Source organism: Monodelphis domestica, chromosome 8 (genome assembly GCF_027887165.1).
Source record: "Monodelphis domestica isolate mMonDom1 chromosome 8, mMonDom1.pri, whole genome shotgun sequence".
In the NCBI taxonomy this organism is placed as follows: Eukaryota; Metazoa; Chordata; class Mammalia; order Didelphimorphia; family Didelphidae; genus Monodelphis; species Monodelphis domestica.
Genome location: NC_077234.1, coordinates 219,810,223 through 219,954,401, shown reverse-complemented (window position 1 = coordinate 219,954,401; position 144,179 = coordinate 219,810,223).

Genomic DNA, 144,179 nt, shown 5'->3' with positions numbered 1-144,179 from the left:
CTATAATTCTGTCTTTTAAAAAGGACTCTAAACTTTAGGCAAAATGGATGCCAGGAAAAACAATGAAATTAACATTCATTTTAGCAGTTTTCAAACTGAAAACCTTTCATCAAAGCCATATTAGTAATAATAATAGTGATAATACTTTTAAGAGGGAGATTTTAGAGTCATTAATGGATCTTTCTCTAGTCCACGGCAAAATGTGTGACATGAGTGTAACAGGCAAAAAGAGGCAGCAGTAACAGGGAGAGGCAAAAATATGAAGCCTTGTAGTTCACAAACTGAGCTTAAAGATCTTATGTAATCAAAATTTCCTGGATTTTTTTTTCCATCTCCTTTGAGGACTTCTAGCTCAGTTAAGCAACTGATATTTTCTACTGTTAAGTAAGTCAGAAGTGCTGGCATTCATGTCTTAAGAGTAGAGAGTAGGTCAGTCATTCAGTTGTAATTTCCAGATGCCCATCCCCTCAGAAATGTAAATCAATCAGGTCACTGCTCTGCCATCCTCAATGGATCACTGCCTTCTAGATGCCTAGAATTCCTGAACTACCTTTCACAAAGTAAGAGAATAATTTTTTGAGGAAGGTTCATAATGAACCACGTCCCATCTCTCAAAAGGAAGGTGGTGATCTCGAAATATGGAATGAAGTATATAGTGCTTGGACAAGATTGGCCACCAGTTGTATTCCCTAGATTTGACTCCACCATCATTATTCCTTCCTCCCCCTCCCATTCCAAGAAAAGTTCAGCATCAAAAAACCTCTCATCTTGAAGATTGCGTCAGCTCTGGTACCATTATCTCATCCATACTCTCAATTGTCTCTGCAGGGCAGAGCTCAGTATAGACAAGGCTCAGAAGACCATCTAAGTCTTCATTTGCCAGCAGGGTTGCATTCCTTGGGTTCTTCTCCTCCACCACTTACATGCCCCACATGCTTCTCTCTTAATCTAACCCCACCTTTTAGATGTCCTTTCATGGGTTGTTTTTCACAATTAGATTGTAAGCTTGAGGTTACATACTGGCTTTTGTTTTCTTATTTATATCACCCCCACCATTTAGTAAAGTGCTTGGAAGATATTATCTACTTAATAAATGTTTATTTTCTCTTATGGTTTAATGTAATGGGGGTATTTTTCAAATAGTCCAGCCCCAGTTAATGTCACATACCTTTCATATGCTCCCTTCTCTTCTTTGATACTGCTATTGCCCTGATGCAGACACTAATTGCCTCATACCTGGACTAACATAGTATCTTCCTAGTTGGTCTTTCTGCCCCAAGTCTCTCCCTATTCTAGCTCATCCTCCATTCAACATTCAACTTTTTTAAACCCTTACCTTCTGTCTGTATTATTTCTTTTTTTGTTGTTTTTTTTGTTTTTTTTTTCTTTTTTCTTTCTTTTTTAATTTTATAGTATTTTATTTGATCATTTCCATGCATTTTTCATTAAAGACAAAGATCATTTTCTTTTCCTCCCTCCCACCCCCCGTGGCCGACACGTGATTCCACTGGTATCATATGTGTTCTTGACTTGAACCCATTTCCATGTTGTTAGTATTTGCATCAGAGTGTTCGCTCAGAGTCTTTCCTCTGTCATGTCCCCTCAGCCATTGTAGTCAGGCAGTTGCTTTTCCTCGGTGTTTCTACTCCCTCAGTTTGTCCTCTGCTTTTGGATAGTGTTTTTTTTCTCCTTGATCCCTGCAAGTTGTTCAGGGACATTACACCGCCACTAATGGAGAAGTCCATTATATTCGATTATACCACAGTATGTTTGTCTCTGTGTACAATGTTCTCCTGGTTCTGCTCCTCTCGCTCTGCATCACTTCCTGGAGGTTGTTCCAGTTCACATGGAATTCCTCCACTTTATTGTTCCTTTGAGCACAATAGTATTCCATCACCAACATATACCACAATTTGTTCAGCCATTCCCCAATTGATGGGCATCCCCTTATTTTCCAATTTTTGGCCACCACAAAGGGCGCAGCTATGAATATTTTTGTACAAGTCTTTTTGTCCATTATCTCTTTGGGGTACAAACCCAGCAGTGCTATGGCTGGATCAAAGGGTAAACATTCTTTTATCGCCCTTTGTGCATAGTTCCAAATTGCCCTCCAGAATGGCTGGATCAGTTCACAACTCCACCAGCAATGAATTAATGTCCCTACTTTGCCATATCCCCTCCAGCATTCATTACTTTCCATAACTGTCACGTTAGCCAATCTGCTAGGTGTGAGGTGATACCTCAGAGTTGTTTTGATTTGCATCTCTCTGATTATAAGAGATGTGGAGCACTTCTTCATGTGCTTATTAATAGTTTTGATTTCTTTATCTGAAAACTGTCTATCCATGTCCCTTGCCCATTTATCAATTGGGGAATGGCTTGATTTTTTGTACAATTGATTTAGCTCTTTATAAATTTGAGTAATTAAACCTTTGTCAGAGGTTTTTATGAAGATTTTTTCCCAATTTGTTGTTTTCCTTCTGATTTTAGTTACATTGGTTTTGTTTGTACAAAAGCTTTTTAATTTGATGTAGTCGAAATTATTTATTTTACATTTTGTGATTCTCTCTATGTCTTGCTTGGTTTTAAAGTCTTTCCCTTCCCAAAGGTCTGACATGTATACTATTCTGTGTTTACCCAATTTACTTATGGTTTCCTTCTTTATGTTTAAGTCTTTCACCCATTTTGAATTTATCTTGGTGTAGGGTGTGAGGTGTTGATCAATTCCTAATCTCTCCCACACTGTCTTCCAATTTTCCCAGCAGTTCTTATCAAATAGTGAATTTTTGTCCCAAGACCTGGGATCTTTGGGTTTATCGTATACTATCTGGCTGAGGTCGCTTTCCCCCAGTCTATTCCACTGATCCTCCTTTCTGTCTCTTAGCCAGTACCAAATTGTTTTGATGACTGCTGCTTTGTAATATAGTTTGAGGTCTGGGACTGCTAGGCCCCCCTCATTAGTGTTTTTTTTTTCATTATTTCCCTGGATATCCTTGATCTTTTGTTATTCCAAATGAACTTTGTTATGGTTTTTTTCCAAATCAGTAAAGAAATTTTTTGGGAGTTCCATGGGTATGGCACTAAATAGATAAATAAGTTTGGGCAGGATAGTCATTTTTATTATGTTGGCTCGTCCTACCCATGAGCAGTTAATGTTTTTCCAATTGCTCAAGTCTAGTTTTAGTTGTGTGGTGAGTGTTTTGTAGTTGTGTTCATATAGTTCCTGTGTTTGTCTTGGGAGGTAGATTCCTAGGTATTTTATTTTGTCTAAGGTGATTTTGAATGGGATTTCTCTTTCTAGTTTTTGCTGCTGAGCTGTGTTGGAGATATATAGAAAAGCTGATGACTTATGTGGGTTTATTTTGTATCCTGCAACTTTGCTAAAGTTGTTGATTATTTCAATTAGCTTTTTGGTTGAATCTCTAGGATTCTTTAAGTAGACCATCATGTCATCTGCAAAAAGTGATAACTTGGTCTCCTCCTTGCCTATTTTGATGCCTTCAATTTCTTTTTCTTCTCTAATTGCTACTGCTAGTGTTTCTAGTACGATGTCAAATAATAGAGGTGATAATGGGCATCCTTGTTTCACTCCTGATCTTATTGGGAATGCATCTAGTTTATCCCCATTGCAGATGATATTAGCTGATGGTTTTAGATATATACTGTTTATTATTTTTAGGAATGACCCTTCTATTCCTATGCTTTCTAGTGTTTTTAATAGGAATGGGTGTTGTATTTTATCAAAGGCTTTTTCTGCATCTATTGAGATAATCATGTGGTTCTTGTTGGTTTGCTTGTTAATGTGGTGAATTATGTGGATGGTTTTCCTAATATTGAACCAGCCCTGCATCCCTGGTATAAATCCTACTTGATCATGGTGGATGACCCTTCTGATCACTTGCTGAAGTCTTTTTGCTAGTATCCTATTCAAGATTTTTGCATCTATATTCATTAGGGAGATTGGTCTATAGTTTTCTTTCTCTGTTTTTGACCTGCCTGGTTTTGGAATCAGTACCATGTTTGTGTCATAAAAGGAGTTTGGTAGAACTCCCTCTTTGCTTATTATGTCAAATAGTTTGTATAGTATTGGAATTAACTGTTCTCTGAATGTTTGATAGAATTCACTGGTGAATCCATCAGGCCCTGGGGATTTTTTCTTAGGAAGTTCTTTGATGGCTTGGTGGATTTCATTTTCTGATATGGGATTATTTAAGAATTCTATTTCCTCTTCTGTTAGTCTAGGCAGTTTGTATTTTTGTATATATTCATCCATATCACTTAAATTGGTATATATATTGCCATATAATTGGGCAAAGTAATTTCTAATGATTGCCTTAATTTCCTCTTCCTCAGAGGTGATGTCCCCCTTTTCATCTTTGATGCTGTTAATTTGCTTTTCTTCCTTCCTTTTTTTAATTAGATTGACCAGTACTTTGTCTATTTTGTTTGTTTTTTCAAAGTACCAGCTTCTTGTCTTATTTATTAAATCAATAGTTCTATCACTTTCAATTTTATTAATTTCTCCCTTTATTTTTAGGATTTCTAGTTTGGTTTTCTGCTGGGGGTTTTTAATTTGGTCACTTTCGAGTTTTTTTATTTGCATTTCCAATTGATTGATCTCTGCTCTCCCTAGTTTGTTAATATATGCACTCAGGGATATGAATTTACCTCTGATTACTGCTTTGGCTGCATCCCAAAAGGTTTGGAAGGATGTCTTGCCATTGTCATTTTCCTCGATGAAATTATTAATTGTTTCTATGATTTCTTCTCTAACTAAACGATTTTGGAGTATCATATTGTTTAGTTTCCAATTAGTTTTTGATTTGGTTTTCCATGTACCATTACTGATCGTTATTTTTATTGCCTTGTGGTCTGAAAAGGCTGCATTTATTATTTCTGCTTTTCTGCATTTGTGTGCCATGTTTCTGTGACCTAATGTATGGTCAATCTTTGTGAATGTGCCATGTGGTGCTGAGAAGAAGGTGTATTCCTTTTTATCCCTATTTATTTTTCTCCATATGTCTATTAATTCTAATTATTCTAAGATTTCATTCACTTCTTTTACCTCTTTCATATTTATTTTTTGATTTGATTTATCTAAATTTGATAATGGTTGGTTCAAGTCTCCCACTAATATGGTTTTACTGTCTATTTCTTCCTTCAATTCTCCTAGTTTCTCCATTAGAAATTTGGGTGCTATACTATTTGGTGCATATATGTTGATTAGTGATATTTCCTCATTATCTAAAGTCCCTTTTAACAAAATATAATAACCTTCCCTATCCCTTTTGATCAAGTCTATTTTTGCTTTGGCTTTATCAGATATCATGATTGCCACTCCTGCCTTCTTTCTGTCACTTGAGGCCCAGAAGGTCTTACTCCATCCTTTAATTCTGACCTTGTGGGTGTCTACCCGCCTCATGTGTGTTTCTTGGAGACAACATATGGTAGGGTTTTGGATTCTAATCCATTCTGCTATTCGTCTACGTTTTATGGGTGAGTTCATCCCATTCACGTTCAATGTTATGACTGTCACTTGTGGACTCCCTGGCATTTTGATATCCTTCCCTAATTTTGACCTTTCTTCTTCAGCTCTACCTTTTAGTCCAGTGATTTACTTTAAATCAGTCCCCCTTGTATTTCCCTTTCTACCCCCCTCCCTTCTTATTCCCTCCCTTATTTTCCCCTGTAGTCTTTTTAAACCCCCCCCCACCCTCTCCCTCCCTTGTACTGCTTCCCTCCCCACCAGTCTGTTTTTTATCCTTCTACTCCCCTATAGGGCGCAAATCTATTCTCTTCCCCAATGGATTGGATTGTTCTTCCCTCTTTGGGTCAGTTTCAAAGTACGTAAGAGTTGAATATTTCCTGTCTCTAACCTCTTTACCCTTCCAGTGTATCGATGTTCTCCCCCCTCCTGCCATGAGCTTCTTTGTGACATATAGATTTACCCCCATTTGTTTCTTTTCCCATTTCTTTTAGTCATAACCTCTTTTCTTTTTTAGCTTTAGTCATGTATATATATATATATACATACACATGTATATGTATTTATGCATGCATATCTCTATATACCTATTTATGTCTTGTCCTTTCATCCTATACAGTTTGTCACTGTTCCCTCTGAGTGTAGTTCTTCTAGCTGCTTAGGTGATAGCAACAGTTTTTAAGAGTTGCCAATGACCTCTTTTCTTATAGGGATACATATCATTTTAACTTATTGAGTCTCTTAAAAAAAAACCTTTGTTGTTGTTGTTGTTTTTCCCTTCTTTTTTAATTACCTTTTGATGATTCTCTTGAATTCTGTGGTTGGACTTCGAATTTTCTGTTCAGGTCTGGTCTTTTATTTATGAATGCTTGGAATTCCTCTGTTGTGTTAAATGACCATACTTTCCCCTGTAAGAATATAGTCAGTTTTGATGGGTATTTTATTCTTGGCTGTAGGCCTAGTTCCCTTGCTTTCCGGAATATCATATTCCATGCCTTTCGGTCCTTCAGTGTGGATGCAGCCAGATCCAGTGTTAACCTCACCGTGTTTCCATGGTATCTGAATGGTTTCTTTTTGGCAGCTTGTAATACCTGTTCTTTTATCTGATTGTTTTTGAATTTGGCTATAACATTTCTTGGTGTTGTCAGTTGGGGATTAAGAACAGGGGGTGATCTGTGGATTCTTTCAATCTCCACTTTCCCCTCTTGATCTAGGATTTCGGGACAGTTTTCCTGGATAATTTCCTCTAGTATTATGTCCAGGCTTTTTCTTTTGTTGTGGTCTTCTGGTAGTCCAATTATTCTTAAATTGTCTCTTCTTGAACGATTTTCTAAATCGTCTGTTTTGTGAATGAGATGCTTCACATTTTCCTCAATTTTTTCATTCTTTTTGTTTTGTTTTATAGTGTCCTGCTGCCTTCTGAGGTCACTTGATTCTAGTCGTTTTACTCGGGTTCTTAAAGATTGGATTTCATCTTTGGCTTTTTGGTCGTCTTTTTCCTTCTGGTCTGAGTTTCTTTGAAGATTGTCTTTCATCCTCTTTATCTCGTCTTTCATCTCCTTTGCCTCATCTTTCATCTCCTTTGCCTCATTTTCCAGCTGGATGATTTTGGCTTTCAGGACACTATTTTCTTGTTTTAGTTCAAGTGCCTCTGTTTCCAGATGACTTATCTTAATTTTTAAGTTCTTTTCCCAATTGTCTTCAGCCTCTCTTAGTTGTGTTTTGAGTTCTTCCACAGCCTGTATCCAATTCGCTGGGATTTCTGGTTTATCGTTTGCTGATCTCTCCCCCTCTGTTCCATTTGGTGAGTAGTAGCTGTCTATTGTAGTTTCTTTCTTCTGTTTCTGTTGTTTGTTCAAATTCACCCCTTCTTTCCTCCCTGTATTTGTCTGTGCTCTTGTTCCTCTCATTTTTTTGTTTTTTAGGGACTTCTATCAGTCTCCCCTCTTGGAGCTTTAACAGAGGATCTCTTGGTGTAATCTCTGAGGGAGGGTTGTTGGGGGTTTGAGCTTTCCTGTCCTCTGGAGGCTTTTGATTGGCTTAAAGTTCAGCAGTCAGTGAGGATGGATGGGGAGCCTGGGCTTCCCTGTGTTCTGGAGACTTTTGATGGGATTGAGTTCAGCTTATTTGGGATGGGTTTATTCTGAGTTTTAAACTTCCTGGACGGCTGGAGCAGATATGGAGGATCTCTAAAGCTCTGGCCAGGCTGCCAGGTCTATGCTCCTTCTAGGCTGCCATCTTCACTTCGCCTCTAGGTTTCTGTTTTTTCAGAAGACCCAGCTCTCTAAGGGGGGAGGGGTTGTGGCTTGCCTGGACTCTGAGGGCTCCTGATGAGATTAGGTTCAGGTGGTGTGGGCCGAAAGATCCCAGAGCCAAAAAAGGGAAGGAAAGAAAAAAAAAAGCAGCCACCTCCTCTTCCACAGTCTGTGTTGAGTGCCCAAAAACTGGCCAAGTTACTTTCAAGGAAAGCTCTTTGGAGCAACCCCTTTGCCAGCCCTGAGTTTTCTGTCCTTTCAGTAGCTCTGAGGGCTCCTGATGGGATTAGGTTCAGCTGGTTCTTTCAGAAGACCCTGCTCTCTAAGGGGGGAGGGGTAGTGGCTTGCCTGGACTCTAATGTCTCCTGATGGGATTAGGTTCAGGTAGTGTGGGCCAAATGATCCCGGAGCCAAAAAAAAAGAAGAAAGAGAAAAGCAGCAACCTCCTCTTCCACAGTCTGTGTTGAATGCCCGGAAACTGGCCCGGGTTACTTTCAAGGCAAGCTCCCCGGAGCACCCCCCCTTGCCAGCCCTGAGTTCTCCGTCCTCTCAGCAGCTCTAAGGGCTCCTGATGGGATTAGGTTCAACTGGTTCTTTCAGAAGACCCTGCTCTCTAAGGGGGGAGGGGTAGTGGCTTGCCTGGACTCTGATGGCTCCTGATGGGATTAGGTTCAGGTGGAGTGGGCCAAATGATCCCGGAGCCAAAAAAAAGAAGAAAGAGAAAAGCAGCAATCTCCTCTTCCTCAGTCTGTGTTGAGTGCCCAGAAACTGGCCCGGGTTACTTCCAAGGTAGGCTCTTCGGAGCCACCCCTTTGCCAGCCCTGAGCCCTCTGTCCTTTCAGTAGCTCTGAGGGCTCCCGATGGGATTGGGCTCAGCTGGTGCCCCAAAGCTGGGACCTCCCCCGAGACCCAGAGGGAAGAACCCAGCCAGGGGGCCACAGGCTTCCCCCTTCTCTCTATGCTTCCCTGCCCTCTGTGTTGGGCGCTCCGGAGACTGGCTCGGGTTGCTTTCAAGGTGAGTCCTCAGGGCCCTGAGGTTCCCGCTGCTGCCTTGGGCTCAGCACTCTGGGTTGGGGGGGATGGGTCCTGGGACCTTCTTTCTGTCTACCCCTTAGATCTGAGTGATCTAGGGTTCTGGCTTTTGGGGTGAGGTACCTTTTGATCCAGGTCCAGGAGGAGATTTCCCCAGGTCTATCCTGTTGTTCAGCTTGACTTTCTGTGGCCTAGGAGCACTCTGTTTGCGATCGGTAGGGAAGGGTTTCAGAGGTCTGAACTTTCGCTGCTTCTACACCGCCATCTTGACCGCAAGTCCTCCACTGTGCTAATTGTTGATGAGATAAAAAAGAAAGGGAAAAACAAAACAATATAAAAGAAACCATACTTCCAAGGAGTGCACAGTCTAATGGGGAAGACAACATGCAAACTTAAGAGAAACTGGAGACACAAATGATAAAATGACTTGGATATCCCCTATGGAAGGCACTAATAATAAGAAGAACTAGGGACTTCTGGGTAAACATGGCTACAATCTAGACGCGACTCGCTTCCCCTTCCCGTCACCGAACAAAATAGACTACCACAAAAGAGCATAAAAATCACATTTGGAAGAACAGAGGGACTCTCCAGTATCCCACAGAAACGAAGGAACGTGGGGTTTGAACATTTCCACACTATAAGGAGGAGGAAAATCTTGCACAAAAATTTGAACTGAGCTGTCCCTCCCCCCCCAAAGCAGAGTAAGCTATCAGAGGGCTCACTGGGTCAGCGAGTGAGTGAGGAGCTTCTCTATATGGGGGGGGGGGGGGCACACCAGAGTCCTTGGGATCTAAAGACTGCAAGGAAACAACCTCTCAGGGCGTTTTCATGGGAGAATCCTGTGCTGAGCACAGGGGGCAGTGGAACTGAACTCCAGGGAGGTTGTACTGAGCACCTGGGTGGAGCTGAACACCTGGGCAGGCTGGGCTGATCGCCTGGTGGGCTGGGCTGATCACTTGGGCAGTTGGGCTGAACACAGGGGCCCGTGCTCTAAGAAACCTCGGAGGCTTGGAAGAACTAGTCTGAGGCAACCTAAATTCACAGAAAACCCACCCATATCACCCAGACCCCAGACCAAAAAAAGAAAGTGGAATAAAACCACCAAAGGGATGGCTCACATATCCCAAAATAAAGCCTCCAAGAAGAAAGGGGGGAAAAAGTGACTATTGAACATTTTTATGGAGGGAGTACCCAAGGAAAAGAAGAGAATGAGGATGAAATCAAAACAAAATCAGAACATGCCTCCCAAATTGGAAACTATCCACAAGCTCTGGAAGATCTCAAACTGGAGCTTACCCAAAAGATGGAAAACTTTTGGAAAAAAAAATGGGAGAAAGAGATCAGCAGTCTGATAGACAAGACTTCACAATTGGAGAAGAGCTGGAAGCATTTAATACAAGGGCAGACAAAGCTGAAAAGCAAAACCAGTCCCTAACAACCAGAATTAAGCAACTGGAAGAGAGTGAGCATGCCCAAAAGATGGAAACCTTTTGGAAAGAAAAATGGGAGAAAGAGATCAGCAGTCTGATAGACAAAACTTCACAATTGGAGAAAGAGCTGGAAGCATCTAATAGAAGGGCAGACAAACTGAAAAGCAAAACCAGTCCCTAACGACCAGAATTAAGCAAATGGAAGACAGTGAGATTACAAAAGAATCAATAAAGCAAAACCAAAAAATTAATGAATTAGTAGAAAACATAAAATATCTCAGTGAAAATGTCACAAACGTGGAAAACAGAGGAAGAAGAGACAACCTGCGAATTATTGGTCTCTCCAAAAAAACAGAGACAAAAAAAACCTCGATGCTATTCTACAGGAGATTATAGAAGAAAATTGCCTACATGTTCTGGAGCAATGGGGCAAAATAGAAATAGAAAGGGTTTAGAGAACACCCTCTATACTAAATCCCCAGAAGACAAGCCCCAGGAATGTAATCGCCAAATTCAAGAGCTTCCAAGAAAAGGAGAAAATCCTACAAGAAGCCAAGAAGAGAGATTCAGATATAAGGGGGCTCCCATAAGGATCACACACGACTTAGAGGCTAACACACTAAGAAACAGCAAAGTATGGAACATGATATTTAGAAAGGCAAGAGAGCTGGGTCTCCAACCAAGAATCAACATCCCAGCAAAACTGACTATATACTTCCAAGAGAAATTAAGGGCATTCAACAAAACAGAAAATTTCCAAGCATTTGCTAAGAAAAGACCTGAACATAGTGGAAAATTTGACATCCAATCACAGAAAGCAAGAGAAACATGAAAAGATAAATATGAAAGAAAGGAAAAAGGAGATAAATCTTATCTTTTTCTTTAAGTCAAACTCTCTTCTATAAGGACTACATTTATATCAAATTATATATGTATATATATATTAATATTTGGGGAAAATATATTGTGTAACTCTCAAAAATTGTATCCATAATAAGAGTAGTTAGAAGAATCATGCATAGGGAAAGATTAGGGCATCAAGAAGATTTGGTGAAAGGTGGGGCAAAGAAAGAAAAAGGGAGGGGGGGGATCGTCGATAATACTACCATTTAATTCAAGAAATAGTGGGGGGGAATAAATACAATAATCTTTCCCATACAAAGATACACATTGGAAGGGGAGGGGAAGAACTCTCAAATGAGAAGGAGAAGAAGACAGCATGAAGTAGAATTACTTAAACCTTACTCTCAGTGAAATCAAATCTGAGAGGGAAAAACATCTAGATCCAGTGGGATCCTGTATTCTATCTTATCCAACAGGGTAGGAAGGAAAGGAAAATCAAGAAGGTGGAGGAGGTAGGGAGTATAAAAAGGGAGGGAAGGAGGGGGGAGGGTAAGGGAGCATAAAAAGCAGGGGGCTACAAAGGGAAACATATCAAGGGAGGGGACTAGGGGGACCAACCTGAAGTAAATCACTGGCTCAAAAGGATATAGCTAAGAAAGAAAGGTCAGAATTAGGGGAAGATATCAAAATGCCAGGGAATCCACAAGTGACAATCATAACTTTGAACATGAATGGGATGAACTCACCCATAAAATGTAGACAAATAGCAGATTGGATTAGAACCTCAAACCCTACCATTTGTTGTCTTCAAGAAACACATATAAGGTGGGTTGATACTCACAAGGTTAGAATTAAAGGATGGAGTAAGACCTTTTGGGCCTCAACTGATAGAAAGAAAGCAGGAGTTGCAATCATGATATCTGACAAAGCCAAAGCAAAAATAGACCTGATGAAAAGGAATAGGGAAGGTAAATATATTCTGTTAAAAGGGAGTATAGACAATGAGGAAATATCACTAAACAACATGTATGCACCAGATGGTATAGCAACCAAATTTTTAATGGAGAAACTAGGAGAATTGAAGGATGAAATAGACATTAAAACCATATTAGTGACTTCCGGACAAGATGGTGGCTTAGAGAAAGCTAAAGTTCAGATCTCCTGAAAACCCTTCCCGACCTATCTCAAACTATAAGCTCCTAAGGCACCGAAATTCAAAACGATCAACAGCATAGAACCTGGGAATCCTCCTCCTGGACCTGGACTCGGATCAAAAGGTACTGCCCCCCTCAAAAGCCAGGACCCGAGATCACTCGGACCTAAGGGGTAGGAGCGCAGAGTCCAAGGCTCCGGGAAGCCGCGGCCCCACCCTGCTCAGAGAGCAGGGTCTCTGAAACAACAGCAACAACAGCAACCCTCAGGGCGGGCAAGACAGCCTCATGGGCTGGATCCTGCTATCCAAGTCTCAGTGAAAGTCACTGCCCTCGGAACTCCGGGAAGCCACAGCCCATCCCCCCGCAGAGAACAGGGTCGTCTGAAACAACAATAACCCTCAGGGAGGCCGAAACAGCCTCATGGCCAGCTATTCTGAAGGCAACTTCCGGAAAGCAACCTGACCCAGAGAGCTGGGGGAGAGTGTGGCCCCCTCGTCCGACCCTTCCATTCCAGTTCCAGTGAAAGTCATTGCCCATATTCAATTTAACCCAGGGAAAGCTCATAGAACCGACAATCTGCCCAGGACTAAAGCCTCTGAACACCAGACAGAGATAAGAAAAGCTAATCCTCCACATTCAGAGATGGCAAACTCCACAGAAGCACAGAAGCCCCAAAATACCAAGAAAAATAAGAAGAAAGGGGTGACTTTGGACACATTCTATGGAGCCAAAATACAAAATACAGAGGAGATAGAAGATGATATACAAGAAAATGCTCCAAAACCTTCAGAAGGAAGTGGAAACTCTCCAAAAACCCATGAAGAATTTGAATCAGCAATGTCCAAAAAGATGGAAGCCTTCTGGCAGGAAAAGTGGGAATTAATGCAAAAGAAATTCAGGCATCTACAAAACCGGTGTGATGAAACTAAAAAGGAAAACCAGGCTTTAAAGGCCAGAATCAGGCAGCTGGAAGACAATGATCGGGTAAAAGAGCAAGAATTAATAAAACAAAGTCAAAATACCAAGAAATTAGAAGAGAATATAAAATATCTCACCGACAAGATGACAGATCTGGAAAATAGAGGGAGAAGAGATAATTTAAGAATAATTGGACTCCCAGAAAAGCCAGAAATAAACACCAAACTGGACATGGTGATACAAGATATAATCAAAGAAAATTGCCCAGAGATTCTAGAACAAGGGGGCAATACAGCCACTGACAGAGCTCACAGAACACCTTCTACACTAAACCCCCAAAAGACAACTCCCAGAATTGTAATTGCCAAATTCCAAAGCTATCAAACAAAAGAAAAAATCCTACAGGAAGCCAGAAAAAGACAATTTAGATATAAAGGAATGGCAATCACGGTCACCTTGCAAGTTCTACTCTGAATGATCGTAAGGCATGGAACATGATCTTCAGAAAGGCAAGAGAGCTGGATCTTCAACCAAGAATCAGCTATCCATCAAAACTAACTATATACTTCCAAGGGAAAGTATGGGCATTCAACAAAATAGAAGACTTCCAACTTTTTGCAAAGAAAAGACCAGAGCTCTGTGGAAAGTTTGATACCGAAAATCAAAGAGCAAGGAACACCTGAAAAGGTAAATATTAAGGAAAGGGGAAAAATATTATCTTCTTCTTTTACTCAAACTCTCTTCTATAAGGACTACATTTATATCAATCTATGTATACTAATATGTGGGGAAAATGTAATGTATAAATAGGGGGTAAAGAAAGACCAAATAGAATAATCTTTCTCACACAAAGATTCACATGGGAAGGGGAGGGGAAGAAAACTCCTATAAGAAGGAGAGGAAGAGAGGGGTTTTATTACTTAAACCTTAATCTCAGGGAAATCAACTCTGAGAGGGAAAAACATCCAGATCCATTGGGATCTTTAATTCTATCTTACCCAACAAGGGTAGTGAGAAGGGAAAACCAAGGGGGGAGGGGGAGAGGGAGAACAAAAAGGGAGGGAAAGAGAGGGGTGAGGGGGAGGGAACAAAAAGGGAGGGACTAAAAAGGGAAACATCAAGGGAGGGGACAAGGGGGACTGATTCAAAGTAAATCACTGGACTAAAAGGTAGAGCAGAAGAAGAAAATGTTAGAATTAGGGAAGGCAATCAAAATGCCAGGGAGTCCACAAATGACAATCATAACTTTGAACGTGAATGGGATGAACTCACCCATAAAACGTAGACGAATAGCAGAATGGATTAGAATCCAAAACCCTAACATATGTCGTCTTCAAGAAACTCACATGAGGCGGGTTGACACCCACAAGGTCAGAATTAAAGGATGGAGTAAGACCTTCTGGGCCTCAACTGATAGAAAGAAGGCAGGAGTGGTAATCATGATATCTGATGAAGCCAAAGCAAAAATAGACCTGATCAAAAGGGATAGGGAAGGTAATTATATTTTGTTAAAAGGGACTAGAGACAATGGGGAAATATCATTAATCAACAGGTATGCACCAAATAATATAGCACACAAATTTCTAATGGAGAAACTAGGAGAATTGAAGGAAGAAATAGACAGTAAAACCATATTAGTGGGAGACTTAAACCAACCATTATCAAATTTAGATAAATCAAATCAAAAAATAAATAAGAAAGAGGTAAAAGAAGTGAATGAAATCTTAGAATAATTAGAATTAATAGACATATGGAGAAAAATAAATAGGGATAAAAAGGAATACACCTTCTTCTCAGGACCACATGGCACATGGTTTAATTACACAAATTTACAAAGAGCTACAGCAATTGTACAAAAAACAAGCCATTCTCCAATTGATAAATTGGCAAGGGATATGAACAGGTAGTTCTCAGCCAAAGAAATCAAAACTATTAATAAGCACATGAAAAAGTGTACTATATCTCTGATAATCAGAGAGATGTAAATCAAAACAACCCTAAGATATTACCTCACACCGAGCAGATTGGCTAACATGTTGGCAAAGGAAAGTAATGAATGCTGGAATGGATGTGGCAAAGTAGAGACATTAATTCATTGCTGGTGGAGTTGTGAATTGATCCAACCATTCTAAAGGACAATTTGGAACTATGCCCAAAGGGTGATAAAAGAATGTCTGCCCTTTGATCCAGCATAACACTGCTCGATTTATACCCCAACGAGACAATAAGTAAAAAGTACAAGAATATTCATAGCTGCACTTTTTGTGGTGGCCAAAAATTGGAAAATGAGCGGATGCCCTTCAATTGGGGAATGGCTGAACAAATTGTGGTATATGTTGGTGATGGAATACCATTGTGATAAAAGGAATAATAAAGTAGAAGAATTCCATGGAGACTGGAACGACCTCCAAGAAGTGATGCAGAACGAAAGGAGCAGAACCAGGAAAACATTGTACACAGAGACTAATACACTATGGTACAATTGAAGGTAATGGACTTCTCCATTGATGTCAATGCAATGTCCCTGAACAAACTGCAGGGATCTGAAAAACATTATCCACAAGCAGAGGATAAACTATGGGAGTAAAAACACCGAGGAAAAGCAACTGCTTGACTACAGGGGGAAAGGGGATAAGACTGAGGAGAGACTCTAAATTTACACTCTAATGCAAATACCCACCACATGGAAATGTGTTTGAAACAAGAACACATGTGATACCCAGTGGAATCATGCGTCAGCTATGGGAGAGGTGGTCTGAAGGGGGTGGGGAGTAGGAAAAGAAAATGATCTTTGTTTCCAATTAATAATATTTGGAAATGACCAAATAAAATAATGTTTAAAGTGAAAAATAAAAGAACTAGGAAGGTTTTCTTTCAGAATGCAGGACTTTAGCTTGGACTTGAGGGAATAGAGGAGGCATGCATAAGAAGAGAGAATATTATCAGCATAGGAGACAATCAATGAAAATGTGGGGAGTCCAATGTCACACAGAATATGTTAGGATCAATAATGTGTACAGTTAGAATGGTAGGTGGGGCCCAAATCATAAAAAAAAACTTTAAAATATTTTATGTTTGATCTTGGAGGTGATCAAGAACCACTGAAATTTACTGATTGATGCTGGTTTTGGTGTTGAGAGTTGGAAGATTGGAAGAGGTACAGATGATGTGGTCAGTCCTGTATTTAATATCAATTTGAGAGCTAATGGTTGAAACACTGGAGAAAAGAGTGCCATGAGGGATGGACCTCTTGAAATATTCTAGGCTTATTGTAATTAGTATCTGCACCATAGTGCTGACTGGGTCAGGGATAAAAAAGGGTATATAAAAGGGATGTATTACAAAGACAGGATTTGACAACTGATTGGATACAGAGATTGAGAAAGAATGAAGAGTCAAGGAAGACTCCTACACTGATAATTTCCATGACTGGGAAAATAATATTACTTACAATAAAAAAGAAGTTAGTAAAAGAGGAAGATGGGAGAATGGAATGTGTCCAGTTTTAGGGAAACTGATAATATCTAGGCAATATTCAGTTCAAGGTATTTAAGAGGGAATTGGATATGGGAGGTGAGAGGTTAAATATAGAAAAGGAGATCTGAAACAACTGCTTTGAGATGATGATATAAATCATAAGAACAGAGATAGGAAAAATAAGCAAACAAAAAACACCAAATTCTAAATAATTTTTATGGACACAAAGACCTTTACAGACACAAAAGGGAATGTTGTAAGCAAAGGAAACACATGTAAAGTCAAAAAGAAAATATGGATGGGACACAGATTCTGGAAGAACTCAAAAAGGATTTTTTTAAAAATTAAGAGAGGAAAAGGAAAAGTGAAAGAGAAAAATGAAAGTGATACAAGAAAAATGTGCCAATTGACAAAGGAGGAACCAAAATTGACAGAGGAAAACCAGGTCTTAAAATTAGAATTGACCATCAAGAAACTAATGATTTCATGAGAAATAGAACTAATAAAACAGAATCAAAGGAATGAAAAACAACAACAGTAAAACATGTAATATCTTACTGATAAATCAATTGACCTAGAATTGGATCTAGGAGAGACAATTTGAGAATTATTCCCACTACTGGAAAGCCATGATCAAGAAAAAAATATAACATTACAAGAAATTATCAAAGATAACTGCTGAAAGACAATCAATAAAAAAAATTGAAATTGAAAGAATTCACAGATCACCTCCAGAAAGAAATCCTCAAATGACAACTTCCAGGAATAAAATAGCTAAATTCAAGAACCACTAGGCCAAAAAAAAAAATACTACACGCAGCCAGAAAGAAACCATTGAAATACCATGAAGCAACAATAAGGATTTTACAAGACCTAATGACTTATATATTTCAGTTTACAACCCAGAGTCACCCATCCAGAAAGAAAGACTATATTCTTTCAGGGGAAAAATGATAATTCAATATGATACAAGATTTCCAAGAATTCCTGAAGAATAAGCCAGAACTAAACAAAAAATATTAAGTAAAAAATAAGAGATAAAAGATAAGTCCATAAGACAAACAAGAAAGAGAAAATTTAAGGGACTCATTAAGGTCAAAATGTTTATATGTCTACAAGGAAAGAGGATTTCTGCAATTCCCCAAAATTACTATTAGTAGTAAAAACGATAGTATAGTATAGTGGCAGTCTCTCGGTGACCAAGAATGACAATTGTCTTTGTGCATTATCATCTATTGATGCAACCTCATGTAGCTTTGAAGTCCAAAGGCTGAGGCGCAAAGTTTGTGGCATATGGGGCATGGGACTCCCATTGTTACGGGAGGTGTGGTTGTGGCCTCGTGTCGGTGTTCACACACAGTGGCAAGACATCAACGTCATTCATCTTCAAAGGTGGTGGCGGCATGGTGAATGTGGGTTTGCCAGCTGCTTCTGTCAGAGGCAGCGAGTTCTAGTTGCTTTGGTGTAATGCCAGCCCACTTCAAGTTTGACTTTAGCTGATCCTTGAATCTTTTCTTTGGTTGACCTTGTTTCCTGAGTCCAGCTGACAGTTCACCATAGAATACCTGTCTTGATATTTGCTGTGGGTCCATGCGGATGACATGTCCAGACCATCATAGCTGGGTTTTGAGGACCATTACTTTGATGCTGGTGGAGTTGGCTCTGTTGAGGACTTCCTGGTTGGTGATTCGGTCCTGCCATCGGATCCTTATGATTGACCAGAGAGAGCATTGGTGAATTGCTCCACTTGTTTCATGTGCTTCCGGTACAGTGTCCATGTCTCACGACTGTACAGGAGCGAGCTGAGGACCACTGCATTATACACTTTGAGCTTCATCGCAGTGCTTATACCTCTGTGTTGGAGGACTTTGGAGAGCAGCCGCCCAAGTGCCTGGCTGGCCTTTTGGATTCTGGCATGAATCTTGTGGTCTAGGGACCCATCGTTGGCGATGGTGCTGCCCAGGTACTTGAAAGTGTTGACGTTAGAAAGCTGTGTGCCATTGATTGTAATGCATGGCTGGGCTGGTTAGTTGGCCTCCCTGGTGCTGGTTGGAACAGCACCTCTGTTTTGCTGAGGCTAATAGTCAGGCCAAACAGTTTTGTTGCGGTGGACAACCTGTCCACAATGGTTTGAAGATGATTTTCTTAGTGGGCCATGAGAGCACAGTCATCTGCGAATAGAGCTTCCAGGTGAGTCTCTCTGTTGTCTTTGTTGTTGCAGTCAGGCAGCGAAGGTCGAATAGTGAGCCATCCAGTCGGTATTTGATGTAGACACCCAGGTCTAGATCCATCACAGCATGTCGTAATACTTGGGTGAAAAATAGGTTGAATAGTACCGGAGTGAGGACACAGCCTTGTTTCACACCATTGGAGATGTTGAAGCGATCTGAAGTCTCTCCACCAGATAGGACTTCCCCTGTCATGTCGCCATGGAAGAGCTGGATCAGTTTGACGAATTTTGCTGGGCAACCGAGCTTGCTGAGGATCACCCACAATGCGTCCCTGTTCACTGTGTCAAATGCCTTTGTCAGGTCTATGAAGACAATGTAGATACTCAGGTTGTGCTCAAGGCATTTTTCCTGCATTTGCCTCACCGTGAAGACCATGTCAATGGTGCTGTGATCTGGTCGGAAGCCACATTGTGATTCAGGCAGGTTCTGCTCTGAAACAGATGACAGGACTCTGTTGAGTATAACACAGTTGAGGATTTTTCCAGCAGTGGAGAGTAGTGAGATGCCTCTGTAGTTGTCTCGGCTTCCAATGTCGAGAGAGTGGGACTGTCTCTGTGCATTGGCTTTTCCACTTAACTCTCCTTAATGCACAAGTATCTTTGTGCACACTCATCTATCCTAACCCCATCCACCCTCTTCAAGACCTGCAGCAATGGAGGAGTGGCGAAACAACAGGTGGAGGTGACCACTGGGGTGTATGGGGTGTTCAGGGAGGGGTAGTATCTCTGGTATGGAGGGCTTGTTGTGCCCTCCTAGGGCAGCTCTCCAGCCTCCGACCCCCACCTGACACCCAGCTCTCACTTGTGGCTCCTTGTAGCTGCTAGCATGCAGCAGCAGCCTCACCCCGGGCAATGGCTTCGACAGGCCGGCTAAACCTTGTGAGGGTAGCCATTGGTTTGTCATCCCCTGGTGAACCAGGACTTTTCTCACCCAGCATGTGAAGACTGCTTTGGCGGAACAGGCAGAAGAAACCAATAAGAAGTTTCAATGGCTGAGATGGCGACGCAGCAAAGCACTTTGGAGTGCTTAGGGCATGTTGGAGCACAAAAGACAACACGGCCATCCAAAAATGATAGAAGAAATTTACTCAAAGGATGGAGAAATAAGCTGATTATGATGATTTGATGTATATGATGTTACATGATGATATGATGTACGTGTAAATGTGATGATATGAAAAGGTGTCTATGCATGATATGAAAATATACATATGAATGATATGTAAAAATATCAAAGGCTGAAAGAGAGGACTGCACTGAGAGATAAAAGAAGAGAGAGATAGTATGGGGTAAATTATATAACAAAAAGAGGAAAGAAAAATCAATACATATAGGCTTGGAGGATAAGGGTGGTGATGGGAAATGCTTAAATTTTACTCTCATTATAAGTGGCTCAGAAACAGTAAAACAAGTATATTCAGTGTGGTGTTAGATGTTTTCTTGATCTCTTCCCCTGTTCCTTTAAGAGACAGAGGAGCAGAAACATTTCTTAGTAAGAGTCAGTTAACTGATAGAGTCTTGAAAAGAACTGGAAGGTTCCATTACCTAGGAGACAAAGGAGGGAGATAAGTAAAACTGTCAGTTGGAAGGGGGCTTTTGTCCCTGGGTTCCCTACAGTGCTGGAGTCTATATCTCTGCATCTCTGAGACTGGCAATGGGAGTTTTCTAATTGACAACTGAGGCAAAGTAAATGGATTTAAGGAGGTTGGAGTTTGATTAATGCTTATTGATTAGCTTAGGTAGATAGATAGCAAATAAAAGATTACTCTCACTTTTCTCCTATCTCCTATCTGAACTTTCCTCAAAATGAACTAATTATTTTATGTTTTATCAAACTGCTCTCCCAACCTTTGTTCAAACTCCTACCAAAAATGTTAACCCTTAACAGTCATATAAAATTCTCTCTTACCCTAATCAGTGGGGTATAGAATTCTATTTTTTCCCAACAGAGAAGTAGAAGGGTAATAAGGCAAAGGAAGAAAGGTCGAATTAGAGATAGGGAAAATTGGGGGAGGGATAAAAAAATCAAAATAGTGGTTAGGAGGAACAGAGAGGAAGGGAATAAAGCAGGATTTAAAAGGGATAACATGATGCAGAACGAAACACAGTAATCATAACAGTGAAATAACACATCAAAAGAAAGCAGATAGTTGAGTGGATTAAAAACCAAAGTCCTACTATATGTTGTTTACCAAGAACACATTTGAGGCAGGGTGACTTTCACATATTTAAGTTAAAAGACTGGAGCAGAGTTTATTATGCCTCAACTAAGGTAAGAAAAAGCAGGAGTAGCAATCACAATACTAGAAAAAGCCACAGTAGAAATTGATCTGATTAAAAGAGATAAGGAATGACATTACATTTTCCTAAAGGGTATGATAAACAATAAAGTAATGTCATTACTAAACATTTATGCACCAAATCACCAAATCAATAACATCTAGATTTCTAAAGGAAAATTTAAAGAAATTCAAGGAGGAAAAAGATAGTAACACCATACTATTTCAATTAAGCAAGTTGGAAATGCTGAAAATAGGTTAGAATAATAAAATTGAAATAGAGAAAACTTTTGAATTAATAAACACAACTAGGAGTTGATTTTATAAAAAAGAATAACAAAATAGATAAACTAATGTTAAATCTGATTTTTAAAAAGGAATATGAAATTATTAGTATCAAATATGAAAAGTATAAATTCACCATCAATCAAGAGAAAATTAAAGCAACTATTGGGATGCATTTTGCTAAAATATATGCCAATAAAGCTAATGAACGAAGTGAAATGGATGAATATTTACACAAAAACTTACACTCTTCAGACTAATCGGAGAAATAAAATAATGAAACAACTCTGTCTTAGAAAAAAGCAATTGAATAAGCCATCGATGAGTTCACTACAAAGAAAATCAACAAGATTTGGTTAATTCACAAGTGAATTCTATCAAATATTTAAAGAAAAATTCAGATATTTTAAATTGTTTTGAAAATAGGCAAAGGAATCCTACCAAATTCTTTATATGATGCAGAAATGTGATAGCTAAACCAGAAAGATAAAAAACAAAGAAAACTATAGACCAATTCCCTTAATGAATATTGTGCAAAAAATTTAAATAAAATTCTAGAAAGGAGATTATAACAATATTTCACAAATATAGAGTATGATCAGGTGGGATTTATATAAGGAATTCAAGACTGGTTCAGTATTAACAAAATTATCAGCATAATTGTCATAGCAATAGCCAAACGAACAAAAATCATGTGATTATCTCCAAACATGCAGTAGTTTTAGACAAAATATAATGCATTATATAAAATAATAATACACTCATTCCTAATGAAAACACTAGAGAGCACAAGAATAAGGTGTGATTTCCTTAAAACAATAATAGTATCTATCTAAAAGCATTATTAAGCATTATCTCTAAGGGGGGATAAGCTAGATGTTTTCCCAATAAAATCAGGAGTGAAGCAAGAATTGACTGTCACTGCTATTATTCAATATTTCATTAGAAATGCTAGCTATAGCAGAAAGAGAAGAAAAAGTAATTAAAGGAAATGTATTTGGCAATGAGGAAACTAAACTATCATCCCTTGCAGATTATATGATAGTATAATAGCATCTTAAAGAATGAGCTGAAAATATTAAAATGATTAATTACTTTAGTGAAGTTGTAAAATATAAAATAAATTTACATAAATCATTTGTATTTCTATATATTATCAAGAAAGTACAGCAGGAAGAGAAAAAAAGATAACCAAAGAAAATACAAAATACCTAGTAGTCTACCTGTCAAAACAAACCCAGGCAGTATATGAACCAAATTAAAAAAAAATAAAAATTTCTACATAAAGTCAGGTTTAGCAATTTAAAAAATAAATATTAATTGTCATGGGTAGGTTCAACCCAAATTATCAAATGACAATTGTATTTAAATTAATTTATTCATTCTATACTATATAAATAACCAAAACTTATTTTATGTAACTAGAAAAAATAACAAAATTCATCTGCAAAAGCAAATATCAAGAACATCAAGAGAATAAAAGAAAAAAGGAAAAAAGGAACTTTAATGTACCAGATATCAAACTGTACTAGAAAGAAGTATTCATCAGAACAACTTGGCTCTGTCTATGAAATAAAGTGATGGGCATGTGGAGTTCTTTAGGTACACAATACATAGTAATATAAGGCCATAGTTTCTGATAAACCCGAATATCCAACTATTTGAAAGGAATTGCTAGGGAAACAGGAAATCAGTTAAGTAGAAATTTGGGATAAGCCAACATCTCACAACCTATTCCAAGATTTGTGAACATGGGTACATAATTTAGAAATAATATGTACCATTAGCACACTAGAACAGTATAGAATAGTTTGCCTATTATAACTTTGGATAAAGGAAGAATTTTTTCCTCAAATAAGACATAAAAAATTATAACTGTACTGAATACTTTTGATTATATTATATTTTAAAAGGTTTTATAGAATCAAATCCAATATAGACAAGATTAGAGGGAAAACAGAAAATTGAAGCAATATTTTTTCAACAAATGTCTCTGACAAAGGCCTAATTTCTTGAATAAATACTAAACTGAGTCAAATTTATAAGAATACAAGTCATTCCCCAATTTATAAATAGCAAAAGGATAGGAACAGGCAGTTTTCAGAAGAAGAAATCATAGATATTAACAGTAACATGAAAAATAAAATGTTCTAAATGAATTCAAACATTAGAGAAATTAAAATTAAAACAACCATGAGACTGGCTAATATGACAGAAAAGAAAATTGACTAATGCTAGAAAATATGTGAGGAAATGAAACTTATATATTGTTACTTAAGTTGTGAACTGCTCCAACCATTCTGGAGAATTATATGGATATATGTCCAAAGGGCTATAATACTGGGCATACCCTTTGACCCAGCAATACCACTATGAAGTCTGTATCCCAAAGAGATTAAAAAGAAAGAAATATATCTATATCTATGAAAATATTTTGTCAGTTCTTTTTTGTGGTGGTAAAGAATTAGAAATTGGAGGAATATATCAATATATTCATATATCAAAATATCAATCAATAGGGAAATGGTTGATGAATCTGTAATATAGGATTGTGATAGGATACTATTATGCTGTAAATATGAGAAGCATAATACTTTCAGAAAAAAACCGGAAATACATATAGACTGATGCAAAATGAGGTGAACAGTATTAGAACACTTTAAACAATAGTAATGTACAATGATAAACGAGTGACTTCTTTTCAGCCACACAATGATCTAATATAATCTTGAAGATGTTATAATTAAAAATTCTTTCCACTTGAGAGAAAGAACTGATGGAGTCTGAATGTAGATCAAAGAATAATTTTTATCTTCCTTTTTTAATCTTTTTTCTTTACATCATCATTAATATGGAGATATTTTGCTTGATTTCACACGTATATTCTATACCACACTGCTTATTGTTTCTTGAAGTATTGTAAAATAAGAATAGAGAGTGTGAATATGGAACTCAAAAAATAATTTTAAGTGTTAAAAATTTCCATGTATGTGCAAAAAATTTAATGTATTAGAAAAAAAAAGAAGTGAGATTATGTTCATTTGCTCAGAGTAAATGATGTAATGTTTGTTGCATCCAACCATGCAGGAAAAACCAAGGAAATAAAGAATTCTTGTTAGTTGGGTTGCAATATGAATTTGCATGGACATCATAAAGCACTTACCATTATTATTTATTTCTGGGACAGGACATAAAGATAGAGAATAAGTTTGAGTCTAAAATTTAAAAGGAGGGTAGACCAGAGTGCTTAAAGGAAATGGTAAAGTTGTTTTTTTTTTTTACGGACCCCAAATTAACCATGAAACCTTGAAACTTTATCTTTTCAGTAATTCTATGTTATAGGTTTTTCTAAATGACAACAAGATATTCAATACTAATATTTCTTAACACCTAACTGTGAATAATATGGAAAGGGAAATGGAAAGGCATATGGTGATTATGAGTAGGATTCAATGTATAACTGAGAAGGAACTATGATGAAATAAAGTTTTAAAAAGTCATAAAAAAGGAGTTGAAAAAATATTTTGTCACCTGGAAAGAGCAAAGGATAAAAGGTAAACAGCCAGAATATTTCTTCGATACCCTCAAGATTTGGGAAGAAAATGAAAAATTGTAAAGAATAAAGAGACATGAATGGATTGTAATCTCATCAAAGAAAGAAACTCCAAAATATATAAGATAATAGGTATATTTGGGTATTTGGATAATAAAACTGGAATAATAAGTACTACTTAAAAACATGAGTCATCCTAGACAATACCAAAGAGAAGGTGTGTTATTTATTCAAAAGTCTTTTTTCTAAACATATTCACATATCCACATGTTAAACCATTATCTTGATCTCAGAAGAACAAGAAAGGCTGCAAGATTATAATGAATAGTACCTAAAGGTCCCAGATATGATCTATAGAATTTCAGGACCTGAGATGTAAAGCCCATACCAGTGCCAAATAGGAAATAAGAATCATGAATGAACAATGAGAATTTTCATGCTTCCTTGCCATCTATTTACCTGTTTGTATTGAATGTTTTTGAAAGTAGTATTTTAACTTTTCAAAAGGAATTGAAAAGGAAATTAGTAAGAACTATAAGAAGTTTTAGGAACTTATATAGAAAACATGTCACATTACTATTTGACAATATTTGAATTAGGGATGGAATATGATGCTTCACTGATGATAATAGATGAAGAATGAATGCAGGAAATTGACCATACTATCTTTCAGCTATCACTTTGCACATTGATAACTGTGACTCTGAGGGAGAGATGTAAAAAAGTCATCACAGTCAAAGGCTATAATGATTATTACCCAGTTTAGTTCCTCTATTCAAGGAATGCTCAAAACTAATCAAAGTACACTTACCCCAAGTGAGAAGTAATAAGATCCTGGAGGAGTACAAAGCCCACTCATAAGTTGTTGGCAATATGGTAAATAAATTATTTCCCTGCCCTCTATATCTGTTTTAATAGAAAACAGCAAATTAATGTGTTAAACCACATTGGCAGAAAAAATCATGGGAAAAGATCAATCAGTTCAGTAATCTGACCTATCTCCATAATCTAATGGGAAACCTCTTGGCCCAAGGTGAAGCAAAAATGTGTTTTCTGTTTATCGTCCATTTCCCTGTTGAACAAAGTGTGATGATAAAGAATGCAAACAGGAAAGAGTGCAAATGGATATTATTCTGGCACCACTGATCAATATCTAAAGGAAAATTAATCATACAGTTGTATTGTAGAGAGAGTACATTATATTAGGCTCTTATTTCTTATTTCTTATTTCTTGCTGACTTTATCACTGTAGGCACTGACACAAAGCAAATCTTTAAGTTTCACTGAATAAGGTCAGATTTGAAGAATGTAAGATATCTAGGCCTCATTTTGAATATTTATCTTTACATAGACTACATTATTTATGACTCTAATCAGAAGAGCAGGGGGGGTATTCATAACTTCCTCCTAAAATATGGTACCCCTGAAGGGTCCTGGAGGTCTGGTAGAAGAGGAAAAATTGATTCTCATTCTCATGGCAATAAATCATAGAAATGGGATTTAATAATTTCTATTAATAGCATAGTCTAGAATTTTCATTTTAGAGTATGAAAATGAAGAAAGTTGAGAATAAAATTTTCCAACAGAATTTCCTGGAGTGATACATAATATTTGCTAAAAGGAGATATAGTTTAAGAAACCAAATTTTTGAAATTATTTCTGATTTGAAAGGTACCCTTTTAGTAATATATATATTTCATATATTTTACATATATATGTGTGTGTGAATGTGTGTACATATTAATTCAAAATAATTCATTAAATAATGAAGCTTACTTCTTACTTACTTACCATTCATCATGTCTAAATCAGTGTACATTCCACCATGTAATTCTGATGAATGATCATTTAGAAAGATATGCTTTCTAAATGCTTTGCATATAAATGAAGTGCTATATATTGAAGATTATTTTACAGCAGCTAAATGACACATTCTAATCTATCAAGCTCATTAAAACCTTGTCATACTTTTGCTACATTCTGAATTTTTAAAAATCTGTACTAATTGAAATATCTTACCATTTCTTCTTTAACATTTAACATTAACTGTTTTAAAAATATTTTTATCATCCATCCTACCGAGTTCTGGTTCAGTAAAGGTTTGGATATTGACAAGTTGAAATAAACATCCCTTTATTCATTAACATTTGGTCAGTGAGGGAATATAAGTATCCATTCTTTTAGAAATTATTCAAGTAGTGTACTTTTATTAGACTATACAACTCAATATTTAATCATTATTTGCAAATGTAATGCTGTTTTTAAAGTCTTATCTTCAAAATTCTAGAAGATAAAATTGAGCATAGTATTTATCTCTTTTAAAGATAACCATATTTTTGAATAGGCAAGCCAATGAAGAAAATAACAGGAGAATAAATTAATCTTTTTGAATTAATTATTTATATATAATTCTATATCAGAATATATTGATCTAGGTAAACTTATTTCATAAAAACAATGAGTGGTAATCAAAAATTTAGCATATTTGAAATTTATTTTAGTGTTTATAAGATATATGTGTGCTACATACAAATGAATGTAATCTTTATAAAAATGTTTAAATTATTTTAAACATCTTATCCAATTAAAATTTCAAAGTTAGAAGAAATCTTGTAATTCATCCAAACAAAGCCTTATCTGAAGGGGCAGAGCTAAGTTGGCCCAGGAGTAGCAGGAGCTCTTGGAATCTACTTCCAACCAAACAATACAAAAGGACAGAAATCAAAATCAGATGAGAAAAGGGGCACTCCCACAGGGCACAGCCTTAAAAGTAGGCAGTGTTTCAGAATTTACACTAAAAAAGGGGGAGAAACTACACTTGCAAAGCAAGAATTGATCACCCCTTACACCAGAACCTACTTCACCAGAGTCAGTGTGGGCTTGGGACAATCTCTAAATTCTCCAGGCTGCCTGAGACTTACACCTGAGGGCAGTGCAAGGCATTAGCAGCAAGACTTGGAATCTGAGGCTGAAAGGCCTGGGCAGCAGAGTGTGGAGATTGGACAGAAGTGGGCCAGTCACAGCAGAGGCAGCAGGGACTGGGAAAATAGCCTCAGGGCAAAACATTTTAAAGCTCACTATATAAAGAACTGCCTGCCCTCCACACTCAGGCTTCTGTATGGGAAGGAAAATAACACAAAGACAGAAGCAAAGAGAGCAATGTCCACCAACATTCAGAAACTACAATCCACAAGTACCAAAAGAAATAAGCAGAAAAAAAATTGATCATGAATAATTTCTATGGAGAAAAAGAGAAAAATACTGAAGCAAACAGCAGAGTGACAAACATGCAAATATATCCAAACTTTCTCCTCCCAAATGGAAATTGATCACAAGCTCTTGAGAAACTCAAAAAAGTAATTCAAGAAGCAAGTAAGAAAGACAGAAAAAGTTCCGGGTAAGGACGGTGGCAGTCTAGATGTGGGATGCTTCCTCTCCTCAGACCCACTGATATAAGACCCAAAAAAATTTATTAAGAATGAAGGAACTCTACAGCATTGAAGGCACATGGGATTTGGGCATTTCCACACAATAAGGGGGGGGGAGTTCCCACCCAAAAGTGAGCTGATATACCCTCCCCCACCCCACCTATGGAGTCAGAGCCAGTGCGCCAGAATCAGTGAATGAGTGAGGGGCACCTTTGGAGTGAGCAAAGGGAAGCTCTAGGTCTTGGGTGCTGACTAAGACCACCAAAGATGTATCCCTGAGAGCAGTTATACCCAAAAACCCAGCAGGTGGGTGAGGGTCCACAGACCTTGGGAGCTCAGAACCAGCATGAGCTCGAATCAAAGAATGAGTAAGGGACACTTGTTCAGTGAGCAAGGGGCAGCTCTAGGTCTTGGGTGCTGACTATGACCACCAAGGACCTACCCCTGAGAGCAGTTAAACCTGAAATCCCATCGGGCAAGGGGGAGTGCAGATCATGAGCACCCCCAGGAAGGTAGAGCAGCTGAGCCGATTTGAGAGTTTGCTTCAGGCTAAATCCTTGCTCCTAAACCCCATACACAGAGAACCTGCCCAGCTCACTCAGATATCTGACCAAAAAGGAAAGGTGAGGGCTAATTGCACACAGGAGCCCCAAACTCCTTCCAAAAAAAAGAAAAAAAAGAAAAAAAAAAGAGAGAGAGTGACACTCGAAAATTTTTATGGAGGAAAAACCCACGCTACAGAGTATATACAGGAGGATGTTCAAACAAAAACAAAACCTTATTTAAAAACTGGAAATTGTACACAAGCTCTGGAAGAATATAATTCGGAGCTTATCAAAAAGATAAGATACCTTCTGGCAAGAGAAATGGGAAATGGTTCAAAAAGAGAATTAAAAAAAATATAGCTGAAAATCAAATGGTTAAAGCAGAAAGCCAGGCTTAAGGACCAGAATTGAGCAACTGGAAACCAATGATATTGCAAAACAGCAAGAATTAATGAAGCAAAGACTAAAGACTGAAAAAATAGAAGAAAACAAAATATCTCACTGAGAAGATGATAGATCAGGAAAACAGAGGAAGGAGAGAAATTTGAGAATCATTGGTCTACCTGAAAAGCCAAAAATAAATAGAAATCTTGACATCATAATACAAGAAATCATGCAAGAAAATTGCCCTTATATTCTTGAACAAGGGGGGAAATACACATTGAAAGAGTTCATAGAACACCTACACTAAATCCTCGAAAGACAAATCCCAGAAATGTAATTGCCAAATTCCAGAGCTTTCAAGATATGGAGAAAATTTTATAAGAAGCCAAAAAGAGACAATTCAAATACAAAGAAGCACCAATCAGGATCACAGAAGACTTGGCAGCTTCCACATTAAGGACTGCAAGGTCTGGAATTTGATATTCAGAAAGGCAAGACAATTGGGTCTTCAACCAAGAATCACCTATCCAACAAAACTGACTATACATTTCCATGAAAAGTATGGGCATTCAACAAGATAGAAGGTTTCCAACTATTTGTAAAGAAAAAACCAGAACTAAGTAGAAAGTTTGATATCCAAAAACAAAGAGCAAGAGAAACCTGGAAAGGTAAATAAGAAAAAGAAGGTAAAGGAGAAAAATAATTAATTCAAACTCTCTTTTTTAAGGGTTACAATTAGATCAAATTATATATATCAACATATGGAGGGAACGCTATTTGTGAATCTCAAAAACTGTGTTCATTATAATAGTAATTAGAAAAAAACACTCATAGGAAAAAATTGGGGCATTAAGAGATTAAAAAATGATATGAAAAAAAGAGAAATAGGGGGGAATCAAAGAGGGCACCAAGAGGTACTTGAAGAAACAAAAATTAATTGAATAATCTTTTTCACACAAAGATACACATGGGAAGGGAAGGGGAAGAATACTCTTATTAGAAGGAGAGGAAGAGAGTGCTAATAGAGAATACTTAAACCTCACTCTCAGAGAAATCAACTCTGAGAGGTAGAGCATCTAGATTCATTGGGATCTTGAATTCTATCTTATCCTACAGGGTAAGGAAGAAGGTAAAACTAAGGGAGGTAGGGGGGAGGGAACAAAAAGGGAGAGAAGGAGAGCAGGAGGGAACTTAACAGACCCTAAAAAACAAACAAACATGAAGGAACAAAAATGGAGGGACCAGAAAGGGAAGCATATCAAGATTGGGGATTAGGGGTATTGATAAAAGTAAACCACTGATTTAAAAGGATATAGCAAAAGAAGAAAGGACAAAACAAGGATAGGATATCAAAATGCTAGGGAATTCACAAGTGACAATCATAACTCTGAGTATGAATGGGATGAACTCACCCAAAGAATATAGATGAATAGGAGAGTGGATTAGAATCCAAAACCCTACCATATGTTGTCTTCAGGAAACATACATGAGGCCAGTAGATACTCACAAGGTCATAATTAAATGTTGGAGCAAGACCTATTGGGCCTCAACTGATAGAAAAAAAGGCAGGAGTTGCAATCATGATATCTGACAAAGCCAAAGTAAAAATAGACCTAATTAAAAGGGATAGAGAAGGTAAATACATCCTGATAAAAGGGAGTATAGACAATGAGGAAATATCACTAATCAATATGTATGCACCAAATGGTATAGCACCCACATTTCTAATGGAAAAGGCAGTAGAATTGAAGGAGGAAATATATAGCAAAACTATACTATTGGGAAACCTCAACCTACCACTATCAAATTTGGATGAAACAAATAAAAAAAATGAATAAGAGAGGTAAAAGAGATGAATGAAATCTTTGAAAAAATTAGAGCTAATAGAGATATGGAGAAAAAAATAATTAGGGACAAAAAGGAATACATCTTTTCAGCAGCACATGGTACATTCACAAAGATTGACCATATACTAGATCATAAAAATATGGCATACAAATGCAGAAAAGTAGAAAAAAATGAATGCAAACTTTTCAGATCATTAGGCAATAAAAATAATAATCAGTAAGAATATATGGAGAACAAAATCAAAAATTAAATGGAAATTAAATAATATGATTCTCAAAAATCTGCTAGCTGGAGACAAACCATAGAAACAATTAATAATTTCATTTAAGAAAATGACAATGATGAGACATCCTTTCAAAATCTATGGGATGCAGCCAGAGCAGGCCTCAGGGGAAAATTTATATCCTTGAGTACATATATTAACAAATTAGGGAGGGCAGAGGTCAATAAATTGGACATGAAAATCAAAAAACTTGCAAGCAAACAACTTAAAAACACCCAAGTTGTTCAAGATCAGTGCATTGCCACTAATGGAGAAGTCCATTACATTCAACTGTACCACAGTGTATCAGTCTCTGTGTAAAATATTTTCCTAGTTCTGCTCCTCAGTCTGCATCAATTTTTGAAGGTTTTTTCAGTCCCCATGGAATTCCTCCACTTTATTATTCCTTTGAACCCAATAGTATTTCATCACCAACATATACCACAATTTGTTTAGCCATTCCCCAATTGAAGGGCATCCCAAATTTTCCCCTTTTTTTGCCACCACTAAGAGCGCAGCTATGAATATTTTTGTACATGCCTTTTTCTTTATTATCTCTTTGGGGTACAAACCCAGTAGTGCTATGGCTGGATCAAAGGGTAGACAGTCTTTTAGCACCCTTTGGGCATAGTTCCAAATTGCCCTCTAGAATGGTTGGATCAATTCACAGCTCCACCAGCAATGAATTAATGTCCCAACTTTGACACATCCCCTCCAGCATTCATTACTTTAATTTTCTGTCATTATAGACAATCTGATAGGTGTGAGGTGATACCTCAGAGTTGTTTTGATTTGCATTTTTCTGATTATAAGAGATTTAGAGCATTTTTCATGTGCTTATTAATGGTTTTGACTTCTTTAACTGAAAATTGCCTATTCATGTCCCTTTCCCATTTATAAATTGGAGAATGGCTTGATTTTCTGTACAACTGGTTTAGGTCTTGATAAATTTAAGTAATTAGACCTTTGTCAGAGGTTTTTGTAATGAAGATTTTTTCCCCAATTTGTTGCTTCCCTTCTATTGCATTATTTTTGTTTCTACAAAAACTTTTTAATTTGATGTAATCAAAGTTATTGATTTGGAGGAACCTACAAGAAAAACCGCTATCCACATCCAGAGGAAACACTGTGGGAGTAAAAACACCGAAGGAAAAAAAAACTGCTTGAATACATGGATCAAACGGATATGGTTTGGGTTGTAGACTCTAAATGAACATCCTAGTGTAAACAACAACATGGAAATTGTTTCTGATCAAGGACACATGTGATATCCAATGAAATTGCATGTTGGCTGTGGGAAAAGTGGGTGGAGGGGCAGGGAGGGAAATAATATGATTATTGTAACCAAGGAATAATGTTCTAAATTGACTAAATAAACTTATTTAAATGGAAAAATAATTAACCCCCGCAGAAGTAAACCAAATTAGAGATCCCAAAAATTAAGGGAGTCATTAATAAATTGAAAGTGATAGAACTATTGAACTAATAAATAAGACTAGAAGCTGGTATTTTGAAAAAACAAACAAAATAAACAAAGTAATGGTCAATCTAATTAAAAAGAGGAAAGAATAAAAGCAAATTAACAGTATTATAGATGAAAAAGGGGACCTCACCTCCAATGAGAAGGAAATTAAGACAATCATTGAAATGATTTTTGCCCAATTATATGGCAATAAATATGCCAATCTAGGTGATATGGATGAATATTTACAAAAATAGGAATTGCCTAGACTAACAGAAGAAATAGAATTCTTAAATAATCCCATATCAGAAAAAGAAATTGAACAGGCCACCAAAGAACTCCCTAAGAAAAAAACCCCAGGGCCTAATTGATTCACATGTGAATTCTATAAAAACTTTCAAAGAACAACTAATCCCAATATTATAAAAACTATTTGACATAATAAACAAAGAGGGAGTTCCACCAAATTCCTTTTATGACACAAATATGGTACTCATTCCAAAGCCAGTCAGGTCAAAAATGGAGAAAACAAAAAAAACAAGAGACCAATCTCCTTAAAGATCATAGATGCAAAAATCTTAAATAGGATACTAGCAAAAAGACTCCAGCAAATGATCAGGAAAGTTATTCACTATGATCAGGTGGGATTTATACTAGCAATGCAAGGAAAACCATCAACATAATTCACCAGATCAACAATCAAAGAAACAGAAATCACATGCTTATCTCAATAGATGCAGAAAAAGCCTTTGACAAAATACAACACCCATTCCTATTAAAAACACTAGAAAGTATAGGAAAAGAAGGGTCTTTCCTAAAAATAACAAACAGTAGCTATCTAAAACCATCAGTCAATATCATCTGCAATGGGGATAAACTAGATGCATTCTCAATAAGATCAGGTGTGAAAAAAGGATGCCCATTATGACCTTTAGTATTTAACATTGTACTAAAAACACTAGCAGTAGCAATTAGAGAAGAAAAAGGAATTGACATTATTAAAACTGGAAATGAAGAGGCCAAGCTATCACTGTTTGTGGATGATATGTTGATCTACTACTACTGATCCTAGAGAATCAACTAAAAAGCTAGTTGAAATAATCAATACCTTAAGAAAGCTGCAGGATACAAAATAAACCCACATAAGTCATCAACATTTCTATATATCTCAATCCATCTCAGCAGCAGGAATTAGAAAGGGAAATCCCATTCAAAATCACCCTAGACAATATAAAATACTTAGGAATCTATCTGCAGAGACAAACACAGGAACTATATGAACACAATTACAAAACAATTTCCACACAACTAAAACTAGATTTGAGCAATTGGAAAAACATTGACTACTCATGGGTAGGATGAGCTAACATAATAGTAATGACCATCCCACCCAAACTTATCTATTTATTTAGTGCCATATCCATCGACCTTCCAAAATAACTTTTTTTTTACTGAATTAGAAAAAAGCCATAACAAAGTTCATTTGAAAGAGCAATAGATCAAGCATGCCGAGGGAAATACTAATAAAAAAAAAAGGTGGCCTTGCAGTACCAGAACACAAACCACACTATGAAGCAGTGGTCATCAAAACAATATGGTACTGGCCAAGAGACAGAAAGGAGGATCAGTGGAACAGACTTGGGGTAGGTGACCTCAGCACCAGAGTCTATTAAAAACTCAAAGATTCCAGTATTTGGGACCAAAATCCACTATTTGATAAAAGCTGCTGGGAAAATTGGAAGACAGTGTGGGAGAGATTAGGCTTGGATCAACACATCATACCCTACACTAAGATTAACTCAGAATGGGTGAATGATCTGAACATAATGAAGGAAACTATAAGTAAATTACGTGAACACCAAATAGTATACATGTCAGACCTTTGGGAAGGGAAAAATTTTAAAACCAAGCAAGACTTAGAAAGAGTCACAAAATGTAAAATAAATAATTTTGACTACATCAAATTAAAAAGGTTTTGTACAAAAAAACCCAATGCAACCAAAATCAGAAGGGACATAACAAACTGGGAAATAATCTTCATAACAAAAACCTCTTACAAAGGGCTAATTACTCAAATGTACAAAGAGGTAAATCAACTGTTCAAAAAACCAAGCCATTCTCCAAATGATGAATGTTCAAGGGACATGAATAGGCAATTTTCAGTCAAAGAAATCAAAATCATTAATAAGCACATGACAACATGCTCTAAATCTCTTATAATCAGAGAAATGTAAATCAAAACTACTCTGAGGTATCACCTCACACCTAGCAGACTGGCTAACATGACAGCAATGTAAAGTAAAGAATGCTGGAGGGGATTTGGCAAAATTGGGACATTAATTAATTGCTGGTGAAGTTGTGAATTGATCCACATTCTGGAGGGCAATCTGGAACTATGCCCAAAGGGAAATAAAGGACTGTCTGCCCTTTGATCCAGCCATACCACTTCTGGGTTTGTATCCCAAAAGGTAATAAGGAAAAAGACATATACAAATATATTCATAGCTGCGCTCTTTGTGATAGCATAAAATTGGAAAATGAGGTGATGCCCTTCAATTGCGGAATGGCTAAAGAAATTGTGGTATATGTTGGTGATGGAATAATATTGTGTTCAAAGGAATAATAATGTGGAGGAATTCCTTGGGAAGTAGAACAACTTCCAGGAAGTGATGGAGAGTGAAAGGGCAGAACCAGGAGATCATTGTACACAGAGACTGATACACTGTGGTACAGTTGAATGTAATGGACTTCCCTATTAGTGGAAATGCAGTGATCCTGAACAACACGGAGGGATATATGGGAAAGAATACTATCCACAATCAGAGGAAAATTGTGGGAGTAAAAACACAAAAGAAAAACAACTGCTTGATTGCATGGGGGGGGGGGATTTGGTTGGTGATTTAGACTCTGAATAAACGTTCTAGTGCAAATACCAACAATATGGAAATAAATTCTGTTCCAAGACACATGTAATGCCTAGTGGAATTGTGCCTTGACTACAGGAGGGGAGGGGAGGGAGGAGGGGAAGGTGGAATAGAAAATGATTTTTGTAACAATGGAATAATGTTTGAAATTGACCAAATTAATTTAAAAATAAAGAATAATTGAAAAAAATTGAAAGAAAAATTGGGAAAATAAATGAAAGTAATTCAAAAAGAAAATATCAGCTTAAAAATATTTCCCCCTCAGAAAAAGAAGCACAGAAATCAAATGAACTAATTAGCAAATTGGAGATCAGAATTAAACTGCTGGAAGCCATGAAAAGCAAGATAGACCAAATCAAAGAGAAAAGTCAAAGATCATAGCTGAAAATCATTCTTTAAAGAGTAGAAAAAAAATAAATAAAAAAAATTAAAAAAAGACTAGAATTGGTCAAGTAAGAGACAATGATCTCACAAAAGAGCAAGAATCAATAAAGCAAAATCAAAAGAATGATAAATTAGAAGGGAACATTAAATATCTCATTGAAAGACAATTGACCTAGAAACAGATCTAGGAGAGATATTTATAGAATCATTGGTCTACCAAAAGCCTGGAACAAATTAATAGCCTTTACATCATAGTACAAGAAATTATCCAAAAATACTGCCCTGATGTTCGTAAACAAGACAACAAAATAGAAATTGAAAGAGTTTGCAGATCACCCTGTAAATGAAATTCTCAAAAGACAACCCCCAGTAATATAACTGCCAAATTCAAGAATTTCCAGGTCAAGGAGAAAATATTATAAGCTACCAGAAAGAGAGAATTAAGATATCAAGGAGTCCCAGTCAGGATTACATACGATCTGGCATCCTCCATACTAAATGACCAAAAGGCTTGGACTATGATATTCAGGAAGGCAAGAGAATTGGGTCTACAACCAAGAATCACCTGCTCACCAAAACTGATCATACACGTTCAGAGGGAAGTATGGGCATTTAGTAAAACAGAAGATTTGCAAAAGTTCCTTAAGATAAGACCAGAACTAAATGAAAAATTTGATGTCCAAATACAAAATTCAAGAGAACCATAAAAAAGTAAAAAAGAAATAAGGGGAAACACTTTTTAAGGCTTCAGTAAGGTCAAATTGATTATATTACTATATGTAAAAATGGTATCTATAACTCTTAAAATTATTTTCATTATCATAGTACATAGAGGAAATATTCAAAGACAGAAGCTGTGGTACTAATTTATTTAAGAATATAAATAAAAAAATTATGAGGGACAAAAAAGAGGATGGTACTAAGAGAAACTTGAAGGAAGAAGCTAGGCAGCATAGACAATGAAAAAAATATCAATACTCAACATTATGCAACATATGGTATAGCATCCAGATATCTAAAAGAGAAACTATTGGGGCTTAAAGAGGAAATAGATAGTAAAACTATAGCAGTGGGAGGCCTGAACTTTCCTCTATCAGATCTAGATAAATCAAACCAAAAAAAAGGAATACACCTTCTTTTCAGCAGCACATGGTACATTCACAAAGACTGACCATGTACAAGGGCATAAAAACATGGCAAAATAGTACAAATGAGCAGAAATAATAAATGAGACCTTTTTAGATCATAATGCAATAAAAATAATAATTAGTAAGTGTACATGGAGAGTAAAATAAAAAAAATTAATTTAAAATTAAATAACACGATTTTCCAAAATCAGTTAGTTAAAGAATATATCATAGAAACAATTAATACTTTCATTGAAGAGAATGACAATGAGAACACATCATATCAAAATCTATGGGATGCAGCCAGAGCAGTACTCAGGGGGAAATGTATATCCCTAAATACATATATCAACAAATAAGAGAGGGCAGAGGGCAGTTAATTGGCCATGCAAATTAAAGAACTAGAAAGAGAACAATTTAAAAATTTCCAGATAAAAACTAAATTAGAAATCCTGAAAATTAAAAGAGAAATCAATAAAATTGAAAGTCAAAGAACTATTGAGTTAATAAATAAGACTAGGAACTTGTACTTTGAAAAAGAAAATGAAATAGATAAAATATTGTTTAATCTAATTTAAAAAAGGAAAGAATAAAATCAAATCAATGGCGTCAAAATGAAAAGTGTGATGTTACCACTAATGAAGAGGAAATTCAGGTAATTATTAAACACTATTTTGTGCAATTAAGTGGCAATCAATATGACAATCTAGGTAAAATGTAAATATTTACAAAATACATATTGCCTAGATAAACAAAATAGGAATCCCATCTAAGAAAAATAAATTGAACAAGTCATCAAGGAACTCTCTAAGAAATGATCCCCAGGGACAGATGGATTCAGCAGTGAATAACAACTAGTTCCAATACTATGCAAACTATTTAACAAGATAAGAAAGAGTTCTACTAAATTCCTTTTATGACACAAATATGTTATTGATTCCAAAGCCAAGCAGATCAAAAACAGAGAAAGGAAACTACAGATCAATCTCCTTAATGAACATAGATGCAAAAATCTTAAATAGAATAACAGCAAAAAAGACTCCATCAAGTGATCAGGAGAGTTATTCACCATGATCATGTGGGATTTATACCAGGAATGCAAGGATGGTTCAATATCAGGAAAACCATCCACATAATTGACCATATTAACAAGCAAACCAACAAAAATCACATGATGATGTCAATAGAGGCAGAAAAAGACTTTGACAAAATACAACACTCATTCCTATTGAAAACACTAGAAAGAATAGGAATAGAAGGTCCTTTCCTAAAATTAATAAACAGTATATATCTAAAACCATCAGCAAACATCCTCTGCAATGGGGACAAACTAGAAGCCTTCCCAATAAGATCAGGAGTGAAACAAGGATGCCCATTATCACCACTATTGTTTAACATTGTACTAGAAACACTAGCTGTAGCAATTAGAGAAGAAAAAGAAATTGAAGGCATTAAAATAGGCAATGAGGAGACCAAGTTATCACTCTTTGCAGATGATAAGATGGTCTACTTAAATAACCCCAGAGAATCAACCAAAAAGCTAGTCAAAATAATCAATAATTTTAGCAAAGTTGCCGGATACAAAATAAACCCGCATAAGTCATCAGCATTTCTATATATCTTCAACCCATTTCAGTAGCAAGGGTTATAAAGAGAAATTCCATTTAAAATCACCCTAGACAATATAAAATACTTAGGAATCTATTTGCAATTATAAGCACAGGAACTATATGAACACAACTACAAAATACCACACAATTAAAACTGGATGTAAACAATTGGGAAAGCATTAATTGCTCATGGGTAGGACAAGCTAACATAATTAAAATGACAATCCTACACAAACTAATTTACTTATTCAGTGCCATACATATCAAACTACCAAAAAACTTTTTTACAAAGTTTAATTGGAAGAAGAAAAGATTAAGAATACCAAGGGAAATAATGATAAAAATGTGAAGGAGGCAGATCTAACAGTACCAGATTTTAAACTGTATTATAAAGCAGTGGTCATCAAAATAATAGGCCAGTGGCTAAGATACAGAAGGGAAGATCAATGGAATAGACTTGGAGTAAATATTCTTGGCAAGATAGCATATGATAAATCCTAGCATCTGGGACATGATCCCACTGTTTAACAAAAAACTGCTGGTAAAATTGGAAAAAGTATGGGAGAGATTAGGGGGAAAATATTTATAACAAAGTCCTCTAACAAAGTCTAATTTCTCAAATTCATGAGGAGCTAAATCAATCATCCAAAAAAAAAATCAATCCATTCCCCAATCAAGAAATGGGCAAGGGACATGAATAGGCAATTTTCAGATAAAGAAATCATAACTATCAATAAGCACATGAAAAAGTGTTCTAAATCTTTCATAATTAGTGTAATGCAAATCAAAACAACTCTTAGGTACCACCTGACACCTAACAGATTGTCTAATATATAGCACAGGAAAGTAACAAATATTGAGGGGGTGTCAAAATTGTGACTTTAATGCATCGTTTGTGGAGTAATGAATTGATTCAACCATTCTGGAAGGCAATTTGGAACTCTGCCCAAAGGATTTTAGAAGATTGCCTGCTCTTTGATCCAGCCATACCAATCCTGGGTTTGTACTCCAACGAAATAATAAGGAAAATACATGTACAAATATAATTATCCATGCCCTCTGTGGTGGCAAAAAAATTGTAATACCCAGTGAAATTGGTCATTGGCTATGCAAGGGGTGAGTAAGAATGGGAAGGAAATAACATTAATCATGTAACCATGGAAAATGATTCTAAATTAATTAATTAAATGTATATTTTTAGAAAAAAAACATATCTGAACAGAAATTCTATCAATGGCCCTGGCTATTTTATTTAACCTTAATCCGAAGACTTCTAATGATGATAAACTGATTCAATTTTATACAATTCTAACTGCTAAGGAAATGCTTTGTACTTTTATTCAACCCAGATACATCATTCATCCAATGATTATTCATATGATATATCTTAAAGTTTTTTCACTCTCCTGTCATGATTGTTTAGACATTCTACACCTTATAAATGTCCTTTAAGAAACAGAGCCCCTAAAACTAAAAGATTTCTACATGGCTTTAAAAGATACCCCATCCAGTATGTACAGGCAGTTCTCAGAGGAAGAAATTAAAACTATTCTTAGACATATGAAAAAATTCTCCAAATCACTATTGATTAGAGAATGCCAATTAAGGGAACTCTTAGATACCATCTTACAACTAACATATTGACTAAAATAATGAAAAAGAAAATTATTAATGTTGGAAGGTGTGAGAGGAAAATTGAGATGTTAATACACTTACTGAAATGTGAACTGATAAAATCATTCTGGAGGGCAATATGGGACAAGGCTCAAAGTGCCACAAAACTATGCATATCCTTTAACCTAGCAATACCATTGCTGGTTCTGTATCCCAAAGAGATTCTAGATGAGGGAAAGGACCTACCTTTACCAAAATATTTTAGCAGGTTTTCTTTTTTGTGGTGGCTAAGAATTGGAAACTTGGAGTATGGATGAACAAGTTGTTGTATGTGGTTATAACAGAACGTTACTGTGCGATAAGGAACAATGAACAGGAAAATTTCAGAAAAAAACTGTAAAAGCATATATGACCTCATGCAAAGTGAGAAGAACCAGAAGAACAATGTGTACAGTAACATAAATACTTTATGATGATCACCTAATGCAGTACTAAACATTTATCAACAAAGCCAATTTCCAAGATAATCACAAAAGACTCATGATGAAAATCTTATCCACAGCCAAAGAAGTAACTTGAAATCTGAGCAAAGATCAAAACATGCCATCTTGCACTATATTTCCTTTATTATATTTCTATTATTTGTGTGATATGTGCCTTCTATCAGGATGAGCAGTGAAGAAATATCTAACACAAAAAGTATAGATTTAACCTATATCAGACTACTATTCATCACCTTGGGAAAGGGGGAAGTATAGGGAGGGAGAAAACTTGAAATCTGAAATATCAAAAATCAATTGTACTGTATATCAAGATAAGTTCAACATAGGTATATGACAAAAATAAAGAGTGATATTATAAGTAAATTAGGTGAACATGTAATAGTCTACCTGTCAGATCTATGGAGAAGGGAAGAAGTTAAGCCAAACAAGAAATTGAGAACATTAGAACATATAAAATGAATAATTTCTGTTAAATTAAATTTAAAGATTTTGTACAAACAAAATCAATGCAACCAAGATTAGAAGGGAAGCAACAAACTGGGGGTAAATGTATAACAAATTTCTCTGATAATGGTCTCATTTCTCAAAAACATAAAGAGCTCAGTCAAATTTATAAGAAATCAAGCCATTCCCCATTTGACAAATGGTCAAGGGATATTAATAGGCAGTTCTCAGAGGAAGAAATAAAAGTTATGAATAATCATAGGAAAAATGTTCTAAATCCCTCCTGATTAGATAAATATAAATTAAAACAACTCTAAGATACCACCTTACACCTAGTAGAGAGACCAATATATGACAGTAAAGGAAAATATTAAATGTTGGAAGGGATGTGACAAAATTGGGACACTAATGTATTACTGGTGTAGTTGTGAATTTATCCAAATATTATAAAGGCAATTTGGAATTATGTCCAAAGGGTTTTTTAAAGAATGCCTGCCTTTTGATCCATCAATACCAGGTCTTCATCCAAAAAAGATTTTAAAAATATGAATGAATCTATTTGTGCAAAAATATTTATAGCTGTGCTTTTTGTAGTAGCAAAAAAAATTGAAAACTGAGGGCATGCACCTCAATTGGGAAATTGCTGAACAAATTATGGTAAATGAAGATGATGGAATAATATTGTGCTATAAAAAATAATGAAATGGTTGATTTCTATTAGAACTGGAAAGACCTACATGAACTGATGCAGAGTGAAATAACGAGAACCATAAGAATGTTATACACCATAACTGAAACATTATGAGATTATCAAATGTAACAGACTTTGCAAGTACCAACAATACAATGATCCAGGACAAATCTGGAGGACTTTTGGAAAGAATGGAATCCACATCTAGAGATATTAAGAGAAAGAACTATTGCAATAGAAATGCAGAAGAAATCATGATTTATCATTTATTTATTTGGTTATATGATTTTGGGGTTTTCTTTTAAAAGTTTATTATAAAAATGGACAATAGGAAGATGGGTTTTGAATGATAACATCTGTGAAACCCATTGAAATTGCTTATCAAATGTTGGAAAAGAGACAGAAGAAGGGAGGGAGACAATATAAATCATATAAACTTGGAAAACTTATTTGTATATTTGTTACTGGAATAAAATAAAAAAAATTAAAAATATTTTGAAAAAATGTTTCTATATGTAACTGAAACATAAACTATAAAACATCCCCTATTCTTTCATGAATGTTAACCAAAATTTCATTGATTTCTAAAAGTATTTAGTGAGCATTTACAGGTGCAAGGAATGAAGTGACCCATTATAGTGGATACAGGCATTTGTAAGAATTGGGTTCAAGTTCGATGCATACAATATGATATGTGACAATAGATAAAATTTTTAATTTTAATAATATTTTATTTTCTCCATTTACATACAAAAATAATTTCTTACATTCATTAACAATTTTTTTAAATTAAAATTCTCTCCCTTCTTGCCACTTTTCTTACCTGTGTGTAAATGGAGATTTTGAACCTTTGGACTTCATCCCCCAGAAGTCCCTTAGTATCTCCCAAAATTACATTTTCCTGCATCCCCACCTTTTGCATGATTGTATTTAAGTGGCTGGAACTCCTCCCTCTCCCTCTTTTGGAACTGTGATGGGGCTGAATTCAGGCAGTTCTTTTGTTTTAGTTATTATTAATAAAACTTTATATAATATAATATTTAGTTATTGATTATTAATTTAAAAACCCACATTTTTGGCTTACCATGAAGCAATTATGAATTATCAAAAAATTTTGAGCAGATAGCCTTAGAGTAAATATAGTAAGTTTTCCCCATTGCTGCCCACCATGATGGTCTGGTGGTGGGTTGTTCCTGCACTCCTGCCCCATCTTACCATCTACCACTGCCTGCTGTTTCTCCTGTCTATCTGCTGGACCAGCATTTCTCACCTCTCTCCACCCAACTTGGAGCTTCCTCAAGACCTGCCACAAGAGCCTGCCAATCACAGCCATTTTTTTTCACAGAGGGTGATGTATAAAAATGTGTATGTGTATGTTTCTAGTCCGCCATAGCCATTTTTCAGTGTGGAGGAAAGAATCTCACACTTAATTTTCAAACAGATTTTTTTAAACCTGATACTGGACTCCTAGTTTAGAAGGCTGTTACTAAAGGTTTTTTTTTGTTTGTTTGTTTTTGCTTTTTTTACAGGAAGGCTGTTAGTTCCAAATCAGTAGATTTAAAGTCAATTTTGGGGAATATGCCTGTTTTTCCCTTTATTTCTCTTGCCCCAAAATACAAAGGAGAAGTATTTTTCTCTCACATGCAAATATACTATTGTTTTCCCTCTAAGTTTTGCTTTTTCTGTTCACTCTTTAAACAAACCGCATTCAGCTTCTTTCAGGAAAAATGTTATTGCAAAGCATGCTTGAAACTCTGAAACAAGATTTTGAGTTGGTAGAGCTTTAGTGCAGTTTGGATCTGCTTAATTCTTTTCTTGGGACTTTTTATTTTTATTGGAGACATCTCACTTTATTTCTTTCTCAAGAATATGCCACAAACTAGGCTGCTTCAATTACAAACCAACCTGAAATATTTTGACAGTTCTAAAAGTCCTAACTGCTCTCAAAACGCAGAGTGGAGATTCTTCCCTGTTCTTCTATGAGGAAATTCAGACCTCTGACAAACAAAATCTATATGGATATTAAATATGAGGGGAGGGGAAGGAAACTTTTTTTTTTTTTTAAATTTTAATATTATTTTATTTGGTCGTTTTCATGGAAGGAAACTTTAAAAGAGATCTGGAAGCTTATTGCTAACTATTTTGAGTTTATTCTTCTCCTATAATAGTGAACAAGTCTATTGAGATTGGTGAAAAGGATTTTGACTGCACTGCCTGTATGTACCTTCTGATTGGTTTATATTATTGCATTTACTGATTGCTTTAAGGTTTAAATATTTTTATGTTTATCTGTTTAATTTAATCAATATCTTTCTGTTATAATGAATCATTTTAAACCATGTTTTTCCTATATTGATCTTTAATTTGTACTTTTACCTTTGCTGAAGAACAAAATATCTCTGTATAAGCCCATGAACATCTTGCCTAAAACCCTTGTCACTAGATCCATTGAAGATCACATGTTGCCTTTGTTAATTGTCACATAGATGATGATGGATGGATTTCAACAAAACTGGTTAAATTATGTGCAAACTTTGCAGAATTTAATAAGCTAAGAATTTAAATTGTAATTCTAAGGGGTCTTCAGAAATAATTTTAGTGACTAGTAGATTCTGAATGGATGATTTTTAATATATATTTACATATATATTATAAAGAATGTTGTATGAAAGGTAAAGAAACAAAGAAATGTTCCTACCAAGGTGTTTCTATGAATCAGGAAGCAAAAAAAAAGAGCTCCTGCAAAACTCTTCATTTTAATTTACTTCCAGCAGAATAATCTAGATATCTTGATGATGTTCTAGACCCAAATAAGTTTTATTTTATTTAAAAATATGTTTATTAAGTTTGAAATATTTGCTAAATCTGTAAAAATTGTGACAAATATCCATCAGTTCACAGGGTTTTTTTTATATCATACAGCAACTTATGTGAAATATGAGTGGGTTTGTTTGCTATTGCAATTAATTGGGTATTGTGAATTTTGGGGACTTTGGTGCATTATTTACTGTGTTACTCTTTTATTCTGAAAATCATTTTGTACTCACACATGGCTGACATTGTGTATCACTGATTATAAGCTATATATTTTAATTTTTAAAACATTTTTAAAACTGATTTTTAATTGAATGTGCAATATCGTATCTGAATTTTGTTTTTTCTCACCTTTTTGTATTTGAAGATGTCAACAATATTGAGAATATTTTCTTTATTTTTTTATTTTTCAGTAATATAAGTTTTAAATACATTTGTTCTAATATGAATGCATGCCCAAGAAGCTTTAGACTATAAAAATGGTGCCATTGATTGTTTTAAAAAAATATGAGACTTTGCTTACTGATTCTGTCTGATTCCAGGTCAAGAGAATACAAAAAGAGTCATTGTACACTGCCAAAGAAGCACAAAGCTAAACTGCATAGTGCCAATCAAGCACAAAGTCAAAGAGACCCACCAATCCTGATGGAATTAATGAAAATTCTGAGTCAAGATAAGAGGACTTGAACTTGTTTGGGGTTCAAGGTTGTGGCTGTTTATTATGACTTAAAGGTAGATCATCCTTGTCCCACATTCTACCAAGTATCTCAAATTTGGCTCCTACCTGGCTCCTATAATCTAGTTCCTTTTCTGTCTTCCATGGTATAGCAAACTTTCTGTAGTCCTGGCTACTGATTGGGTAAATGCATAATTGCTAGAGGCATTTCAATTGGACCCTGATTCAAGGACCTGTTAAAGATTTGTTTGTCCTTTACTTATTTTTAGACAAAAGACTTTTACATTTTGTATTATTTCCCCAAGTTATTTTTCTCTTTTATCTGGATTTTTTATGTTTTTTAATTTTCTTTTGCAAATTGATTCATATACCTCATAACTCAGTCATGCATCCCTGAGTGATCCCTATGTTTTTTATTATTCACCTCAGGGGGGGGGGGCAAGTTATTGTTGTGAACTTTGATTTAAATTTGAGCAATTTAGGATAAGAAAATTGCTATCTCCAAGAACCCAGAATGCCCCATGAAGGCACCATGCCTGCAGAGACCACACACTCTATCAGAAGACCCAGAGTGAACTTTGGGATGTGCATTGAACTAGGAGGGGATGAAATGCTTTTGTTTTGAATGTTTACTCTTATGCCAAAGTGGATTGCCCCCAAATTGGCTTTTTGTCAACCTAGTAATCATTGGTTTTGTTCTCTTTTCCTTTTATCCACAAATTATTGTAATTTTTAAGTTGATTATGTTTCCATGATCCTTTTGGGGAAACTGGTTTCCCAATAAGATCATAGGATGATATGTATAAATGGAGATTTTGAGCCTTTGGACTTCATCCTCCAGAAGTCCCTTAGTATTTCCCAAAAATTCCATTTTCCTGTGTCCCCATGTTTTGTGTGATTGTATTTAAGTGACTAGGACTCCTCCTTCTTGCTCTTTTGGACCTGAGATGGGGCTGAATTCAGGCAGTTCTTTTGTTTAAGTTATTATTAATAAAACTTTACAAAATATAATATTTAGTTATTGATTATTAATTTTAAAACTCACACCTTATTCCCTCCCACACCTCTCCCCTCCCCTAAAGGTTAAGCAAAATAATACAGATCATACATATATACATATACATATATCATGTAAAACAATTTCCATATTAGTCATTTTGAGAAAGATGTATCAAATAAAAATGTAGACAGTAAAATATAATATATTTCACTATGCACTTGGATTCCATAAGTTCTTTCTTAGAGGGCAGATGGCATTTTTCATTATGAGAATCTGGGATTTTCTTAGATCAAGAGGTATTTATATTAAGTAGATCTTTCACAGTTGTTCATCAAAAATATTGCTGTTATATGCACAGTGTTGTTCTGGTTCTGCTCATTTTACTTTGCATCTTTTCATGTAAGTCCTTCCAGATATTTCCAAAATCATGTTGTCATTTCTTATACTGCAATAGTATTCCATCACACTTATATACCATAACATGATCAGTCATTATTCAATTGATATGTAAGGCTTCATATAAAAGATGTTAATATAATCAACTGCTTTTGTCATCACGACCAATTATCTCCAACTTTATAATATCTCCACTTTATAATTCATTCATGTCAATTCAACTTGTTCCACTTATGGTCCATGTCATACCATAAATTAGAATCAGGAAGTTTGTCAACTATATGAAGGTCTTTATTTTCTTAGAACATTATTTAAAATGAAGAATAAAATTTGTATGTACATATAATTGATGATAAAAATACTTTTTAAAAAATCATGAGGATTCCAAAAGACTAAAAAAAAATATGTCCACTCGTTATTGTCAGGAGACCCTCTCAACTTCTTTTTTATTCTTTCATTTCTTTTAAAACATTTAATATTGATTTTCCTATGTAATTTGTTGTTTGTATTATATTTTATCCTGTGAATATCCATGGTGTTATTTGTCTTGCTACCTTTTATAGTGATTTTAAAATTTAGTTCTATGGAAAGAGTAGTATTACATTATTCATACTCATACTACAACAGAAGAATCATAATATTGCTTTTAAAAATTTGAAGTTTTCTTTTAGGAAGAAGTTTATGGTCATTAAAAAAATTTACTCTAGGGGATATGAGATGTGTAGATCTCCTCTAAGCCTGCTTCTAAGATAAAATAGGGCCAGAGGGAGAATTTCAGGCCATTTTAAATGTGTCTTAGTGCATAGTTTTCCAATCATAGTTTTAAGTTCTTTGTTCATTCTCTCCTACTATTTGGAGTGGAGAAAAAACTGAAAAGGGTTAATGACTATCAACAAAATCAATAGAGTCTAAGAAGAATCACCTTCATTATATTTGGGAAGTTCCTTGGGCACCCTCCTGAAGGGCACCTCTCAAAGGGTCATTAGCACCTTGAGTATTTTTTGGACGAGCACCATTTCTCATATATTGTTGTTGAGTATTATCATTTTCTTCATTTGGAGCATTGTCATTATTTTCCCAATTCCTATTTCTATAATTCTGGTTTCTAAAGTTCTTATTTTTATATTCATTATAGTTATTTCCATAATCATTATTATAACTTCTAAAATTTCTAAAATTCTGGTTTCTATGACCATTATCATCATTTCTATAGTTATTATTTTTAAAGTTGTTATTAAACTGTGTATTTCTTCCAATCATCTTAAGAAAGGTTCTACATTCCATCATTTTGTGGCCCTTCTTCTCACAGAAGTGGCAGGTTACTGATTTATTTGTGAATTCTCACAAAGGGGCTATAGTCTCTCCCTTATTTTTCAATTGTCTCTTTAACATTTCAATTTCTTTCTTTAAATCTTCCACTGATGTATTGTCTTCCTCAGGTCTTTTTACACGACCTTTATAAACATAGGTTGCTACTCTCCTCAATTCTTTAAGGTCCATAGAGTCCCAATTAGGACAGCTAGTTTTAAAGTAGTCTTTTACCACTGAACAACAATTCTCAATGAATTGTCTACATATTTGTCTAATGTCTCTTTCTCTGGTTAAATCAAGGTCCATATATGTATTTCCTACGTCAATAAGTCTGTCCATAAACTGGGAGGGTGTTTCATCAATATCTTGTCAGGTTCTTTCAAATTTTGACCATTTTTTAGGTCTATCAGAGCAAGCTCTCATGGCTGTCAGTAATGCTTCTCTGGCCTGGTTTAGTTTTGTGTGATCTAGTTCAACATTGGGGTTCCAATGTGGATCTTCAGTTGGCCAATAACTTCCTTTTTTTACCTCATTTTTGTTTAGCCAGAGAGACGATATTATTTTTCTCTCTCTTTGTCAATAATGCTTCTAATAAATTCTCAACATCCAACCAAGTAGGGTCAAAAGTTATGAATATGTTCTCTATTTTTTTATAATTAATATTGGTTCATCCTCAAATGATGGCATATCTTCCTTCAATTTATTTAAATCCTCAGGGCTAAAAGGTGTATGATGTCTTACAATTACCAAGTTTCCATCCTTATTAAAAGTGGGTACTTCCCTTAAAGGAAATAAGCTATCTGAATTATTTGGTACTCCTGTTTCTAGACTTCTTGCTCCATTCTCAGTGGGGTAAGTATGAAAAATAGAAGAGTTGGGCACACTAAGGTAGAAGGTTTGTTGTTGTCTTATAGTGCCAGAAAGATCAGAGGTAGGGTGTGAATTTAGGTTGGAATGTAAACTTAAAGTGGATTGTGTAGGGTGAGAAGGAGGAGCCAAGGAAGAAGTGTGAAAGGATACAGAGGTGTTAGGATTGGAGGAATCAGTAAGGTGTGAAGTGGAGGTATTAGGATCAGTAGCATGGGTAGGGTGTGAACTTAGAGTGGATTGTGTAGGGTTGGAAGCATGGGTGTGGTGTGTACTTAGAGTAGAGGGTGTGGGATTGGAAGCATGAGTAGGTTGTGAATTTAGAGTTGAGATTGTAGGATTTTCTGAGGCTGATGGGGCAGGGGGAGGGGTGGGTTGGCTAGGAGGGTTAGTGCTTTCATAAAAGCTATGAGCTCCCCCAAACTTTCCTCTATAAGTTCAAGCCAAGTATTTTGTTCTGCATTTTGTTGAGTAGTAGAAGGAACACTCGGTTGGTTTGATTGAGAAGTGGTTTTTTTTAAAGAAATACAATATTACAGCTATAACAATCAAAATCCCAAGGGGGAGTAAAAAAGCCAACAGCTGATACTTGGATCTAATCCCTTTCTAATTTGATAGTATTTGAAAGCATTCTTGGGTGAAACTTGGATTCCACAAATCTCTCTTAATTCATTTCTGTCCCCTGCTTCCTTCAAAGGTGAGCTCAAATTTCACTTTTTGCCAAAGGCTTCCCTTATCTCGTCACATGCTCTGAAATTGCTAGAGTTTTTCCTCTGAGATTGCCTTTCACTTTCACTTTATTTTGTATGTTCATAGCTATTTACCTGTGGTAGTCATTGAAATGGGCTTGTTGAGAGAACTTCTCTTTGTATCCATAGTATCTTTAGCTTCCCATTGGATTTGACAATTAATAAATATTTGTTTTTACTAATTGACTGAATAGTTCTCATTCCAACAATGAGAAGAATCTTTGGAAACTAATATGTCAAGGAATCATCTATTTATTAATTTATTTGCAAATTTCATCTACAGAGAATATTGGTAGCAAATTTGACCTGAAAATAATGAAGACACAAATAATATTTACTATATAACAAAATTATTTGCATACATTAACTAATTTGATCTTCATAGCAATTCTGAAAGTTATGTATTTTTGTCCTCATTTGATAGGTGAGGAAACATCTTAAAAGTTCCTGGTTACACAGAAAGTAAAAGTCAGAGAAGAGTTCTGAACTCACCTTTTTGGGATTCCATGTTTAACAGCCTGCCTACCATACCACTATACTCTTACCTATAAAGGACTTCCAAAATATTTCTAGTTAGCATTTGCATTGCTTTCCTTAAATTATTCACCAATTTCACAAAATGATAGCTTTCAGAATATGTAAGAAAAGTATTATCAACACAAATAAAATGAATTTAAATGATATCATGCTTAAACATCATGACATGTTTAGTTGAAATATACAAACATAATTTTGGGGAAAATACAGATAAATCTCTATGCTGGAAATATAGATTTCAGAATATCATTAAGAATTAATCAAATAGACTTCCACATTCAGGAGCTAAGCTGGTGGAGTAAGGAATGCTCTGAGCTCACCAAAACTCATCTACTAACAACCACAAAAGAAAAATGCCTCAAAATCAATTCTGGAGTTGAAGAACTAACAAAAGGCAATAATAAAACCTATTCCTGTCCAGGAAAGACCTATCTTACTGAAATGGCAGTAGCCCTATGTATACAATTTCCAGGTGTAAACCTTAAAATTTCTTAGACTTCTGAATGTTGGAAAATTCCCCATTGGGAAATTTCATACTTGAAAACATTTTCTACTGATAGTAAGAACTCTATTGGAATATGAAACTCCTTGGCATGGGAGGATCCTTCTCCTCCCTACTTAAGACTACTTTAGGACAGAAACCTTTTGCTAAACAATGGAAAGGGCTTTGACCTATGCTTACAAAGTTCTTTGAGTCAGGATTGATTTTAGAATTGATACAATAGAGATACTTGGAATGACAGAACCAGGTCTTGGAAACTACAATCTCAACCCTACTCAGAGTAACAGGATTTAGGAAGGGCTGCAGCAAAGATCAAGATTTAATTATTTAAGAATATGACCTTCAACAGACATGTGCAAAGGGGACAGACCTCTGGGTGGTCCTGGGTTAAGCTAGAGTCATTATTGGCACAGGGGAGACATCGACAGTGATTGGTAGATGTGAGAACTGAGGGGAGGGAACTTAGATTGTTTGTTTAAAGATAGCGGGGTCTGAGGACACGGGGGGGGGGGGGGGTTTGCTCTGAAGGAGGTCTGAGAGGAGAGAGGTCTTGGAGGGAGAGCTCCTGGAGAGGTCTTGAAGGAGGCTGTAGAAGGAGAACCCAGGAGGAGTCAGGAGGAGAATTCTCTGGAAACATTATTGAAGGGATGCTCTCTTGAAGGTGGAGCCTGAGGTTGGCATGAGAAGCCTTACCTAGAGAGATCTTGGGTGAGTGATAAAAACCAACTGACTGATTTATCTTTTAGGACTGAGGTCTAGGCCTTATTGGCTTGAGGCCTCTCATTCTTATTCCTTTCTTACTTTCTCTCTTTTTCTATTTATTAATCAGTGTATTATAAATTAAATTTCTCTATAAAACCCAGTTGGCTTGGGCATATTCATAAATTGGGAATATATTCCCTGGCAACCATCTTATATTTATATAAAACCAAGACACAGTAGAAAACATATTTCAGCGGTCATAATTGTTATATATTTCCCTTGCTCCCAAACATTTTAATTATCACAGTTTATGGCTCCCACTCTCTTATCTACAACTATTTAACACTCAAAACTATTTTAAATCTAACACATGGGAACCCTCAGCAAGAGGAGCAGTCCAGGACCAACACATCAGGGGAACTGATAGCTAGGAAGTGGAATTCACTTTGATCCAGTGCACTTGGCACCAGAGCAAATCCCGGAATAGTACTCCCTCTACTCCAGGAACAGAGCTGAATTTCAACCAGAGGCAAAGTCATGAAAAAAAAATAAAATTCTGGAGAAATGAGCAAAAGACAAAGGAAAAACCTGACTTCACAAAATTACTTTAGTAACAGGAATGATCAAAATAGAATCTCAGAAGTGAACAGTGCCAAAATGGAAACATGTGAAGCTTTGTGAAAGGGTATTAAATATCAAAAGAACTCCTAGGATAGTTTGAAAAGAAGTTAAAAAAATAATAAGATAATTCAACAAATAAATTCTATGAGAACTGGAGAATTTTGAAATGATATTATTGCCAACAATCACCTAAATATGACATTGCTAAAGGTCTTTTAAATGAAAATCATCGTATCAAATACCTTATTTGCAAGCTTTTTAGAATGAAAACATCTTACATTTATAAAATTTTCTAAGGTTTATGAGGCATCTAAGTAAGTGAATAGAGCTTTGGGATTAGAGTTAGGAAGACATACATTCCAATCCAACCTCAGACACTTACTAGTTGGTAAGTGTCTTACTAGTAGGTAAGTTATTTAACCTCTGACTTAATTTACTGGAGAAAGAAATGGCAAACTATGTCAGTATTCTTGCCAATAAAAATCCTTGGACAGTATGGTCCTCAGAGTCATGAGGAGTTCAACATGAATAAACAACAATAAAGACGGTTTACACATATATTATTTCACTTAATCTTTAAAACAAGCTTAAATGGCAGATACCATTTTCATCACTGTCTTACATGTGAGGAAATTCAGGCTGAAAGAAAATTTTAAAAGTTTAAAATATATACAACTAAGGGTCACTTGCCTACAATAAAAATTTAATAAAACCTTAACATGTGCAAGGCACTGTACTGAATTATGTATTTCTAGAGTTTACTCTAGAAATACATAGGAAGTCAAAAACATAAATTCAGTTCCCCAGGGAGCTCACACTCAAATAAGAGAGGTGGAATGTAAAAAAAGTGGTTTAAGCATAAGATATATATGGTATAAATTGTATAAATGAAAGGAATTACATAAGAGTATCTGGGTACCATGGAGATGGTAGGAAGAGAGAAGGAAAAGCCTCCTGCAGATGGTAGAATTAGAGCTGAATCTTAAAGGAAGTCAGGGGAGCTAGAAGCTAGAGAGGAGGAGAAAGATGATTCCGAGCATGAAGCATACCCATTATAGATGAATATATTGGAAATGGAGTGTTATGTGTGAGGAACAACAAAAAGGCCATTATAGCCATGTAGTAGTGAGTATTGTGGGGAGCAAATTATAAGACTGGAAATATATGAAGGGCCTAAGAAACAATTGTTTACTGGTGAAAATTTCATCATAGTCTTATTATACTTTTGTAGTAAACTCTCTCAATCCAATTTTTTCCTCTTATATCTGAATCTCCCTCCTGTCATATAGGTACTTTGAGATTACAAATACATTATACTCCTTTCTGAAGAGGTTATGATTCATAATAGAGCATTCATTCAGGAAGTCCACATATTTCCTCTCCATTGACACTTTGTGAGGCTTGACATCTCTCTTCTATATATATTTTTGCTAACTTTATTTGGTATTATGCATGAGGACAGGTACCTAGGGTGTACTTAAGTGCCCTTCATATGTCTCATACTGCTTCTCTTTAGGCACAGAAAATTGGGTTTATTTCAATGTACTGTATTAAAAATAAATATAGGATTTTTAGCAAGTGTCTAAAAAAAGTGGCCAAAAAGTGACACAAAGTAGTAGCTATATAACTTAGAAGCCCTTCTTATCTTTCTTTCATTGTAAAAAATCAGCACATACAGGACAAAAGTCATGTGTAGCTTTAGACATAGAGATTTAATGAACTATGAAAATAAGGAACCAATAATATATAACCTCAATAATAAGTGACATTTAAAATTTCAAAATGTGTTTTTTCTTAGAATGTTTTAAGCAACATGGGTAGAAAGAAAAAAAAAACAAATAACTTGAATTTCTTGTAAAGTGACATTTTTCATCCCAGGACAACTGTATAATTCATTTCAAATTTTCTAATTTTCATTAAATATTATTTTTCTATATTGTTGTCATGTGGATTTGTACTGTATAAAAAAACCTGCTTCCCCTGGGGGTCATCCAACCTGCATTCCTGCTTTGCATACCTGGACATCAAGTGAACATGCAGGTGACACATCTGGGCTAAAAGAAAGGAAAAAAGAGGAGGTGCAAAGGTGTCCAATCTCTCTATTCCCCTGGACAGCTGTGGTGGAGGACAGTGACTGAGAGAGATAGCCATGTGGAGAGACACATGGTTAGAATTAAGTTAGAAATAGACTTTAATCTCTACCTATCTGATTTCTCCATTTCAAGTGAATATTAATAAGTCTATGGAAACTAAGAACCAGGAGTTTTTCATTTAACTTTAATAGTTGGTGACCTGCAGTTTTAGAAAAAAATAATTCCTTTTTTTATTATTTTAAGAAAGCCTTTTTAACATAGAATAGAGAATAGTTCAGTTTTTCTCCATCTCTGCTGAAAAGCCATTTTTTTTGCATTTCACCACAGCCCCCAGTGAAACTGCTACTTTGCTTCTACTGATAACTTTTCTGGGGCTGCTTGCTACCCATCTCTCCCACCCCTTCACCTGTCCCTTTGCGCACTTCCTGGGGGACTTGCTGAGCCTGCAACCACAACTCTTCAGATAAAGCCCCTCCCCTTAAGCCAAGTTCAGAGCTGAGTAGCAACTGGGAACAGCTGAGTAGCCAACCCCAATCCATAACCATACTGCTGCCTGGTGAAACAGGCTTTTAGCAACAATCAGCCAGACTTCACAGAGCTCTACCTGGTGAGACAAGCATCTACTGGTTTCTACCCCCTAGCTATCTTCCTCATATGGCTACCTGTATCCCCTCAATGGAGAGCTATAGGCTTCCAGCTTGGAGCTGAGGTGGCTCCTGAACCCGTGAAAGTGGCAGGTTACCTGCACAGTAAGGACTTTAGCCTTGACCCCAGGTCAGTTTCTTTTTTTTCTTAATAAGGTATTTCACATTTTCCGCTTTTTCTTTTTCATTCCTTTGATTCTGCTTCATTGTTTCTTGATTTCTAATGAAATAAGTTGTTTCTAGATGGTCAGTTCTGATTTTTAAGACCTGATATTCTTCTCTCAGTTTTTGGTTCTTCTTTTTCATTTGTCCCATTTCTTCTTGTATCACTTTCATTTCTTCTTGCAACTCTTCCATTTCTCCTTACATCACTTTCATTTCATCTTGCATCACCTTTATTTCTCTTCCCTACTTTCCCTCTACATTTCTTAATTGATTTTTGAAGTCTTTTTTGACCTCTTCCAGACTCTGTGTCCAATCCATATTTTTTTCTTTTGGACTTTGTGTGTGTTTCCTATGTTTTCAATTGTCCCCTTCGGTGTCTGCACCTTGCTCTTTGTTTTGATAAAAATTCTTTAGAGTTAGCTGCCTTTTTTGTTGTTTGCTCATTTTTCCTACCTAATTATAGGTAGGTTCTGTTTTCTGGGCAATTGGGGTACCCTCTTAAACTTCAGTCTTTATTTGATGCTATTTTCAGCTTATTTTCTGGGTTGTTACTAGTTTACCAGATGGTCTGAGGGCTGAGAGCTCTGAGAGTCTCCCATCCCCCCCTGAGCCCCCCCCCCCCGAATGATTCAATTGACCCTTGAGATGCTGATAGCTTAAAGACTTTATTCAGGCTTGGGTGTAAGCTTTTGATCTCATTCTTAACTTGATCAGATCAGGGGCTGATCGAATTATAACCCCAGGTTTAGGCTCCAGTTTTTGGTACAAGATGTTCTTGATCCAATAAGGTATACCCTTGATTGCTTTGTCCTGGATATCTACTCATAGTTTGGGGCAGAAAGATCTGGGGGGCAGGGGGGTGAGATTCCTCTTGAGAACTGAGATCTTACCTCAAACTGTGGATTATGTTCTCATCTGAAGCCTAGCCTGGGATTCCTAACTCTGCTCTTGACCCACATGGATCAGCTCCCTTCAGCCCAGATTGCCTTGGGCTGGTTCTCTAGGACTTCCTCACAGGTTTGAAATTTGAAGGGGTGTGAGTTGGCTTGGACAACCATTTTCCTTTGCAGGACCTCAGGGTCTGTCTTATGTAGGGTTTAAGTTCAGAACCTGTGAGAGCAGATGTGGGTTTGGGGTAGGGTGGTGGGGTTGTGGTTTGCTCTTGGATTGCTCTTCATTTGTTGCTATGTCTCTTTCTAGCTCTGTTCCCCTCTCACCTCAGTTCTCCAGAGGGAATCTGCCTACCTTTTGCTTTTTTTCTTTTTCTTGAAGGTTGTTTCACATTGTCTCCTTGTTGATTCTTTCACTACTGTATTCATTTTGTGGCAACATTTTACTCTTGCTTGGAGAGGATTTTCATGGTGAAATGACACTGCTATTCTACTTACTGTGAATCTTAAAAATTCTCAGACCCTATTTAATAAGATTTGGTTAAGACTATTTCCCATTTTAAACAATGAAGGGACTTAGTCAGGAATGTGAGAACTCTACTCCACCCATACTTAAGCATACTTTAGGGGAAGATAAAGTTGTAAACTCTTTACTGAACAATGAAAAAGTACTTAACTCATACTTATAATGAAGCAAAAACCTTAAGCTAAGTCTATTTTTAGGAAGGTGCTAAGTACCTATGAAGGTCAGGCAACTTACAAACTTGTAAGGGACAAGTCTTAACAAAAGAGGTGTGAGGTTTTAGTCTACTCAGGTGTGAATTACTCAAAAGTTTAGTTTACTCAGGTGTGAATTAAGAATGGTCTATCCTTTGGAAAACGTCTACTGTGATTGATAGATGTGAGAACTTAGGGGAGGTGACATAGGAGAAAATTCTCTTTAAAAGGAGGTCAGCAGCTGAGAGCAGAGAACTCTCTCTGAGAAAAACTCTCTCTGAAAGAACTCTCTCTGAAGATGTGAGCTAGCAAAAGCTGAGTTGAAGGCCTCTGAGGAAAATTCAGCCTTGGAAGCTGAAGTGGAGCTCAGGAGCTGAACTGGTGGGTCTCTCTGAACACTAGAATCTTGCTTGGGACAAATCTTGTGGTGAGTGGATTAAAGACTGACTGATCTCTCTCTAGGCTGGCCTAGCCCTTTTATCATTACTTCCTCTTACTCTCTCTCTCTCATTAATTCCTTATTTGTATTAATTAAAATCTCCATAAAAACCCAGCTGACTTGGGTATATTTCATATTTGGGAATTTTTCCCTGGTGACCACTATATTTTTTATTTAAAACCATATTTCCATGATCATAGTTTAAGGCAACCACTCTTTTATCTGTAACAGTTTACACAATCCACTCTTTTTAATTGTTACATTACTCCTCTATCTTGGCTCCACCCCCAAAAGATATTTGATAATAACACATGTACAAGCTATATATCACATTCCCTGATGTCTTGGGGAAAGATATGGAGGGAGAAAACATTGATGTCAAAATGTCAGAAAATGATAATTCAAAATTCTACCAATATATAATATGGAAAAGAAAAATAATATTTTAAAATAAGAAAATATCAGTTACAAAATATAATGATCAGGTTGTTTGACTATACCTCCACACATTCATTCATTCATTTATTCATTAATAATCCTTCACTGGTTTTGCTAATGCTTATAGATTTTGCCAGAATTTCCAGTGTGCCATTTACCAAAACAACACAATTTTCATTATTTACAAACTAAATAGTAATATTATAAAGTCTATAAGAATATGTGGATTACTAGAATCAAAATGAAGGATGGTACTCTATGTTGCTTCAATTGAAGCTATATTATAATTCCAGAAATATATTCCTAGAGAAATAATTGAGGAGAGTAATTCTTCTGATTAGACCTTGATAGGAAAGAATAATTGCAAATGGTGGCAGGCAGTGAAGGAAATTGAACATTGGCTCTTCATTAGTACCATTCCTAGGAAAATGAAGGCATCTTAAAATGTTCTTTTGACTAATATAATTTTTACAAGAAAATGTGATTTTAGGTAATGTATGTTTGTACTAAATACTTTGGGTGTTATAAAAGTGAGGAAAGAGTGCTTCTCATCCTTAGGATAATTACAGATAGTTAAGAAAATAACAGGCACAAATATTATACACCTAAGAAATAAAATCAAACACATTGCATTCGAAGATTTGTTAACATTTCCTTGTATGTCATTGATCTTTAGAGTAGCCTAATGAATTTTTATGTGGTAGCTAGGTGGTACAAGGTATGAAATACAGGCCCCAGATACAGGAAGACTCAGCTTATTGGACACAAATTTGGTCTGAAACACTTACCAGCTCTGTGATTCTGGGCAACAATTTGGCTCAATTTTCTCATAGGTAAAATGATTTAGAGAAGGAAATGGCAAATCACTATAGGATTATTGCCAAGAAAACACTGAACAACGTCACAAAGAAGTAGATACTATTGAAAAATGATGGAATAGCAATAAATAAACTCTATGTACTATTCTCAGAATAAAGCACTTAACTAACCTGCATGAAGTAAAATTTATGGGAATATAGATGAAACTTAATAGATGAGACACAACTATTAACATTTTTAATTCAAACAGAAAGATAATTTAACAGTTAAAATTGGTTTCGGTCAAATTAGCAGTTATAAAAAGTTGTGGTCACCATTTATAAAATTAACTCAAGTCATGAGGCTGTTAGTAGATTTAATAGCTTTATTACCACAATGTATAGTAAAAAGAGAGAAATGTAGGAAGGAGGTAGAGAATATTGCCTTGTGAAATACTCAAATTCCAGATCTGAGAGCCTTTAGACCTCAAATGTGAATCTGAATGCTAATCTCATCAGAATCTGAGAGTGGGGACTTCTGGGAAAGCATGGCAGCAGTCTAGATGCAGGACTCTCACTCTCCTCAGAACCCACCAATATAAACCACCTCAAAAGACCAAAAAAACAAACAAACCCAAATTCATGAGAACGAAGGGACTCTACAGAAGGTAAGTGGGATTTGGGCATTCCACAGAATAAGGGAGTAAAAAAGCTCCCACCAAAATGTGAGCTAATCTATTCTCCCCCACCCCACCTATGGAGCCAGAGTCAGAGCCAGCGCCCACCAGAATCAGTAAGTGAGCAAGGGGCACCTCTAGAGTGAGCAAGGGGCACCTGTAGGTCCTTGGGAGCTGACCAAAACCACCAAAGACCTACCCATAAGAGCAGCTACACCTGGAACCCCAGTGGGATGGGATGCACAGACTGTGGGCACTCTCAGGAAGGTGGCACAGAGAAGGGCAGTGAACAGCAGAGGCTGTGGAGATTTGAGAGCTTGCCTCAGGAAGAAAAATCCTTCCTTCTTAATTCCATACACAGAGAGCCTGCCCATCTCAATCAGATTTCTGATTAAAAAGGGAAGGAAAAAACTCCACAGTGATGGCAAATTCTATCCAGAAGCAACATCCACCCTCCAAGAAAAACAAAAAGAAGGCATTGACCTTGGAAAATTTTTACAGAGGAAAAACACAGGTTACAGAGGAAATAGAGGAGGAAATTCAAATAAAGCCAAAACCTTCAAAAAATGGAAATTGTCCACAAGCTCTTGAAGAATTTAAATTGTCACTTATCGATAAGATGGAAGCCTTCTGGCAAGAAAAGTGGGAAATAGTTCAAAGAGAAAATAACAGTTTAAAGGACAAGACCTCCCAATTGGGGAAATAGCTGGAAGACATGAAAAGTAGGATAGAGCAAAATGAAAAGGAAAACCAGTCTTTAAAGATCAGAATTAGGCAACTGGAAGACAATGATCTTATAAAACACCAAGAATTAATAAAGCAAAGTCAAGAGACTGACAAATTAGAAGAAAATAAAATATCTCACTGAGAACATGACATATCAGGAAAACAGAAGGAGAGACAATTTGAGAATCATTGGTCTACCTGAAAAGCCAGAAATTAACAGAAATCTTGACATCATACTACAAGAAGTCATATAAGAAAACTGCCCTGATGTTTTTGAACAAGGGGTTGCCTTGGTACCAAATTCTCTATTATATTACTTCCAATTCAGTGTCACTGTCCCCTAAGTCATATTTTTTACAAAATTCTTCAAAACTACTGACTCCTATAATATATAGTATTTCATCTACTGATAATGAGTTTCCTATGTTTTCAATTGCTGAATCAGAATCAGAATCAGAAAAACTTGCTTTTTCTGAATTCAGGTGTTCACTATGCCAATTTGTGTCCCATTCATCTAAAACTTAATGAACTTTATCATAAAGCTTAATGTATTCATAAGGTTTCCTGTTCTTCATCAGTGTTTTGTTCGACTACTATTGTACCATTTGATACTGTATCATCTGGATCTGAGTTTGACTCTTGTTCATTGATTTCTGTACTCTCAAGGTCTTTCATTAGCTTTTGTTCAGTGACCTGTTGTAAATCTGTGCCAGGTGTTGTTAAATCAGGTTTTCTGTCTTGGTCTGAGCCTATTTCAGTGATTTCTATATTTCCCAATTCTTTTTTCTATCTGTTGCCCAGTAATATGCTCTAATTCTGAGTTCTGTGGTGACAAATTTGATTCTTGTGGATTTACTTCTTCCTGCAGATCTGCTATTATGTTACTGGAGTGCACAGGTTCTACCATGTCTTTTGGATCAGGTTCTTGTGAATCTACTCCCTCTTGTGAATCTGTTGACATAGAAACCTTTCCTTCTATGGTGGTATCTTCTGGGAATGACTTCAATACAGATCCACTTGCCTCTATATCAGTAAGAGGATTGTGCTTTTGTTCTCCCACTTTTGTCCCAAGATATGGTTCTGGAGTTTCTTGTAAAATAGCCATTATGGTGTTTACATATACAAATTTCCCATTATCATCTTTAATTTTTGACTCAGGGTTTGTAATATACTTGTATTCAGGGAGATCTAAATTGAAAATTGCCTTCAGAAATTCAGCCAGAAAAAATGCCAAGGCCCCGCTACAGACAGATAAGCTTCAGACCTTGTGCTGGGACCTGTCCAAGGTCCCTGATAAACTTCAGCACTGAGACCCCAGGTGAAAAAACCAACTTTCCAACAAGGGCATGCAACAGGGGAACTATTCATGTTGAACAATATTTAAGACTGAATCCTCAGGAGGGAAATTGGAACTCTGATGGCAGAGGTTCCCACTAATGCGCGTATTAGTTCCACAATAAAGGGCCTTTTCCTTGTCTGATTGCATTGCCCGAGGTTTCCCTTGGTGGTGGGTGAATTCCCAGACCTTAACATTTCCAGGCTCGCCTGCTCCCCCCACCTTGGAACCCCCGGGCAGTAGGGCCTAAGGCACTGCCTTGGACCGGACCTTCAGGTGAGTTGAGTGTGGTGTGGCTGTGTGTGCAAATGGTGTATAGGGGAGAAGAGGACCCTCAATGAGCATAAGGCTTAGTGAATGAAAAGTGCCTGCGGTTAATACAGGACATTCTATGCCAAGCTCTGAGGCCCATCCGTTTCTGGGGTGAGGGGTTCGCCCTGCAGCATTGGTCCGATGCTCCCACCTGTTTCTGAGTGCGGACTCTATCATGGCTGCAGTTTGTGTCTCTCGCGAGAGGGCCAGTCGGCTCCCCAGAGGAAGTGTTTGTGGTCAGGGGTGGGGAAGGAATACGGTCCAGGGCACGTCCTGAAATTGGAACATTCTGGGGTTTGAGGCCCTTGAGCATGGAGTTCGAGTCTCCATCTGGCTGTCAGGCCCTGGGCACGGGATTTTGTATCCCTGTCAGGTGCCCTGGCACTTTTGGGAATTCTGGGTACAGAGTTTGAGTCTCTGACAGTTTCGGAAAGGGGTTGTTGTTGAATCCCCTTTTGGGGAAGATATTGCACATCTAGGAGAGACTGGGGGACACCCCACGATCCCTAGGTGATTTTTAGACGCACTGAGTTGTTTTTTTGGGGGTTTTTTTTGCAACAGGGAGGGATCGGGTGGCGGGCCACTGACAGGCTGCCCCCGACAGATACCTGGAAACAACCGAAGATGGCCGAAGACAGTGGGCAGTAGTTGCTGGTCTCAGGTTTCTTCCCTGATTAAAACCTAGCTGCCTTGAGCAGTTCTTAACCCTTTCCTTGCAACTTCTTGGTCTCAGTAATAGAAAATCAGCCTGCTTGTCAAACAGTTGCTTAAGGTTTTAAGGTCCTTACAAGTACATGCCAAGAAATGAGATCTTAAGATAAGCTCCTAGGATCGGGGCAGTTTACGTGTCCATGTCTCTGTTGTTTGTCTTCTGGCTTTTGCTGTTTGTCTGTGTATCTTTCTGTATTTGGACACAGGTATGTGGATATGTGGGAGAGGGTGTCCTTTAGAGTTCTTTGAGTCTTTGTTGTGGCTGGATTAATGGAAAAAAGGGGGGGTTTGTGATGCAGGGTCACAAAGGAGAATAGATTTTGCACCCCTGCTCCCTCTGCCTGCATTCCAACCAGGCAGGCTATGATGAGTAACACTGTGCTTGCTCCTGCAGCAGGCTTCAGGGCAGGAGAGAGAGTGCAATTACCTGTTCAATGATTTTTCCCTCCTTCTCCCTTTGGATGGGCCCCCAAAGAAGCGGACGAGAGAAAATTCTGAGCAGAAAAGGGAGATTCTTACTCCACAGTTAGAAACTTTCACTTAAAATTAATTCTCAACTTGGGTGGATTGCTAATGATCTTGATATTGTACAAATGTAATGTATTGTAGTTACTGTTTGTCAAACATGAAATGTTGCCAGATTTTTATTGAACCACAAAACTCCTGATAAATGTGATTGATAGCAAGTCTGATGCAGAGAGGAATGTTTATTCTGTATGGACAGAAATTGTACTGCCTACTTTATAGATGTAAAAGTCATTCAAAAAAAAGTTATTTTGTTGAAAAGAAATTATCCTAGAATTTGAACTTGGGAATCCTTCAAATCACATTTATTTTAATGTATATGCTATCAGAAATAGCAGAAAGAAATTATATTACACACACAAGAAGGTTTTTTTTTCTTTTTTAAAGTGGTTAATCTGTGCATGGGATTAATGAGATAAGTGCTAAGAATTGATGTTTTACAAAAGAGGAAATGTTTAAATGATGTTGTTTTTAATCAAGGTTATATGAATTGTTTTTAAATGTAAAAAATACAAAATGCATAGGAAGGAATTTGTAATCTAGAAATGAACATGTATGTATTCAGATGCCAAATGCTGGAAATGAGTAATGCTGAGTGAATGCTAAATATGTATGCATTATATTATGAAGAGGATTAAGTTTTCCACCTAAATAGGTTAAGGAAATATGACATACAACCTGTATGTCCTTAACAAGACAAATTCAACCAGCCCTGTAACCGAGAGGGCTTTTCATGAGGATTAAATACAGTCTAGCTTCAGATATATCAGAAAGGTCAGGCTGGAATGCCAGGTAACATGTAGCTAGGGAAAGGTGATTAAGTACATGTGAAAGGAAACAACTTCATACCTTTAACCTAACTATATAAGTTAATAATTGGATTTTGGGGTGTCTGGATTCATTTTATGAAGTGCTCCACTTCAATGAGAGTAATGAACAGAGATACTAGTTGATATTATGATACAACAACTTATAAATTGGGATTTAATCAAGTATGTAGCAATATTTTGAGCTAAAAGAAAACTAAAATGAAGGATCTAAATGCTTTGTACTTCAGTTTGGTTACACACTGAAAGATTTCTAAAGAACTTAATCAAAGTTATTTGGAAGTTGTGGAGTTCAAACTAAAATTCACTGAAAGTAAATTATTATGAAAGAGGTTTGATAAATTCAAAATTTTAAATTGCAGTAAGCTAGTCACTGGTTAGACAGATGGGCCAGGGTTGCTAAGTAATAAAATCTAAGTCAAGGCCAGCAGCCTTGAGATAAAATTGCTCAGAAGCTATTAACCCCTTCCTTGCACCCAGGAAGGAGAAACGAAGTGCTTATAAAATTGTGAACTGACATAGGGGCTTCAAAGAGTTAATGACCGCTGTTTGATAGGACTTAAAGATGAGTATATTTTAATTATAGAAACAGAGGGTTTAAGGTGCTCAAGCAAGCAAATATTGCCAGCCCTGTCTGACAAAAAAAAAAAAGAAGCTTGTTTGCAGCTGTGGAATCTTACTACAAACATTCCAGGTCCAGAATGATAAAATGAGTTAAGTAATATTTAATTGATAAAGTTACCTCATACGAGTTCTGGGATTGTTGGTTGATATTTTGATTACATTTTGATCTGTATAAATATACTTGTGGCAATAGCCAAAGAATAGGTAGGGTGTTAAAAATGGCATATATGTGAAAATGCTTGCTCAGAAATTTATGATTGTTATGTGAGTGGCTGCTAAAATGTGTTAAAGTATTGTTTGGATGTAAACAAAACCTCATTGTAAACCTGACTCAAACATATATTTTGTTATCTCAGTTTACCAATTTGTACTATGAACTGAAATTTATAATGGTTGAGCTCTATGCTACAGATTATTCAATGATGTGATCTTTTTAAATCAGAATTGTTTGAAGGAACAGAAAGAGAGAGAGAAGGTGAAAGGGAACAGATGAATGTTCTGCTCTCATAATTGGCTCTTTAACTTTAACTTAGGGATAATATATAAAGTAATGTATGTGGGAAAATCAGAATTGTTTTGGGTTACTGATTAGCAATTGAAGTGATACCAGGGGGATAGTTGTTTGACTTATGATGGTAAAAGCATGGTAGAGAAAGTGGGGAGGCATGTTGGGTTTGAATTTGGTAGAAGGGGACTAAAGTCCATAAAGCTTTAGTATGTGGGTTTGTAACAGAAGAATGGAAGGTGTGTTCCGCTTTTAAGTGGAGGGTTTTGAAGGAACAGAAAGAGAGAGAGAAGGTGAAAGGAAGCAGATGAATGTTCTGCTCTCATAATTGGCTCTTTAACTTAGGGATAATATATAAAGTAATGTATGTGGGAAAATCACACATGATTCTTTAATTTCTCTGGACAGTTACCCTGAAGTGATTCCTGCATGACCTTGTCTTAGTCTTTCAGATGGCCTCGATCCAGGAGATGATACATCCCTGATTTATAGGGAACTACTTAATTCAACACTTATGTGACTACACCTGATGTGTAAATACATGAAAATAATTGAGTGATCAGCCTTGTACGGATATTAAAGGCTTGTTTGGGGGTATGGAGATTTGTTTCTGGATTGCTGATAAGTAAAATTTCTCTCAGCTGAAATGAGGGAAAACTTGTCTTTTAAGGAAAAAGAAGGCTTCTGGGACCCAGTGGCAAAAGCTCTAAGGAGCGAAAAAGCCTTAGGATGGTTATAGAGAAGGCAGCCCAAGACTCACTTTGGACTGAATTTTCCTGACCATCCTCGAGTGGAACAACAATGGCAAGTGACAACCTTGCTTGGTGTGTCTTTTGTGACTTGGAGATATTTCCCTTTCAGGGCCTTCTTCCTTTGTGACAATTCCCATGATCAGCAAGCACATAATGCAAATTGTGATATTAAAGTTTCCATTTCCTCAAACAACCCTAATAATTGGGAATTCTCAAATTGTTAGGAACATGCCTTGAGAAATAGGTGGAGTTTATTCCTAGATGGCATGTATTTGTAGCTTTAATTTACCACAGTTGAGGTTTAGCTCTTGAGCTTGGAAATATAGCTCACAGCTTTCTTGAATTTCCCCAGCCTTGGGGTAAGGAAATACATCTGTAAGATATTGTTATTCCAGTGTTTATAGATGTTATAGTTAATGTGTACTTTGCAAAGGGATATTCTTTAACAGAAACATCACATACCAGCTCTGCAAACAACTCAGGAATCTGATTTTTCCTAAAGGGATCTGTTCCTGTCAGAAGATGATTTCTGAAGATGAAGTCTGTTGGTTAAGATACCCAAATGCAAATGTGTGATGCCAATTACTATGTACTAATGTTCTGTTCCTATCTGCTGTTCTAGTATTTGCCCCAGTACCCTTCTATCTTTGGGGCTGACTCTTCCCCTTGTGACCAGTCTCTCAATCGGGGGAAGCAGTGGCTGGACAACCTTCAGATCTTGAGATCATGAGTGAAGAATCTTTTCTAGTTTGTTCAATAAATTTTTTAGGTTCCTGGGGTGTAAAAAGTTCAGATAAAAGAATTTCTACATCTTCAAAATCTGGTTCATATAGGCAAAATGTTTTTTTTTTTTTTCAGTTCTTTAATAGCGAGATGTGGCTCTAATAAAAATTTAGGCATACGTTTATGGAGACTCTAAGTCATGGATGGTGAATGACTGATGAACTTTTGCATGTAAAATGCCAGAGTTATCAGTGACCTTAGCTTCATCACGCAAAGGCACAACCCTTTGAGCCTTTGATGCATTTGCAAGATTGTTAGAAGATGCACTAGTTGGTGCCTATATGTTATTGGCAAGGTCATTTTCCCCTACTGCACCTAATGGTGTCCCAGTATTAGTATTAGTAAGTACATCATTCCTATTAGTCTGTCCCATCATGTCTCCGGTCTCCTTGTTGGTTCCCTTCCCCATGCTTTACTTTCTCTGCATATAATACTGGAAGATCTCAGTTATAATAAGGATCTGACCAAGCAATGCCTCTAATCTATTATCAATGACTAGAGCATGCACAGTTTTCTTTGGGAAGATGAAATTGGTAGCAGCTTTGATCATGGATGATTTGCCTGAGGTAATTTACATCTATATGATTCATTGGCAACAGTGTCCACCCCATAGTCATATTGATTAATGTCTCCAGAACATTATCTATCATTCCTGCCATTTTATTATAAATGATACAGTAGCCCAATAAATGGCTATTAATCCTAGCACAGTTGACCATAGTATTAGTTGTAACATGTTTCCCATTAGACCCTTTCTAGGCTCTAACTGCCAGGAGTCAACAGTTAGAAAATGGTAGTTGTCCCCACAAGATTTGCTTCTAACTAGATAGGATCCAAGACGGATAGATCCTATAAGCTGACAGCTCTAGTACAGCCTCTCTCCCTCAGTATCGTAACTGACCAGAGTGGCAGTTGGTAACTGATTTGTTCTCCCCCCCCACCAGGAATCAAGATGTTTTTGATCCTGTGTAGAAAATGCTAGGCAGAGTAAGTGACAAAGACTGCTTGCCTCAGGAGTTTTAATTGACAACAGGCAGTTGATGGCAATTGGTGACAATTAGATACTAAAGCATTTTTTTTACTTTTTAAATATTGTTTTATTTGGCTATTTACAAACAGTATTCATTGGAAAAAATGATCATTATTTTTTCCTCCCCTCGCCCCCCTCCCACCAATTCTGCCATAGCTGGTGCACAATTCCACTGGGTTTTACATGTGTTCTTGGTTCGAAACCATTTTCATGTTGTTGGTATTTGCACTAGAGTGTTCATTTAGAGTCTCTCCTCAGTCATTTCCTCTCAGCCCCTGTAGTCAAGCACTTGCTTTTCATCGGTGTTTTTACTACGACAGTATATCCTCTACTTGTGGATAGTGTTTTTTAAATCCCCACAGATTGATCAGATATTGCATTGTCCCTAGTGGAGGAGTCCATTACCTTTGATTGTACCACAGTGTATCAGTCTCTGTGTATAATGATTTCCTGGTTCTGCTCCTTTCACTCTGCATCACTTCCTGGAGGTTGTTCCAGTCTCTGTGGAATTCCTCCACTTTATTATTTCTTTTAGCACAATAGTATTCCATCACCAACATATACCACAATTTGTTCAGCCATTCTCCAGTTGAAGGGCATGCCCTCATTTTCCAATTTTTGGGCACCACAAAGAGTGCAGCTATGAATATTCTTGTACAAGACTTTTTCCTTATTATCTCTTTGGGGTATAAACCCAGCAGTGCTATGGCTGGATCAAAGGGCAGACAGTCTTTTATGACCCATTAGGCATAGTTCCAAATTGCCCTCCAGAATAGTTGGATCAGTTCACAACTCCACCAAAAATGAATTAATGTCCCTACTTTGCCGCATCTCCTCCAGTATTCATTAATTTCCATAGCTGTCATGTTAGCCAATCTGCTAATGTGAGGTGATACCTCAGAGTTGTTTTGATTTGCATCTCTCTGATTATAAGAGATGTAGAGCACTTTTTCATGTGCTTATTAATAGTTTTGATTTCTTTGGCGGAGAAATGCCTGTTAATGTCTCTTGCCCATTTATCAATTGGAGAATGGCTTGATTTTTTGTACAATTGATTTAGCTCTTTGTAAATTTGAGTAATTAAACCTTTGTCAGAGGTTTTTATGAAGATTGCTTCCCAATTTGTTGCTTCCCTTCTGATTTTAGTTATATTGGTTTTGTTTGTACAAAACCTTTTTAATTTGATCTAGTGGGAATTTTTTATTTTACATTTTGTGACTCTTTCTCTGTCTTACTTGGTTTTAAAGTCTTTCCATTCCCAAAGGTCTGACATGTAGTCTATTCTGTGTTTACCTAATTTACTTATAGTTTCCTTCTTTATATTCAGGTCAGTCACGCATTTTGAATTTATCTTGGTGTAGGGTGTGAGGTGTTGATGTAATCCTAATCTCTCCCACACTGTCTTCCAGTTTTCCCAGCAGTTTTATCGAATAGTGGATTTTTGACCAAGAAGCTGGGATTTTTCGGTTTATCATATATTGTCTTGCTGAGGTCACTTCGTGAAGTATATTCCACTGATCCTCCTCTCTGTCTCTTAGCCACTACCAAATTGTTTTGATGACTGCTGCTTTGTAATATAGTTTGAGATCTGGGACTGCAAGGCCCCCTTCCTTTGTAGTTTTTCATTATTTCCCTGGATATCCTTGATCCTTTGTTATTCCAAATGAATGTTGTTATGGTTTTTTCTAAATCAGCAAAGAAAAATTTTGGAAGTTCTATGGGTATGGCACTAAATAGGTAATAAGTTTGGGTAGGATGGTCATTTTTATTATATTGTCTCATCCTATCCATGAGCAGTTAATGTTTTTCCAATTGCTCCAGTCTAGTTTTAGTTGTGTGGAGAGTGTTTTGGTGTTGTGTTCATATAGATCCTGTGTTTGTCTTGGGAGATAGATTCCTAGGTATTTTATTTTGTCTAAGGTGATTTTGAATGGGATTTCTCTTTCTAGTTCTTGCTGCTGAGCTGTGTTGGAGATATATAGAAAAGCTGATGATTTATGTGGGTTTATTTTGTATCCTGAAACTTTGCTAAAGTTGTTGATTATTTCGATTAGCTTTTTGGTTGAATCTCTAGGATTCTTTAAGTAGACCATCATGAAATCTGCAAAGAGCGATAACTTATTCTCCACCTTGCCTATTTAGATGCCTTCAATTACTTTTTCTTCTCTAATTGCTACTGCTAGCATTTCTAGTACAATGTCAAATAGTAGAGGTGATCATGGGTATCCTTGTTTCACTCCTGATCTTAATGGGAATGGATTTAGTTTATCCCCATTGCAGATGATGTTAGTTGATGGTTTTAGATATATACTGTTTATTATTTTTAGGAATGGCACTTCTTTTCCTATGTTTTCTAGTGTTTTTAATAGGGATGGGTGTTGTATTTTATCAAAGGCTTTTTCTGCATCTATTGAGATAATCATGTGGTTCCTGTTGGTTTGCTTGTTGATGTGGTCAATTATGTGGATAGTTTTCTAATATTGAACCATCCCTGCGTCCCTGGTATAAATCCTACTTGATCATGGTGGATGACCCTTCTGATCACTTGCTGGAGTCTTTTTGCTAGTATCCTATTTAAGATTTTTGCATCTATATTCATTAGGGAGATTGGTCTATAATTTTCTTTCTGTTTTAGACCTGCCTGGTTTTGGAATCAGTACCATGTTTGTGTCATAAAAGGACTTTGGTAGAACTACCTCTTGCTTATTATGTCAAATAGTTTGTATAGAATTGGTATGAACTGTTCTCTGAATGCTTGATAGAATTCACTTGTGAATCCTTCGGGCCCTGGGGATTTTTTCTTAGGTAGTTCATTGATGGCCTGTTGGATTTCATTTTCTGATATGGGATTATTTAAGAATTCTATTTCAACTTCTGTTAGTCTAGGCAGTTTGTATTTTTGTATGTATTCATGCATATCACCTAGATTGGCATATTTATTGCCATATAATTGGACCAAGTAATTTTTAATGATTGCCTTGATTTCCTCTTCATTGGAGGTGATGTCCCCCTTTTTATCTTTGATGCTGTTAATGTGCTTTTCTTCTTTCCTTTTTTTAATTAGATTGACCAGTACTTTGTCTATTTTGTTTGTTTTTTTTCAAAGTGCCAGCTTCTAGTCTTATTTATTAAATCAATTGTTCTAACACTTTGGATTTTATTAATTTCTCCCTTAATTTTTAGGATTTCTAGTTTGGTTTTCTGCTGGGGATTATAATTTGATCACTTTCGAGTTTTTTATTTGCATTTCTAATTCATTGATCTCTGCCCTCCCTAGTTTGTCAATATATGCACTCAGGGATATGAATTTTCCTTTGAATACTGCTTTGGCTGCATCCCAAAAGGTTTGAAAGGATGTCTCGCCTTTGTCATTTTCCTCGATTAAATTATTAATTATTTCTATGATTTCTTCTCTAACTAAATGATTTTGGAGTATCATATTGTTTAATTTACAATTAATATTTGATTTTGTTTTCGACCTACCATTACTGATCATTATTTTTATTGCCTTGTGATCTGAAAAGGCTGTATTTATTATTTCTGCTTTTCTGCATTTGTATGCCATGTTTCTGTGACCTAGTGTATGGTCAATCTTTATGAATGTGGCATTTGGTGCTGAAAAGAAGATGTATTCCTTTTTGTAACTATTTATTTTTCTCCATATGTCTATTAATTCTAATTTTTCTAAGATTTCATTCACTTCTTTTACCTCTTTCTTATTTATTTTTTGATTTGATTTATCTAAATTTGATAATGGTTGGTTCAAGTCTCTCACTAATATGGTTTTACTATATTTTTCTTACTTCAATTCTCCTAGTTTCTCCATTAGGAATTTGGGTGCTATATTATTTGGTGAAAATATGTTGATAAGTGATATTTCTTCCTTATCTAAAGTCCCTTTTAACAGAATATAATTACCTTCCCTGTCCCTTTTAATCAAGTCTATTTTTGCTTTGGCTTTATCAGATATCATGATTGCAACTCTTGCCTTCTTTCTGTCAGTTGAGGCCCAGAAGGTCTTACTCCATCCTTTAATTCTGACCTTGTGGGTGTCTACCCGCCTCATGTGTGTTTCTTGAAGACAACATATGGTAGGGTTTTGGATTGTAATCCATTCTGCTATTCATCTATGTTTTATGGATGAGTTCATCCCATTCACGTTCAAAGTAAAGATTGTCACTTGTGTACTAGCTGGCATTTTGATATCCTTCCCTAATTCTAATCTTTCTTCTTCAGCTCTACCTTTTAAACCAGTGATTTACTTTAAATCAGTTCCCCTTGACCCCTCCCTTCATATGTTTCCTTTTATAGCCCCTCCCTTTTTGTTCCCTCCCCTTCTCCCCTCTTCTTCCCTCCATTTTTTGTGTTCCCTCCACCCTACCCCCCTTGGTTTTCCTTTCTCCCTACCCTTGTTTGGTAAGATAGAATTCAAGATCCCAATGGATCTGGATGTTCTTCCCTCTCAGAGTTGATTTCCCTGAGAGTAAGGTTTAAGTAAAATCTCTCTTCCTTTCCTTCTTATAGGAGTTTTCTTCCCCTTCCCTTACCATCTGAATCTTTGTGTGAGATTATTCTATTTGGTTTTTCTTTTTTTCTGCCTATTTACACATTCCATTTCCCCCACATATTAATATACATAGATTGATATAAATGTTTTCCTTATAGACGAGAGTTTGAATAAAAGAAAAAGATAACATTTTTCTCCTTTTTCCTTTCCTTCATATTTACCTTTTCATGTATTCCATGCTCTTTGTTTTTTGATATCAAACTTTCCACAGATCTCTGGTCTTTTCTTTGCCAAAACTTGGAAGTCTTCTATTTTGTTGAATGCCCATACATTCCCTTGGAAGTATATAGTCAGTTTTGATGGATAGCTGATTCTTGGTTGAAGGCCAAGTGCTCTTGCCTTTCTGAAAATCATGTTCCATGCCTTACGATTATTCAGAGTGGAACTTGCAAGGTCTTGTGTGACCCTGATTCGCATTCCTTTATATCTAAATTGTCTTTTTCTGGCTTCTTGTAGGATTTTTTCATTTCTTTGAGAGCTTTGGAATTTGGCAATTACATTCCTGGGAGTTGTCTTTTGGGGGTTTAGTGTAGAGGGTGTTCTGTGAGCTCTGTCAGTGGCTGTATTGCCCCCTTGTTCTAGAATCTCTGGGCAATTTTCTTTGATTATATCTTGTATTACGATGTCGAGTTTGCTGTTTATTTCTGGATTTTCTGGAAGTCCAATTATTCTTAAATTGTCTCTTCTCCCTCTATTTTCGAAGTCAGTGAGATATTTTATGTTCTCTTCTAATTTCTTGATCTTTTGGCTTTGCTTTATTGATTCTTGCTCTTTTACCTGCTCGTTGTCTTCTAGTTGCCTAATTCTGACCTTTACATACTGGTTTTCCTTTTCAGTTTGGTTAAACTGGTTTTGTAGTTGCGTGAAATTCTTTTGCATTAATTCCCACTTTTCCTGCCAAAAGGCTTCCACCTTTTTGATCATTTTCGATTCAAATTCTTCAAAAGTTTGTGGAGAGTTTGCATTTCTTTTGGAAGGTTTTGGCGCATTTGCTTCTGTTTCCTCTTCTATGTCCTCTGTATTTTGTATTTTTGCTCCATAAAATGTGTCCAAAGTTGCCCTCTTCTTCTTGTTTTTCTTGTAGTTTTGAGGATTTTTTGTGCTGCTTGACATCTCTATCTGAGTGGGGAGGACTAACTTTTCTTATCTCTGTCTGGTGTTCAAAGACTTTAGCCCTAGGCAAATTGTCTGTTCTATGCAGCTGTTATTCTGTCTTCCCATGGAAGCCCAGGTTTTGGGGTGTTACTGCTCTCAGTTCCCTCCCGATGCTTCTCTGTTGCCTTACTTCCATGCTCTGAACCTGGCTTGGCACTGTCCATAAAATATCTCAGTGCCTTTGCTGGCCAGAAGAGCCTGTACTCAGAGGGGGGGAGGGGCCATGGCTTCTCGTAGCTCCGAGGGCTCCCGATAGGATTAACTTCAGCTGGGTTCAACTGAGTATGCCCTGACGCAGGGACCTTCCATGAGACTCAGATGGAAGGATCCAGGCAGGGGGCTACAGGCTACCCCCTTCTCTCTCTGTTTCTGTGCTGTCTGAGTTGGGTGCCCCCATGTCTTGCTTATGTTGTTTTTAGGGTGCGGCCTTCAGAATAGCCGACCCTGAGGCCCTTTTGCTGGCTCTGAGTTTTCAGCTGCTGCCCTGGACTCAGCACCCTGGGTTGGGGGGGATGGGTCCTGGGACCTTCCTTTTGCCTACCCCTTAGACCCAAGTGATCTCTTTTGTGTTTTGAGAACCCGAGTTCTGGCTTTTGGGGAGCTGTACCTTTTGATCCAGGTTTAGGAGGAGGGTTCCCAGGATCTATCCTTTTCTTCATTTTGAATTTCGGTGCCCTAGGAGCATACAGTTTGAGATCTGTAAGGAAGGGTTTCCAGAGATCTGAAGTTTAGCTTTCTCTAAGCCACCGTATTGACCTGAAGTCTCTGGCTTGGCACATTCTTGAGCTCTTCATTCTTGGTGACCTTTAGTGTAGGAAGCATGAACTCTAGTGGTATTCTTGAAAGTCTTTGCCTTGTGGGCACTGAAGTTTCTCAGCAGTTTTTCAGTGTCTTTGGCTCTTCGGATCTTGAATTCCTCATCCAGACTTTGGATTCTGGTGAGATTCACATTTTGATTCACATTCACAGTCTAGAGGCACTAGAATTGGAACTTAGGATATTTTAGTTAGGTGATATTTCCTACCTTCTTCCTATATTTCACACTTTAATATCTCTACCTTGCTGTAAATAAAGCCACTAACAACCTACTGACTCATACTTTAACTTTGACTATTGTTAATGGTGACCAAAAAATTCTTTTTATAACCATTATTATTTTTGTCAAACCAAATTAAAATTATTACATAGGGTTAATCAATTTTAATTATTACAGCATGCTTTAGTATACAATCAGCAATATCAATAATTACTTTAGCCGTCACTGTCCTCACCCTATCATTCTATTTTAAGAAATAGCTTGTAGAGATAAAGAAACCTGTTGATATTTCATCTGAAAGAGAGAAATCTTAAATTAGCATCTGGTGTGGTAATGAGGATTGTGAAGACTGAGAGCTATTTTTATATACCTAAAGAGCTTTCATATTAGGGAAGTGTGGAAAATTAATTTAGAATTGTTCTGCTTTTCCTTATAGGGAAGAATAATAACACTGAGTAGGAATTGCTTCAACAGATTATAGTATCATATAAGGAACTTAATGATAATTAAAGTCATCCTTGGCAGAAAATCTTTTCTTCTATAGATGATCTATAATGTGATTTATCACTCTTCAATGATGTCACTTTGGTAATTCTTTTTTTTTCCTATTAGTATACTTTATGACCTTTTAATTCTCTTCTAATTCATGTGTTAATAAATCATTCTCAGTAATTTGACTCTTCTTCTCTGTCCTTTTCTCCACTTCTCTAAAGAGCATTAAATTCCTCAGTCCTTCAAACAAATTGCAAGATTCCAAATCCTTTTATTTTTCCCTTCTCCCTCTTCCTTTAGATAATATAAATTAGTATTTTTCTGATTAGTAGGAATCTCATTCACAACTGTTCCTTTATTTATATATTTTTTTAATTTTTATTTGGTCATTTCCAAACATTATTCATTGGAAACATAGACCATTTTCTTTTCTTCCCTCCCTCCCCACCCCCCACTTCTCCCATAGCCCATACACAATTCCACTGGGTATCACATGTGTTCTTGATTCCAACCCATTTCCATGTTGTTGGTATTTGCATTAGAGTGTTCATTTAGAGTCTCTCCTCAGTCATATCCCTTCCACCCCTGTAGTCAAGCAGTTGCTTTTCATCAGTGTTTTTACTCCCACAGTTTATCTTCTGCTTGTGGATAGTGTTTTTTAGATCCCTGCAGATTGTTCAGGGACACTGCATTGCCACTAATGGAGAAGCCCATTACCTTCGATTGTACCACAATGTATCAGTCTCTGTGTACAATGTTTTCCTGGTTCTGCTCCTTTCACTCTGCATCACTTCCTGTAGATTGTTCCAGTCTCAATGGAATTCCTCCACTTTATTATTCCTTTTAGCACAATAGTATTCCATCACCGACATATACCACAATTTGTTCATCCATTTCCCAACTGAAGGGCTTCCACTCATTTTCCAATTTTTGGCCACTACAAGGAGTGCAGCTATGAATATTCTTGTACAAGTCTTTTTCCTTATTATCTCTTTGGGGTACAAGCCAAGTAGTGCTATGGCTTGATCAAAGGGCAGACAGTCTTTTATCACCCTTTGGGCATAGTTCCAAGTTGCCCTCCAGAATGGTTGGATTAATTCACAACTCCACCAGCAATGAATTAGTGTTACTACTTTGCCACATCCCCTCCAGCATTCATTATTTTCCATAGCTGTTATGTTAGCCGATCTGCTAGGTGTTAGGAGATACCTCAGAGTTGTTTTGATTTGCATCTCTCTGATTATAAGAGATGTAGAACTCTTTTTCATGTGCTTATTAATAGTTTTGATTTCTTTGGCTGAAAACTGCCTCTTCATGGCCCTTACCCATTTATCAATTGGAGAATGGCTTGATTTTTTGTATAATTGATTTAGCACTTTGTAAATTTGAGTAATTAAACTTTTGTCGGAGGTTTTTTATGAAGATTGTTTCCCAATTTGTTGCTACCCTTCTGATTTTGGTAACATTGGTTTTGTTTGTACAAAAACTTTTTAATTTTATGTAGTCAAAATTATTTATTTTGCATTTTGTGTCTCTTTCTTTGTCTTGCTTGGTTTTAAAATTTTTCCCTTCCCAAAGTTCTGACAGGTATACTATTCTGTGTTCACCTAATTTATTTATAGTTTCCTTCTTTATGTACAAGTCATTCACCCATTCTGAATTTATTTTGGTGTTGGGTGTGAGGTGTTGATCCAAACCTAATCTCTCCCACACTGTCTTCCAATTTTCCCAGCAGTTTTTATCAAATAATGGATTTTTGTCCCAAAAGCTAGGGTCTTTGGGTTTGTCATAAACTGTCTTGCAGAGATCATTTACGCCAAGTCTATTCCACTGATCCTCCTTTCTGTCTCTTAGCCAGTACCAAATTGTTTTGATAACCACTGTTTTATAGTATAGTTTGAGATCTGGGACTGCAAGTCCTCCTTCCTTTGCATTTTTTTTTCATGATTTCCCTGGATATCCTTGATCTTTTGTTCTTCCAAATGAACTTTGTTATTTTTTTTTTCTAATTCAGTAAAAAATATTTTTGGTATTTCAATGGGTATGGCACTATAAGCAAATTAATTTGGGAAGAATGTCATTTTTATTATGTTAGCTCATCCTACCCATGAACAATCAATGTTTTTCCAATTGTTTAGATCTAGTTTTAATTGTATGGAGAGTGTTTTGTAGTTGTGTTTGTCACAGCAGATAGATTCCCAAGTATTTTTTATTGTCTAGGGTGATTTTGAGTGGAATTTTTCTTTCTACTTCTTGCTGCTGAAATGGTTTGAAGATACATAGAAATGCTGATGATTTATGTGGGTTTATTTTGATTCCTGTGAGTTTGCTAAAGTTGTTGATTATTTCGAGTAATTTTTTGGTTGATTCTCTAGGATTCCTTAAGTGAACCATCATATCATCTTCAAAGAGTGATAGCTTGGTCTCTTCATTGCCAATTTTAATACCTTCAATTTCTTTTTCTTCTCTAATTGCTACTGCTAGTGTTTCTAGTACAATGTTAAATAATAGAGGTGATAATGGGCATCCTTGTTTTACTCCTGATCTTATTGGAAAGGCTTCTAGTTTATCCCCATTGCAGATGATGTTTGCTGATGGTTTTAGATATATACTGTTTATTATTTTTAGGAAAGACCCTTCTATTCCTATGCTTTCTAGTGTTTTCAATAGGAATGGGTGTTGTATTTTATCAAAGGCTTTTTCTGCGTCTATTGAGATAATCATGTGGTTCTTGCTAGTTTGTTTGTTGATGTGGTCAATTATGTGGATGGTTTTCCTAATATTGAACCATCCTAGCATTCCTGGTATGAATCCTGCCTGGTCATAGTGGATGACCCTTGTGATGACTTGCTGGAGTCTTTTTGCTAGTATCCTATTTAAGATTTTTGTGTCTATATTCATTAGGGAGATTGGTCTATAGTTTTCTTTCTCTGTTTTTGACCTGCCTGGCTTTGGGATCAGTACCATGTTTGTGTCATAAAATGAATTTGGTAGAACTCCTTCTTGGCCTATTCTGTCAAATAGTTTGTTTAATATTAGGATTAGTTGTTCTTTGAATGTTTGATATAATTCATTTGTGAATCCATCTGGACCTGGAGATTTTTTTTAAGGGAATTCTTTGATGGCTTGTTCAATTTCTTTTTCTGAAATGGGGATGTTAAAGTAATTTATTTCTTCCTCTTTTAGTCTAGGCAATTCAGATTTTTGTAAGTATTCATCCATATCACCTAGATTGCCATATTTGTTTCCATATAAGTGGGCATAGTAGTTTTTAATGATTCCCTGAATTTCTTCTTAATTAGTGGTGAGGTCTCCTTTTTAATCTTGGATGCTATCAATTTGGTTTATTTCTTTCATTTTTTTAATTAGACTGACTAGTACTTTATATATTTTATTTTTTTTCAAAGTACCAACTTCTAGCCTTATTTATTAAATCAATAATTCTTTGACTTTTAATTTTATTAATTTCCCCTTTGAGTTTTAGGATCTTTTATTTAGTCTTCATCTGAGGATTTTTAATTTGTTCACTTTCTTATTTTTAATTTGCATGGCCAATTCATTGACCTCTACCCTTCTTAATTTGTTAATATATGAACTCAAGGATATAAATTTCCACCTGAGTACTGCTTTGGCTGCATTCCATAGGTTTTGAAAGGATGTCTCATCATTGTCATTTTCTTCAATGAAGTTATTAATTGTTTCTATGATTTGTTCTTTAACTAACTGGTTTTGGAGAATCGTATTGTTTAATTTCCAATTAATTTTTTATTTACCTCTCCATCTTCCCTTACTAATTATTATTTTCATTGAATTTTGATATGAGAAAGTTGCATTTATTATTTCTGCTCTTTTGCACTGGTTTGCAATGTTTTTATGCCCTAATATGTTGTGAATTTTTGTAAATGAACTATGTGCTGCAGAAAAGAAGGTATATTCCTTTTTTGTCCCTATTTATTTTTCTCCACATGTCTACTAACTCTAATTTTTCTAAGATTTCATTCACTTCTCTTACCTCTTTCTAATTTATTTTTTGGTTTGATTTATCTAGTTTGGATAGAGGAAGGTTCAGATCTCCCAGTAGTATAGTTTTTCTATCTAGTTTGTCCTTGAGTTCCTCTAGTTTCTCCTTTAGAAATTTCGATGCTATGCCATTTGGTGCATACATGTTGAGTACAGATATTTCCTCACTGCCTATAAGGCCTTTTATCAGGATGTAATTACCTTCCCTATTTCTTTTAACTAGATTTATTTTTACTTTGGCTTTGTCGGATATCATGATTGTGACTGCTGTCTTCTTTTTGTCAGTTGATGCCCAATAAATTTGGCTCCACCCTCTTACTTTCACCCTATGTGTATCTACCTTTCTCATATGTGTTTCTTGTAGACAGCATATGGTAGGCTTTTGGACTCTAATCCACTCTGCTATTCGCTTGCATTTTATGGGTGAGTTCATTCCATTCACATTCAGAGTTATGATTACTAGCTGTGTATTTCCCAGCATTTTTATTTCTGCTCCTTTACCTGCCTTTTCTGTTTTCACTATTTCCTTCTACACCAATGTTTGCTTTTAAACAGTCCCCCTTGTTCTCACCCTTATTTTACTTCCCTTTCTATTCCCCTCCCTATTTATCCTCCCCCTTATTTTCCCTGTAGTCTTTCTAAAATTAACCCCCTCTCCCTCCCTCTCTTGCACTGCTTCCCTACCCACCAGACTGTTTATTACCCTTCTACTCCCCTATAGGGTGAAAATCTATTCTCTGCCCCCAATGGATTGGATTGTTTTCAAAGCATGTAAAAATTGAGTATTTCCTGTTTCTGACCTCTTTACCTTTCCAGTGTATTGATGTTCTCTCCCCTCCCACCATGAACTTCTTTATGACATATAAATTTACCCCCATTTGTTTCTTCTCTCATTTCTTTTAATATTAAACTATTTTAAGCTCTAGTTATATATATATATATACATATATATATATATATGTATATATATATGCATACTCATGCATATGTATTTTTGCATGCATATATCTATATACCTATTTATGTCTTGTCCTTTCTTCCTATACAGTTTGTCAATGTTCCCTCTAACTATACTTCTTTTTGCTGCCCAGGTAATAACAACAGTTTTTAAGAGTTACCAATGACCTCTTTTCTTATAGGGATACATATTTTAACTTATTGAGTCTCTTAATTTTTTTTTGTTTTTCTTTTCCCCCCCTTTTTTTTAATTACCTTTTGATGATTCTCTTGAGTTTTGTGCTAGGACATGAACTTTTTTGTTCAGGTCTGGTCTTTTTTTTTATGAATTCTTGAAATTCTTCTATTTTGTTGAATGACCATACTTTCCCCTGTAAGAATATAGTCAGTTTTGCTGGGTAGTTGATTCTTGGTTTTAGACCTAGTTCCCTTGCTTTCCGGAATATAATATTCCATGACTTTCTTTTTTTTTTCAGTGTGGATGCAGCCAGATCCTGAGTTATCCTCTCTGTGGTTCCTTGGTATCTGAATGACTTCTTCTTGGCAGCTTGTAATATCTTTTCTTTGGTCCGATAGTTCTTGAATTTGGCTATAACATTCCTGAGTGTTGTCAGTTGGGGAGTAAGTACAGGAGGTGATCTGTGGATTCTATCAATCTCCACTTTTCCCTCTTGTTCAAGGATTTGGGGGGCAGTTTTCTTTAATAATTTCCTGTAACATATTTTCCAGGCTTTTTCTTTTGTCATGGTCTGCTGGTAGGCCAATAATTCTTAAATTGCCTGTCCTGGAATGATTTTCTAATTTCTCTGCTTTGTGAATAAGATGCTTCATATTTTCCTCAATTTTTTCATTCTTTTAGTTTTGTTTTATAGTGTCCTGCTGCCTTGTGAGGTCACTCAATTCTAGTTATTGTATTCTGGTTCTTAAAGACTGGATTTCATCCTTAGTTTTTTGGTCGTCCTTTTCCTTTTGGTTGGATTTTTTTTGGAGGTCATCTTTCATCTTCTTCACCTCATCTTTCATCTGCTTTGCCTCATCTTTCATCTCCTTTGCCTCATTTTCCAGCTGGTTGATTTTGGCTTTCAAGACACTATTTTCTGTTTCCAGATTACTTATCTTAGTTTTTAAGTTCTTTTCCCAATTGTCTTCAGCCTCTCTTAATTGTGTTTTGAATTACATTTTGAATTCTTCTAAAGCCTGTATCCAATTCACTGGGATTTCTGATTTTTCCTTTGCTGAGTCCTCCCCCTCTGTTTCATTCGCTCTTTGCTCATTACCTGTGAAGAAGCTGTCTATTGTAATTTCCTTCTTCTTTTTCTGTTGTTTGCTTGAGTCTACCCCTTCTTTGCTCCCCTTATTTGGCTGTGCTCTTGCTCCTCTCATTTTGTTTTGGTTTTGGAGCTGTCAGTCTCCCCTCTTGGAGCTTTGTCAGATCTCTTGGTTCAGTCTCTAGGGGAGGAATGTTAGCTTCCCTGTTCTCTGGAGGCTGTTGATTTTATTGAGTTCAATTGGGTTGGGCTGTATGTGGTACGAAGCTCTGAGGCTCTGAAGACTCCTGGAAGGCTGGGCCACCCAGGCTCTCTCCAGTTCTCTCAAGCTGCTTCTCCACTGTCCACAAGTACCTTTGCCTGCCTCCCTAAACTCTGAGGAGTTCTGATGGGATTATGTTTAACTGGATTGATCTGGATGTGCTCTGAGGCAACAGTGAGACTGGAGCCCTATGGACCCAGCCATGGCCCTGTCTCTCCCTGGCTTCCTCATCACTGTCCAAGCTGGATGCTCAGAGGCCAGCACCCCGCTGCTCACAAGGTAGACCCTGCAAACCAGCACCTTTGCCTACTCAGAGTTTCCTGCTGCTGCTGGGGGCTCAATCCTCTGGGTTGTGAGGGAGGGGTCCTGGGACCTACCCTCTGCCTTCCCCTTAGCCCTGAGTATTCTCTGATTTCGACTTTTGGGGGGCAGCGTACCTTTTGATTTGAGTCCAGAAGGAGGGTTCCCCTCTTCTGTCCTGTTGTTCAGAGTGAATTTCAGTGCTCTAGGAGCATTCAGTCCATATCGGTTAAGGAAGGGTCTTCCACGAGGTCTGAACTTTTGATGCTTGCTAAGCTGCCATCTTGACTCCGCCCACAACTGTTCCTTTAAAGGAGCCTGAAGTCATATTCTCTATTAGAGACTATTCTTTGACTCATCATTGCACAGAGACACAAGTTTTTCAAAGTTTATTCTAATAGACCAGAATTTCTCACAAATGATAACAATTTGGAGATACATTTATTGTGATCCTATTTTTTCATATTGTTTAGGAAAAACACATAGACTATCTGATAATTTAATCTTAGAATTTTTGACTTACAAAACAATTGAAAACTGTTTATAGAGAGAAGATAGAGCACAGGGACTAGGGTATTATTTTGACTTATTTTTAAATCCAGGTATGTTTTAAGCCATCATCAGTCTAAGGCAGTTATTGAATCATCAGTGGAAGGTGGCTCTCAGTGCTCTCACAGCATAAAGGCCATTATACCAATTTGGAAGCACTGAAACTTGCAGAAATTCATAAATAAGGCTCAGGGTAGAATCAAGGAAGAAGTGAATTTTAGTACCCTAAGAGAGTGCCCTAAGACAGTCTTCCCTTTAATCCAGCCATAGAACTGCTGGGTTTGTACCCCAAAGAGACAATAAGTAAAAAGACATGTACAAGAATACTCAAAGCTGTGCTGTTTTTAGTGGCCAAAAATTGGAAAATGAGGGGATGCCCTTCAATTGGGGAATGGCTGAACAAATTGTGGTATATGTTGGTGATGGAATACTATTATGCCCAAAAGAATAATGAACTGCTGGAATTCCATGGGGACTGGAACAACCTCCAGGAATTGATGCAGAATGAATGGAGCAGAACCAGGAGAACAATATACACAGAGACTGATACACTGTGGTATAATCAAACATAATGGACTTCTTCATTAGTGTCAGTGCAATGTCCCTAAATATTCTGCAGGGATCTAGGATAAAAAACACTATCCAAAAGTGGAGGACAAACTGTGGGAGTAAAAACAATGAGGAAAAGCAACTGCTTGACTACAGGGGTTGAGGGGACATGATTGAGGATAGACTCTAAATGAATACCCTGATGCAAATACCAACAGCATGGAAATGGGTTTGAATCAAGGACACATGTGATATCCAGTGGAATCGTGCATAAGGTAGGGGAGGGGTGATGGGGGGGAAGAAAATGACCTTTGTTTCCAATGAATAATGTTTGAAAATGACCAAATAAAAGTTTTTTAAAAAGGATCGAACTAGATAATATATGTAAATCACTTTGCAAACCTTAGAGGGCCATTTAAATATATCATTATTGTGTTCATAATTAATAGTAATCATTATTAAGGCTATCATATTATTGGGGTTATACATCGTTATTATGCTAATTAATGAAAAAATCATGTCTGAAAAAAAAGAGTCCCCTATCCTCACAGAGAAAAGACACTAACATTAAAATGAAAATTAAAGTCAAGAAAAAGGCTGGGAAAATGACCAAACAACAAAAAACATAACCATAATTTTAATTGAGACAAAGAGCAAGGCGACATAAAAGGGGACAGTACAAAAAAAAAAGATAAAGAGGGGGAAGCTGGTAGCTCAGTGGATTGAGATCCAGGCCTAGAGATGGGAGGTCCTAGGTTCAAATCTGGCCTCAGCCACTTCCTAGTTGTGTGACCCTGGGCAAGTCACTTGACCCCCATTGCCTAGCCCTTACCACTCTTCTGCCTTGGAGCCAATACATAATATTGCCTCCAAGATGGAATGTAAGGGTTTAAAAAAAAGATAAAGATGCAAAATCCCAAAGAAAAATGCTTTGCTTTATTTCTCTTCCCCATTTTTCCTCTGCCTCAGTGAATTGAATTTGTCTTTTTTGAGTTTATGCAGATTATCAGTCCAATTCACATTTTTTATGGCTTTGTTCTTTTTGACCTGTGGGCTTTTTTTTGCGCTATTCAGGTTAAGTCTGTGCTCCTTTTTGATTCCATTTCCTATAATCAGACACAAATATTAATCACAATCCCATAACATTTTACAAATAAATGGCAGGTTCCCACAGTTTAAAGCTTCTGGGTATGCATTAATATTATAGCACATATATATGTTTATACATATATATATATATATAACATATTACTGCTGAATAGAAAAAAATATTAATTGTATGTACCTTAAGTACAAGAAATGAAAAAAAATAAATATTCTAATTAAAATAAAAGAAAAGCAGTAATAAAAATAAGGAAAAATTCAGAAATTCAATGTGATTTCCCACCCCACAAAAGAAGGTATCTACTTTTCTATGGATTATTATCTCCAATGTGTGTGATAGGATACAGTCAATTAGTCTCAATAGAAGATGCTCTCTTTACATGTGAGCAATGAATCCAAGAATCCTTCACTTCAATCTTTATAGATATTAGAGTAGTTAACAATATTTTTAATGGAGCTTCCCGGGAAGCTCCTGTACACTGGACTTTCTTGATATACACCTTGTCTCCTGGGTTCAGGTCATGAAGTGAAAAGTCTAGTGGTCCTGCTTGTACTGCAGATCTGGATTCATGGAATTCATGCAGTTTGTGCTATAATTCCTGTATATAAAAAGCAATAGTAGTTTCTCCCCCTAAGAGTGATGTATATGTAGGGGAGAAAAGCTTAGCCTATATAGGTGAATGTCCAAAAAGCATCTCAAATGGTGAGATGTGTAGGTCTACTCTGGGCCTGCTTCTAAGATAAAATAGGGCTAGAGTGAGCATTTTAGGCCATTTTAAATGTGTTTCAGTGCATAATTTGCCAATCATATTTTTAAGTTCTCTGTTCATTCTTTCAACTTGGCCTGAGCTCTGGAGCTTACATGGTACATGAAATTTTGAAGTTATCCCCAAGCAAGAATATATATGATTTAGGAAAGAATCAGTAAAATGACTTCCTCTATCTGAATCAATATGTGCTGGCAGGCCAAAGTGAGGAATAATCTCTTTTAAAAGCACCTTAGTAACAAAAGCCACTGTGTCTCGGGTCGCAGGAAATGCTTCCGGTCATCTGGTCAATTGATCTACTATGATTAAACAAAATTTATAATGTCCAGCCTTTAGCATTGTTATGAAATCTATCTATAGGTGCTAAAAAGGTGTGTAAGCTAGAGGATGCCCACCAAAGGCTTTACCATGAAAGTTGTGTTGGTTATATGCTTAGCAGGTAGAACAGGTTGTACATAACAGAGTCCATGATGCCCTGTGTACCAAAGTGACCATTTTTATGAACAGATTGGCAAATTTGGTGATAGAAACTTCTAGAGAGCAGGGGTTTTCCTTTAGATGACACCCATACTCCATTAATCTACTTTGCTTTAAATTTTTGCTTCCATTTTTCCACTTCCTTTTCATTATAGGAAAGTCATAAATTTAAGTCTTCAGTGGTTGTTAATATCAAAATTAATTCAGGCCCTTCTATGGTTGCTAGATTTGTAGTTATATCTGCTTGGTCATTTGAGCAATGAACTATAGCTAGGGCTTCAGGCAACTGGAGAGGAGAAAGAACTTCATTAATAATTTCTTCATTAGCTATAGATTTTCTATCTGAGGTTAAAAATCTTCTCTGCATCTATAGAATGCTGGCTGAGTAGCAAATGCCAAAAGAATATTTAGAATCCATGTAAATTGTTGCCTTTTTATCCTTGGCAATTACACAGGTGTATATCAGGGCTATGATTTCTGCACCTTGAGCACTAATATTAGAGGGCAGTGAAGCTGACAATTCAGTGGCAAACTCTGTGACTATAGCAGCTCCAGTGTAGTATATGCCATCCCTCATAAAAGAAGAACCATCAGTAAATAGGACCATATCTGGGTTGTCTAAGGGAATGTCCAAGAGATTATCTTGAGGCTTTTCTGCCATGGACAGTAGTGTTTCACAACTGTGTAATGGTTTTCCTGAAGTTGGTATATCTGTGGAATGGTTAAGGGTTGTACAATATTTCAGAATAATATTTTTGTTATTTAACAAGGTTATTTCATACCGTGTAATTCACTGATCCAAGAATGCCTGTGTTCTATGCCTTAGCAACAATACTTCTACCTCATATAGGTACATAGTTTTTAATGGGCATCCCAATACTAGATAAGCAGTTTTTGTCACTAGTGAGGCTGTAGAAGCTACTCCTATAAGACATATTGGTGCTCCTGATACTACTGGGTCCAGTTGGGTCAATTAATAAACAATTGGGCACTGAGAAGGTGCCAAAGTCTGAGATAAAACACCTGAAGCTACCCCTTTTCACTCATGTACATACAAAGTAAATGGCTTGTTGTAATCTGAGATGCCTAGAGAGGGGCAGCCTATTTTAGATCTGACAGAGATGACAGGTGGTCTGGCTCTAATTTGAGGGGTTCAGGACTAAAATCCCTTGTTAGTGCTATAAGGGGTTCATTAATTTCCCCATAGCTAGGAATCCATTATGCACAAAAATGTGTTGCTCCTAAAATTGCTCTTAACTGTTTCTTAGTGGTAGGAGTACTTAAAATTTGAATATTTTCAATTCATTTGAGAGAAATAGAATGGGCACCAACAGTTAGGATTGTTAGGGTCCAGGTTTTCGCCCACCACCAAGAAAGACCCGTAGACAATGCAATCAAGCAAAAGGATTGTTTTATTGAACTGGAACGCACTAGTGGAAACTCAGCCAGAGAGTTCCGAGTTCCCTCCTGAAGGCTGGGCCTTAAATACCCTTCAGCATGTATGGCCCAACATTCCAGTCCTTTATCTATTACATACCATTGTTGGAACATTGCTGGCATGTATGGCTCCCCTCAGCCCTTATCTGTTACATACTATTCTTGGAACCTTGACTTTTTTATGTTACTGGGGTCGTCTTGGCCTCTTAAGTTCTTATCTGCTACCCACTGCAGCTGGGATCTTGGCTTTTATGGTTCTGAACTTCCAAGGCCAGACAATTTCCTGTTCAGGCCTCCCTCAGGATGAACTCCAAATATTCTACTTTAGGGTGACAGCACTGAAATTTATTCTTTGAGATCTTATGTCCTCTTTTGTGAAGTTCCAAAAGAAGGTGTTTACTATCTTCCTGAAATGCTTCTGCATCTAGTGAATTGAAGTGTAGATCATCTATATATTTGATTAATTTATTGCTTGTAAATGCTATATTATCTGTGTCTTGGCTCAAAATTTGTATGGATAAACTTAGGCTTTGCACGTAACCCTGGGGCACACAATCCCATGTAACTGTGAGTCCTTCCAGGTGAAAGCAAACATGCCTGGAATCCTCATGAATGGGTATGGAAAAAAAGGCTGACCACAAGCCCACTTCTGTAAAGTATGTAGCTGTGCTAGTAATAGGAAAAATGATCATATGTATGTTGGAACCTATGGAGTGTCTCTTTGCAACATGATTGTTCACAGCCCTCAAATCCTATACGAATCTATAGAGGTGCTTGGCAGCAGACCCTATTTTTGGTTTCTTAACAGGCAGGATGGGTGAATTGTATTCAGATTTACAAGGGATTATTCTTCCCTGGTCAAATAATGAGTTTATTACTGGGGTAATACCCTCAATTGCCTCTTTTGAGATGGGATACTGGGGAATGGAAGGAGGTGGGCTAGATTTAGTTTTTATCTGCACAGGAACAGCTGACTTAAGTAATCCTACATCTGAAGAAGATGTGGCTCAAAGAGACTCTGGTATGTCTGCAGCTATTACAAAGGTGGGATGCTTCTCCCCACCCCTGCCCCGACTCACTGAGAGAAGTACAGGGAATACTTTTAAAGATTCCTCAGGTACTTCCAATGATAAGGAACCATCTGGGGAGCAAGTTATTGTGGCTCTGAGTTTGCATAGAAGTCCCCTCCCCAGAAAATTTAAAGGGGAGTCAGGCATCAAGAGGAAAGAATGTTGTAATTCTAGGCAATTTACAGACACCATCCTAGGGGAAAGCTTTTTAAGTCTTTGAGGTATCCCTGACACTCCCATTACGCTCTCTGAGCCAATGGAATAGCAATGTAAATCATGCGTACTCTTTAATACAGACTTGAAAACTCCAGTGTCAAAAAGTCAATCATAATAGGTGTTATCCACCTTTAAGGTAAATGGGGCTCATCAGTATGGGGGGGGCAGTGGATAGGGACAATGGGGAGTAGGACATAAGGGTCCAGAAAATCAAAGTTTGTATCCTCTGATTCCCATACCCCCCAGACACCTTCATAGTATTTGGGAAGTTCCTTGGGCACCCCCCTGAGGGACACCTCCCTGAGGGGCATTAGCACCCTGAGTATTTTTGGGACAAGCACCACTTAAGTTATATTTTGTGTATAGTCATTTGGTTTGAGTTATCATTTCCCCAATACCTTTTCCCATAGTTATCATCCCTAATGTTGTGGTTTCCATTATCATTATTATAGTTATTTCTATAATTATTATTTCTGTAGTTGTTATTAAACTGCATGTTCTTTCTGATTGCCTTGAATAAAGTTCTACACTCTATTATTCTGTGGCCCTTCTTCTCACAGAATTAGCAGGTAATGGATCGATAGTTAGATTCTTGGAGAGGAACAAGTGACATTGGTTGAGTATCATGCCCTTTTCCTGTTTATCAATATTATCTGTTAAACATGTCAATCATTTCTCAATTTTCTACATCAAATCATTAGTCTCTTCCTCTTTTTCTTTTTTTCCCCTTTGAAACATATAGAGAGATTTTTCTTAATTTTTCAAGACCCATTTGAGGCCATCTTGGGCAATGAGTTCTAAAATAATCCCTGATCACTTTGCAAGAGTTATCGACAAAGTGCCTTCGAATTTGTCTTATACAATTTTCTTCAGAAAGATCAAAATCTAGGTATCGACCCCCAAACTCAATTATTTTGTCCATGAATCTGGAGGGTGTCTCTTCCTCATTTTGCTTAATTCTTTCAAATTCTGTCCACTTATCTTTGCTGTCAGCTCACTCTCTAATGGCAGTTAAGATGGCCTCCCTTCAACGGTATAGTTGTAAATAATCTTCAGAGTTGTTATAGTCCCATTTGGGATCCTGAGATGGCCAGTATGCTGCATTGTGACCCCAGGCTTTATTGACATGAGAAAGTATTTTATTTTTCTCACTTTCCATTAAAAAAGCCTGGAGCAAGTTTTCAACATCTTTGTAAAATGGATTATACTGAAAAAATATGTCTGTCATCTTTTTCATTTCCAGAAAGGGATCTTGTTCATATGTGGGAACATTTCATGTGAATTCATTTATATCCTGTGGAATAAATGGCACATTGTGCCTTAGAGTCATCATATCCCCATTTCATCCTATTTCAAGTACTTCTCTTAAAGGAAAAATGCCTTTAGTTGGATTTGGTACCTATGAGTCAGTTTGACTAGAAAGAGTTTCTTTAGAAGTATGAGATTTCCTTGGGGCTGGAATTGGGGTGAGAAAAGGAACAGGAGAAACTGGGATTTCAGAAGTTGGGATTTTAGGAGAAGGGTCTTGGGAAGTATTGGGAAGGATCTTGGGAAGCCAAGATTTGCAGACCACGAGAGAAGTTGTCTGGCAGCTGAGCTATAGGAGAGGTGTCTCCATTTTGAGGGAGGGAATTTCCTCATTTAGAGGTTCAGAAGCAGGTTTGTCAGGGTCAGACATGTTTTTGGTGGGTTCAGTATTTGCCAATTGATCCTGTAAGAAGCATTTAAAATTATCCATTTGGTTTTGCATGTTTTCCTGAATTTTAGCTTCAAATTTTTTAAGATAGCATTTCTCATCACAGTATTTAGGAGTATAAAAATGAAATGACCTAAGAACATAAGAAATGGGAGGTATTCTGGAATCTTTAATGTCCCTAATTCATTAAATGTCATACAAATTTCATAGAATATATAAAAATTATTTACAATTCTGGTTTTAGTTAGTAGATATTGCTACTGACTAAGGGTTAATGTCAGGGAGTGAAAAACAAAAGATTTGGTCGTGTTGTATTTTTTTTAATATATTTTATTTGATCATTTCCAAGCAATATTCATTAAAGACATAGATCATTTTCTTTTCCTCCCCCCACCCCAGGTCCAGGAGGGGGATTCCCAGGGTCTGTGCTGTTGATCGTTTTGAATTTCGGCGCCTTAGGAGCTTATAGTTTGAGATCGGTGGGGAAGGGTTTTCCGGAGATCTGAACTTTAGCTTTCTCTAAGCCGCCATCTTAACCGGAAGTCTCAGTCGTGTTGTATTTTTAAAGAGTCTTTTAATCCAATCAAGTCCCCTAAGCCAAAGGGAGCAGAAAACAAAACCTTTTGCCTGAAGCTAAGGCTGAATTTTTGTTTGATTTGGGAGGGGTCACAAGCCTCCTCTACTTGCCCTTCAGGGTACATTTATCTCTTTGAGCAAAGCCTCAAAGGCTTTGCCTAGCTGATCTCACCAGGCTTTTTTACTTCTCACTTAATTTTAATTTTAGGTTTTACAGAAATTTGAGGGTCCTGGTCACAACCTTCATGGATTAGCCAGACTGTAAGAGGTGAATTCATGGGGTTTTGACTAATATATTATATTTATGGACTCCAGGGATTAATTCAAATCCCAATAAAAATACTCAAGTCAGTTTGGGAATTTTATGGTTGTTTAATTAATATAGAGGGAAAGAATTAAGGAGAAGAGAGAGGGAAAAGGGTATAAGATTTCTCCAGCCTAGCCGGAGCCAAGGGGAGTTCAGTGAAGCTGAGCAAGAGGCCTCCTCCAAGATTTAATCTAGCTTGGCTTCCAGTCACAATGCCTCCTCCAAGTTGAAGGGCCTCCTAGGACGATAGCGTTTTAGAAAAGCTAAAAGAAAAAAGGAATCAGCCTAAACTCTGAGAGAGCTAAGGTAAGGTACACCTCACCTGATCCACGCCAAGACACCAAAACTCTGCCAAGAATCACATCACTAGTCAAACCCAATGTCTCCGAGAAGAGATGTCGAGCTCATCGCCTCCATCACCAAAGAAAGAGCAGCAAGAGCAAGTCCCACGAATATATATATACTTTTTTTTTTACATTACTTCCTGCATCTGACATGTACCAATGGTGCTTAAGCTTGACTTAGGACAGGCCAGGGGGTCTGTCAGTGGTTTCTTATTTTTCATTTTCTAGCACCTGTTGGTCATAGGCCATTCTTCTCGACACTTAATCCTTAAGTAGGGTTGTATACATTCCTGATTGCTAGACTAAGCAGGGTGGAGTAAATCTAAAATTCACAGAAAAAAGATAAGGGAGTGATAGAATGGGGTAAATTATATAACGTAAAGAGGTGAGAAAATTCAATCCAGAGAGGATACAATAAGGGTGGTTAACAGGCAATGGTAAAATTTTACTCTCATTGTAACTGGCTCAGAGAGGAGAAAATGAATACACTCTGTGGGGTATAGAATTATTATATCATCCTACTAAGAAAAGGAAGGGAAACAAGATAAGTTAAACAGATGGTAATTGAAGAGAGAGGGAAGTAGGGGGAGTGACAAAAAGAAAAAATGATGAGTAAAAGAGTGAAAAAGAATAGAGTAGGATGCAAAGGGGATAAAACTATGGAGAGCAATACAAAGTAATCCTAATGCTAAATGTGAATGGGATGAACTCACCCACTAAATGGAATAAGATATCAGAGTGGATTAAAAATCAGAATCCTACTATATCTTGTTAACAAGAAACACAATTAAGACAGGGTGACATACACAGGTTACAAGGATTATTCACTATGATCGAGTAGGATTTATATTAGGAATGCAAGGATGGTTTAATATTACGAAAACCATCCACATAACTGACCATATCAATAATCAAAGCAATAGAAATCACATGATTATCTCAATAGATGCAGAAAAAGCCTTTGACAAAATAGAACATCCATTTCTATTGAAAATACTACAAAGTCCAGGAATAGAAGGGGAGTTCCTCAAAATAATGAATGGTATATATTTAAAATCTTGAGCAAGTATTATCTGCAATGGGGACAAGTAAGAAGCCTGCACAATAAAGTCAGGAATGAAGCAAGGATGCCCATTATCACCTCTATTATTTAATAATGTTCTAGAAACACTAGCAAAGCAATTAAAGAAGAAAAAGAAATGGAAAGGATTAAAGTAGGCAATGAGGAAACTAAATTATCACTCATTGCAGGTATGATGGTATACTTAAAGAACCCTTGAAAATCAATTAAAAGACTAGTAGAAATAATTAACACCTTTAGAAAAGTTGCAGGGTGCAGATAATTCACCAGGATTTCTATATATTTCCAACAAAACTCAGCAGCAGGAGTTAGAAAGAGAAACTTCATTTAAAATCATTCTACTCAACATAGAATCCAAGACAAACATAGGAAATAAATAAAGACAACTAGAAAACTTTTCACATAATTAAAAGTATATCTAAACAACTGGAGAAATCATTAATTGCTCCTGCTAATATAATAAAAATGACAATCCTACATAAATTAATTTATTTAGTGCCATACTTATCAAACTGCCAAAAAAGTTTTTTTAAAGAATACAAAAAAATTATAACAATGTTCATCCATATGGACTGGCTAAGGGTCAGAAGGGTCGATCAATGGAATGGACTAGTGTTAAATGACCTCAGAAAGCTATTGTATAATAAATCTAAAGATCCCAGCTTTTGGGAGAAGAACTCACTAATTGAAAAAAAGTGCTGCAAAAATTAGAATAGGAAAATTAAGTTTAGATCAACATGTTACACCCTATACAAAGATAAATTCAAATTAGGTAAATAATTTAAATGTAAAAAATAAAATCATAAATAAATAAGGTGAACATAGAATAGTATACCTATCAGAGGTGTAGGAAAGGAAGGAATTTAAGACCAAGCAAAAGATAGAGAATATTGCAAAATGTAAAATGAATGATTTTAAGTATATCAAATTAAAAAGGTTTATGTAAACATAAACAAAACTAATACAACCAAAATTAGAAGGAAAACAACAACCTGGGAAAATATTTTTAAAACAAAACTCTTGCAATGGTTTAATTTCCCAAATATACAAGGAACTAAGTCAAATTTACAAAAAATCAAGCCACTCCCCAATTGACAAATGGTCAAGGAACATGAATTGGCAATTTTTACTCAGTGAGATCAAAACTATCAATAGGCACATGAAAAAGTGTTCTAAACCCCTCCCAATTAGAGAAATATAATGTGATCTGTGGATTCTTTCAATTTCTACTTTATTTACTTGTTTGAGAATATCTGGGCAGCTTTCTGGGATACCACCTTACATGGTAGCAGATTGGTCAATATGGCAACAAAAGAAAATGATAAATGTTGGAGGGGATGTGGCCAAATTAGCACACTAATACACTGCTGGTGGAATTGTGAATTGGTCCAACCATTCTGGAGGGCAATTTGGAATTATGCCAAAGGGCTTTAAAAGAATGCCTACTTTTTGACCCAGCCATACTACTACTAGTTTCATACCTCAAAGAAAATAAGAGGAAAAAAAGACTTTTAAAAATATTTATAGCCACACTAAGTGTTGGTAAAAAAAAGTGGAAAATAAGTGGATGGAGAGTAGGAAAAAAGAATTGTTGGGGGGGGGAATAGAATGTTGAGAGCTCTACAGGTGCATGAGGCAGGAACAACAGTTGGAAAATGGACAAGGACTTCTGGGAAATTCTCCTGAGGAGGGGTTCTTGAGTGCTGAGACCCAGAAGGGAGTGGAAGGAAGAGCTTTTTCTCTGGGCCATTTGAAGATACTTTTGGATCTTTCCATCACTGACAGAAATCCTAACATTGTTAGTTCCTGTTAACACATCACTGGTTCCTGTGAACAAACCTAATTTCTTTAAAGACTTTCATTCCATGAACTATTGAGATAGTGGACTCAATTCAGTGAGTAGTGCTTTCTCCCCCTTTCTACTTCTCGCCTGCCTACAAGAAACACTTTTAACTTCAGTAATTAGATTATTTAGAAAAATAGTTTTCAGAAAAATTTGGGAAGGAAAGGTGGATTTTGATATGTGTTGAATTCTGCCCACTCAGAGGGTAGACTTTTGCAAAGGTATTCAGAAATTAGGGTGACCTACAACCCCCTAACATTTACCCACTTCTTTCTTCACCCCAATCACAATTAAATCAAAATAAGCAGTCAGAGTCTATAAACTTTTCTATTTGGACCAAGTGAATAAGCTCATTGGCAGAATCCATCTTGCTGCCAGTTTTCAATAAGACATGAGGGGGAGGCTTGTGAGTACCCCAAAAGAGCACATAGTTGGATTGGGTTCCCACATACCTTTTTCTGTGGAGAAGACTTCCCTGCTGCCTTTGAGAGCTGGCACTGTCATCGAGGGACAATCCTTCTCTGAGGGGAGATCTCCATTTTGTTTCCCTCAAATAATTTGGGGACTCCAGGAGGGGGTAGCAAGGAAAGACATTTAATCAGTCCTTTCCTCACTGCTTTCAACCCTCATCTTTCCATCTAAAGAGGGTCCCTCAAAATTGCATAAGCGTGTTTCCATCGTTTGGGAAATGGCTAAATAAATTGTGATTTCTGATGGTGATGGAATATTATTGTGCTGAAGGGAATAATGAACCGGAGGAGTCAATGTGAACTGGAATGACCTCCAGGAATTGAGGCAGAGTGAAAGGAAAAGAACCAGGAAAACATTGTACACAGACACTGATACATTATGACACAATCAAATATAATACTGGCAGTAATCCAGGACCATCCAGAGGAACTTATGGGAAAGAATGCTATCCCCATAGAGAGGAAAAACTGTGGAAACAGAATAGCAAAAGAAAAACATGATCAGTCTTGTAATGTAATAGGGATATGATTAGGGTTTTGATGTTCAAAGTTCTCTCTACTGCAAATATGAATAATATGGAAATAGGTTTTGAACAATGATACATGTATAAACCAGTGTAACTACTTGTCAGCTTTGGAAGGGGAGAGGAAAAACCAGGGGGAAGTAATGTCATTAATCATATAACCATGGGAAAATATTCTAAATTAAAAACAAGAATTATTGAACTACCCAAAAGCTGTGATCAAAAAAAAAATTCTGGACATCATAACATAAGAAATTATCAAAGAAAACTGCCCAGATATTCACAAACAAGAAAATAAAGTAGAAATTAAAAGGATCCACCAATTGCATCCATGTAGAAATTCTCAAATGACAACAACCAGAAATATAATAGTCAAATTCAAGAGCCCCAAATCCAAATACAAAATACTACAAGCATCAAGGAAAAAAATCAAATACCATGGAGACACAATCTGGACCACAAAGGACTTAGCAGTTTTCACATTTAAGTAGTAGAAGGCATGGAATATAAAAATCAGATTGGAGAAAGATCTAGGTTTACAATCCAGAGTCTCCTACCCAACAAAGTTGATCATATTCCTTTAGGGGGGAAAATTGATTGTCAATAAGATAGGAGATTCCCAAGCATTCCTGAGGAGTAAGCCAGATAAATACAAAAAATCTGAAGTCCAAAGAAAAGACCTAAAAGAAGCCTAAAAAGTTAAATAAGAAAGTGAAAATTTGAGATACTCTTTAAGGTCAAAATATTTCTTTTTCTACATGGAAAGAGGAAATCTGTAATTCTCAAGTATTATCCTTAGTAGTAGAGCAGATAGAAGGAATATACTTATAAATGGGGTAAGCTGAGTATGATATGATATGTAAAAAAATCAAGGTGTATAAAAGAGAATTACATTGAGAGAAAAGGGAAGGGAGAGATAGAATGAAGTAAATTATATAACAAAACACCATGGTATATCATTAGGGAGAATAATGATAGGCAATGCTTAAACTTCATTCTTATCATAACTGGCTCAGAGAAGGAAAAACAAAAGTACATTGGGGTATAGAATTCTATCTTGCCCTACAGAGAAATATAAGGGAAATAAGAGAAGGGAAAGGGGAGTTAATTGGAGAGAAGTGGAAGTGGGGGAAGGGGTAGAAAAAAAAGTAAAGCACTAGTTTAGAGGAATACAGTGAGAGGGAATAGAGGAGGATAAAGGTGGAAGGCAATATACAGTTAGTAAATAACTGTGAATGTAAATAGGATGAACTCACCTATAAAGTGGAATCAAATAGCTGAGTTGATAGAAAGCCAGAATCCTACTATATGCTGTTTATAAGATAAATATTTGAAGCAGTGTGAAATATACAGGTTAATAGTAAAACGCTGGAGCAGAATTTATTTTGTATCATCTAATGTAAAAAAAAAAGAAGCTGGAGTAGCAATTATGTTATCAGACAAAGCAAAAGTAGAATAAGTCTGATTAAAAGCAATAAGAAAGGAAATTATATTTTGCTAAAAGGTATAAAAATTAAGCAATATCAGTACTAAATATTTATGTGCAAAATTGTTTAGGATCCAGATTTTTAAGGGAGAAATTAATGTATCTTAAAGAGAAAATAGTAAAACCATACTAGTGGGGGACCTCAACCTTCCCTTATCAAAACTGGATAAATCAAACAAAAAATAAATAAATAAGAATTAAGAGAACAGAAGGAAATGTTATAAAAAATTAGAGTTATTAGATATCTGGAGAAAATTGAATAGGGACAAAAAGGAATATACCTTCATTCCAGTAGCAGATGGTACATATAAATATATTGACCATGTACTAGGGCATCACAAAAATGCAGAGAAGGAGAAATTATAAATGCAGCTTTTTCAGATCAAAATGAAATAAAATTATTATTAATGAGGGTTCATGGAGAGGCAAATTTAAAATTAATTGGAAACTAAATAAACTAATTCTTCAAAACTGGCGGGTCAAAAAACAAACCATAGAAACAATTACTGATTTCATTGAAGAGAATGACAATGAGGAGACAACACATCAAAACTATGGGATACAGGCAAAGTAGTACTCAGGGCAAATATATATATCCCTGAGTGTACATATCAACAAATCAAGAGATCCAAGAGGTCAATGAATTTAACATGCAACTTAAAACATTAGGAAGAGAACAAATTAAAAATCCCCAGATAAAAATTAAGATGGAAAGATTAAAGGAGAAATTAATAAAAATAAAAGTACTAATAAGACTAGGAGCTGCTACATTGAAAAAAAAAGTAAAATAGCATTGGTTAATCTAATAAAAAAAAGAAAAAAAGAATCAAGTTAACATTATCAAAAATGAAAATGCTGATCTCACCTCTAATGAAGAGGAAATAAAGGTAATTATTAAGAACCGTTTTCAAAATTTTATGGCAATAAATATGATAATCAAGGTGAAATGGTATAATATTTACAAAAAAATATAAATTGCCCAGATTAACAAAGGAGGAAATGAAAAAAAATATTCCCATATGTGGTAGAGACAGAAAGAGAGAGAGAGAGGACTTGTGGGACAAGATGCAAGAACCAAGGCTGGAGACCTAGCTGTCAATCAAGAGAAGGTTCCAACAGAATCTTTCCAGGAATGGCAGTTGGGGGTTTCTGGCCACACTGAGAAGAAGAAGCAGGATCTAAGAGGCTTTGGACTTTGTCTCTGACTCTGAGCAGTTGAAGCTGAAAAGGGGAGAAGCTTTTGAGTTGGTTGTCTCTTGGAGAGAGTTGAACTGGCCAGGAGAAACTGAGATTCTTTGGACTTTGTATTTTCTCTGGGGTTAAGCTGAGAGACCTTGCTGAGTTTGTGAGGAAGAGGAAAGAAGATTTAAAAGCTGTTGTCCTCCATCTCCCAAATGTCTTAGAGTCACAACTTGTGACTGGACTACTTTCTCAAACTCTCAATTCTGCCTCAGTTTAGATTAGGGACATCCTCACCCCTCTCACCTCAGTTTCCCATCCTCATATCCCAGTAAACCCCTTGACTGAGAAAGCAATTAGAGTATCTTCTTAGTTCACTCAGGAGAGAGGGAAAAAGCCAAAGGCTTCAAGAAAATTGGGAGGTGAGGGAGGCAAAAAGAAGAGAATTGGAGAAAGGAGGGAGTGAAGGTGGGAGGAGGTTAGAAATATATACTGGTCAATCAGCCATCAGTAGGGATCAGTAGGCTACCCCAGAGCAGTTCCTCTGTATACCAGCATCCCTGTATGGCAGCATCCCTCAGTATTTCTCATTTCTACCTCCATTACCAATAAGCAGTATCAGGGTCCTGTAGCAGCTCTCTCTACTCATGAGCCAGCCAGAACATAGGCATTTCAACAAGAAATAGTTCCTCAGTTTACCTATTCTATTTCAAGTGGCACCCCTCAGTTTACATTCTCTATTTCAACAAGTAATAGTTTCATCAGTTTACAATTTCTCTATTTCAAGTGGCACCCTTAGTCTGACTGTACCCAACATTCCCACAGGCAGGAAATATAGTTAAATATGTTCAAACAAGTGTGGTGGTTTTGGCAGCCATCGCCTGCTTTTGGATTTAACATATTCTATACAGCAAACTGACTCAAATGGTAGTGGAAAGTGTGTATTATGTAGAACATTTGACGATGACTGTGTTATAATTACCTTTTCAACATGAACTAGTTCTCTGGCAAGTCCTGGCACAAGTATATGTACTCTTCATGGCTGTGTTGCAGACTCTATCCCAAGTAAAGATAATTTTCAGATTCATAGTTCCCCTTAAGGCAGAGAATATTATGGCCATTGACAACAACCTAGACAAGATGATTAAGGCAGTATTTGAACAACTCATAAAGGAAAAAAGGTTTAGATCTAGTTATGGGTAAGGACATTGGGAAATCTGAGCATGCACCTCAGGAAACTGAAGGTAGCAGTGAAAATGTAAACCAGGCTGCTAATAACCCTGAGAAAATATGACCACTGAAGGAAGTCACCAAGCTAACAACTAATGCTTGTGTTATTCACTCAAAGGCCCATAGACGATTCACTCCTCATGAACTTGAGTCCATTAAATTCCATTTTCCAAAATTTCCTCTACCACACATATCAGAAAAATAAATTGAATAAGCCATCAAGAAATTCCCTAAGAAAAATCCCCATGGCCAGAGGTATTCACAAATGAATTCTATCAAACATTTAAGGAATAATTTATCACACTACACTGTTTGACAAATAAGCCAAGAAACACTTTTAGCAAATTCTCTTTATGACACAAATATGGTACTGATTGCCAAGCCAGGAAGACCAAAAGCAGAGAAAGAAAACTACAGACCAATCTCCTTATTGCCGTACATGCAAAAATCTTAAATAAAATGCTAGTAAAGATAGTACAATAAGTAATCACAAGGATTATTCACAATGACCAGATGGTATTTATACCAGGAATGGAAGGTTGGTTTAATATTAGGAAAATAATTTTCATAATTGTCCATATTAATAATCAAACTAACAGAAACCACATGATTATTAGATGCGGAAAAAAGTCTTTGACAAAAGACATCCATTCCTATTGAAAACACTAGGAAGTACCAGAATAGAAGAACCTTTCCTCAAAATAACAAGCAGTATTTATTTAAAACCATGATGAAGTATCATCTGCAATGAGAATAAGTAGAAGCTTTCCCAAAAAGATCAGGAGTGAAGCAGGGATGCCCATTATCACCACTATTATTTAATATTGTACTCAAAATGCTATAGGTAGAAATTAGAGAAGAAAAATAAATTTAAGGGATTAAAGTAGGCAATGAGGAAATTAAACTATCACTATTTAGAGATGATATGATGGTATGTATATCTAGTGATTCTGAGAAAATCAACTAAAAACCTAATGGAAATAATAACTTTAGCAAAGTTGCAGGGTAGAAAAGAAACCCACATAAATCATCAGTGTTTCTAATACATTTCCAACACAACTCAGCAGCAAGAGTTAGAAAGAGAAACTCCATTTAAAATCACTCTAGACATTGTAAAATATTTGTTAACATTTGGGAATCTATCTGCCAAGATAACTTCAGGAATTTTATGAACACAACTACAAAAGGCTTTATACACAAATAAAACTAGATCTAAACAATTTTAAAAATATTAATTGCTCACGGGTAGGATAAATTAATATAATACAAATGATAATTGTGCCTGAACAAATTTACTTATTCACTGCAATACCTATCAAACTATGAAAACTTTCTTTTTTTTTAATTGGAAAAAAATATAATAACATAAATCTGGAAGAAAAGGACAAAGAATATCAAGGAAACTAATTTTTAAAAATGAAGGAGAGGGACCTAGCTGTACCAGATCTTAAACTATACTAAAAAGAATGTTAATCAAAACAATACAGTACTATCTAAGAGATAGATCAATGGAAGAGACTAGAAGTAAATTACTTCAGTATGCTAGTGTTCAATAACTCCAAAGATCCAAGCTTTTGGGACAAAAACTCACTATTTGACAAAAAATAATAGTACAATTGGAAAAGTTGTGAAAAAATTAGGTTTAGATCAACATCTTACACCCTCTACCAAGATAAATTCATACTTAAATATAAAGTGTGAAATCACAAATAAATTAGGTCAACATAGAAGAGGATACCTGCCATATATGTTAGAAAGGAAGGAATTTAAGACCAATAAACAGATAGAAAATATTAAAAGATGTAAAGTGAATATTTTGGTTATATTAAAGTAAAAAGGTTTTTTGTACAAGCATAACCAATACATTCAAAATTTGAATGGAAGCAACAAACTGGGAAAGAATTATAACAACATTTTCTGACAAAGGTTTAATTTCCCAAATATATAAGAAATTAAATCAAATCTACAAAAAATCAAACTATTTTCCAATTGACAAATGTTCAAGGGATATGAATAGACAATTTTCAGATGAAGAAATCAAAACTACCAATAAACAGAAAAAGTGTTCTAATTCCCTCATGATTAAAGAAATGCAAATCAAAACAACTTTGAGGTACTACCTCATACCTAGCAGATTGATCAATATGACAATAAAGGACAATAATAAATTTTGGAAGGAATGTGGAAAATTGGAATGTATTGTTGGTTGAGTTGTGAATTGATCCATCCATTTTGGAAGACAATTTGCAATATTGCCTAAAGGGCTTTAAAAGAATGCATGCTCTTTAATCCAGTTATAACCCTACTTGCTTTATACCCCAAAAAGTTAAAAAAATTTGTACAAAAATATTTATAACTTTACTTTTTGAGGTGGCAAAAATTTAAAAATGGATTGTCCCTCAATTGGGGAATGACTAAACAAATTGTTTTATTTTTTGTTTTGTTTTGTTTTTAAAATTCTCACCTTCTATCTTGGAATCAATACTGTGATTGGTTCCAAGGCAGAAGATTGGTAAGGGCTAGGCATTGGGGGTCAAGGGACTTGTCCAGGGTCACACAGCTGGGAAGTGTCTGAGGCCAGATTTGAACCTAGGACCTCCCATCTGTAGGCCTCAATCCACTGAGCTACCCAGCTGCTCCCTAAACAAATTCTTTTATATAAGGGTGATGGTATACTATTGTGCTATAATGAATGATGAATTCCTTGATTTCTATATGGACTGGAAAGACATCTATGAACTGATTTGGAGTCAAATGAGCAGAAACAGGAGAACATTGTACACAGAAAGTGAAACATTGTGGTACGATCAAATGTAATAGACTCTGCTACTAATATCAGTGCAATGATCAAGAACAATGCCATGTAACTTATGAAAAATAATGCTATCCACATGTAGAGAAATAACCACAGGCATAAAAACTCAGAAGGAAATAATATAATTCATCACTTGTTATATAGATGTTTGATTTGGAGTTATGGTTTTTAAAAGATTATTCTACTACAAATATGAATATGGAAATAGATTTTGACTAATAAGACATTTATAAATCAGTGGAATTACTTGACAGCTCCAAGAGGAGGGAAGGAAAAGAGGAGGGAGAGAACATGAATCATGTATCCATGGGAAAGTTTTCTAAAAAAAAAAAAAAGAATGTAAAAAAAAAGAAAAAATCTCTATGGCCAGATGGATTCACAAGTGAATTCTACTAGATATTTAACAATTTATCTCAATAATACATAAACTATATGGGAAAATAGGTAGAGAAGGAATCCTACCAAAATATTTTTTGTGAAATAAATATGGTACTGTTACCTAAGTCAGGAAGAACAAAAAGAGAGAAAGAAATTTTAGATCAATTTCATTAATGAATATAGATGCGAAACCTATAAGTTAGATATTAGCAAGGAGACTAGAGCAATATATCACAAACATCACTCACTATGATCAACTGGGATTTACATCAAGAATATAGGGTTGTTTTAATATTAGGAAAACCATCCACATAATTGACCATATCAGTAATCAAACCAATGCAGATCACATGATTATCTCAATAGATGCTGAAAAAAAAACCTTTGAGCAAACACAACACCATTTCCTATTAAAAACACTAGAAAGCATTGGAATAAATGGATCATTCCATAAAACAATAAATAGAATTGACCTAAAACCTTCAGTAAATATAGTATGCAATATGGATAAGTTAGAAGAGTTTCCAATAAGATCAGGGGTGAACCAAGGATGTCTATTATCGCCACTATAATATAATATTACCATATTAGAAATACTAGCTTTAGCAATAAGGAAAGAAAGAGAAATTGAAGGAATTAAAGTAGGCAATGAGGAAAGTATTACTCTTTGCAGATGATATGAATATTGTTAAGAGAGCAAAAAGATTTCTGAGTAAGAGCCCCCTGCTATGCAAACTGTCACTTGGTGACAGTTTCAAGGTTGGGGTTGGCAGTTTTGTTAGTAAGTTATAGTCACTTGGAAAGAGTTTTTGGTCTTGGGGTCCCCTGGGGAGAGGAGTGTGTGTTACTCTCTCTCTCTCTCTCTCTCTCTCTCTCTCTCTCTCTCTCTCACTCTCTCTCTGGGACTTTGTGTTTTCTAACTGATAATTGGAGACTGAGAAAGGGCTTTGAAGCCTTAACAGCCTTATTGATTATTGATTATCTTGGGTACAAAGGTACATAGATAGTGAGTAAATTATTGGATAGTCATAGTAGAAAAGTTAGGTTGGAGCCTGGCTCTAGCAGAAGACACTGCCCTTAAAGGCAGAGAGATTTAGGGGGTTTTAGAAAAATTTTAGTTAGGATAGGGATTTTAGGTATAGTCATTAGCTAATATATGATTTCTCTCACTTTCCTCCCTTCTATTTCCTATCCATTTTCCCCTAATAATAAGCTAAGCATTTTGTGTTTAAGAAACTGTTCTCCTGACTTTTGTTCAAACTCCTACCCCAAAAATTTAACCCTTCACAATGTATACTTAATCATAGAGAATCAACTGAAACACTTATTGAAATAATTAATAACTATAGTACAATTACAGGATTAAAAATAAATCCACACAAATCATCAACATTTCAATTTAAATAACAACAAAGTCCATTAGCAAATGTTAGAAAGAGATATTCAATTTAAAATACTCTAAACAATATAAAATGCTTGTGAATGTATTTGCCAAGGGAAACACTGGAATTACATGAACACAATTACAAAACACTTTTCACATCATTAAAGTCAGATCTAAGCAATTAAAAATATTAATTGGTCATGGGTATGCTTAACTAATATAAAAATGACAATTCTACATAAATTAATTAATTTATTCAATGTCATACAAAATATTTTTATGGAACAAAAAATTTTATGGAACTAAAAATAATAATAAAATTTATCAAGAAGAACAAAAGGTCAAGAATATCAAATGACAAAAACAATGTGATAGAAGGAAATCTCACAGTGCCACATCTCAAAGTGTATCATAATGTAAGTATTATTAAAACAAACAGGTACTGGCTAAGATTAATGGAGTAGATTGCATACATAATATACAGCAGTAAATGATCTTAGCAAACTAATATTTGATAAACCCAGAGATCTTAGCTTTTAGATCAAGAACTCATTCTTTAACAAAAACTGCTGGAAAAACTGGAAAGCAGTACTGTAGAAGCTAGGCATAGACCAATATCTCATATCTTATAATATGATAAGGTCAAAATTGATATATTCTTTAGATATAAAAAGTTATACCATAACTAAATTGGGGTACACTATACTTTACCTGGCAGATCTTTGGAGAAGGGAAGAATTTATGACTAAACAAGAGACAGAGAGTATTATCAGATAAAAATGATTAATTTTGGTTATATTAAATTAAAAATAATTTTTTATAAATATATCTAATGCAAGCAAGATTGGAAGGGAAACAATAAACTGGGGAAAATTTATAACAAATATCTCTGATAAAGGTCTTATTTCTTAAATTTACTGAGAACAAATCAAATGTATAAGATTACAAGCCATTTCCCAACTGACAAAGGTCAAAGGATATGAACAGGCAATTTTTAGATGAAGAAATCAAAGCCATTAATAATCATAAGAAAAATGTTCTAAATCACTCCTGATTAGAACAATGCAAATTAAAATAATGCTGAGGTATGTAATAGGGAGATTTTGGGAGAGGGAAGGTTAACAGATGGGATCACACAATTATAGAAAAGTTTTTTTTTTTATCTAAGGGCAAAGGAATGACAGGGGATGAAGAATGAATTTACTATTATCCACCCAGATATTAACTCACTAAGATTTCTAATCTAACTTAATCTGACTACTAAAGAGGTAATTAAATTGGAGAGCATAAGGGATAGCCAATCTAGGTCCCTAAGGGATTCTCACAACCAGAGTGATCCTTTGCTCCAGAGAAAGATGTCAGCACCTCCAGTAAAAATCCAGTTTTTCTTTGTAGTGTGATCAGCAGGAAGCAGGTAGGAATCTCAAGACATCCACACAGAGGGAAGTGAATGTGTTTTCCTTGGTCCATTCAAGGAATGACAAAACAGCTATCCTTTCAGTATCTTGAGAGCAAACAAGCAGGACACAGCTTCTGTTTTCTATGGAGTCCAGAACCAACTGTTAACTGCTTTTTCAGTTACTGTCTCTTCCTGTCCAGTCCCAGGTCCTTGGTGTTCCAAATGGAATTTTGGCCTTGCATCTTCTTTTTGCATTTTTGAAAACTCCTTCCTACAGTCCCCCCTTTGCACAAAGTTGAAATTGTGTTAAAAACACTATTTTGTCATTTGTGCACTAACTTATTTAAATATTATTTAAACTAAAATATCTACCCAAAATAATAAACAGCCTACACTGAACTATCTTATTGTATCTAATACTATCCTATACTAGGGATTTAATCAAGGGAAGGAAAAAAGAAATTAAATAATGAACAATTACAAATTACAAAATACAAATCAAACATAGGCAAAAACATAACAAATAAATAACATCAAAATGTAAATACAAATACATGCAAAATATTAAAATCATAAAATACTACTCTTGTCAACTAATACAGAAAATTCTACTACTATTTCAATTCATAAACATCAAACACAGAGAAAAAATTTTCAAAAATACAATAAACATTCCATAAGTTTTATAAGAAAAAATTAAACCAAATCATCAAACTCATTTATGCAAAATACAGGTAACAATAGATAAAATTAAACATAAGTGATCCATTTAGATATAGATAGATATAGATATAGATATAGATATAGATGATATAGATATAGATAGTTGCAATGTAATGCTTAGTGCATAAGAATGATTGACAAGTGCATGAGAACAGAATCTTTCCTGGAGCCTAGTGAAATGGAATCCCTGAAAGACATTTGAGCAATTGACTCTCTCTGAACCTCGGAAAGGAGACAGGTGTGTTTTTCTGAAGCAGCTTGAGGATCATCTTTCAAGTTACAAGCCTATGAGTATCTTGTGCTGTGGATAAGAAGTCAAACTTAAGTCTTCTGCTGGACAGAGATTGAGAAGCTGATACAACTGGGGAAATACCATCTGTGAACATATCTTCTGGGATTCTTGGATTTTGCTTACCAAGTACTCTTTTATAAGATACTGGTCCCTGATAGACTTTGCCTTTAGATAACTTAGAGATTAGATAGAATAAGTCAGATGATATATATATATATTGGGTAAAAGAAGTTAAGATTTCTCCCTTATCCCTTTTCCTTCCTTTCTCCTTTCTCCCTCTATGCTCAATAAAATCAAGATATTTAAATGTTATTTTCCCCTGTGTTTCTTCCCTAAAACTCTTCAAATCTAACTGTACTATTTTAATAGATATAATACATACATACAGTATATACATGCATGCTACATACACATATATGTGCTTCATATTTACACATGTTATATATATACACTATAATACAATTAATTTTAAAATCCTATTAATCACACTATTTATATATATATTTATTTATATGTATTTACAATTTTGTGTGATATGTGATGTTATATATCATATGTACTGTTAAGGGTAAAATTAGGGGTTGAGACTGAATATATTATATTAGTGGTTTCCAGGGATTAAAATTCAATCCCAATAAAATGCTCAAGTCAGTTTTGGATTTTATGGTGGTTTAATTACAACAAAGGGAAGAAATTAAGAAGAAGGACAAGAAGGGAAGGGTATAAGATTTTCTCCAGCCTGGATAAGCCAAGGGAAGTTCAGAGGTCTCAGCCAAGGGGCCTTCTCAGAAGATTAAATCTATCTTGGCTTCCAGCCACGAGGCCTCCTCCAAGATGAGGGGCCTCCCTGGATGATGTGCTTTCAGGAGGTAAAGGAAAGGGGGAATCAGCCTTAATCACTCACCAAGGCCAATTCAGGGGAAAGACATCACCTAAACCACTCTACAGAGCTACTCCCAGTGACCTCCACTGCTAAAGTCCACCAAAATGCAAGCATGCCAAATGCAGCTTCCAACATCTCAGAGAGTGAGCTCACAGGAAGTGACATGAAATATATAGGAAGTTCTTTACATCACTTCTGGTATCTCACATGTACCAATGGTAGCTTAAGCTTGGCTTAGAACAGCCTAGGGGGTCAGTCAGTTGTTTCTGTTTTGTCACTTGTTAGCATATGTTGGTCATAGGCCATCTCCCCCTATAGTTAATCCTTAAGTGGGGGTGTATACATTCCTTGGTTGCTAAAATTCTAAAGACGAAGCAGGGTGGAGCAAATCTAAAATTCACAGTACTCTGTAATGTATGTTGTTATGTATGTTACAATGTATTTTGTAGTGTAGTTCATTGTCTTACCTTATTTTAACAATCTTAAATTTTAATACTATACCTAAAGTCCTATCATCCTAAAATCTATCTACATATATCCCTATACTAAACTAAGTAGCTCATTATTTTTGTTAGTATTTATTACTAATTATAACATTGTTATTATCTAACTATACATTGTTTCCTTTATTCAACTAGTGATTCCATGTATCCTAATCATGTTTATTTTTTGTGTATATGTTTTTGTTATGTTGTTATTCATGCTGTTATGTTGTTTTTTTAGTGTTATGTCAATGTTACAGTTGTGTTAGTGTTGTGTTATTGTTGTATTTGTGTTACTATTGCATGCAAGATATTTACCAAAACTTCAGATTATTCTTTCTCTTCTCAACTTAATTGAAGGTTTCTTCCTCTCCAAATCCATGAGAGTGAAATATCATTATGAATGCTTGTGTGAATATATGTTATAATACATTATCCCAAATTCCTTAAACCCATTAGTCCATTAATCACTTGATCCTCTTCATTAAAAATTCCATTCCAACTACTTATAATAATTAGTTCCGAACATTGCATTTTACATGTAAAATACATTTAAGCTTAGTATTTTAAAGAGGTCTAATATAATAAGATTTTAGAATCCTAGGATTATAAAGTATATGCAGATGTACAAACTCATAAATAGAAAGATTGGTTTATTTTTTATTTCCAAAAAATTAATATCACTTCATCATCATAGTGATTATTGAAGCTTTGGTATTTACAATTCACAAGAACCCAATCAGAAGCTTTTGCTTCTTTGACTGGAGGACTGGAAAGGGGCACAAAAAAAAAAACAAAAAAAAACCCTCTTCCCAAAGATTCCATATAGTGATGTTTTAGAAGCCCAACTATTCATTTTCTGTCAGTTACACTCTTTGGATTACACTCACCCAACATCAAACCTCCTTGTCAGCTACTTTATCTCTTCTCTCATATACTTTTTTATCTTCCTTTTGTTCACTATCTTCTTCCATAGACTGTAAGCTCCTTGAAGGCAGAGACTGTCTTCATTTTTCTTATTTGTATCTCTAATGCTTAGTTCAGAATCTGCCACATAGTAAATATTTAATAACTGTATTGTATTGTATTGTACTGCATTGTAGTTCATGGTAAAAAATCATCTTAAGTGTACTGGAGTGGAAATTAATGAAAGATTAAAAATATTTGAACATGTATTATCAAAGAATATGTCTAATATTGAAGATTCAAATAAAGATAGAAGATATTCCTGTTATGAAAAGGAAATGACATATCAATAGGATTAGAAAACATATATAGGATATTTCAGCCCCAATGTAAATGGAACACTATAAAAACCCTGAAATTTGAGCAACAGGATGACAAGACTCAGACATCTGAAACCCAATCCTCTATATTTGTCCCTTATGGAAGAGTAACTGGAGAAAAATGGACCACTATGAATGGAACACTGAGAGTGAGATTGAGACTCAGTGGAGTGATGATCCAGCAGCCCTATGGGAGATATGTAGGGCAAGGCCAGGATTAAATCAGGAAATGAAAGGAGAAGGGAATATTGGCAGTATAATTGAGAATGTGGTTTGGGGAGTTTGAAAAAATGAGACATCACTTGCTTGGGGATATTAACCATCAATCAAAATCACTCCAATTATATAAAAATAAAAATATATTAATTTTAATAAAAATAAAAACTGTTACCACTGGCAATACTAATAAGGGTGGACTGGCATTCAAGTTAGCTTAATCATCACCCTACTCTGAGTTAAGGAATATTAATTGCTTTAGAGGACCAAGTCACATCTTATAATCTTTGCTACATAATTATCATACTTGCTATCTCCTTGGAAGGGATAAAAACACATCGAATTTCAGGAAGGTAAAACGTATATTTTCTTGAAGTAGGTAACAACTTAATTTGTACAGGTTAAAGATAATAAAATAGATGTTTTTCAGTTATGCCAGTGGCTACAGTCTTGAGAAAAAAACACTTTATTTTTGCTTAACATTTTAAACTGTTTCCAAGAGATAAAAGAATTTCTTATTCAACAGGACATAGAAAAGTATCTGAAAATCAAAAATAGTATCAATTTAATTTTATTTTCAACTGAGTGAAATCTGGATGAATGAAACAGCAAGATCTATGTAAAATAGATTGCAAGTTCCTGAGGAAAAGAGGCATATAAATAATTCTTGTGCCAGGAGGATAGACCAAGAACCCTTTTTATCTTTCTGAGGGTCAAGCAGCCCCTAAGTTGAGAACCACCTCCCCAGTTTTGCAGCAGCCCTCAGCCTTCAGTCTTCAGTTCTAGTCTAGTTCTCAGGGACAAGTTTCATTTCCCTCCTCTCCCTCCCTCTCCCAGTCCCCCATGAATTACAGACAAGAAATTGTCCCCCATAGTGGTGAGTGGAAGATCTTGTGCCTTACTTTCACAATAATAATTCCTAAGAACAAAATAATTAAAGAAGTAAATGTCTCTCTCTGTGTGTATTTTAATAAAGTTACATGATCCTTATATAAACACATGTCATAAGATAGATGCATATATATGCATCTCTATAAAATAACATTCAAGAAAAGAAAAATGCATTTAAAAATGTAAATCATATCTCTCCCTTAATACCCATCTAATAACATTTATTAAAATACTACTGAGTATATGGCATTGGGAATTATAATTAATGTTGAAATAATATTATTGTGAAATTGCATAGCATGCACTCATAAAATTAATGATTCTCTTTTTACTAATATGGTATTTCTTGTTCTTTATTATTTTTATTTTATTTTTTTAATTTTAAATTTAAAATTCTCTAACTGCCTCCTACTCATTCAAGACCCATTGAGAAGGCAAGGAAAATGATATTTAATAAATAAAAGTTAATCTGGATGCCGATTACTAGATTTATAAGCATTCATAAGTACAGAGATAAAGAGAAATTGGGTATTAACCTTTCTAACTTGAGATAGGAATCCAGTTCTCCATTGCATACAGCACTCTGAGCTGTGGCTTGCTAGAGATCAGTTAATCAAGTAAGAAACCACCAGGATGGCTAGAGACAGGTGCTAGATTTTCAACGTTAAGGTCCTTCCAGCCTTGGATTTTTCCTTGGCCAACAGCTTAGTTTGTGGCTTCCATGGCTTCCTCATGTCATCATATAAGATACATGACTCTGTGACTTCTCTATCCATTCACTGGGGTATGGATATTTACTTCACACAGATATGATTATACATATAAAATCATCAAAAATTTCCATATTAGTCATATTATTTAAAAAGAGAGAGAGGAGAGAGAGAAAATTATATTCAATTTGCACTTAGATTGTTCATCAGTGCTCTTTATGGAGGTAGATAGCAATTTTTTACCATGAGTCCTCTAGAAATGTCTTGAATTGTACTGATCAGAGTAGCCAAGTGTTGATCATTGCAATATCTGTGTACAACCATTTCCCAGTTCTTCTTACAGTATTGGATAGAGTAACAAAATCACTCTCCATTCCTCAATCACATAGCTTGCTTCTTGCAAAGTCCACAAGAAGCAACTTCTATGGAGAATGAGTCAACTTTTTTCATAAACTGACAATCAACTGAAGTTTATAGACTAAACAAGGCAACATAGCTTACTCAGAAGACACTTTGAAGAATAAACAGGAGACTGCATGCACAAGGCAATACCACCATGATCACTCTACTCAGATCCTCAGACTCCACTCAGACCCAGAGATATCCCAGGATCCTAAACTTAAGGACATTGGGAATAGTCATGTTTCTAGGTCACTGTTTTCAGTCATTATTTTAGGAAACAATTCCTGTGGAAGAATCCTGGTAACTGCTTCTCTAAGTTCCACAATGGCAACCATTGAAGATGCAGAAAATAAATTTCTTTCCTCCAAAATCACTAGCATTCTCAAATGATTCAATATCAGATACTACATTCTCTTCAATTTTTTCAAATATCTTTAGTTTGATTTATTTTGTTATGGTGTGGGTATGCATTTCATAATTTCTATTCCACCTGGTTCTTTTAATTAGGGATGACTATTCTATTAAAATTCAATTTTTTTCACATCTTTAGGATAACATTCAGTTTTACAAGGTTAGGCATACATATTGTTTTATTTGCTTTTACTGTTTTTTTTTTGCCTTTTTTGTCTTTTAGAATATTATAATGTGTAGTCCAAGATTTTCTTTCCAACATACTGGTTTGTGACTAAATATTTTGTCTCTGACTTTTTCATTGATACTTGAACTTGATTTCTGGATATTTGCAGGATTTTTTCTTTGATTTGGAAACTAGATTTTAGTTATGATATTCCTGAGTATTTTCAGGTTAAAGTTTCTTGAAAGAAGTAATTGGTTGATTGTTTCAATGTATGTTTTCCATCAATTTTCAATATATTGTCAGCATGGAATCTAGAAACCCCAAACTTGTAGCCTAGTAAGATCTGATGAACCCCAGGTTTTAGGATTTGTTTGTAAGTTGGAGACTCCAAAGCTCATACTTGTTCAAGGTTCCCATGAGAATCCCCTCTGAGGGGATCTCAGGCTTGCAGTTTCATACCAAAGAATGCCAATCCTAGTTAGGTGGGACTAAGCATAGGCTAGGTATCCTTTTTGCCTTAGGAAGTCTTCCCTATTGTATCAGAGACCCTTTCCCAAGAAGACCCATACCTGGGCAGGGATCATCCTTTTAGTATCCATTGTAAGTAGCTCCTTCCCTTACACCCTAGATTCTGGCTATGATTCCTTTCCCAAGCTTGATTGTACTGTCAGTATAGTTTGAACACTCCCATTTCCTTGTAGCTATGGTAATGTCAATCACTGCCCCAGGATATTAACATAGGTCTGCCCAGGGCTTGAAGGTGGCTAGGGGTTGATACTGTTGTCGGAGGGCAAACACCTGGATGGCATCCAGGCGGTCTTTCACAAACCGAACAAGGTGATTGAAAATGCAGGGGCCAAATGTTAAGAGTAGGATTAAGATTATAAGGGTCCCTATAAGGGATGTGTCTAGGGTAGTGAGCCAGGGAGAAGAGTTAAAAAGGAGCTAGCAGCAGGGGCTAGCAGTTTCTCTCTCCTTCCGCCGGGCTTCTAGACCTTCTCGTAGCTTGCTCAGGGAGTCCCTGATAATCCCTGAGTGGTTAACATAGAAGCAGCATTCTTCGCCCAAGGCTGCACAGAGGCCCCCTTCCTTAACGAAAAGGAGGTCCAGGCCTCGTTGATTTTGAAGGGCAACCTCGGCTAAGGAGGAAGTTAATAGAGGATTCTAGCCTAGTTATATCCTCATCAACTGTCTTGCAGAGGTGGTGGTACCCCTGAGCCTGTGTGGCGAGGGCGGTGATGCCCACCCCTGCTCCTGTCGCTGCTAAGAGGGTGGCTACAGTGATGGCAATCGTAAGAAGTTCTCACCTCCATTGCCTAGACGATATGTGATCCCATGTTTGAAGGAGGTTCTGCTCAGCATAGTAGGTCACTCGGGGTACTATTTTGATGGGGGTTCAGAACTCACGTCAGTCAGTGAGAGACCTAGGGGAGACACAGGGCTCTAGGTCAAAATGGGAACATAGCCAGTGCGCTCCTACGGATGGGATAAGGTATTTCCTGGTTAAGGAATACTCCATGGTTGAACAAAGGCGGGGGTCAGGGTGGCTGGATTTTCCTGCTACATAGTTGCCGCGCCCGATCATTGCAGAAAGGGTTAACCCATGGCCCAGGTTTCCAGGGCTCAAGTCGCTCCAGTGGCACTGCGGTGGGTTTTCTTCCTGTGAGATGTTACAGGAGGCATTCAGGCCTCATAATAGGGCGGAGCTGCGACTAGGCAAAGCCAGCAGTGTTCAGTGAGGTTAGGTTGAGGGCCAAAAAGGAGGCTTGTAGTAGGGGGGAAAAGGGGTTGTTATGTACTAGGTGGCGTTGAGGCGGAACTTGGGTGGCAGGGGTGGAGTTCAGGGGCCACAAAATGGTGGTCCCTTGTGGGGAGGGAAAAGTGGAGGTCTCCTGCAGGGAGGGAGGACCTATATGGGGAGGGGACTTGGGGAACCCGGGTGAATTGGGGTTAAATATGAGATTGGGTCCCACTGGGTATGAGGAGAGGGCTAGAGGTTCTTTTTTGATCAGGATAAGCCCTCCTGGGTAGTACCTGATATATATGCCCTAAAACTCCAGGCACTCCCTAGGAGCTAGCCCTGGTCCTGGGGATTTAGAATGGTTATATTCAGGAACCAGCAGTTCCCCGCCACTTCTACTGTGCCATGGTGACCTGTTCCATTGGACCAACAGATCATACCATGAGGATTACATCCCAGAGGGGACCAGGTTAAGAGTAATGAGGAATCAGGGACTGGGGCCTGCCATGCAGTAGCTGTGGTTTCACACCCCCAGTACGCACAATAAAATTGGTTGGGAGAGTTACAATAGGATCCACCCGGGTTTGAGGCCAGGCACACATAATAATCAAAAAGAACAAAAGGCTTAATGCTTGGGTCATCGCAGTTAATGGAAGTGAAAGCTTAGCAGTGTGTAAAGAGGAAGCTTGGAGAATCAGGAGTCGTGATGGAGGCAATAGTCATTGAGGTGTCCCAGCTGATGAGGGACCATTTCCATGGCTGGTGGAAGGACCCTGCTTGTAGAATAGAGAGAAGGCAAGTGAGAGAGAGAGGGGGCAAGAGGAGGGTCATGCTGTTCGGTGAAGTTTAAGCTTCAGAGGAGTGTCGGGATGAGAAGTGGCTGTCCAGATTTCAGTGGCACTGCAGTGGGTTGGGGGGTCTGCAGCTCTCACGTGGGAGTGGTAGACCCAAGGGCCAATTCTGTGGACCTTAAGAGCTTGATCAGTGGCGAAGTTCCAATCAGGCTGCTCGGTGGGGAGTGTTGTGGCAAGGTGTGCAGTGTCAGTGGTGGGCCTCCCATCGTCCCCAAGAACCAACTTTTTGCTTTCAGCGATGATCCAATCATGCTTTTCACCAGTGAAGAGGGTGCGGAGTAATTGCTGACAGTCAACCCAAGTGGGACTGTGGGTGAGAAAAAGGGACTCAACCAGGTCTATCAGTTTCTGGGGCTTCTCAGAGAAAGGGGGATTTTGATGTTTCCAATTATAGAGGTCAGATGAAGTGAAAGGCAAGTACGGAAAAACAAGGGAACCCCCTTCCACCATGGGCCGGACAGTGTGGATGGGTAAAAACAATGGTAGAGGAGGGGCTTCTGCCGAATCTGGGGGTGGTGGCTGCATGAAGGGTGCCTGGCATCTGGTGTGGTGAGCTGGGGGAGGGCTGGGCATGTCAGCTCTGCCTACCACCACTGCCTCATTCCCATAAAGGGGAAAAGGAGGATACAGCTGATGGTTGTAGGGAGGCCGTGGTAAAGGAGGGTCAGGGGGCAGGTCCTCAGGAGGAGGAAGAACTGGGGGCAGAGGGAGGGACTCTAGTTTAGGCTTCTCAGGGGAGTCCCTGGGCTCAGTTCTGTTGTCTAATGAAACCGCAAGGATGTGGATAGCCCCCATGTAAATTTTCAACCAGGGTTGGGGGTTTAAAGCTAAGTCTTGCCAGGTCAGGATGTAGGGCACCTGGTTTGGGTGTCCTGGTCCAGGGAGGAAGACCAGTCCCAGAACAGCAGAGATGATACTCTTCTACCAAGTACCTCCTCGGGGCCACCTGCACCCAAAGGAGGGCCATTCTAAATTACAGAAAGTCTGCAACTTTCCTTTATGAACTGTCAGGCTTAGGTTTGCAGCTCTTGACTTAAATTCAGCATAATGTTGGAGGACTGAATCCAAGGGGGTAGACTGGTCTTGACCCATATTGGGCCGAGAGGTTAAGGAGAGGATGAGGAGATAAATCAGAGAGAGGAAGATGAGGAGGAAAGTGATACAGGGGAATTCAAAGAATCCTGATACTGGTGACTGCTTGTCAGAAGCTGGCTGCCCAGTCCCTCCCTTGCGGTCAAAAAGCCCCAGTGTGCCTATAAAAATCACCTAGGGCTATAAGAGCCACCTAAGGCTATATTAAAAAATCACTTAGAGATCATGGGGTGTCCCCCGGTCCCTCTTAGGGGTGCAATATCTTCCCAAGGGGGACTCAATACTATTGAAAGTTTTTTTTCCTTCTTAAGTTACATTAAGTTATTTGTGGGAGACCTAGACTTCTTTATCACCTTTCAGGTCATCATATTGTGTGGAGTAAAATCAGTTCTGTATTATTCACAAATATGGTTAGCTTTATGATTAATACTAAGAGTGATAATTTCAAAATAATAAACCCTATAATTTTCCAACATAGATTAATAAAAGTTAAGGCCCTTCAGGGAATAGAGAAAAGAAGCCAATTTCTTCATAACAAATAGCAGAAGCAATCTCTCCCTGAAGTGAATAGAATCCTTCCCCCATCCAATCCCCTTTGATTGCCTTAGTTAGAATGTCTTTTAAATGGGGTATTTACTTTTCCTTCTCTTTGTTATTCATTCTCAATTGACCTGACAATATATTCAATCAGTATTTCAAAGGTTAGAAAAAAAAGTTAGGAGCTGAGTTGTGGTAGAAATGTATAGTTCTGAGTTTCCCAAGAAAAAGCCAGGAGCCTAAAGATACAGTACAAGAATTTCAAGTACAAGAGAACAAGCCACTTTGTTGAGTCCAAACCCAATAACTGTTGCAAAGACTCACTACTCACTATGGCTTTGTATATTCCTGTATCCTGACAAAAGTAAGAAAGTGATATTTAGAGAAATATTCTCATGATTCAAAAAGAACTGGAAACCATAAGAAAGTGTATCAGATAAAAACAAATGTATCTTATATAGTTTGTAATGATTCCAGACAACCATTTTTATAGATTTCCATATAAATGAAAGATATTTTTTGTAAGCCTTTGCACATTTTTTGATCATTCTCATCAGTGCTCCCATGTTAACTCTTTAAACGATAAAGGCCACATCCTATCAGCATCTTATCAAAGTCTCCTGTGTATTAAAAAAAGATAAAAGGGGAAAGTTTTTGTGCCAAAATGGAAACTTGGACTTTGGTGTGGAGAGGGGGAAAGAGAGTAAAACTCTCTTCCACAAAGCAGGGTTCAGGGGAGACAGCTGATTTTTAGGGTTGGCTCAGAGAGAGGAGAGGGGGCTTGAAGATTTTCCCCTTCTGCCTTCCTTCCTTAGCTAAAGCTGCTCTCCCCAATTTGCTCTTGTCCCTCTTGTCCCCCCTCCACTACTTGAGACCAAAGAGTCTCCCCTTGATCTGTTCAATCACACTCAGCTTGGGGGAAAGATAACTTTTAATGTTATCTTAATCAGGTAAAAGAAAAGGAATAATGGGCAGGGAAGAATGTGAAGAGAAATGTGGGAAAAGGGGGTCCCTGTCTTTATCTAAACCCTTTCCCCTCCCTCCTCAAGTTTGGGGGGGGGGACTCAGGCCTTGGCAGCCTGAGCCCCCTGAGAGAAAGTCAGATTGACTCACCCCTGGGAAACAGGAGCTGAGGTAAAGTCTGCTCAGGTTTCTCTTCAGAAGTCCCTTCAATTGGGAAGTTTTGGCAGGAAAGATTTCCAGTCACCAGCAGGAAAAATGGGTAACCCTCAGGAGAAAGTCTTTTTCCCACCTTCTCTCTTTGGCTTCTCAAGATTGAGAGACCCTCAGTGTTCTCCAAGGCAGAGTCTCCTCCTCCTCTGGAATCCACTCCTGGGGCCCCTCCCCCATTGAGGTGATCGATTTCACATACTCTTCAGTCTGGCACTTTTTCTCTAGTGCCAGCCTCTGTCACACCTGTCTGCTCATTAGAGTAATTTTGGGGGTGCTAGCTCTCCTCAAACCCAGTCCACACAATTTAACCACCAAATATCCTTTAAGGGACTGGAAAATACGTATGACCTGATTAGAGGAAATGTTAGAAAATTCAGGAGAAAATATGAGTGTATCATCCTAAATTTTCTATAGTCTGCTGTTTTTTTAAAATATCTTCTCTCCTGTTTTTGAAATATATCCTTTCTCAAACCAATATTTTTTATATAACTGGAAAAAATAATAAAATTCCTCTTAAAGAATAAAAGAAGAAGAATATAAAGGGAATCAATTTAAAAATATGAAGGAAAGTAGCTTAGTTGTACTTGATCACAAGCTATATTATAAAGTGCCAACAACCAAAATAATATGGTGCTGTCTAAGAGAGTAGTAGAATAATGGAATAAATTAGACACCCAACATGATGTATTGAATTATTATTATATTCCAGTTTTTGAGAAACTCAAAGATCCAATATTTTGGAAGAACTTTCCATTTGACAAAAACTATTGAGAAAACTGGGGAAAAATTAATGAAGGAATTGATTATTGAACAATATCTATCACCATATACCAAGTTAAATCAAAATGGATGCAGAATTTATATTTTTAAAATTTTATTAATTATTTATTCTTATTATATACTACCACCACCAAAAATATAATTAACAAATACATGAAAATAGTATGTATAAAACCATAACTCCAATTAAATATGAATTATTTAAAGATATGTAAAATAAAACTGCATGTTAAAATTAACATCCTCTGCTTTTGTCTTCTCTTCAGATTTGTTTCACATGGAACCTTTTTTCTTTTGATGGCTGTTATCTTTTATTCATTTATTTTTTAAATTTTAAACATTATTTTATTTGGTCATTTCCAAACATTATTCACTAGAAATAAAGATCATTTTCTTTTCCTCCCCTCCCCCCCACCCACCACCTTTCCCTCTCCCATAGCCGACGCACGATTCCACTGGTTATCACATGTGTTCTTGACTCGAACCCATTTCCCTGTTGTTGGTATTTGAATTAGAGTGTTCATTTAGAGTCTCTCCTCAGTCATATACCCTCAACCCCTGTAGTAAAGCACTTGCTTTTCATCAGTGTTTTTATTCCTACAGTTTATCCTCTGCTTGTGCATAGTATTTTTTAGATCCCTGAAGATTGTTCAGGGACATTGCATTGCCACTAATGGAGAAGTCCATCACCTTCGAGTAAATGTAGTCCTTATAGAAGAGAGTTTGACATAAAGAAAAGGATAAGATTTATCTCCTTTTCCCTTTCTTTCATATTTACCTTTTCATGTTTCTCTTGCTTTCTGTGCTTGGATATCAAATTTTCCACTAAGTTCTGGTCTTTTCTTAGCAAATGCTTGCAAATCTTCTATTTTGTTGAATGCCCATACTTTCCCCTGGAAGTATATATCAGTTTTGCTGGGTAGTTGATTCTTTGGTTGGAGACCCAACTCTCTTGCCTTTCTAAATATCGTGTTCCATGCTTTGCGGTCTCTTAGAGTGTTAGTCGCTAAGTCATGTGTGATCCTTATGGGAGCCCCCCTATATCTGAAGCTCCACTTCTTGGCTTCTTGTAGGATTTTCTCCTTTTCTTGGAAGCTCTTGAATTTGGCAATTACATTCCTAGGGGTTGTCTATTGGGGATTTAGTATAGAGGGTGTTCTATGAACCCTTTCTATTTTTATTTTGCCCCCTTGCTCCAGAACGTGGGGGCAATTTTCTTTTATAATCTCCTGTAGAATAACATCGAGTATATTGTTTATCTCTGGTTTTTCTGGGAGATGGATAATTCTGAGTTTGTCTCTTCTTCCTCTGTTTTCCAAATCTGTGACCTTTTCAGTGAGATATTTTATGTTTTCTTCTAATTCATTATTTTTTTGGCTTTGCTTTATTGATTTTTGCTGTTTTATGATCTCACTTTCTTCGAGTTGCTTAATTCTGGTTGTTAGGGACTAGTTTTGCTTTTCAGCTTTGTCTGCCCTTCTATTGGATGCCTCGAGCTCTTTTTACAATTGAGCAGTCTTATCTGTCAGACTGCTGATCTCTTTCTCCCATTTTTCTTTCCAGGTTTCTATCTTTTGGGTAAGTTCCAGTTTGAGATCTTCCAGAGCTTGTTGATAGTTTCCATTTTGGGAGGCATGTTCTGATTTTTTTTTGGATTTCATCCTCATTCTCTTCTTTTCCTTGGGTACTTCCACTATAAAAGTTTTCAATAGTCACCTTTTTCTCTTTCTTCCTGGAGGCTTGATTTTGGGCCATATGAGCCATCCCTTTGGTGATTTTATTCCCCTTTCCTTTTTGGTCTGGGGTCTGGGTGATATGGGCGGGTTTTCTGTGAAAGTTCTTCCCAGCCTCTGAGGTTTCTTAGAGCTCTGGGCCCCTGATCACCACCAAACTGCCCAGGTGTTCAGCTCTGCCCAGATAATCAGCGCGTGGTCTGCCCTTGGTGTTTAGCTCCACCCAGATGCTCAGTGCAAATGCCCCAAGTACGGCTCCCTGGGACCCCTGTGCTCAGCGCAGAATTCTCCCATGAAACTGCCCTGAGACGTTTTTTCCTAGCAGTCCCCAGATCCCCAGGACCCTGGAGTGCCTTCCCCCAGACAGAGACGTTCCCCCCTCACTCGCTGTCACAGTGAGCTCTCCAGGAGCTCACTCTGGTTTGGTGGGGGAGGGAGGAAAGGGGGGGAAAGACTGCTCAGTTCACGTTTCTATGCAAGCTTTACCTCCATCTTATTATAGTGTGGAAATGTTCAAACCCCATGTACCTTCGCCTCTGTGGGGTACTGGGGAGTACTGGGGAGTCCTTCTGTTCTTCCAAAGGTGATTTTTATGCTCTTTTGATGTAGTCTATTTTGTTCAGTGCCGGGGAGAGGAAGTGTGTGGCATCTAGATTGCAGCCATGATTACCCGGAAGTCAATGGCTGTTATCTTTTAAAGTAACCATAGTATATACTTTTCTTATGTTATTTCCTTCTTTTTTTCATATCTTCATGTATTTCCCTTAATTTCTTTATATTTTAATATTTTTCATTTCTAATAACATAATATTTTCCATTACATTCAAATATCAAATTCAGTCATTTCATCATTCATTGCATTTTCTACTTCCAGTTATTTTGTCATAACAAACAAAGCTTCCATGAATATCATCATAAATAATCAGCTTCTTACTCTCTCCAAAATTTCCTAAGACTTAACCCTAATAATGAGATCTTTGGGTCAAGAAAAAGCTTTAAATTTCTGAAAGTATATTTCTATCTTATTTTGTGAAAAAAATCACAGTTGCTCTAGCAATGTAATATTAGACTGTTTTCTTCATGTACCTATAAGCATTTAGTTGATTACTTTAGCCTATTTTGTTCTCAATTAACATATATTAGCAGGACCATATTTTGTTATATTGAACCTGGGGAAATATACAACAACCTATTTCCAGGACCATACTCTTTCCTAAACAAGTCTTTCCAGATTGATCATATCTATGGAACTTTTTTATTTCCAGGGTCATAAACCCTCAGGGATGGATGATTGCCTCCATAGTATAATGATTATAATACTTTTGCAGATGATTTATGCTCTCTTAACCATTGTTGTTCCACCAGAAACTATGTTTGGATTATGTATATGTTCAGACTTAAATCTGCTTCTAATCTCATGTAGGTGTGTGTGTGGACTCTTCAGATATCTATCCTATTTATCTTATCTATTAATCTCCTTAACTTCTTTCTTATTTTTTATTAAATTTATCTAGTTCTGAGAGGGGAAAGTTAAAGTCTGACACTATTACTCTTTTATTTAATTCTATTCCCATCTGCATCTTATTTGGTTTTTCCTTTGTAAATCTGGATGCTATAACAATTGGTGCATACATGTGCAATGTTGATAATGCTTCATTATGTATAATAACCTCTGCTTCCAATATCATATAGTTATCATATTAATAACTTCTAATTATATTCATTATTTTGCCTCAGCACTGTCAGAGATCATGACTGCTACCCCTGATTCTCTGGATCATGATTTAGAAATAAAGGGTGGAAAGTTAAACAAATTAGCGAAGAATAAAATAGTTTATGTGTTAAGTCTATGGACAAGGGAAGAATGTGTGTCCAAATAGGATATCAAGAAATAACATGATGTAAAATAAGTAATTTTGACCACATGAAAGTAAAAAAGGTTTTGAATAAGTAAAATCAATACAAATAAAATGTAAAGTGAAAACAATATACTAGTCGACATTTTATAACAAGTTTCTCTGACAAAGTCCTCATTTCTCAAATATAAAGATAACTGAATCAAATTTATAAGGATAAAGCATTCCCCAGTTGACAAATGGTCAAAGGATATGAACAGACAATTCTCAGATAAAGAAATTAAAATGTTCTTTAGTCATATGAAAAAATGCTCCAAATCACTATCCATTAGAGACATAAAAATTAAAACTACCACAAGGTACCACTTCACACTTAGCAGAATTATATGAAAAAAAAAAGAAATTGATAAATATTTGAAGGAGATGTGGGGAAATCGTACACTAATATATTGTTGGTGGATCTGTGAATTTATAAAACCATTCTGGAGAATAATCTGAAATTATGACCAAAGTTCCATTGAACTGTGCATACCCTTTTCTCCCAGGAATACCACTACAATATTTATATTCCATATATATTAAGTATAGAATGATAGGTCCCACTTGTACAAAAAGGCACCATTTTTTTTGTGGTAGCAAATAATTGGAAATTAAAAGAATGTTCATCAATTGAGAAATGCATTATCTGTGGTATATGATTCTAAAGGATTACTATTGTGCCATAAAAATAATAAATAAGTTAATCACATAAAAACCTAGAAAGACTTATATGAAGTGATTCAAAGTGAAGTGACCAGAACCAGAAGAACTTTCTGTACAGTAATAGACATTAAATATACTGACCAACAATGACAACTGTAAATGATAAATGTTATCAGCAATGCAAGGATGCAGGACAACTCTAAGTGTCTCATGACAAAAAGGCACTCCACTACTATAGAAGGAACTGGTGAAGTATACCATTCTTTTTTTTATTTCTGTCATGAACTTTTTTTTCTCTAGCATAAGAAATATGTCTTCTTTCACTTTATGATGAACATGGGTGATCCAGCTAGCCACTCCATGATACTATATTCCTATTGGTGGAGGTCAATGCACTACACTTTGTGAGAGTCAGGCTGGAGGTGATGAGAGTAAGAGAACTCCAACCTTCCTCAGAGCCTTTCAATCTTCAAGTCCACTTTAAGAAACTTCAAGCTCCAAATCTCCTTCAGGACTTTGAATTTTAAGGCATTTTAGACCTTTCTGTATTCAAGAAGGAAGATGGAAGAGATCACCCTCATTTCAAACTACCTAAAGAAAATATTCTAGGGGTTAAAGTCAGGGTGTGAAAATAAAAGATCTGAGTGTAGTCTCTTTTAAGAGCCTTTTAATACAATCAATGCTTCTGGGCCAAAAGGAGAAAGAAAGCAAAGTTTTTTTGCCTGAGGCTAAGGCTGAGGTTTTTTTTTTTTAATTTGGGAGGGGTGATAAGCTTCCTCTCATCCCCCTTCAGGGTAAAACCATTTCCCTTTTTGAGCAAAGTCTCCACTTTCCCTAAGTGGCCTCACCAGGTTTTTTACTTATCACTTAATGGAAAACAAAGGAAAGTAGACCTCCAGGAGTAGGACAGGGTGAAAATTTTCTCCATGTTTTCTTCACAGATAGTTAAGAGTAATCTAATCAGCTAGTGTTGTCAGTGAGGGACAGCTAATTGGATTATTTGTTCCCTAAGGTAAGGGATTCTTGGAAACAGCTTTCCCAGCTAAGACTTCAGGGCTCTGCAGCTTAAAGTTAAAAAAATGACTGTGTTCAATTCAATATAAGGAGCACATGTCAGTCATAGTCCATCGTCCTCACATTTTATCCTTAAGTGGGGGTATATACATACCTTGGTTGCTAAAATTCTAAAGACTAAGCAGGGTAGAGTAAATATAAAATTCACAGGAGTTGAAAAGGGGAGGAAAAGAGAGGGGGAAGGGAATTTAATAGATGCTAAAAAAATAAAAGGGGAATAAAAAGAGAGAGTGCAGAAAGGGAAGGTGGGGAAGGAAGCACTAGGGAAGGAAAGTGTCTAGGATAGCTTAAAAAGACCCTAAAGAAAAATAAGAGGATAATAAAAAGGGAGGGTGGAAAGAAGGAAAGTAAAATAAGTGTGGGGATTAGGGGAACTGATTAAAAACAGAACACTGGTGTAGAAGGAAATAGTGAAAGAAGAAAGGGCAGGCCAAGGAGATAAAATCAAAGTGTTGGGTCATACATAGGTGGTAATCATAATTCTGAATGTGAATGGGATGAACTCACACATTAAATGTAAAAAAAAATTCCATTCGATTAGAAACCAAAATTCAACCATATGCTGTTTATAAGAAACACACATGAAGCAGGTAGAAACACCTAAGGTAAAGGTAAATGTTAAAAGTTAAAAGAGATAGGGAAGGTAATTATATCCAGATAAAAGGAAGTATAGACAATGAGGAAATATCAGTACTCAACATGTATATACCAAATGATATTGAATCCAAATTTCTAAAGGAGAAATTGGAGGAACTCAAGGAGGAAATAGATAGTAAAAACATACCAGTGGAAGACCAGAACCTTCCTCTATTACATCTAGATACATCAAACAAAAATAAATAAGAAAGAGGCAAGAGATGTGAATGAAATCTTAGAAAAACTAGAGTTAATAGATCTGTGGAGAAAAATAAATAGGGACAAAAAAGGAATACACCTTCTTATGAGTAGCTCATGATGCATTCACAAATATTGACCTGATACTAGGGCATAAAAACATGGCAAAGAAGTGCAAAAGAGCAGAAATAATGAATGCAAACCTTTCAGATAAAAATGCAATAAAAATAATAATTAGTAATGGTACATGGTGAGGCAAATAAAAATCAATTGGAAATTAAATAATATAATTCTCCAAAATAAGTTAAAGAAAAAAATCATAGAAACAATTAATAGTTTCATGGCACATCCTTTCAAAATCTATGGGAGTCAGCTAAAGCAGTACTCAGGGAGAAATTCATATCCTTGAGTGCATATATCAACAAATTAGGGAGTGAACAGGTAAGTGAATTTGGCATAATAATTGAAAAACTAGAAAGAGAACAAATTAAGAATCCCCGGATAAAAATGAAATTAGAGAGACTAAAAATTAAAGAAGAAATTAATAAAGTTGAAAGCAAAAGAACTATTGAGTTAATAAATAAGAATAGGATCTGGTACTTGGAAAAAAACAAAATTCACAAAGTACTGGTCAATCTAATTTTAAAAAAATGGAAATAAGAAAAACAATTTAACAGTATCAAAGATGAAAAGGGATATCTCACCTCTAAATGAAGAGGAAATTAAAGCAATCATTAAAAAGTATTTAGCCCAATTATATGGCAATAAATATGACATCTAGGTGGTATGGATGAATTTGAATATTCATTTTTTCATCCATTCATTCATTCATATTTTTAAATAATTAAAAAAATTTTAATTTAAGAATTAAAAAAAATTTAAATAAAAATATAAATTGCCTGGATTAGCAGAAGAAGTAATGGAATACTTAAATAACTACATATCAGAAAAAAATAATTGAACAAGCCATCAAAGAACTCCCTAAGAAAAATTCCCAGTACCAGATGGATTCATAAATAAATTTTATCAAACATTCAAAGAAAAATTAATCCTAAAATACTATACAAACTATTTGATATAATAAGCAAAGAGGGAGTCCCACCAAATTGTTTTATGATACAAATATGGAACTGATTCCAAAGCTAGGCAGATCAAAAACAGAGAAAGAAAACTACAGACCAATCTCCTTAATAAACAAGGATGCAAAAATCATAAATAGAATACTAGCAAAAAGACTCCAGAAAGTGATCACAGGGGTTATTCATTATGATCAGATAGGATTTATATGAGGAATACAAGGATGGTTCATTATTAGGAAAACCATTCACATAATTGACCATATCAACAAGCAAACTGACAAAAATCACATGATTATCTCAATAGACACAGAAAAAGCCTTACAACACTCATCCCTATTTAAACATTTGAAAGTTTAGGAATAGATGGGACTTTCCTAAATATAAAAAACAGTATATATCTAAAACTATCAGCAGGCATCATCTGCAATGGAAATAAATTAGAAGCATGCCCAATAAAATCAGCAGTGAAACAAGGATGCCCATTATTACCTCTATTATTTAACATTGTACTAGAAAAACTAGCAGTAGCAATTAGAGAAGAAAAAGAAATTTAAGGTATTAAAATAGATCATGAGGAGACCAATCTATCATTCTTTGTTGATGATATGATGGTCTACTTAAAAAAATCCTAGAGAATCAAACAAAAATCTAATCGAAATAATCAACAACTTTAGCAAGGTTGCAGGATACAAAATAAACCCACACAAATCATCAGCATTTCTATATATTTCCAACTCATCCTAGCAGCAAGAGTTAGAAATAGAAATTCCCTTTAAAATCATCCTAAACAATATAAAATACTTAGGCATCTATCTGCCAAGACAAACACAGCAACTATAAACACAACTACAAAACACTCTCTACATAATTAAAACTAGATATAAATAATTGAAAAAATATTAATTGCTCATGGGTAGGATAAGCTAACATAATGAAAATTACAATCTTACCCAAACTTATTTATTTAGTGCCATAACCATTGAACTGCCAATTTCTTTTTACTGAATTAGAAAAAAAAATAACAACAAAGTTTTATTGGAAAAACAAAAGATTATAAATATTGATGGAAATAATGAAAAAAATGTGAAGGAGGGTGGCCAAACAGTAACAGATCTTAAATTGTAGTATAAAGCAGTGGTCATCAAAATAATATGGTGAGACATATTATGGTGAGACAGAAGGGAGGATCAGTGGAATAGAATTGGGGTAAGTGACATCAGCAAGACAGTCTATGATAAACCCAAATATCCCACCTTTTGTGACAAAAATCCATGGATTAAAAATTGCTGGGAAAATTAGAAAACAGTATGTGAGAGATTAGGTTTAGATCCACATCTCATACCCTCCATCAAGATGAACTCAGGACATGTGAAAGGCTTGAATATAAAGGAGGAAATTATAAGTAAATTGGGTGAACAAAGAATAGTATATCTGTCAGATTTTGGGAAAAGAAAGATTTTAAGACCAAGCAAGAGTTAGAAAAATTACAAAATACAAAATAAATAATGAATATCCCATTGATTTCCAATTCTATACCACCACAAAAAGAAGTGATTAAATAGCCTTTAAAAGTATAGGCCTTTTTTTCTTTTCTTTTGATCTCTTTGGGATTCAAATAAAATATTTAGTAACTTTGGTGGTGTTTACTATTTCACTAACTGTTGATTAATGTACCATATCCTTCATCTCCTGAAGTGTTTTTCTTTTCTGTTTGATGTGACATAATATCTTAGAGTTGTTTTAATCTTCATTTCTCTCATCAATAGGTATTTAGAACATTTTTTTTCATGTGGCCTTAGGTAACTTGTTCATATCCTTTGACCATTTACCAATTGGAAATTTGATCTTATTTTCATAAATTTGACTCAGTCTCTCTATATTTATGAAAGGGAGGCCTTTATCAGAACAACTTGCCATTAAATTTTTGCCATTACTTCATTGTCTAACATAATTTTTATCAAAATGTAGTTTCTCTGATTATCTCTTTTCTTTATAAATATCTTTGCTTTTCCTTTAATTTGATCATAAATTTGCTTTCCTTTTTTTTACTACAAGTGAAGCATATTTGATTCTGATCCAGTCCTTTATTTTAGCTCTGCCTTTCTTTTTCAACCTTGTCTCTTGTAAAAAAAAATCTTGAATCTTTGTCTATTCTTATATCTGCTTCTGTTTTTGTGTGAGTGTGAGCTGTGATTACTCATGTATTTCCAGCAATCCCATTTTCCTTGGTTTCTTCATCTTTTTTTTCTCTCTCTTTTTTTTATCATGTCCCTTCTAACATCTCTGCTTGACTCTAACCATGACTTCTATCAATCCTGACTCCCATTTAACTCCTCTACCCTTTCTTAATCCCTTTCCCCTTTTATTTCCCTATTGGGAAAGAAAGGTATAGTGTATATATATATATACAGCACTGTGTATTTGCATGGTATATTTGTTTATATTTATATATCTATATATGCATATATGCCAATCTTTCCATTACCTCTATTATAAAAGTTCATCCTGCTAGAATTCTTTTATGTGAAAAAAATTCCCTATTCTCCTGGTCTATCTGTCTTTCTCCACCTTTCATTTTTTTTTTGATCTTTCTAAAATAATTGACTCAGTCAAATGCTCTGTGTCTAAACAAAGTACTTTTAACTGCCCTAATATTCCTTTCAGGGATTACATGAGACATCTTCCAATAGAGGAAACTAAATAATTTAAAATTATTAATTCTCTTGTGATATCTCTTCACTGTTTACATTTTTATTCTCTTCTTCTGCCTTGTGTTTCAATTTCAGATTTACTGTTAAGCTCTGCTCTTTTCATAAAAAATACTCAAGGTTATCTATTTCATTAAAGGTCAGTATTTTCCCTGCATAAAAAAAGGTCTATTCAGTTATGCTGGGTAAATTAATTCTAGTTATTTTGCCTTCTGTAATGCCACCCTCTCTGAAGCTTTAAAGTGAAAGTCATTAAATCTTGTGTGATCCTGATTGTGACTCCAAAACATCTGAATAATTTCTTCCTGAATGCTTGAGAAACATTATTATTCACCTGAGAACTTTGGAATTTGACTAGAATATCACTGGGAGATTTCATTTTAAGACTTCGTTAAGAGGTGATTAGTGGATATTTTCAATTCTATTTTACCCTCTAAGATGGTGATGGAGTTATGTGCTATAATGTTATATCTAGGGTCACTATTTTGTTTGTGACTTTCTGGCAAACCAATAATTCTTTAAAAATTAATTAATTAATTAATTATTTTAGAATATTTTTTCCCATGGTTACATGATTCATGTTGTTTCCTTACCCTTCTTCCACCCCTTCTTGTAGGCAATGGGCAATTTCACTGGATTTTATATTTGTCATTGATCAAGACTCGTGATCTCTTAGAGTCTACAACTCCAATCATGTCCCCATCAAGCCAAGTGATTTAAACAGTTGTTTTTCTTCTGTATTACTACTCCCACAGTTCTTTCTCTGGATGTGGATAGAGCTCTTTCTCATAGTTCCTCAGAATTGTCCTGGATCATTGCATTGCTGCTAGAGAGAAGTCAATTATATTCAATTATGCCAAAGTGTATCTGTCTCTGTGTATAATGCTCTCCTGGGTCTGTTCTTTTCTATCTGCTTCAATTCCTGGAGGTCATGCCAGTTCACATGGAATCCCTCCAGTAGATTATTCCTTTGAGTACGATAGTATTCCATCACCAACAGATACCACAGTTTGTTAAGTCATTCCCTAATTGAAGGGTATCCCTTCATTTTCCAATTTTTTGCCACCACAAAGAAAGGGCTATTTTTTTGTATATGTATATTTCCTCATTATCTATGTGGAGAACAAACCTAGCATTGGTGTGGCGGGACCAAAGGGCAGTCAGTCTTCTAAAGCCCTTTTGGCATAGCTCTAAATTACCTTCCAGAATGGTTGGATCAATTCACAACTCTACAGCAATGTATTAGTTGTATTATTGGCTGATCTGTAAAGTGTGAGGTGGTAACTCAGAGTTGTTTTGATTTGCATTTCTCTAAAAATGAGAAATTTATAACACTTTTTCTTGTGTTGATAGTTTTGATTTCTTTATCTGAAAACTTCCTATTTATGTCCTTTACCCAATTATTAATTGGGAAATGACTTGATTTTTTTGTATAATTGATTTAGCTCCTTATAGATTTGAGAAATTGGACCTTTTTCATGTAAGGGGTAAAATTAGGGCTTACTGACTGAATATATATTATACTAGTGGTCACCAGGGAATAATTTAATCCCAATAAATTACTCAAGTCAGTTGGGATTTTCATGGTGGTTTTAATTACAATAGAAGGAAGAAATTAAGAATAGAGAGAAGAAAGTGAAATTGCACTGTTCTATCAAGCCAGATAGGAGTTCAGTGGCCTAGACCAAGGGACCTTCTCAATATATCTTGGCTTCCAGCCAGGAGGCCTCCTCTAAGATGAGGGATCTCCTTGGAGGATAGTTTCTTTAGGAGGTAAAGGAAAAAGGAATCAGCCCAACCACTCACCAAGCACACTAAGAGCATCTCCAAGTCACCTCACCAGCAAACCACAAATGCCAAAAGCCACCAAGAGCTTCAAGGACACCAAAACACTGCCCATCACTCCCCACAATGTTGACAGAGACCAACATGTCTGAAAGCAAGAGAAAGAGCAAGAGAGAGTGGGAGAGGAAGTGAAGCAAAATATATAGACTGTTCACTTCCTGTGTCTCACATGTACCAATGGTAGCTTAAGTTTGACTTAGGATAGCCCAGGAGGTCTGTCAGTTGTTTCTTATTTGTCACTTGCTAGCACATGTCAGACATAGGTAATCCTCCTCAACACTTAATCCTTAAGTAAGGGTGTATACATTCTGGGTTGCTAGAATTTCTAAAGACTAAGCCAGGTTAAGTAAAATCGAAATTCATTATCAGAGGTTTTTGTTATAAGGGTTTTATCCTAATTTATTGCTTCCCTTCTAATTTTGATTGCATTGGTTTTGTTTGCACAAAGCTCTTTTAATTCAAAGTAATCGAAATTATCCATTTTCCATTTTGTAATATTCTCAATCTCTTGCTTGATCTTAAATTCTTTCCTTTCTCATAGATCTGACAGATGTGCTCTTCCATATTCAGGTACTTTCCTTCTTTATATTTAAGTCATTTACCCATTCATAATTTATTTTAGCTAAGATATAAGATGTTGATGTAAATCTAATCTTCCCCATACTGTTTCTCAATTTTGCCATCAGTTTTTGTCAAATAGTGGGGTTTTGTTTATTATACACTATCTTGCTGAGGACATTTTCCCCCATTGTTGATGTGGTCAATTATGTGGATGGTTTTCCTAATATTGAACCAGCCATGCATCCCTGGTATAAATCCTACTTGATCATGGTGGATGACCCTTCTGATCACTTGCTGAAGTCTTTTTACTAGTATCCTATTTAAGATTTTTGCATCTATATTCATTAGGGAGATTGGTCTATAATTTTCTTTCTCTGTTTTTCACCTGCCTGGTTCTGGAATCAGTACCATGTTTGTGTCATAAAAAGAGTTTGGTAGAACTTCCTCTTTGCTTATTATGTCAAATAGTTTGTATAGTATTGGGGTTAACTGTTCTCTGAATGTTTGATAGAATTCACTGGTGAATCTATCAGGCCCTGGGGATTTTTTCTTAGGAAGTACTTTGATGGCTTGTTGGATTTCATTTTCTGATATGGGATTATTTAAGAATTCTATCTCTTCTTCTGTTAGTCTAGGCAGTTTGTATTTTTGTATATATTCATCCATATCACCTAAATTGGTGTATTTATTGCCATATAATTGGGCAAAGTAATTTTTAATGATTGCCTTAATTTCCTTTTCATCGGAGGTGATGTCCCCCTTTTCTTTTTCTTTTTTTAGTTTTTTTAAATAATATTTTATTTGCTCATTTCCAAGCATTATTCATTAAAGAGATAGATAATTTTCTTTTCCTTCCCCCCCACCCCCCATAGCTGATGCATGATTCCACTGGGTGTCACATGTGTTCTTGATTCAAACCCATTTTCATGTTGTTAATATTTGCATTAGAGTTTCGTTTAGAGTCTCTCCTCTGTCATGTCCCCTCAACCGCTGTAGTCAGGCAGTTGCTTTTCCTTGGTATTTCTATTCCCATAGTTTATTCTTTGCTTATGAATAGTGTTTTTTCTCCTAGATCCCTGCAGATTGTCAGGGACATTACACCACTACTAATGGAGAAGTCCATTACATTCGATTATACCACAGTGTATTAGTCTCTGTGTACAATGTTCTCCTGGTTCTGCTCCTCTTGCTCTGCATCACTTCCTGGAGGTTGTTCCAGTCTCCATGGAATTCCTCCACTTTATTATTCCTTTTAGCACAATAGTATTCCATCACCAACACATACCACAATTTGCTCAGCCATTCCCCAATTGATGGGCATCCCCTCATTTTCCAGTTTTTGGCCACCACAAAGAGCGCAACTATGAATATTTTTGTACAAATCTTTTTGTCCATTATCTCTTTGGGGTACAGACCCAGCAGTGCTATGGGTGGATCAAGGGGTAGACATTCTTTTTTCGCTCTTTGGGCATAGTTCCAAATTGCCCTCCAGAATGGTTGGATCAGTTCACAACTCCACCAGCAATGAATTAATGTTCCTACTTTCATATGTGTTTCTTGAAGAAAACATATGGTAGGGTTTGGGATTCTAATCCATTATGCTTTTTGTCTATGTTTTATGGGTGAGTTCATCCCATTCACATTCAAAGTTATGATTGTCACTTGTGGATTCCTTGGCATATTAATATCCTCCCCTAATTCTGACCTTTCTTCTTAATTTATAACCTTTTAAGCTAGTGATTTACTTTAAATCAGTCCCCCTAGTCCCCTCTGTTGATATGCTTCCCTTTCCAGCCCCTCCTTTTTTGTTCCCTTCCCCTTCCCTGTCTTCTTCCCTCCCTTTTTTTGTTCCCTCCTCCCCTATCCCCTTTGATTTTCCCTTCTCCCTTACCCTGTTGGATAAGATAGAATTCAAGATCCCAATGGATCTAGAAACTCTTCCCTGTCAGAGTTGATTTCACTGAGAGTAAGGTTTAAGTAAGAACAGTTAGCACTCTCTTCTTCTCCTTCATATAAGAGAATTCTTCCCCTCCCCTTCCCATGTGTGTCTTTGTGTGAGAAATATTATTCTATTTAGTTTTTTTCCATGTCTTGATGTTTATCTTACTACAATCAATGATTCCCTCCTCCCTTTATCTTTCTCCCCCCTTCTCCATATCTTCTTGATACCCCAATCTTTCCCTATGTGTGATTCTTCTAAGTACTCTAATGATGCATACACTTTTTGAGTTACACATTACATTTTCCCCACATATTAATATATATAATTTGATATAGATGTAGTCCTTATAAAAGAGAGTTTGAATAAAAGAAAATGATAACATTTTTCTCCTTTTCTCTTTTTTTCATATCTACCTTTTCATGTTTCTCTTGCTCTTTTTATTTGGATGTCAAACTTTCCACAGAGCTCTGGTCTTTTCTTTACAAAAACTTGGAAATCTTCTATTTTGTTGAATGCCCATACTTTACCCTGGAAGTATTTGTCAGTTTTGATGGATAGCTGATTCTTGGTTGAAGACCCAGATCTCTTGCCTTTCTGAATATCATGTTCCAGGCCTTAGATCTTTGAGAGTGGAAATTGCTACATCCTTTGTGATCCTGATTGGCATTGCTTTATATCTATTGTCTTTTACTGGCTTCTTGTAAGATATTTTCTTTTGCTTGGAAGCTTTGGAATTTGGTAATTATATTCCTGGGAGTTGTCTTTGGGGGATTTAGTGTAGAGGGTGTACTGTGAATTCTTTCAATGCCCATTTTCCCCCCCTTGTTCTAGAATCTCTGTGCAGTTTTCTTGGATATCTTGTATCATGATGTCAAGATTACTGTTTATTTATGGTTTTTCTGGTAGACCAATGATTCTCAGATTGTCTCTCCTTCCTCTGTTTTCCAGGTCTGTCACCTTGTCAGTGAGATATTTTGTGTTATCTTCTAATTCCTTAGTCTTTTTACTTTGCTTTATTAATTCTTGCTCTTTTGCAAGATCATTGTCTTCCAGTTGCCTGATTCTGATCTTTAAAGATTGGTTTTCCTTTCAGTTTGTTCTGTCCTGCTTTTTGAGGCTTCATGCTGTTTCTGCAATTGCATATTTTGGTCCCATAGATTGATGAGTTCCTTTTGCATTATTTTCCATTTTTCCTGCCAGAAGGCTTCCATCTTTTTGATAACTTCCAATTTAAATTCTTCAAGAGCTTGTGGACAATTTCTATTTCTTTTGGAAGGTTTTGGAGCATTTGTTTGTGTTTCCTCTCCTATTTCCTCTGTATTCTGTATTTTCCCTCCATAAAATGTATCCAAAGTCACCCCCTTCTTCTTGCTTTTCTTGGTGTTGGGAGGCTGTTACTGGTCATTGTTTGCCATCTTTATGGTTTTTTTCTCCCCTTTCCAGTCAGAAATCTTGGTGAGGAGGGCTTGCTCTCAGTGCCAGGGTCTAATGATCAAGGCTTTAGTCTCAGGCAAATTCTCGGTTCTCTGCAGCTTCGCTGTCTTCCCAGGGAAGCCCAGGGTCTGCCCTCTCTGCCTACTGGTGCTTCAGGTGTCACTGCTCTAAGGTGTAGGTCTTTGGTGGTCTTAGTTAACTCCCCAAACCTGTGAGTTCCCCTTGCTCACTTCAGGGGATTCCTTTGTGCACTCGTTGATTATAGTGCGCTAGTTCTGGGCGCCCAATATCTGAGTTCCTCTTGTCCACCTGCCAGCATTTTGGGTGTTACTGCTCTCAGATGTAGGTCCTTGGAGGTCTTAGTCAGGTCTCCAGACCTGGGGCTGCCTGTTGTTCAGTCCTGGGGTGCCGCTCCTTCATTTGTTGATTCTGGCCAGTACTGACTTAAACTCTGACTCCGGTAGGTGTGGTGGGTGGGTCAGCTTTTCATTCCCTTATATTGTGGAAATGACGGAGAGTCCCACCTACCTTCAGTGCTGCACCTAAGTGTGGGGTCTCTCCATTCTAATGAAGATGCTTGTTTTATTTTTTGGGGGGGTCTTTTGAGGTCATCTGTGTCACTGGGTCTGAGGAGAGGAAGTGAGCCACGTTTACTCTGCTGCCATGCTTACCTAGAAGTCTCAGAATTCAGCCTGCTAAGCATACCTTTTAAGTTGAATTGAGCAGGAGGGTTCTCCAGCTCTTTCCTTTTGTTAGATTTGGTTTTCTGTCCCTTAGAAGCACTTTGTTTTTGATTGGTGTGGAAGGGTTTTTTAACAGAAGACTTGACTTTCATTGCTTCTACGTGCCCATTTTGACTCTCAACCCCAGGTCTCTAAGATTTTAGATTCTCCTAAATGTTATAATCTAAGGAATGATGTGATCTCTACTCTCATGACTTATGCTCTGGTCTGAAAGGGATCACACATATTTTTTCTACACTGGGACTCTGACTAGAGCCTCTAATTTCCTGTAACCATAAGCTCAGATGTGCTAGTTCTTCTCTTTGCCTTGGGGCTGCAATGACATATGTAACAAAGTTCTTCTTTCAGTTCCTTTTACCAAGCTGTTAATCCTCATTCTATCATTTTCTTGTTTCACTTTCATTTCTTTTCCCAATATTTCCTTTTCCTTTTTCCACATTTCTTTCATTCTTCTAGGAAGTCTTGTCAGGCTTGTGAATAATTAGCATTTTTCTTTGAGTTTTTTTGTGGTTATTTTCATGATATTTTCCTCTTCTTCATTTCTTGATCTTAATTTTCCCAGCATTAGCTTTTAATTATCAAGTCCTTTCTTCCCCTTTTTCTCATTTTCTGGTCTTTTTTTTACTAACTTTAAACTTTATTTTAAAGTTAGATACTACTTACCTGGTTTAGGGCAGAATTGACCAAGTCTCAGAATATTTCATAATGTTCTTTTCAGAGCTAGTTTTGAGAATCCACAATTTTCACTGTTTCCAAGGAAGTATGATCCAGAAAGATGTATGGTCACTATTTTCCTATTCTGTCTTCTACTATTTAACCAGAAATTGCATAGACTCCCCTGTTACTAAAAGATCTGGTACTCTGTCTAGCTCTAGAATCATGGTCAGGTGTCCTGATCTTCTGTAGTTACCTTAGTAGTTTTCTCTGCTTTGGAAATGTGACCATGGCCCCTATTACCTGCTAGCTACAAAATCTCCTTCATATCCTGGAACTATGACCAGATTCTCTGTTCTTCTTCAGCTATAATCCCTAGAGATCCTTATTGCTTTGTAACTAGGGCAATAACCCTTAATTCCTTTTGATTGAACACAGGCATTCCTCTACACAATGGATCTATTACCTAGAATTGTGTAAGCATAATAGAGTGGCCAATCAATGCCAGATGTACATAAAGACAATCTTTTTCTAATCATTTTTTCTTACTCTCTTACTTTCTTTGACCTGAAAGCTCCCGAAGCTATTGTGGCTGCATACTGTATTATAGCCTCAATGTTCTTATACTCAAGACAGACCTACTAATAGTTGTCAGAGTATGCTCTTGCCAAACTTTCAAGTTTTCCTAGGTCAGAAAAGTTTCTTTTCCTGAACTCCTCACCTCCAAGTTTGAGTTAAGGTACTATTTTATTTATTTTTTCCTGGGTGCTTTTCTTTTTAAAAATTTTCAATTACACATAGAACATTTTTCATTTACATGTAGAAACCATTTTTGAGAATTATTTTATGATTCAGATTCTCTTTCTCCCTCTCCATTTCCCCCAAATTGGTAAACAGTCTCATATAGGTGATACCAGTATTTTCATGCAATACATGTTGTATTCCACAACCTAAGAAAGAAGGCATGTATCTCACATATGATAATAAAAAAAAAATAACTCAGAAAGGAAATAAAGTGAAAATGGCATGATTTGATCTTCAGTCAGTATCTAGTAGTTTCTTCTTTGACTATGGATAGAATTTTTCATTATGAGTACCTTGGAGGTATATTGGAAACTTGCTTTACTGATAAATAGTTTAATCCTTCACAGTTAATTATCCTACACTATTTTTGTTGCTTTAAATAGTGTTATTTTTATCCTGCTTGCTTCATTTTGCATCCATTCATATACATCTTTACAGGTTTTTTTTTCTAAATTCTTCTTGTTTGTCTTTATTTATGTTGTAATAGTTTTCCATTATTATTAAATGCCACAAATAGTTGAGCTATTCCCCCACTAATGGACATTCCCTCTGTTTCCAACTCTTTGATAATATAGAAAAGCTGCTAATTATTGTTATATTTTTTAAGTAGGTCTCTTTATCTATCTCTGATCTCTTTTTATATTGATCTGACATCAGTACTAGTAGGTCAAAGAGTTTGCAGAGTTTTATGGCCATTTGGATATGATTCCAAATTGTCATCCAGAATGATTGTGTCAGTTCACAGTGGTTCTACCAACATTATATTAGTGTCCCAATTTTCCCACATCTCCTTCAACATTATAACTTTCCTTTTTGGTCATATTAACCAATGTGATAGATATGATATAACATCTCAGTGTCGCCTTCATTTGAATTTTTCTAATCAATAACAACTTGGGGCATTTTTTGTATCACTACAGATTTCATTCATTAACTACCTTTAACAATTTATCACTTAGAGACTGTTTGTTCTCTTGAACAGTTGACTTAGTACTTTATATATTTCAAAAATTAAAATTTTAATGGAAGCATTGTATTATTTAAAAGTTGTTTAAGAGGATGGGCCAAGATGGGGAGTAAAAATAAACACTTTTTTGAGCTTTCTCAAATTACTTTCTAAGTAAATTTAAAACAAAGCCTCAAAACAAATTCTGGATTTATAGAACCAATAAATAGATGGGGACATATTTTTTTGTCATCCAATATAGCTGAAAAGGTTGGCAGGAAAGGAAAAATGTCATTGATATCAGAGTGGATTCCAGTCCAGAGAAGCCCCTGGCCCCAGTAAGTCAATCAGTAATTACTGAATTACCAGAGATGACTTGTGGAGCTCCCCATACCACAGCAGTAAAGAGATCAAATAACTGGTCAGAAGGAGTTTCCAAGAGAACTTTCTCTTGTTTCTGTAGTTTCAAATCACATTCCATGGAAGGGGAGAACATAAGTACATTAGGTTACAGTGGAGTGGTAACTGTGGTCACAGAACCAGGATGGAAAATAATGCTTGTTGATCACTCATAAACCTGAGCACAGGCAAGGAGAGCAGTGACCACACATCTCCTTAAATCATGGATTCTTGGAATACTTGAAAACTGTGTAGATGGAATTTGCTCCCCAGAACTATCTTACCAGCATTCCATTTGATTACTTATGTTACATGTTTATGTTATGTGATAATGTAAGGAGGATATATTTTGGTGTAACCCCAACTCTAGCTCTTTTTTATTCTTGGAAAGCAACTGTGGAGGCTGAGGGAGAGAACTTGGCAGAAAAGTTTACTCATGTGGTCATACTTAAACATTGTACTTCTATTTTTTATTTCTTCTACTTCAAGGGATAACTAATAAATCTTATAATACTTGGAGTTATTTAACATTAATTTAAATCTTATATATTTTGACTACCAGAAGTCTGGAGTTTAGGATCCTTACTCTTATCTTAGTTAAAGATACGTTATCTTTAAAAAGTCTCTCCTGTCCTCTCTGTTCCTCCTGCTGCTGCTGCCTCCCTCACTAAGTGCCTGGGGGATCCTTGCTGACTCTGCTGCCACTCATCCATTGCTTATCTTGAGCACACTGGCTGGAGGTCTTTGCAAGCCATTTTCTTTCTAGCTTGAAGCTGATGTGGCTCTTAGACCATTATGCCTAGAGCAGCCCTTTTCATGCTGACCAAGCCCAACCCCAACCCCATTAAACTTTGTAGCCAATTTTAAACTAACAAGGGAAAGCTTTCATCACCTCTTTTAGAGCTCAAATCACAACAGTCTGTGTTCACTAGCCTTGTCAAGTTTTTACTCCTAGCCAGTACATACTAGGGTGGTGCCACTACTGAACAGGAAGTAGAATTGCAACCAATTTAATGATTTGATTTAGAAGCATGATCCACTCTATGAAACAGCAGTACATTACCACAGATTTAGAATGTCTTTTCTTACTACTATTCCTGGTGGTATATGTATTGATAGGATAATTTGTTAGCTTTAATAATCTCAAGAGTCAGAATACAGATTCATCATCTTTACTATCTAAGCATGCCCAGCCTCTGCAACACATCAAATATAGGATTCATCCACAGTATGCTCAGTGTGGAAATTTCCCTCAGTATGGTTGATCCCAGAGGCATGATCAAAGGAATCTAGATGGGTGATGATACTGAGGAGGGAAAGGAACATTAATGAGTCTGGAGGTGAATTTTAAGCTTTTCAGACTCCATTGCCTTATTGATATTAAATATTTCAGTTTGTTTCCCTCTCAATAGTGAAGATGTCTCTGTAACACAGCTATTAGAATTGGAGAAAAGGACTCTTAAATTGATTGCTCACTTGTAAAGCCTTCTATTAACACTGAGGGCCTGTATCCTGTCACACTTATTGTATCTTCTGATTGTTTGCTTTGAAATTTAATTTTTTAGTTCATATATTAATCTAATCTAATATATTCCATTATACTATGTCATTTTCAGCTACTGTGTTTTGGCCATTAGCTATATGTTCTGTCACATTATCTTTATTTGTGCCCCACCACCTATGACTGGACTAGAGAAAATGCCATTATGAAAGTCCATAAACAACTTGGACAAATCCTTTTCCATGTCAAAACCATAGATCCTTATGGATGCTGGGTTTGTCACCAGATCAAGGTCACATGTTGCCTTAATGGCCTTTTGTTCCTTTTTGCCTTTGTTAATTGTCACATAAAGAATGATGGATGGACTCCATCAAACTGGTTACACAATGTATCATTAATCTTTGGAGAACATTTTGATTTTTTTTTATTTCAAAGCTATTTATTCAAAATTCTCCTGCCTAGAAAAAAAATATATATGACATAGAATATTCTCACTTCCTGCTTAGTGCCAGGCAAAGAAAGGAACTATTATTGGTTCCTCAGATATGACATGGGAGAGCTAGTGTATGGAGAAAACTGCTTATAAGATAAGACCCAGCAACTGTGATCTCTTTTTTGTGCTCTTCTGGCTGGAGATTGGAAACTGAGGGAAGCCCTGTTTGGTGATGAGCTTCATTCCACTAGAAAGGCACATAGGGTGGTAGGCTAGGCAATTCTCTACATCTTTCCTTCATTTCCCTCTCTTTACTATCACTACTTTGATTAAATTAAATTGTTAAAGCTACTAACAGCCTCCTCATTTATTTTTAATTATTATAATTCAAAACACAAACTCTGTTTGCTCAGTGAGCTCAGTTGCTCACTGAATTTAGAGACAGGGCTAGAGATGGGAGGTCCTGAGTTCACATATAGCCTCCTATACTTCCTAATTGTGTGATTCCAGGAAAGTCACTTGACCCACATGATGTAGCCCTTACTGCTCTTCTGTCTTGGAAACAGTTCACAGTTCTGATTCTAGGATTGAAAATGAGTATTTTTAAGTTAAAAAAAATTCAGAGGAAGATAATAATGTTAAAACAGCTACATGTAAAACCTTAAAGAAAAATGTGGATTGTATTCACAAACAGAAAGATTCCTGGAAGCTCAAAAGTATTTAAGTATGAAAGAGAGTTGTGTAGGAAAAAAATGGGGAAAAATGAAAGTGATGCAAGAAAATCATGAAACAGAGGCAACATTTTGTTAAAGGTAGCACACAAATTCAATAAAGAGAAGAATTCCTTACAATGAAGTAGAATTGGTCAAATGGAAAATCAGGTATAAAACCTTACTGAAGACAATAATTTCTTAAAAATTAGAATTGGAAAATGAATCAATGATTCCACATACCATCAAGAAACAATAATAAATAAATAATAAAACTGACTTCTGGGTAAACATAACTACAATCTAGACGAGAATCATTTCCTCTCCCCAGCACCCAATGAAATAGACTATCTCAAAAGAGCATAGAAATCATCTTTGGAAGAACTGAGGGACTCTACAGTATGGCACAGCAATAAAGGTATATGGGGTTTGAGCATTTCCACACTATAAGAAGGAGAAAAAGCTTACACCCAAATGTGATCTGAGATACCCTCCCCCACCTCACCTATGGAACCGGAGTTAGGGCCAGCACACTCACTGGAGACAGCGAGTGAGTGAGGAACTTATCTGTAGTGACTGGGGGGCACACAAGGGTCCTTGGGATCTAATTAGGACTGCCAGGAACTACCTTTCAGAGCTGTTTCATATGAGTACCCTGCACACTGGATGGTGCACAGTCCACGGGGGTTCTTACAGGAGATGTTAGAGACTGTTTGAGGCAAAAACTCTGCTACTTGCTGTAGTTAAGGGGGGGGGCATGCCAGGGTCCTTGGGAACTGACAAGGACTACCAGGGAACTACCCCTCAGAGCAGTTTCACAGGAGACTCCTCTGCACGGGAGAGAAGAGACCACAGACCATGTGGATGGTAGCTCTAACAAACTGTGGAGGCTGCTGTGGAAGAACCAGTCGGAGGCAAAAGCACCGCCAATTAAATCCACAAAAAAACCTGCCCGTCTCACTCAGAACTCTGACTAAAAAGGAAAGGGAAAACCAAGAAAGGGATGGCTCATAGTGCTCAAGATCAACCCTCCAAGAAGAATGGAAAAAAAAGTGACTATTGAAACATTTTATGGAGGAAAAACACAGGCTACAGAGGAAAAAGAGGATGAAATTCAACCAAAATCAAAACCTTCCCCCCCAAAAATGGAAATTGTACACAAGCTCTGGAAGAACTCCAAATGGAGCCAATTCAAAAGATGGAAACCTTCTGGCAAGAAAAATGGGAAAAATTCATAAAGAAGTCAACAGTCTGATAGACAAGAACTCCCAATTAGAGAAACAGCTGGAAGTCTCAAACAGCAGAGCAGACCAAACTGAAAAGCAAAACCAGTTCTTAAAGACCAGAATTAAGCAACTGGGAGGCAATGATCTTGCAAAACAGCAAGAATTAATGAAGCAAAGTCAAAAAATTAATGAATTGGAAGAAAACATAAAATATCTCACTGACAAGGTGACAGACCAGGAAAACAGAGGAAGGAGAGACAATTTGATAATAACCGGTCTACCCGAAAAACCAGTGATAAAAAAAAAATCTCGATGCAATACTACAAGAAATCATCAAAGAAAATTACCCCGATGTTTTCAAACAAGGGGGCAAAGTAGAAATTGAAAGGACTCATAGAACACCTTCTATACTAAATCTGAAAAAGACAACCCCCAGGAATGTAATTGCCAAATTCAAGAGCTCTCAAGCTAAGGAGAAAATCTTACAAGAAGCTAAAAAGAGAAACTTCGGATACAGAGGAGCACCAATAAGAATTACACAAAACCTAGTAGTGGCCACGCTAAAAGACTGCAAAGCCTGGAACACAATATTCAGAAAGGCAAGTGAACAGAGTCTTCAACCAAGAATCAGCTACTGATCAAAACTGACTATAGTTTTGTCCCCCCCCCCCCCAGGGGAAAGTGGGAATTCAACAAAATAGAAGATCTCCAAGTATTTGTAAATAAAAGACCAGAACTCAGTGGAAAGTTTGACATCCAAACACAAAAAGCAAGAGAAACATGAAAAGGTAAATATGAAAGCAAACTCTCTTCTATAAGGGCTAAAATTAGATTACATTATATATGTTAACATATGGGGGAAATGTTACGTGTAACTCTCAAAAATTGTATGCATTATTAGAATAATTATAAGAATCACACATAGGGAAAGATTGGGGCATTAATATGATTTGGAGGAAAAAAAACAAAAATAAAGAAAAAGGGAGGAGGTAATCAATGATGGTACTAAGACATTTTTGAAGAAATAGAAATAAATTAAATAGAATAATCTTTGTCACACAAAGATACACACGGGAAGGGGAAGGGAAGAATTCTCTTATAAGAAGGAAAGGAAAAGAATGATAATTGGTATTACTTAAACCTTACTCTCAGTGAAATCAACTCTGACAGGGAAGAGCTTCTAGATCCATTAGGATCTTGAATTCTATATTATCAAACAAGATAAGGGAGAGGGAAAACTAAAGGATTTGGGGGGAAGGGAGTACAAAAAAGGAGGGAAGGAAAGAGGGGATGGGAGGGGAAAAAAGGGAGGGGTCAGAAAGGGAATAATAACAAGGGAGGGTACTAGGAGGACTGATTTAATGTAAACCACTGGTGTAAAAGGTTATAGCAAAGAAGAAACGTCAGAACTAGGGGAGGATATCAAAATTCTGGGGAATTCACAAATGATAATCATAACTTTGAACATGAATGAGATGAACTCACCCATAAATCATAGACAAATAGCAGAATGGATTAGAATCCCAAACCCTGCCATATGTTGTCTTAAAGAAACACACATGAGGTAGGTAGACACTCACAAGGTCCAAATTAAAGAATGGAGTAAGACCTTCTGGGCCTCAACTGACAGAAAGAAGGCAGGAGTTGCAATCATTATATCTGACAAAGCCAAGGCAAAAATAGACCTGATTAAAAGGGATAGGGAAGGTTAATGCATCCTGAGAAAAGGGAGTATTGACAATGAGGAAATATCACTAATCAACATGTATGCACCAAATGGTATAGCACCCAAATTTTGATTGGAGAAACTAGGAGAACTGAAGGAGGAAATCGATCATAAAACTATACTAATAGGAGATCTGAACCAACCACTATCAAATTTAGATAAATCAAATAAAAAATAAATTAAAAAGAGGTAAAAGAGGTGAATGAAATCTTAGAAAAAATATAGTTAATAGATATATGGAGAAAAATGAATAGGGACAAAAAGGAATACACTTTCTTTTCAGCAGCACATGACATTCACAAAGATTGACCACCCATTAGGTCATAAAACATGGAATACAAATTTAGAAAAGCACAAATAATTAATGCAACATTTTCAGATCATAAGGCAATGAAAATAATGATCACTAAGGGTGCATTGGGAGCAAAGTAAAAAATCAATTGGAAATTAAATAATATGATACTACAAAATTGGTTACTTAGAGAACAAATCATAGAAACAATTAATAATTTCATTGAAGAAAATGACAATGGTGAAACATCCTTTCAAACCCTATGGGATGCAGCCAAAGCAGTACTCAGAGGAAAATTCATATCCCTGAGTGCATATATTAACAAATTAGGGAGGGCAGAGATCAATGAATTGGATATGCAAATCAAAAAACTCAAAAGTAATCAAATTAAAAAACCCCAGAAGAAAACCAAACTAGAGATCCTAAAAACTAAGGTAAAAATTAATAAAATTGAAAGTGATAGAACTATTGAACTAATAAATAAGACAAAAAGCTGGTATTTTGAAAAAACAAAAAAATACACAAAGAATTTGTCAATCTAATTAAAAAAAGGAGAGAAGAAAAGCAGATTAACAGCATCATAGATGAAAAGGAGGACCTTACCTCCAATGAAGAAAAAATCAAGGAGATCATTAAAAACTTCTTCGTCCAATTATATGGCAATAAATATGCCAATCTAGGCAATATGGATGAATATTTAAAAACATGTAAATTGCCTAAACTAACAGAAGAAGAAACAGATTTCTTAAATAAACCCATATCAGAAAAAGAAATCCAACAGGCCATCAAAGAACTCCCTAAGAAAAAATCCCCAGGGCCTGATGGATTCACAAGTGAATTCTATCGAACTTTCAAAGAACAGTTAATCCCAATACTATACAAACTATATGACATAATAAGCAAAGAGGGATTTTACCAAATTCCTTTTATGACATAAATATGGTACTGATTACAAATCCAGGCAGGTCAAAAAGGAGAAAGACAACTACAGACAAATCTTCCTAATGAACATAGATGCAAAAATCTTAAACAGGAGGGGGGAGGGGCCGCGGCTTCCCGGAGCCTTGGACTCTGCACTCCTACACCTTAGGTCCGAGTGTTCTCGAGTTCTGGCTTTTGAGGGGGGCTGTACCTTTTGATCCAGGTCCAGGTCCAGGAGGAGGATTTCCAGGGTCTATGCTGTTGATCGTTTTGAATTTTGGTGCCCTAGGAGCCTATAGATTGAGATCAGTCGGGAAGGGTTTCCGGAGATCTGAACTTCAGCATTCTCTAAGCCGCCATCTTGACTGGAAGTCCTCTAGCAAGGAGTTTTCTGCCCTAAAGCAGTCTTAAGTAAGGGTGGCATCGAGGTCCTCCCATAGCAAGGAGTTTTATCCCCTAAAGCAGTCTTAAATAGGGGTGGAATAGGGATACTCCCATAGCAAGGAGTTTTCATATTCAAGTAGAGTTCTCACTATCTGGTAGGGAATTATTTCAAGTAGGGAATTGGAGGATTCCTCAATGTGGAGTAAAATTTTAACATTCATAAGTCTGTGAAATTTTAAGGTTTACAACAAGGCAATAAAAATAACTATCAGTAATGGTATGTAGAAAACCAAATCAAAAACTAATTGTAAATTAAACAATATGATACTCCAAAATCATTTAGATAGAGAAGAAATCATAGAAACAATTAATAATTTCATCTAGGAAAATGACAATGGTGAGACATTCTTTCAAACCTTTTGGGATGCAGCCAAAGCAGTAATCAGAGGTAAATTCATATGCCTGAGTGCATATATTAAGAAACTAGGGAGAGCACAGATCAATCAATTGGAAATGCAAATAAAAAAACTCAAAAAAGATAAAATTAAAACCCCCCAGCAGAAAACCAAACTAGAAATCCTAACAATAAAGGGAGAAATTAATAACATTGAAAGTGATAGAACTATTGATTTAATAAATAAGACAAGAAGCTGGTACTTTGAAAAAACAAACAAAATAGACAAAGTACTAGTCAATCTAATTAAAAAAAGGAATGAAGAAAAGCAAATTAACAGCATCAGAAATGAAAAGGGGGACATC